This window comes from Diplotaxodon limnothrissa, linkage group LG20 (assembly GCF_057381915.1).
Source record: "Diplotaxodon limnothrissa isolate DT_005_m linkage group LG20, D_limnothrissa_male_GT1.1, whole genome shotgun sequence".
Classification (NCBI taxonomy): domain Eukaryota; kingdom Metazoa; phylum Chordata; class Actinopteri; order Cichliformes; family Cichlidae; genus Diplotaxodon; species Diplotaxodon limnothrissa.
This window is the reverse complement of record NC_140615.1, coordinates 6,055,558-6,177,453: the sequence shown is the minus strand read 5'-3', so window position 1 is coordinate 6,177,453 and position 121,896 is coordinate 6,055,558. Positions and strand designations below refer to the sequence as shown.

The window sequence follows — 121,896 nt, the reverse complement described above, 5'->3', positions numbered from 1 at the left end:
AGCTAGTAGCTTCCACAAACATCAAGAATGTACAAACAATGGTCATTGTGGCAAGGCTTTGAAGATCCTCGGCTGAATGAACATTAAAAGCCACGAGGCAGACATGCTCGGCGTCGAAACATTACAGTTATTTTAAGTTATACAAGTTAACAAACTGTACTTAAACACATTTAATACTGAGCAGTTCACTAGAAAATAAAAGCATGTCCGGTGTTATCCGCTTAGCTATTCCAGTCGTGTCAATTAACAAGATTTATTTTATTTTATTTTTTAAACACTGACAGGATAAAAACGTGTTTACAAAGTTTTTTTTGTTCTCAAATCCACTGAACCAAACAGACTCTCTGTGCTAAATATCAAAATGTATTTTTTTTGCAAATATCCCACTGATAATAGTGCAATAGATACAGTACAGTCAGAAACATACTCCCGAGGATTTAGAAACGCACCGCTTTGCGTTACCTTTCTGAAAGTCGGCTGAAGCAAAAGGAAGCGGAAAGGTTTTTAAATTCTCAGAGTATCGCACGCACTCCTCGTGTTTGGCGCCATGTCTTTAGTTACAGGTAGTTAAAAATTAGAGTTTGTGACTTTAGTGTGAGCAAAGAGCCACTGATGGTTGATGACGTTACAGAGCGACTCGTGGTTCTCCCACCTTTAATGGTGTGTTTGAAGAGCCGGTTGTCGACTCGGTAAGCAATAAATTACAACTACAGCCTGTTTCCTTCCTAACTCTCAATTTCATCTTACAACTTAAAAAATAAAGAAATAAAAAAGTCAAACAATTGGCACACTTAATTCATGTTTCCTATTTCCCAACTATCTGTACAATTAAAAAAAAATTTTTTTTACATGTCACGTCTGGGGTGAACGTGCACACTTGTGTTTCATGATTGATGTGATTACGTCTGGTAGTGTTTTTAACTCTTCCCTCTCTCTTTTACAGCCTGCGGGTCGAAAACTAAGCGTCAGAAAGAACAAGCGGGGCCTCATTTATAAACCGATCCATGGATTTCACAAAGAAATAAAAGAAAAAGAGAAATGTGTCGATTTTCATTTACATATGCCGTGAGCCTGCTAACCCATGTAGTCAAAGATGAATGATTAATGACGGGCCTGCTGAGAGTGTTACTACACACATCAATCAGCTGATCGTACTAGTATTCATGCAAGCCACACGGAAAATTCCAGAGATCTCAAGTCATACTTGTTTTTGAAAACATTCTGGGTTAATCTGATGAAGGAGAGCAGAGGTGGGTTAGATATCACTGTGGCTTACTTCTTTTAGCTGATGACATTTCCGTGTGGAGTATTAAGGGGCGAATTTAAAAATCCGCACCTCCAAATCTGGCGTGGTTGTCTGGCAGAAAAGGATGGGGTGCCAACTCTGGGATGGAAATGAGTTGATGTGTCTAGTGGAAGAGTTTCCAAAGGAAGGGAAGAAGGTAGCGGGAGATTAACACACGGGCTGGCGTGGTCTACACTGAATCTATGTTCCCAACTTCATGCACAGTTTTGGGTCATGAATGAGCCCACAGATACAAGCGGCTAAAACGAGCTTCCTGAGAAAGACGAGCAGAGTAACAGATAGTCTGAGGAGCTCAATCGCCCGGGAGGAATTCACAGTAACCCTGCTATCACCTCCATCTAAAACTAGCTAGCTGAGGTGGTCCAGAGCACTTGGTTTCCTATAGGTGAGATGTTACGGGCATGTCCAGCTAGAAGAGATAACATCATCTCCGCTGGCTCGGCAAAGCCTCAGTGTCCCTGTAGGAGAGTTGGAGGCAGCTGCTATGGGGGAGGGAGGTTTGAGCATCTAAGCACAGAGTGCCTTCCCTTTGAGCTGGACGTGGATAAGTGGCAGAATGGATGGATGTTTACCAAATTACACGGAAACTCCACTAATGGGAATGTTTACGTCTCCGCAGAACTACAAAATAATATATGTCTTTTTTTGTCCTATTGATGGGGTTCAACGCATTTTACTTTATTTCCAGAATGCAGGGTCGAGTTAACATCTGTATCTGTAGGGGAGAGCATTTTGCATTTTTCATGTTTATAAATGAGGCCCCTGGTGGAAAGCAAACAAAAGCCTTTATAACACAACAGCTAAACCAAAAACAACTTCAGCCCAGCGGGGTAAGCAGAAATAATCAAAATCTCTCCTCTAACACTCATCAATCATCGCTCTCGCTGCTTGACCAAAACTATAATTCTCTTTGCTTCGGTCAGCCCGCTGGTCAATTCTACCAGCAACAGCAGATACAACATGTAACACTGCTAAAAAAAAGAAGAAGTCCCAATACAAACAGAACGATACACATCCAAACCCTCCTAAAAAAACAAAAAACCCAATGATAATCATCCACACGATCTGAGTGTTTTCACTGACTGCCTTGGTGCCAAAGCTTCAGCCCGCAGTGACCCACACTTGAGTGCATCTCAGGTAATGGTGCGCCGACTTGTACGAGGAGGAGTCGAGGGGTGGAAAAGGCCGGGTGGAGGGTGAGGCAGCCCCCGCCCCGTCTCTTCCCATCCTCTTCTGTCCCTCTCAGGCATCCTCCCTTCACCTCCTCTCCTGAGCTCAGCAGGGGTCGTGTTTGTGGAGATTAAAGGTGGTGTGGATCACGTGCAGGGAGGGATTGGGGGTGAGGTGGGTGGGACGAGGGGCGCGGGAGCCAGGGTCACTGTCGTCGATCCTCCGTCTCTGACCGTGAGAACGCCATCACCACATCCTCTGCACCTGAGAATCAACGTGAGACACAAATACAGACTTTTAATGTGACATGCTTTTTATCTAACACCAGCATCGATCGATAAAGTACGATAGAAAGGATAAAAAAGAAATAAAAAAACACTACTTGGGCTACTTGTGCGCTTACATTTGACTTATGCCGTGTCTCTACTGTTGCACTGTAACACTGCTGCTGCTGGGCCCTTGTGGCAATAGATACACACTTTGAATGAAGTAGTATGTCATCAGTGACAACAGCACATTGGAAAAGGATGGAAAATGCCCTTCATTTTGTTCGCACTAATAAATGCTGCCGCCTGCACAAGCTGCAAGCATCGATAAAAAGCTATTTAGAGTTTCTTTTTCAGACTGTCAGAAATATCATAATCGTAAATTTCCTTTATTCCGGGACATCGTTTTGAGGCTATATTTCCCACCTCTAGTAGCCACCCGGACAGGACATGATGGAAAACCAAAAAAGGTAAGGATTTTATTATCAACTGGGAAGGAAACTTTACTTCCAGCTTCAGAAGATAAGCTGTTAAAAGAAACTATTTACTTTTCTGACTAACAGGAAACGTGTTGTTGCCTTTTCTTAGAGTCGGTCTAAATATTGGACTAGGCACAGAAGCAGTAAGTGCAAACACAACCATACAGAAATACTAAGGAACTTTTGCGCCAGTCATGAAAGATTTGAGAAGAGGCCTCGGGCAGAGACTTATGAAAGTTACCTGATGCATTTACAACAAAGTCAAGTCTGCGAAACATTTGTTGGGCTGCATGCACAAAAAACAAGGCCGCTCTCTGCCGTGAGGGATCAAATTGCATTCTTCTAGCTACATGCATCTATCCCGGTTAGGGCTGCCACAAACGATTATTTTGATAGTCGACTAGTCACCGATTATTTTTGCGATTAGTCGACTAATCAGATCATCATCCATTGGAGGTACAGCGTACAGCTTATTGCACCAGCAGCATCTGGTCTTATATAACTATCATTAGCTTACAGCTTGAAGTGTTTGTGCTAACTAAAAATAAAGACAAGATGGTAGTTTATTAATTTTTAATGAAATTTGCAGATTGTTTCGGTGAAGTTTAATAAACTCCTTGCTTTCTAAAATATAACAGGACACCGGAGTATATTCTCCAGCTTCTGATAATCAGCTGTCTGCTTGACAGTTTTAGCTGTGTAAAAACTATAACTTTAATCTCAGCCAAACCGATTTACTCAGGAACAAATAAAATACTAAAGAAAGCCAAACAACATTTTTAAGTTATCTAAGTGACTTATATATATGTTTAACCTGACTAGCGAAAGACGGCGGTGGGTTTGAAAACGATTTGCCGGGAGTCCGGTGTTCTCACGGCTCTAGTTAGCCTTGCCCCCGCCTAGCTAACGAGCTAGTGGGTAACAGACGTCTCCGAAAACGTCGGAGCGCTTTTGAAAATACGTGGTGTCTTGATAAACTGAGCAGATATTTGAGGTTTACACAGCTACATTCTCGCCTGAAAATATGTTAAAGGTTTATTTTGTGACCCAGAAAGAATAATAAGAGTAAAGTTAAAACTAACTAGCTGCCGCCATTGTTGACAGCTGCGCTATGAATTCTGGGACACAGCTTCTTCTTCTTCGGGGTTTAATGGCAGCTGGCATCCTTGTACATGCAGTGCTGCCATCTTCTGTTTCAGTCCGTTATTACACTCTTAAATCCTACTACTCATTCCTGCGTCCTTTGTGATCTTACAAAGCTTCAAACGATGCGTCGACTATTAAATTAGTCGTCGACGATTTTAATAGTCGACATAATCGTGACTAGTCGACTAATCGTGGCAGCCCTAATCCCGGTCAGTCTTCCACATGTTTTGTGCTATCGGAAAACCCAAAACACGTTTGAGTTCAAAGTGTGAAGCCAGACAAGTTTTCCACAGGTCCTAGGATCCCGTCGGTATCCTGTAAATCCTGTCAGCTGTGACTATAAAGCCGAAGGGGAATACCCTGCTGTGAAAATCCTTTTGGTGCATGCAGGTAATTTCGTGTATCGCCATATATGTATCACCTACTGTGGGAACCCACCCTCCTCAATCTGAAATCACAGCACTCTGACTGGAGATACTGCAACACCCTGAGTGGCTCACTGACCTCCTACATCCTGCTCTGCAATGATAACACTTAAATCTGAGGCTTCAGCACCAGTCAGTGTCCTCTGCTGTAGTACAAGTGTGTCTGCCAGTAAACTGTGTGAGAATCCAGCAGATTTCCAATTCGTGGAAAAAACTATCAGTGTTTACCATTTCCTTTATTCTTTCTGTGCTCGTTTCATTTTGCCACCTTAATGAGGACCAACCGATAATTACAGCCTCATTTGTGTTGAGTCAACTAATGAATCCTGCCAGCTACACAAAAAGGACTTTCTCAGCTGGCTTCTGCTTAACAAGAAATCATTCATTAGTCTGCTGCCAACTGTGATTTGTCAAGTGATTTGGACACACACCCACCGAGTGTGTTTTTTTACTCTCATAAGTGGATATACATTTTCCACTTCTGTTCACATAACATTAAATAAAATATACAAAGGTAATTCAGTGCCTCATATATTCAGCTGTTCTCTCATATTAAGCACTCCGGCATTCAGAGTTTAAACAAAGAAGAAAATATCTAGTTGTCAAAAAGGAAGTACTCTCCCTCTTTTAATTTTAAGGTTTTACATACAGGACAACACAACTTCTTCACATCATTGCTTCAGTTCATTGATGTGTGTTTGCATTCATTCATGCACAGCTCTCTTAAGGTCCCCCCCACAGCATTTCAATCAGGCTGAGGTCAGGACTTTGACTGCAAGATGTTAATTCTTTTCTTTTTCAGTTATTCTTACAGATGTTTTGCTTTGCTCGATTCATTGTCCTGCTGCATGAGGCAGTGTGGGCTTCAGCTGTCAGACAGCCTCACATTTGACTCTAAATACTTATACAGGCTGCAAAACAAGCGCAAATCATCATCCCCACCACTGCGGTGACAGTTGGTTTGACTTGTTTGTGCTGAAATGATGCGGGCAAATGGTTTTCTGCAAATGTGTTACTGTGTGTTATAACCAAACGTCTCCACTTTGGTCTTGCAACTCTGAAGGTTATTGTTCTCAATGTGCAACTTTGCAAACCCAAGAGAAGCGGTTTTCTCCTGACAAAGCTTCCAGACAAGCTATATTTACATTTAACATGCTAACTCAGGCCTGCAGAAGCTGAGATGAAACTTTATTTATTTTGTTGTTTTGTTTTTCTGACCTTGGGGTGAATTTGCTGGGATGCACACTGGCAATGATTGTTTGGCAATGGCCTCCTAACCCTCCCCAGATTGTTGGACCAGCAACTATTGCTTCTCTAAGATCACGACAGATGGCTTTCCTCCTTGGCATCATGCTAACACACACCTGAATGCTGCAGAAACAGCAAACTTCCAAACCCTCTGCTACTTCTCGAGGTGCAGATACCTGTTTATTCTTATTAGATTTTGTGTTTTTTAAGACGCTGTCTTTTCTTTGTCACATGACTATCAAGTACTTTTGCACCACTGCATAACTGTTGCTGGATAGGATGTCAATGGGCATTTCCTCCACCAGCTCTTCAAGTCAGAGTGATGCCGGAGAGGCTGATTTGCACCCATGTGATAATACAGTGGCTTAGCTAAATCACAACGAGTGACTGGGGGTCATGTGTCCTCCCTTATGCAAGCTCTAAGCAGGCAGCACCCTCATCTAAGCTAAATAGAGTATTTCAAGTCTACTGTTGCGTGTTACATGTGAAAAAGCCTAGCGGAAGATAATGTCCCAACCTGATTCATTTGAGAATGACGTGGGAGACCCCATTAATGTCTCCCAAAACCTTAAATTAAAAAAACTACCTCAACGATGAGAGGAGAAAAACGATAGCAAGGTGCAATAGTCTACATCCACAGTACGCATGAGCATGTGATGACATAAAAACCATCTAATAAGCAACATCTAAGAAATCTCATTAACACCGAGTTCCACACCTTTTCAAATGGTTAAGAAGAATCTCTATCAGCACCTCGTGTGTGCCTGCTATAAAAAGCCTTTCTTCTCTTCAGCCCTGAAGTGCGTGTTAGATTTAATTATTATGGATAGAGCTGGGCGATAGAACGATAACGATATGTATCGCGATATAACTTTTACTCGATAGAGAAATTAAGCTATCGCGATAGACCTCGCCGCTCTTGTCCTCTCAAAAAAAAATTTAAAAAAAAAAAAAAAAAGGTCAGCCAATCCAAATTCAGTAGCGCAGAGCCGAACCAATCACAGCCGCAGCGTCATGTCGCGTGACTTGTTACGTACAGCACAAGTGCCAAGCCGCACGTGTGTTTGTTTGGGAAGCAGCCAGCGCATAATGGAGGAAATGAGTGTGCCGACTAGAAAAATCAACCGAGCGTGACCGAAGAGAAAACAGATGATGGTTCCAATGCCGGAGAGATTGTCGAACGGAAGAGCCATAGAAGTTCCGTAGTGTGAAGGTATTTCGGCTATTTCAAGTCTGACAAAAAACAGAGTAGCGTGCACTGTAAATGTGCCGAAAGCAAGTCTGGAAATACAATGAACTGGTGCATGCGTCACACTGTGCGCCACGTTATTGTTTCGGTGAAATGAATTTCTACAATACTGTTACTGTTAATTCTACTCTCTGCAGTGTTTAAATGCTTACATATACACACAGTTACTGTCCCTCCACACATACGACTCGGTTCTGCTTCTATGCCCCAGCTTTGTTTACTTTTTCCCACCGAGGCTTCTAGACTTCTGATTGGCCAACATTTCTGCACGGCTAGGAATCTAGCGCCACCTGCTGCTTTGGCATGTTCATAGCAGCGTTTTCCTTCATTTCTGCCTTTATGTGTGGACGGGATTATTTTTTAAAACGAAAACGGAAAATCTCCGTTTTCAAAAATACCCGTGTACGTGTGGACGTAGCCTCAGTCTCTGACTGGAAGCGCTAATTCGTCATTCGGCTTTTGTCAGACTAAAGTAACTGTTAAAACTGTTTGAAAAGCTCAGCTATACAACAAGGAGAGATTGAGAATTTCCTTTTAGTTCTCAGTTTATTTGATATTGACAAAAGTTAGTCAGTTTTGTCTGTTCTTCTGTAAAACAAACTAAGATTTATTTTTAGAATTAATATTTTGTTTCTAAGTGGAATTGACAATTTAGTCTGTTTCGTTTGTTCTATTTTGAAACTTAAACGCTTTAGCGGCTGCCTTTTGTGTAGTTTGCAATATTTGCCTTTATTTATCTGAAAAAGTCTCATGTTCCTTAAGTACATCTACCCTGTTGAACTTATTATGGGAAATAAATAGTTAAAAACAAGCTGCTGATTATTTCACATTTTACTTGTGAGCAACGGCACATTTAAATCTTACAAATATAGTTATTTGGCTTATATCATGATAGATATCGTTATCGCCTGAAATGAAAAAAACATATCGTGATATGAAAAAATCTCATATCGCCCAGCTCTAATTATGGAGATATGAAAGTAGGCCAGGGACTGTGAGCCTTCACATGTATTTGGCACAAAGGGCGGACCCTCCTCATCAGACGGCACAGACCCTCCAAAAAAGCAGAATTTTGTTTTTAATTTGCTATCGCTCTGGGAAAATAATTTGCATCTTTCTATAGCGCATTCAGGTCATCCTGGAGCTTGATGAGATCAAGATTTTTTTGAGGGGGGCGGAGGGTTAATGTGATCTTTCAAGCTCCCCCTCCCATGGGAGCTCCCTGGCTTACCCAAAAGAGACTACCGTACAAGAAAGAAAAAAAACAGTATCAGAAACATGGTGCTTGACTTCAGCTCATAACACAAACCTCATCTGCTCTGAGACACCACGTGGGGATAAATGGTGCTTGAAAAAGAGACAATTATGTAATACCACACAATAGGAGAGTCGACCTGAATTACACCTCTGCTGAATAGCACGGATCATGTTTTGGTGCAGCAGCGTGTAATAACAGCCATTCATCAGAATAAACGCCTGCCTGAATTATTTTGTGTGATGGGAGTTCGTTATTGTGTAGCGGGCGGTTCACGCTCTGAGCAACTTGGGCAGAATAAAGCAGCCGATAGTTTCTCCAAATACTTCCACAGATGGATGGAAGGGCTTTATCTGAGCACTTTGCCCTGCCACACACACACACACACACACACACACGCACACACTCTCGCCAACAAAATGGAAACGTCAGGTCCCTCAACACTGTTGCCTAGCGACAGATAAAAATCACGACTGCATCACTCCCGTTGCGGCCTATGAGCAAAAAGCTTTCGGTCTGTTTCGTTGCAGCTCTGCGTCCAGCCCCCTTTCTCCTTCCTGCTCCCCCACCCACCTCACACTGGCTCCTTCCTCGCCACACGAGAGCGGCACAACACCGGATGGTGGATTATATGAATACAGTGACAGTAAATGTGCTCAGCCCACCAAAAGAAAAAAAATAAGAACATTAATGCGTTCACATGAACATATTCATAAGCAAGCAGCCTTTCTTCGCTTCTCTGAGACTACAAATCAAAATGTGGTTGCCTGGGATTAACTGCAAAACACACAGGCCTGCAGAAAAACCTCAGAGGACAAGAAAACTGTGAATTAACCCAAAAAGAAGTTTGTTTGATGTCAAAGGCGCCAAGCTGCACTCCCGAGGGTGTCTCCAGCCTCTACATGATGACTCTAGTGTAGCAGCGAGGAAGCACCAGCAACACTTCAGGTCACAATCTGTGCAGGGTCAGGCCAGGGGATAAAGGCGTGGGACACCCATCATCCCCCCAAACTCAACAACAGCAGGGGCGAGTTAAGAAGCGTGACACACAGCGGGGAAGTGTGTGTGGTCCAGCTCAAAATATTTACCAAACACAGTGGGTCTGTCGGCTCAGAGCCCTGCACTTCTTCCTGCTTAGTAATTATTACAACAACATAATTTTAAACGGTCTTTTTAAACAAGATAATAAAGCTCAAAAACTTTGTGGTTTAAAAATAAAAAAAGACTATTTTAATGCTATCCTTTATAAACAAGGCTGTACAGATAGATTTGATCTGTTTGTAACAACATTTGTTTTTAGAGAAAAGAACTAAAAATCAGTTTTGGTTAAGGAGATCATAAAGCAGTTCTTTCAGACATACTCTAACACACCTTCTGGCAGATTTGGAATAGAGATATAAGGAGAAACTGAGGCAGACGTGGTACTTAATAAATCTGAGTGCTGGGCAGCAGACTCATGCTGCAGTGAGGAATCGGATAAAGCCAGGATCAATACGGCTATGGCCAAGCCAAGAAGCCAAACAAAGCGGGGGGAGGGGGTTTGCTCAGTGCTCTGACCTGGTCTGAATATATTGATCAAACATGGCTGCGGTGAATGAATGGATGAGACAGACAGAAAGAGACCCGAACATCACAGCCAGGCTGTGCAATTAGCACCCCAGCCTGGCCCTTTCATGACACCTGCTCCACTCCTACCAGTGTAGCACGTCACAACACCACCGAGGCCCAGAAGGGAAGGTCAGCTTTCCTGGGACATCTGAGGTTGCCATGGCAACCCCACTCCTCCTCCACCTCTATTGTTGAGGCCATGCAGCATCCTTCTGGGAGGAATAAACTTCCCTCGTCAAATCAGAAAGGATAACAAGCCCTGAGACTGCTGCCCTTATGAGCGTTTTGACAAACCGTATTGTTTAAAGTGACATGACGCCAATTACAGAAAGCTGTGGATAAAAGAGCTAAAGAGGAGGAATAAAAAGCCCTATTACAAAGACAACCACTGTATTACTGCGCGTCAACTAGTGTGTCAACGAGGTCTCTGCATCATAACGTGTTAATTCGCTTTAAATAGACACAGTTATTGTTCAGTATTAGTCAAAAAGTGGCAATTAACACTCAAAGGGAGTGCCAAAAAACACAATTTCAGGATTTCTCACTTCAATGCCAAACATGGTAACAGCATTTAAGCACAGCTTATTATCCTTCTATGCAGATTAAAAAAAACAACTTCATTAAGGCATTACAGTAAAAAGCTGTGTGGAAAAAACCCCCGTCTCAGCTACGGAGCCTTCGGCAGAGAATTCCTCTTTGGCCTGATTAAAATCGCAAAACAAAATTCTGTATTTGCATGTATGGTAATCAGCCAATTAAAACTATCTGAAATGCAAATCCAGTGACCCCTACTCTTACAAGAAATATGAGTGGCAGAAAGCTGATTTTCTATTGTTTTTTGTTTGGTTGTTTTTTTTCCCCCACAAGGAAGAACCAGTAAAAAAAAATCTGGCAGTTGAGCAGAGTCTGAGAAAATGAGTCTCATGTGAGCTACATTCCCACTCAGTCCACTCGACATGATGAAGACTGAACACTTCTCTGCTGCACATCATTTTTGCACCAGAACGTGCTAAGCAGACAGCAACCCTGATGGATCAGTCACATCAGTAGAGCTACACCTTAGGAGATGTCTTGCAGACAACCTAACCTTGATTTCGAATAACATCAGAGGACATTCACTACTCCACTGTGCACGCAGCGCCCTCTAAGCACCCCACCACCTGATCAATGACGCCATGTGTGACACTATCGCTCCATGCTGACACCCCTTGAGGGTGCTGGTATCAGAGCATCCTGCGTCAGCATGGTCAAACTACGCTGCGTTTCACATAACCACAAACCAGTATTGATGACCGTGTCACCCGTTCGCGACGCTGAGAACATGGGCAGACCAATTTTTCCCCAGACAGAAAAACTCAATAAGGAGATTGAAAAAAAAAAATGAGGCCTATAATTCAACATGATCATGATGCTGGTATTAATAAAACGTTATCAATATCAACCCCTTAAGTACTACGAAGCGAATAATAATTAAAGCTGTAGCTTCAGCATCTGCTGCAGAGATTAACCAGAAGTTTATGGAGATGCAACTGCCAGCTTGACCCACCCTCACTTATGGCAACATTTTAGTAACAGTGTTGACATCCTTGCCAATCTCATTTAGCAACCAAAGAAAACCCCAAACAACTGAAGATAACTCGCTGGTACAGACAGTTCTGCTGGTTCATCCGGTGGGATGGTACAGGTCTCCTGTCATTATAATGAAGTGTGAGCAGTGCAAACTAGATAGAGTACAGCATGAGTCAAACCTCTCGGTACAGGTGTTCAGAATTTGTCTAGCAGCAGAAATACACATTCAAATACATTCTAGTGCAAACGCCCTTTCCTCAAAGTGTATGAATAAAATTAGCATAATTACCTATGTTTATCAGCTTGCTGTGTGACTCACTACCAGGCAACAAATATACTTCCTTTCATCTTTTTTTACTCCCCAATTACCAAGTGTAAATGAGATCAAATACTGGACTTTCTCTTCACACCAACTGAAAAGATCCCATGTGTGCTGATCCCTACAAACCGCTGTCCTTCAGCACAGCGCTCAATATTTAAAACAGATTAACTCTCAGCAATCTGCACGATGCTTAATCACAATACCTCAGACATAGTGCAGACCACAAATTATCCACTGGCACACCGAGGAAGTGGCATGCTGCCAAATGACACTAAATGTGTCCGTTTCTGTGATGTATAATGCAGACTTGGAGCGCCAGATTCCTCCATAATTGATGAGACTCTTCCTAGCTTTATTGACAAAGCAAAGACTTTGCATGGAGTGAGAGGCGGCGAGCACAGCAGCATAAACTGACAGCTAGACTGCAGTTAAAAAAAGAAAAATGTACATCATAAATTAATGACTTCAAACCAGTACTGATCTCCCATTCGGGTGCTGTAGTTTGAAATATATGACACGATCATACGTCCTGTCTGCTGCAGTTCTTTATATTCTGCTGCCTGATGAAGGAACGCAGTCTAATAATGAAATACACATCATCAGTGATGCAATGACCCATATTAAAAATTCAATGTCGCGTCCCACACTGCACAGTGAGGGCGCGATTAACAAAATGTCAATGTACTTCGGCGGCACGGCGCGGCACAGCACGTCGTACCTTTTACCCGCACCTTACTCAACACCTTATATAATCACAGCCTAATCCCTTCGACGCAGAAAATGTGATGTTTCTAAATTCAAACATGATTGTTTCCCCACAGAGCAAGGACGCAGACAAGGACACCTAACACTTCCCTCTGGGTGAAGCATCAAAGCCAATTTTCCAAGCTGGAAGCTCCCCTGGGGAACCCAATATCATAAGGGGCAAAGCAAGACCGGAGCCCCAGCAGGTTCACCACAGGAGGACAGCGGGACTCCGAGCTCGCAGATGTGTTTTTGGACTGAGCTAAAGTCTACTCACAAATAAATAAATAAAATAACAATGCTGCTGCTTTTTTAGGTAACTGCAGTGCCTTTTCACATATAACATTTTGTTAAATATAGCGCCCTCAGGTGGATTAAGCTCAGGAGCACCACAGACAGGTTTAGAAAGCTCAACAGCATCCTCTGCTGTCTTGACAAGGCATGACCAGCATTTGTAAGGTTACATCTGTAATGAAGAGTGATTTACAGAGCAAACATCAAAATATTATCCATTAAGTAAAGCAGAGGAGAAACTAGTGATGTGCTTGAGCTGAGGATGAGTCAGTTGTTTCCAGCCAGTCATGCTGTTTGTGGCGTGAGTAATCTCGCAGCGCTGGTGGGCTGCTGAGTCGGCCTCCTGTGCACAGTCAGCGAACCAGTTCGGCCTGCTGGGGTGCAGACTGTAAAGGATGATGTGTGTTGAGGGATTTTCCCCTTGTTTTTGGTCGGGCATTTTTTCCTCTAAGGGTGGTGTCTGTGGGCTAATGTTTTATAAATGTTTAGCAATAGCACGCTGCCATAAACACCTTTGATTTGTACATATTTACAAAAAACTATGAAAATTAGAACTATACTGATATGCAAAATAGGAGTACAACAGGGTTTTTGAGCCTTTGGGGGTTGAATATGAGGCCTCATCTCATCTCTATGAATTTCGCTGCCATTTGATAAACAAAGATAGTTAAAAATTTGTCTTTTTACAATAACAGTGATTTTCTTTTCACCCTGGATAAAACTTACTGGGGCGTGCCAAAACCATCTTTCTGCAGTCCTATGAAAAACTAAGCACACCACATGGTTCAGTAGCTTGTAGAACCACCTTTAGCATCATTAACTTAAGTCATTATTTTCTGTATGACTTCAACAGTCTCTCACATCATTGTGGAGGGATTTTGGCCCACTCTTCTTTACACAGTTCCTTCAGTTCATTGAAGTTTGCCAGAGATCATTCATGTACAGCTCTCCTAAGGCCCTGGCACTACTTTTCAATGTGGGTGAAGTCTGGACTTTGTCTGGGTCATTGCAACACATTGTCCCGTTGAATGACCCGGTGGGGGCCAAGCTTCAGCTGTCAGGGATATGGCCTCGCATTTGACTCTAGAGTACCAACATCTGCACTTTGGTCTCATCTGTCCAAAGGACATTGTTCCTGAAGTCCTGTGGTTTCTTCAGATGCAGTGTTGCAAGCCTACACCATGCTGCCCAGCTCTTTTTAGAGAGAAGAGGCCTTCTGCTGGCAACCCTTCTAGCCATAATTGTTTAGTGTTATTCTAATTGTATTGCCATGAACATCAACATTTAGCATGCTAACCGAGACCTGCGGAGTCTGATGTGTAGCTCTTGGATATTTTGCAATTTCTCTCTGTATTGAACAGTCTGACCTTGGGGTGAATTTAGTGAGACATTCTTCCAGGGAAGAGTGTGGCAGTGTGTTAAACACCTAATGCTCCAGACCTAAATTAATGCCAACTGACAAACAGATCTGATTTTATAATCAATTAATAAAGTGCTTTTGTTTATCAGCACCTAGTGGCTACTTGCCCTGTTAATTTCTATGGAAGCAGTAAGGGCGTAGTTCATTTTTCACAGAACAGCATGAAGTGCTGAGAAAACTTTTTCACATGAATGTATTTTGCAACTACATGAACAAATATTTCCTAATAAAAAAATGCTTCAGCTAAAATGACTGCACCGTTAAACTGTGTGTGTGTGTGTGTGTCACAGCCTTACCCTGGTCTATGTTGTGCTGCGGTAGCTGGCTCATCTGACTGTGGACCACACCTGCGTAATTTCGGAGAAAAGCCTCTTCACTCGGCGTAAGCTGAAGAGGAGTGAACAAAGTCACTTTAAAAATCACAAAAAAGTAAAAACAAATTGAAATACTGACCTCAAAGACTAAGTCAAATACTTCTGTTCAACATGCTGATTAATGAAACATAGCAATTCTCCCAGAAACAGCCATGAGGCAATTTAGATCCAAAATATTTTGATTTTTAACATTAATTATTTCAAAGAAATTGATCTGTTTTTCTTCTCTCTGCTCCTTTAGCACACATTGCTTGAACAAACAAAATGTGTGCCAAATAAACTGAGGACTATCTTCTGTTGTTGTTTCACTCTAACAACAACATTATTAGGTGATGACCTGTGCAAACTGCATAGATCAGTTGAAGGTTTGGCTAGGGAATGGATTTCAGGTTATTATAATGTGTGTCTTTGCCAACTAAAGCAATAACCACAGTGTGCATGAGTTGTGCGTGCCTAAATCTGAAACTTCAAATGGCAAAGTTTTGCGGTAATCAATGTGTCTCCTTACATTTGATCCCATTTTCTTGAGCATGAGCAGGACCCGCACTTTCTGTTGGATGTACATGTCTTCAGGAGACTTTCCCGGGGCCTCCTCGCGGTTCATCCCCCCTGCTCCTGTGGCTCTGGACACACAAACACATCAGCATTACACAAGATCTGTGAAAATCAGTTACACAAACACAGTATTGATATGAGACAACTGGGTTGTTTCAGTGACACAGTGTGACAAGAGCCAAGCTCAAAGAGTGATTAGGCAATAAAGATTAGACCATTTCAACGAGTATCTTCAGCAGTTGTGTTATTCTGCATATTCAACCTGACCAAACTAAAGACACAAATTGACTGATCTACTGGAATTTCCCCACTTGATCCTCTCTCTTGAGTTTACAGAAAATGGTCAGTGAAAGAGAAAATATCCAGTTAGTGGCAGTTCTCTGGGCCTTTTTGATATCAGGGTTTTGAGGAGAATGGCCAGACTGCTTCAAACTAACAGGAAGACAACAGTAACTCAAACAACCACTTTTCAAAAGCTAAGGTCAAGGTATGTCAAAGGGCATCTTTGTTAGTGTAACACCTCCAATCTTGAAGCAGGTGAGAATAAACAGCAGCAGAAGACCACACCCCGTGTCACTCTTGTGAGCTAAAACAAGAAACTGAAGCTTCATTTCACCAAAATTGGACAACAGAAGGTTGGAAAAATGCTGCTTGATCTGATGAACCTCAATTTCTGCTGCAACATCTGGAAGGTAGAGTCATAAACTGTCACAAACAACACAAAAGCATGGATCCATCCTGCTTTCTAGGCGGGTGGTGCTGTAATGGTGCGGAGAATATTTTTGTGCCACACCTTGGCCTTCATTGTACTTATTGCATTGGTCGGTCTGGTTGGGTACGATTTATGTAAATTTCATCAGCATTGTCCATCAGGATCTTTCTACTGAGCATTTAGATTAAAATTTAGATAAAAAAATGTACCAAATATATATCCACAACAGGCCGCAGATTTTAAAGTATAACAGGAATGACTACTGGGCAAACATATGTTCAGATGTCCGTGTCGAAACAGAATATAATCAAGGCTCTTAGGCTCAACAGCCTACCTGAGTTTTGTTCATGACAATGTCCAACTCTTAATGACCACAGTTCACAAAGCTTAAATAATTTCAAACTGGTTTCTTGAACGTGACAGTGAGTTCACTGTACTCAAATGGCCTCCACAGTCACCGTCACTGTGTCATCATATCAACATGAACCAAAAATCTTTGAGGAAACTTTCCAGCACCTTGTTTGCTTTGCCACAAAAAAATAAGGCAGTTCTGATATATAGATATATCGGACAGCCACACCCACAGTCTTCCAGTACTTCCAGACTACTTCATATAGTTAAAGTGCAGGTTTGGCTCTTTGCAGCATCATTAATATTGCATGGCAGTTTTTACACAGAGCTCGCCCCTGCCTGTTTCCATCTCTTATTCTCCATCTAACTAATGACCTATTTTCACTGTCAGTCTGCAGAGATGCGAAAAACAGGCAAAGGGGGGAAAAAAAACCGGGAGCAAAAAGAAGGTGATAAAAGGAGCTGCCAAATCCAATGTGTGTGACAGGAAAAGGTTCTGCTGTGATATGACACACACACACACACGCCAAGGTCGGCTGCTGTCACATTAGATCTCTTTTATGCCGCACCAACCAGACAAGCATACAGCACGTCTTCATATCAACCCTGAATTTAACCGCAAAGGGTAAACACACAAGAGAAACAATTCACACAAAAGAGCAAAATAAATCATTAAAAAGGATAAATTATGTAAGGAAAAAAAGATTTAATAGAGAGAAAATATCAGCATGCATGGCAGGATTTGTTCTTCTGAGAATATTTCATAAGAGCCACAGTGACTATGATAGCACTTGCAATTTATTTTGGCCTCTTATCTATACAAAGGACCACTAATGCATGTTGACAGGCTGTTTGATGTAGGGTTATATTTAATTGAGGAGCTGGCTTGCTGTTCCCCCTTTCCAGAGCCCTGGGGAAAGAGGATGAATGGGGTACCGTAGGCCACTGGCTAGCGTTTGCCACTGTGAGCATGTGGATTCATCCAGATCAGAGCAGCTGGAGACCATGCTTCTGGCACTTTGTAATTATAGCAATCTTTGGTGACTGTTTACTGCAAGTAGCTAGTACTTGACGTCTCCTTGTCAGCTAAAGGAAGTAGCAGGACGCTGAACGAGGAGCAGATAAATACATTAGTTATTCCCTTCAACCTGAGCATCAGCTGTAGCTTAATTGGAGAGCTGCTCCAGAAGACTCAAAGCAAGAAAGACATGAAAAGACTGAGACGAGCTTGCCAGCATCAGTTCGGTTGCTCAGTAAACCTTCAGGGGATTGGCGGTGATCTTGTGTGAATTTATTTGGATGGGGGTAGTGATGGAGGGAGGATGTTGGTAGAGGGTGCCGGGGAGGTGTCAGTGTCTTTAGATCAGCAGCAGCGACACGTTTGATCACTTCTCCGAGCACCTAACCTCAGACAAACACAAGAGCTAAGACTCCCGGAAAGAGACCTACCAGCACGTAGACGAGCAGCATGAAGAATGAATGAAACTCAGGAGCTCCGATCTGCCTGCACACTGGGAATATGACAGTCATTGAATATGACTAGACAAAGAGTAGAGGATGAGGAGAGCGTCTGAAGTGAAACATTAGACTAATTGCCAAAAAGTGTTGTCTTGAGATCTATGAAGGCTGAAATGATGATGGAACAAAGACCCATCAGTTGTCTGTCATATTTTGAGATGTGACAATGTAACCATTTTCCCCCTCCTGCTGCTGGACCGACATATTCAAAATTCACCATCTGTATAAATAGGCCTACTGCTTTCATGACTGAGGCATTTCAGATCCTCTGATGTTTCCTTTTGAAGTTTAAAAACTGTCCATATTTAGCACCATGTCTACCCGGCCTCACTACTGTTTAGAGAGTTACAATTTGTATTTTTATCAGCCTGAAATGATTTTATTTTATCTCACATTCACAGCAATATCTGCTGTAAGAAGAACAAACATGCCGCATAGTCCCATAAGGACAATTTCGACAGAAATGAGAAACAATGTGGAAAATGTAAATCAGGACGATCAGAGATATTTTTTACATTATCATAATGTGTTTGAGAGTCACTTAAAAAAGAATCTTCTGTGGATTTCATCCTTGCTTCTCCTGGCTGGTAGAGAGCAGAAGGATTAATTCACAGATGACTATTTTGGGCAGCAGAGCAGCTACAGAGATAAAATAAAATAATTACAGCTCTGGTACAAACTGAACCGGATTACAAAATGTACAACGCTGTAATTAACGCTGTGAAGATGCTTATAGATCGAGTAGTTTCACACATGCAATCCTACTAAACAAACTGATTTTCCAGCCACGTTGATAATTACCCAACAATAATTCACATGTACTCTGTAGATGCTCTCAGTGAAGGCTAAACTAAGCTTAAATAACAAGTGACAGTGGGAGAGCAGAAAACAGAATATGTAGTTCTATATGTATATTGTCTAATTTTAAATTGATAAACACTAAGATATCAATGCCAAATTAATGTTTTTTCCCTTTTAATTTTACTGTGTACAATGTATTTTATTTTATTTACATGTTCAAAATAAAACAGACAACCAACCAAACAACCCACCAGCGTAGGGTAAAGTCCAGTTTGAGATGATTTTCAAACCATATAACAATGTGTGTCCAAACAATCATGTTTATTTCATGCAGGGTTTACTTTTACATATCTGACAAATAAAAAAGCCACATCAAACTTCAGTCAGTGACTTCATGCACAGTGCAAAACTTACATTATTGCTAAGTGAGATGTGACCACCTTATGCCTCTAACAGCATCAATCTTTGAAAGGTCCTTCGCATGAAGGTCATTAGGTGTTTCCTAGAGTGCCTGCTGCAGCTTTTCTGTGGATTTAGTCTGTCTTGCCTCTTTATGTTATCTCAGAATGACTCCTTGATGCTGGGGGCTCCATGGGGGCCATGCCATCTGTTGTCGGCTCTTCTCGTTGCCAAATCTTCACGAATCTGACTACATGCTCAGGATTGCTATCACACTGCACAAATTAATTTGGGGGTCAATAAAACCCATCAATCGTGATAGATAAAAACCTGCAGGTTGTTCTACTCTGGTTTTTCAGAACATGCACAGAAAACCACTAACAATATCATCCAGGAGGCATCTGGATCAGACTTATGAACAGTAGAACTGCATTTGCCACTAATTCTGATCAATTCTTTGCCAAAAAACCCCAGACCCAAACCTTCAAGAATCTATATTCTTCAGCGCTGCCTGTTGTAGTGCTCTTAGCTCTTCTTCTACCATAAATTTACAACCAAATATTTTAAACTTCTGACTCATCTGTCCAGAGTGTCTATCATTATTTTTTCCACATCCTGGTTTTTCTCGCATAGGCTTTGTTTCCAAGTTTCAGCAACGCCTCTTTGACCAGATTTTTCTATACTGTAAATACGTGCACCGGAGTCCAACCATCGCTAGCTGCTAGCTCACCTAAATCTTCTTATTTCGAAAGAAAGTCAACTGCTGTGATCTCAACATTAATTTTGTGATTCATGAGTAGACAACACATCTGGTGTCTACCACTAGATAACATGCCTTCAAAAGTTGATACTTTTAATCAGCACAATAAGGCATAAGATTTAAAACAGAAAACTTCATAATGATTGTATATGTATGTAAAAGATTCAGACATTAAAGATGCAATATAGGAGTAAAACTGTCTCCTGCTCTGCTGAAATGCTCCGAATATAAACATGGTTAGGCATAGTGATATTTGCTGCCTACTAGGATCATGCTAGCAATATTCTGGTGTGCTCTGCTGTGTAACGTCTCAAATCCTTTCAAGGACCACAATAAGGATCCTGTCAGACTCCTTTGTATGTTCCCGAGGTTAGGTTCTAGAGGTGGGCTGGCTCAAAGCTAATCCCTCGAGGGATACTCAGCCAGCCCCAGACACATACGGCTAATATTCCAGACATAATCAAAGGGTTTCTTTTGTGCTGATCTAGCTATAATCTCCCCCCTCTCTGCCTGTGTTGTGCTTTTGTCAGTGTTGTCTTGTTGGGCTGAGCTGAGACATCAGGCTCTCTGAGCCCCTCTAGGCAGTGGAGCTAAACTAAATCATCACTGAAACTAAACTAAAGAGTCTAAAAATGAGAATGCCTGGAATTTTATCGTGTTTTTGTCTCTATTTTATGGATTTTTAAGAGTTGTTTTGTCCATGACTGACCTATAAATGGACTAAAATTTCCAGTTGTACTGAGTGTGTATCCTTACAGTGCTCATTTTAACAATTTCAGTTCAACCCTCTATAATTTATGACTTTTAAACCTTCAAATAACAAGGGCAGTTATGCAGCATGGCGTGGGCATACACAACAGTTAGTCGCAGTCCAAGTTCTTTGATGTCTTTGATTAATGTGGCATTGCATCTGAAATCCCAAGCTATGTGCCATTGTTCAGCCTATCCTGTGAATTACTATTAGCATACATTTCTACGGATGCACTACTTAGTACATTCACATTACTACTTGAGAACTGGCTGGAGATATGTTACCATGGTAACCCAACCTCGTTTAAGATTAACCAAGTAAAGATTAGGAAAATTTTTAAAAGTATATTATGCCTAGCAAAGTGAAACCATATATTTAAACACTTCAAAGGAAGAGCTACTGACTTAGATCTCAGTTGCCTTAATCTCTGTCTAGCAATTTCTTTCATGTACTACTGCATTGCATTGTGGGATATTTATGCTGGTGTAATGATTGGCATACATCTGGCCCATTTATATGATGTACCTAAATGGTCATTAACAGTTAAAGTGCATTGTCCCTTTTCAATAAAATAAACAGATTTAATGGGTACTCCCCATTTACAGGTATCAGGGTGTAACATAAATGAGGTTTAGCTTAAACTGAAGATCGGCCTATACATGAACAAAAGTACTGAGATGCCCTGCCCTGATTGCATGTGGTAAGAGACTAAGTATCTCTGACTTCTGCAGTAAGTCATACTAGGGCTGTGCCACAACATACCATCCATGACAGTACAGGCAGAAAACTGACAAAACAGTGTCATGTTACATCAATCGATAATATATTAAACATGTAAAGTGTTTATGTTATCTAGTGCACGCAACAATCAGACAAGGCCAGATCCTGTTTTTGACAGCAGGAGCTGCACGCCAGCCTCCGATGACTATTTAGTACCCACAAAACTATTCGCGCTAAACGTGGAAACAACAAATTTGTTTCACCACTCACAGCAAAAGAAAAACACAGTCGTGTAAAACCAGGCTACGAAGGTGTGTGAAGAGATGCTAGCAGCTGCTGATGTGCAACCCAAAAGTAAACAAATGACTGAACCGAGCATCGCCGGAATGCCGGCTAAGTGCACTCCATACAACAGGAAGAGCAAACATTGGAGGGAAATTACTGATGGGGTTGCATTGTGGAAAAGGAGGGCTTTAAGCAGCTGGTCAAACAGAGAAAAATATCAGGTAGGAAATATTTTTAATTTCAGCTTTAATATGTGACTATATTGTCCTTGCTGCCCTACTGGTGCACCATAATGCTACTGCTGGCACATTGTTTCAGCAGATTCGCACTTTGAATTACGTAGTCTGTCTCATTTCAAAAGAACGATTTTGTTTGCACTAATAAATGTTGTTGCCTGCAAGCTGTAAACATCAATAAAACTGTCCTCAGAAATATCATTATTGCAAATTTCCTTGAAAAATTATGATATAACTGTTGGGCTTTATCGCCCACCTCTGAGCTCATATTTGGTTGGATTAGTAAAAGGTCTCTATGAATACTTTTTCAGATTAAAATTTAAATCAAGTTATGATAAACGTGCAGGAAAATAAATCTCACGTTAAACTGTGTAGTTCAACGTGTTATGAAATATGTACTCAAATCATGCATTCCTTCAGTATTTTACACATTTTAAGCTTTTTATCTACCTCGCATCAACATTCAGCTCAGGATCACCAATTAACCTAATAGACATGTCTTTGGACTGTGGGAGGAAAACCTAACAGGCACAGAGTGAACATGCAAACTTGATTCGAGAACCAGAAACCTTCTTGCAGTGAGGCTGCAGTGCACCACTAACATTATATATACACTTTTTAAAAACATGGAGGCAATTATTGTTTCCACTAGTGTCTGCACGTAAAACAACCAGAATGACAGATCACATTGTACTGCTTTTTTCATCAGTGCGTTTTCTCCTGTTATCAGGGTGAAACATGGGACACGCGTGTCATGCTTGCCAAGATGGAAATAACAAGCAAAGGCCTTACTTTAAAATGACTACTGTCACCAATGTTTGCTAAAAGTGCACAGTTAAAGATTGCTCCCACTCCAGCAAATGGGATTATGCTTGATTCAAATGTCATTGCAGTGCCACATCTCTTAAAAGCCACTACACATTCAGTAATGCCACTTTAAAAATAGAGACAGGCCTATTGCTCGCATGCTGAATATTTTGTGTTGAATTGTGATTATGTGTGTGTTGGTACCCATTAGTGTCTCTGAGAAACATAAACTTCTCAAGACCATTTCAGGACTCTGGCCTGGCCTAACAGTGCAATGAGGGTCTGCTGCCAGGGATTACAGGATGCAATGTGATAGGTCTTCACATTTGCTGAGGGTCAAGCAGGGCGGAGGCTGCCACTGTTACTGGCTCTGCAATCAGCTGCTCACATGATGCATGACATCTGATTTACAAATCAAATTCCTCTGGCCAGCAGAACTCAACTGCATAGGGCTCTTGATAGGTCAACAGCTTAAACTGGGGGAGGAAAAGCCGAGACTGTAAAATAACTTGAATGGAGTCACGGGCTGCTGCAACATCCCGAGCAAATGTGTGAGAAACCTAAGTAAGCTTGGTGTGGCTGCCAGCTGAGCTGCCAACAACCTGGCCTGGTTCTGCACAGCAGCTGTGCTGCTGCAGGTACACACATTTACGAACACATGCTCTTTTCTACCAATGGGTCATTGCGTGTATTAAAACTAGCCGACTGGAATTAGGGCGGCACAATGTTGCCATTCAACACTGTAGTTTGGCAAATTTAGCCCAATCTTATCAGTTTTGTGAATTCTATACTAACACAACGGGGATGCAGCATGCACTGAGATGATTAAATATTAAATATCAACATAGTGTAATTTTCATTTTGTGGTTTATTGAGAGTTTTCGGGCCTTGTTAAGTGAAAATTTTAAATTGTCATAGCCAAACATCCCACATAAGGAAGTCTACTTGACACCCAGAGAATTGAATCCCTATTGAACGGGCAGATCGAGGTCCCGACACAACAAGCCGAAAGGCTCCGACTTGAACTTTGTGTCTGTCTGCATGCTGTCACCTCTTCATATGTACAATGTTCCCAACAATGGTGACAGTAAATGGGGGACAATGGCCGTGAACTAGTTTGTGGGAACATGATTGATAAGTAGGTCATGTCTTGTTGTCACCATGTGAGGCATGAACTCAACCCTGCCCAAGTGTTCAAGCTTTAGCAGGGCTTCTCCATGTATTCAACTATTCTTCAGCTAATTCTTTACGTCCATCCCGACTTCACTTTTTCCCCTCCTAGATGGTTCAGAATTTAATTGCAAATTTACATCTGTAATGTCACGGCTTTCCTTTGAATTTTTTAAAAAAAAAAGTTTTTTGCAGAAACATTTTACATTAAAATTCACACGACTTGATTCTGCGGTTTTGTCTTCTTACGTCTAATTCGATAAAGCCACTTTTCCCACAGACTGTACCATATTACAAAATAAATAATTTTATTTATTTTTTTACGATCACAGAACTTGTCAAGCTTGTCAAGTTGAAACGGAAGCTGCTGCCTTAAGATGGCCCCTCGAGGGCACTGGCTGCAAGATTTTCAAAAGAACCAACGTTAAAGGCAGGGCACTAAATTCTGATTTATGAGATCTATGTGCTTGGAACAATAGAACAGACAGACATGAGCATCTCTCTTAACTTCCATAAAACAGTGTTTTTAAGTCCAATTCTTTAAAAAAAAAATCTAATCTGGTGTTCACTGGGAATGAGATTGGGCGTGTAAGCCACGAGTAGACGCAAGCAGTTCTAGTGTTGCGGTGTCAATCCACAAAAGTCTACTACGTGGCCTGGTTAATGCTGACAGGATGACAAGTGCTGTGCCAAACACAGAGCAAGCAGTCATGAGATAAAACAGCATTGCCTCCCAAACTCTGCTGGCAGGCAGCTGATGAGGTCCCCTCGGGGCTCGAGGAGGCTGAAGAGCAGCGAGCACGAGGAGGCCAGTGGTCCTAATCTCTCTGAGAAATCCAGACAGCTAGGAGAATGTGCAAACTAAGGCAGGCTTTACATTACTGCGGTCCGTGACTGGTATTCGTCAGGAGATTTCAAGTGTGCTTGCCAATGTGGCAGAGCCCCAACACCCACACTCATCAATGCCCTGCTCCCAATAGGGTGCCAGCTTTGCCACTCTAGGAATTGTCAGCTTTCTGACATGTAGGAGGAGGAGGTGGTGGTGGTGTAAGCAGACATGGGTAACTGACGGTGTGGCACAATGCATCCATGGGTGAGACCATCCAAAAATAGAAAAGCAGGCTTGTGGGTTATGTGAAAAGCAAACTTGAACACAAGAAAGTGGCCAAAAACGCTTTGGTGGAGCTTCATGTTTAAATTTTAAACTCCAAGCCCAAGCATTGCCTTTGGGTGGGTGTTTGGGGACTGGGACAAATGTACTGTGCACCGCATGGAATTTCCAGCAGGAAACAGAAGGAGCCGTTATCTGAGACACGTTATGAACAATATTGTGAACATCGTGAGCGTGAGTGCAAGTGATTCAAACAGCTACGATATCGCAGGGTCATTTACAAGTCTTCTTAAATCTTCCCCAAATGTGTATAAAGCAACAGAAATGCCCGGAAACCCAGAGTGAAATAAAAACAGCTGTTTCTCTAAGAGGTGGGCACGCACGACCGTGGACTGGTTCCGTTGTCATGCTGCGGGACGCAGACTGTTCAAACTGTAGCAGCGCTCTCGCTAGCAAGCGGCGAGCCTCAGTCCGTTTTCGATGCGGGTCTTAAGCTATATCCTTCACGGGAAGGAAAAATGTACGGACCACACTCGTTTCTTTAACTTCCGAGTGGCTTTTGTTTTAACGTAAACACCCGCTTCATTTAGTCTCCACCAAAAGGGAAAACAACAACCAGGCGCTACACACTGGCAAAGCGGGCGATGCTAACCAAGCTAGCTCGCTAGCATGCCCCAGACAAAAGCCTGAATGAAGTTCCTATGGGTGCAAACACCATCCAGGTATCGCTGCTCCGCCAGAGGTGCAAACGCTGGGATTCGAGCACACGCATCGTTCCTAAACCCCCTGACAACGTTTCCCTCGTAAGAAAACTGGAGATTTGTGCTTACCCCTCCTGGTCCAGGTTTACTTTCTTCTGTGCTCTGTTTGAATGGTGTGTTGTTGTAGGAGGGCGTCCTGTTCCGGGGTCACATCCCTCCAGTCGGCAGAGCTACGGCGAACTGACTCAACGCAGCGACTCTCCTGCTGGCTCCCCGGTACCCCTGCCGGCCACCAGGGGCGCCACCGGCTCAGCCATCATTGCACACTCATCAGTGGAGTCTGAGCCGTGAAACGTGGTCTGGGTCCGACAGCCGGGTCACCAAAGGGTAAATTCGGATCTCTGTATGGCTGGTCTTTTTAAAGAAATAAATAAGGTGATGCCGGAATTAATACAAAGTAGTGAGAATGTACAGAAGGTATTTCTAGCTCTTCATAAGTTAAAGGAATCATAAATAGTAAAATAATATATTCGTTTAGGTCTATAAACTCAAGTTAAATTACATTCATGTGAGTTTGTGAGCATAAAATTATTTATTTATTGATTATTTCTTTTTAAAATTAGTTTGTTTAATTTTATTTATTTATTTATTTTTATTTTGGAGGTTAACTGTGGTGTAGACTCTTTATGCCTTTTTTTTTTCAATACTACACTAACAAAACAACAGGACAAATTAGGACAAGACAGACAAACTGTGCATTTAAATACAAATAACATACATTCAAATAAAAAAAACAACAACACAGGTTAATGTTGAAGGTGTATTTGATGTGCAGTGCGTAAAAGCTGAACACAGGCATTACTTTTGTTAGTTTTTGGCTCAAGAGAGAGAAGAAAAAATAAATTAAACGTAGTTAATAACAATAATTATAACCATTATAAAATAAAATAATAATACTAATAGCCATCATTATCATCATCATCCTATTTCCTATTTCCATTGTCATCGTCATCTTCTTTTTTGTTAGTATTATCATTCAACATATTATCATCATACATATGGCTATTAAAGTATAAATGAGTCTCTAACTACAAGTTAGAACCTTATAGCTTCATATAGCTATACTTATATCTACACAAGTATAGCTTTTATAGATTGTGATTATAATTAGTTAAAAAGTTAAAAAGAAAAATAATACTAATAAAAATAAAAGTAAAAAAAGGAGTCACTTGGGTCAAACAGGTAGGGATTATGTTGTAATATGTTTTTAAATGAGCCTCACCATCGCACATCTCTGAGCCACTTCCGTGTGTAATAGTTTTTCAATAAGATACCTCAGGCTGTTCATCACCTGTTTTGTGTCTGGATTGTTCATTACATGCAAAGGTTTTCGGCCATATATGCCCTATAAGCAAAACTGAATGTGACACTCCTGATTTAAGAGAAAGCTCACAAAATTCTTTTGCAAAGAACCACTCAGTTAGTTTTGCAGCACTTTTAATTAATGTCCAATGAAAAATATAATTTTCAAATTTTTTTGTTGAAAAAAAAAAACAAAAAAACAACCAACAATTCAGATTCTTACTTTTCAAAAAGACATTCCTGCAAGAAACTTATTAGCCAATTGAATAGAAAAGTTGATACTGCTTTACCACTCTCAAATATTTCGATGAAATATGATCAAGTAAGAGAGAAAAACACAAAAAAGCAGTCATGGTTTTACATAGCTTCCACAACATACTCATACTTAATACAGATAATCAGGCCAGACTGCAATATCTGTGACCAACATCTATACCAAAACAATAAACAGATGTGGACACATTTGTTGGACTTTATCACATCTGCAAAAACCACTGTACATTATCACAAATCACTTTATTGCCACTTCCTCAAATATGGAAGCTAAACTGCGAATGTTTCTAATAAACAAGGGGGCTACTGTGTATAAGGAGGTACTGAAACTAGTAATTTATTTTTGTAGTGGTGTTGCACACCAGACTGATATGACCTAAAGAATAGTTGGAGATAAGCAAGTCCCTCAGACTTGAAATGCTGATGAATATTTAGGGAGAAATGGAACATGGGGGTGACTTTGGTTGATTTGGCCTTTTTCCAATCAATCTGCCTATTTGAAGTTGCAAAAACGAGCGTAACATTCAGTTAACAAATGGCTTGGATTCTAGAAAGTTCTCCCTTTACACTCTGTTTACTGACATCATGTTTACCTCCTCATAACATCTGAAGCACAAGTAAAAACAGGATGCAGAGAAAAGTCTATACTGCATCTCATAATTTTTAGCTGCACGCATGTTAATCAGGGCAGAGCCCGAAACTGATTCAGCAATATACTTTACAATTTGCAAAATAAAAAAAACACACACACAGCAAAGAGTAGCCCATTAATTTGTTTTTCCTGACTTAAACATGCAGTGCTTAGTGGAGCCCACATTGAAGGACACTGGCGAGCTGTATTTTAGGTCTGTTCCACAGTGAATCGCTCAGTAGTTTAAGGTACCTTAAATCCTCATGCTGTGTAATCTACACCTACACTTGCTCTAACTGTACAGAGACTTGTACAAAAAGTAGAGACCTTTTAAACCGTTTTGCAAAAATAAAAGAGGCTATAAATAGCACATTATTTTCTTTCATTCAAGTGGACCCTGCACGACTTACGGAATGACATACAGCATGTAAAGTAATGCGAATGCACCACAAAATGAAATGACACAGCATACGAGCTCACTTTAAATAAACGCCATATTTTACAGCATCAGATATGTCAAAGTGTGGTTGTGCTTGACACTGCAAGCATGAAATCGCCCTCATGGCACCTTGTACACCCATTAAAAAAATGCAATGGAGATCACAGTTTAAGTGCATATTTAAATATTAGAGAACACACACAGACACACACACACACACACACACTCACAGATGCGTACTGCTCTTTCTAAGATCATAGACCTAGTCCAGGTTTACACTTTCAAAGAAGGCATGACATCAATACTGCATTTTGAGAAAAACATCCACAAGTCTATGGCTTACATGAGTCTACGGATTGTCTTATTCTGGGACCTGCTGAAGCTTTTTTTTTCTGTTCTTTTCACCAAACATATATGAGATCTTTGCCTTGCGCATAAAAAAAATCGTATATTTCTCCAGAAAAAGGGAATAGAAAAATAAAATAGAATTGTAACTTCAAAATCTAAAATAAAACTGATTACACTTTCATGGTGTCTTTTAAATATGACGCTGGAGTCAGCAGACAGTCTGCTTAGCTTAGCATAGTTAAAGCAAAACAGCTAGTCTTTCTAAAGGAAACAGTCACTTTTAAAGATCACCAATTAACATGGACTGTGCGCAGTGCTGCAGTGGTGAGCACTGTCACCTCAAAGAAATAAGGCTGGTCTGCAGTGGGGGCTGTGGTGGAGTTGGCATGGTCTCCTGTGCGTATCCCTGTGAGGTTTTTCCTCCCGCGGTCCAAAGATATGCTTGTTTGATTAACCAATCATCCAAAATGGTCCATAGATGTCCATGGATGCGAGGAGGGACATTACCCCGCCCCTTTCTCAATACCACATAATATAAGCTCCACCTTCCCTAGTACCCTAAAATGGATAGGATAAACCTAGTATACTTAAATCTCACTTAAGCTAAAAGGCAAGTAAGTGTATTTCTTAAAATAAGAGTAGTATCAGGGTACCTTTAGCTATAGGTACACACAGCCTGGTACACAGGCATGTTTTCAAAATAAAAGTCCTACATTTTCTTAGACTATACTATAAAATGCTTCATGTGTATTGGCACATATTCTTCTTCAAGGCAACATTAGACAACAATGTTAGAACGACAAAAAGCATCACCTCTTTTTGAAATATTCTTTGCGACCTAACAAGTACATCAGCACTCATTAAGTAGTTACCACAGTTAAATAAAAATACAATAATGATAATATATATATTTTTTAAAAAGACACGTTTTGCAAAGATACAGTTGAAATGAGAGGAAATAACCTCATAACAGCTATCGTGGGTTGTAAACCGTACGAAAGTCTTGAGGTGAAACTGCTGTTCCCTGCCGAACAGAGCCTCAAGTCATCATAAAGTTAGTTTGCAGCTTGCTCCCTGTTGAGTAATGCAGTCGATGAGATGAACTTTCTGTTTCGGTGATTCATGACACTTTGCATGAGCAGGTGGTTTTCAAGTAGCAATTTCAGCAAATCAAAAACAGGTTTATTCTCTGGGTTGAAATGCTCCTCGTGGCAAAGACATTCCACTGATATATGGGAGGAGGATGAGTGCGATGGATTTTCTTCACTGTGAAAATACTTGTGTGTGTGGAAGTGATGCTCCAGGATTATCTCATTATCTTTGGATGCCTCTGCTTAGTTGTTATTTACCACATACAGGCCACTGAGATGTAAACGTTTGCTAAAGAGCTTTTCAGAGTCTTTGAATTCCTTCTGTCAAGTAAAATATTAGACTGTGTTTATGTGTATAAGTTAAAAATCCATGTATTTGGCTGGGCCTCATGTTTCATTGGTTCAGTGTTCTTCATGGTCTATTATCTTTGGCCAGTGAGTGCATCATCCAGTTGACCTTGGTCTTCCAGCTTTCCCGCAAGGCTTCGTTGAACTTTACTTTGAAGTTCTTCAGCGCCTCGTCCTCTGTTTTGCCCAGCGCTAAAGAGTCCTTTTAAAAACAAGAGACCACTAATTATTAACATTGTTGTCATTCTCCTCATAATCATTAACTGCTACATCATAACTGTGGCATACCTTTAGATACTGTATGTCTTTGAAGGACGTGAGTTCAGGTAGCCCCGCTGCCTTCATCATGGCGAAGAGGTTGACAAACAGCGTCCCGTTCCGACACAGGATCTTATAGGCCCGCTCACAGTACTCCCTGAACCTGATGCAAAAGATGCAAAAACAAACACGTTTCATAAGTTAGCAGAACCCCAGAACAATCCATCCATCCTTTACTGCTTATTCAATTCAGGGTCACAAGGTGCCTGGTTCCTATGCCAGGGTACACGGTCTATTACAGGGCCAAGACAGACAACACAGACTCCACACAGAAAGGCTCCAACTGACAGGTGGATTTAAACCCAACTCCTTCTTGCTGTAAGAGGACAGCGCTTGCCACTGCACCACTGTGCCAAAGTCTATAACTATAACTACGTACGTGTGTTAGAGTTACATGTTTTTATTGTACCTCTCAAATTTCTCACTGTTGTTTGTTCGTCCTTGCTGGATCACGTGGACAAAGTCATACGTCAGGATAAAAGGCACGCGCTCCCTGTTGATCCCGAGTTTCCGCTTGAAGTTGCCCAGGAAGTGCCCAAAATCAATGTGGAACAGCTAAAAAGCAAAGTCTCACTTTAGTCACTACGTCTGAGTCTCCCAAACACTGACTGACCTAAACAATTTGACTCCAGCATGTTTCACCAAAAAATTATTAGAATATTACAAAGCACATTTTTTTTACCAACTCCAACCAAAAACATTACACATCAATCAACAACATAATTTTGCTGAGATTCAAACGTGCAGTAAATCTTACCTGTCCAGTTTCCCTGATCATGATGTTGTCATTGTGACGATCTCCGATGCCCAAGACGTAAGTAGCTACACAGTAGCCAGCGCAGGACAGTGTGAACTCCTCTATCGCTTGATCAAGTTTGTCCCTGGTGACATAAAAGGTCACAGAAACGAGGAAGCAGAACGTGAGCGAGTTGTGTTCTTACAGTGCTTTCACACTTCTCTTATATTTCCTATATCAGCCTGCATTACACAAACGCAGCCATGAAGCAGAGTGTCATCGGTGACAGAGCATATGAAATGTTCAAAGAGGAGTTCCTGTGGCTGATTAACGCCTGATCGTCACATCCTTTCGCAGCCTAGACGTGCGGAGGGTTCATTGTGTTTTTTATACTAATTTTCTCACGCTGCAGTGTCCGGGCTAATTATCTTTGTATTCTGTGGGGCCATCAGCCTGGACACACCAACGTGAAGTACAGAGGCTTATTCATTACTTCTTCAAGGAGCTTTTAGAATAGACAAGACCTTCAGACTGTCTGGCATCAAATAAAAATCTACTCTCATTTAATGCTGCTAAAGATGCTGCTCTACTTTGTGCTGCTCTATCCGGTTTTAAAATGCTACAAGGAAAAAAACACTTTTAAGAAAACAATTTAAGTAAAAAAAAGAAAAAGAAACTACAAGATGAAGCAGTACTGTTTACTGCTCACAAGAAGTGAAATATTTATATCAAACTATGCAAGTTTTCCTGAATGGGACTGGGAATAGGATGAAGGCTTGTGTGCCTTAAACACCCTTTTTTTCATATTCTTAAATCTTATTTTCTGTCCTTCCCCTCCCCCTTCTTTTCCACATGAACAAAAATGGATAATTGATCGCAAACATATTATTGTTTTACTTAAAAAATATCAATACCCATCTGTGGCTCAATATACGCGGCTGCTTTGTGCTAAAATCAAGAGGAGTCGATGAAATGATGAGATGCCGCTTTGGAAAATTCACATGATGTTATCGCGAATTTCAAATTGAAAAACTTCTTTCTTGACACTTGACAAGTCAGCGCTGTCCTAGGAGGACTTGGGGAAGTCCCCACAACAACCTGAGGGAGGTTTATGGGGGGAAAAGGGTGCATATGCGGATTAGCTCACCCCACTCCTGCTCTGTGTCTTCTGTGTGGTTTTATGTCATGCTTGGCTGTGTGTATAATGCACCTAATTTGCTTTGCTTTTTGAGGTTAAATAGGGTCATCACCTCTACAGAGTGTCTACACCAAATAAGATGACAATCGGAGAGCTTCTGAGAGTTGCCATTGTGCCAGAGTTCATCGTACTCACTCGGGATTCTTCGATTTGAGCCAGTTAAGCAAGGCGTCCTTGTTGAAGGCAGCGGTAGCGGCGCTGTTGCTGCTGTTACGCTGGATGTTGGCAATTGTGTCAGAGTTCTTCACAACCTCGATGAGCCCCATTTTGTTCCCGGTCGACAGGCAGCCGTACGGGATCATCCTGTGTTTGCCAAGTCGAAAAATGAACAGCGTTAAGGCTGGTGGACAAGATTTCCCCGTGCACAAGAGGCAATTAGTGTAAGAACCAGCTCCTACCTGAGATCCAGACCTTCTTTCTTCCACAGATTCTCCATGAGCTGGATCATCTGCAGGGTCAGCATGTCTTGTCGAAGGTCTAAAGGTGACAAGGAGAAATTGATATATCTAATCCTAACTTTTCTCTCGCATGACTCGTTCCAAACCCACAGTTTTTATCTTCCCAGCAGATTTGAATGTGCAAACCAGCCCTTAAACTAAAACAGGCACCTTGAGAAAGGCATGTTCGACCTTCTTGTCTCTTACCATCTCCATTTTTGAAGATAATGCCCACCATGTCTCCTTCAACTGCGGGATTCTTGAACATCAGCCAGAGTGGCTTCATCTTGGAGTCCATAAATCTGCATCTATCAGTACTGTAACAGCAAAAATGCTCATGTTCATTTTCATCCTTGTACATATATTTTTGCTCAGTAACTGATATCCCTTGTGAGCTGTTGTATAAAAATGATTTTTTTTTGTCCATGACGACACTGACAATGCGCTCATATGTTTGTAGGAGGGAGAAATGAGAGTAAGTTGCTGTGATCCTGAATCAACTGAAGAGTTAATTTCTCCGTGTACCACTTAAATGTATTTTTTTTTATTCAGTAAAGCCAGAAAAGGAGCCAAAGTGGCCTTTGCAAAATCCAATAAGGAGGACAATAATGCATAAAACAATTATGCTCTCTTGTGTGCGTTTGCATTTGTGTGTTTTTCTGGGCCACTAACCAGATCTCAGAGAGGATGATGCTCGGGTTGAGTGGTGACAGAAGGTCTGACAGGGCCTCCAGGTAGGACTCTTGTCTGATACACTGCTTCAGGTCCTCTGCCGTCACCTTCTGGGAGCCCAACTTGACAAAGTCACTCAGAGCCTTCATTTTGCCCAGAGCCTCATTCTGAGTGTGTGAGAGTTAACACAGAGACTGAGAATCAGTTGAAAACACACAAGATCAAAGCGAAGGTGAGTAAGAATCAGGAGGTGATTACCTGTTTGGTTAAGAGCTTGATGTGATGGATATTTCCCCTGCAGTAGGCCTCGAGAATCAGGCCAAAGCGCAAACCCACAGATGCCACATGAGTCTCTGACCTACAATAGACACAAATCTCCAGTCAAACAAAAAGCTGACTCGATCTTGTTTTTCTTTCTGCTCCCTTTTTTCTAACTAGCTTGTATTTTTTAAAGCTAGCCCCTTCTCACTCACCTGAGATGCCAAAACAGAAAATGTCCGATCCTCCTGTTGGACAGTGCCCGTTCTAACAAGAAAGTGGTAAGGTCACAGTCCAGGTAGGACTCGTACTTCAGGACCTGGACCAGCTGGATCAGATAATGAAGCAGCTCATCATCACTGTGTGCAGAGAAATGTGGCTTATGCGGTTAACAGTCACAACACAGCATGCCTGGCACTGTAAGCTTCTGAAACAGATGTGTGTGTACCTGAGCTTTCTGAGGCATCTGATAGTGAAAGAACGAACCGCTGGGTCGGGAAAACTGTAGTCTAAGAGCTCCAAGGCGTGGATGGCAGGGAGGTCTGGCCAGTTCCTCAGTAAATTCACCATCTGAGGAGAATCCAAGAATTATTTTCTAACATGATGAGAAAAATCAAGGAGATTTTGACAATTTGAAGATTAAAGCAGGCTGCTGATGTTAATTCACAACTCGATATTTCTTTCTGCGGCAGTGACATTACTATAATTTTGCATGATTCACTGTTAAAACATTCCTTAGTTTTGAAGCTCCAAAAACCTGTAAAGTCACACATTTTCTTGCTCTTGTTACAACAAAGGTTTACTGCAAGACCTCTGTGGTTGGTAAATATTACCAACATAATATTATAAATAAATATTATATTACATAGATCAGAGCTCATGGTTGCCTGTTTTCTATAGATAGAACTTTATTTTGAAAATGTAAAAGAATGAAGTACAGCTGGCATTCATGGACGTTTGCTAAAACAAAATAAAACACCCAATATAAACTATTAGTTGTCTGTATATAAGAAACTAAGAATACATACTGATATGGATATGTGTAACTGTAAAGAATTATAGACCCTTCACTCACACACACAGATACACACTTATCTACACTACATAGTATTCATCCCAGTTTTAATAATCCTATATAGACTATCATTTCAGATGAAAAATTTGACTTCTTTGAGCTTTTTTCTGATTCGTTCACTCCTTGTTTGAAATTTTGGCCACTTTAACCCTTAAAGCTAAGCTAATCATCTGAAACAAAAGGTTTTACATCTCCAGATCGACTTACAGACATCAGTGAAAAATACAAAGAATAAATAACGCTTTACTCGTACCTGAACTACATCCTCACGCTTATTCCACTTGGTGATGAGGAGGAGCTTGGACAGACTTTCAGGATAATGATCGCGGACTTCGGTGCGGAGCTTCCACAGGAGCTCTTTCTCGTCCTCGAAAAACTCGGTGTAGTTTTTGTTGTCCATGAATTCTTTGAGCTTAAAGTACTACAGAGAGCACATGATCCACACACAAAGTTATTAAATTTTCTGCTTTAAAAACAAAACAAAAATTCTAACTATGTAAAATTTGTCACATGTGAGTCCTACCTCGTCTTTAGTGGCTAAACTTAGATCACCATTCCTCTCCATGTCACATATCTGAAAACACGTGAGGATTATTGCTTGGACTGACTGTCATCAAACAAAGATCCAAATATGTGCTTCAGCCTCAATAAACATGACACAATAATTCTGTGTAAAAATCATAAAATGACTTATTCAAATAATTCATCATTAAGGAAAATGTTTTTTGGTATAAACTGAATGTATACAAATCCTATAAATTTCATTTAACTATATTCCATTAAATTTAATAAAATTTTACACTGTACTTCACGTTAGTTCACCTTTTTTTTTTTAATTGTAACTTTTTTTGTGTAGTCTTTTGGGAGATAGTACCTTTTCAAGTGGAGGGTAGTAGAGGGGGTGTGGCCGGATGTTGGGAAAATGAATGAGAAGTTCAGCGGCGCTGTCCACATTAGGGTTCTTCTCAACAGTTCCCATCGGGTTCAGCAGGTCACTTTTCTCATCTGTGATAAAAATATCATATATGAAATGATGAAATGTTCCATTTGGTGGAATCTTCTTCTCAGTTTTTAGTCTTTCGTCTAAGAAAACCACTCCCCCGCCTGGCAAACAGGTACTTCAGCATCTGCAAACAGGCTATCTTATTGCATCATAAAACACAAAATGTGTCACTATGTGTGATTTGGGCGGCAAGACGTGTCACTCTGGGCATTTCAGAAGCTCTCTGCGTGCTTCAAAGTGTTGTGGAGGAGGTGTTTTTTAAATTTTTTGAAGAGGATGAAAATGTAAGAAGAGGCAAGGCTGAAAAGTACCAGGAACACACGGCCATGTGGATAAGTGGAACTCCCCAGTCTTCAGCTGGTCCTTGTAGTCAAACACCATGGTGTTCACCCAGGCTATTGGACAATCCTGAAAAGACAAAGAGAGAAACTTTATTGTTTCACTTCACACACCATCTTCAAGCTTGAGGATCTTGGAAATGGTTTAAAACTGAGTCAGAGAATGTAAAAGATGTACAGAGGAAAACGAACCTGCATAGCTTGCAGCCTGAGCTGAATTATGTTTCCTCAGTTGTAATAAAATCATGTGCAATACTTGGGCAATACAAATCTTTTATATTTCAAGCTCTTTCCTCTCTGAAGATAAAAACGTTTGACTGAGAAATCTTTTTTTTTTTTTTGCATCATAAAAAATTAAAATCAAGATTCTCTAAAGGCAAAGCTTTTTTATTCTTTAATCTAAAATGCTTTGAATAATTAACCATCTCCTGCCCAACATGTGCTTTATTTTAAAGGTTCACTTGAATTCAAAACTTTAATATTCTAATTGCAATAAACACTCTGAACCTTGATTGCGGTATATTTAATTTAATTCACCGTTAGACTTAGAACCGCCTCCAAAAACATGACAATAAAACGTTAGGAGAATGATTCGTTTGTATTTCTAACTTCTAAAGTTCTCTATAAAAAGAATTTGGGTTCCAAGAAATCAGTAGAAAAATGACTTCCATTATTTCAGTGTGTTAAAAACAACAAAAACACAGTTAACACATTCAAGTTAAAAAAAAAAAGAAGAAAAAAAGGCAGTGCACATAAACAAGAGCGGCTAAAATAGCTCAACTTCCGCCAGCCTTTCTGCCGTCTGGCTGCAGGACTTCTCTTCCAGGCAAACAAAGAGAGAAGTGGCTCAGAAAGCAGAAGTGGTCTTAATGGCTATAAAACACACCTGGGCTACATGTTTTGGAGGTCTGCACAAACTCGAGCGCACAGCTGCTGCGTCGCTTCAAAACAGAAGATACTGCGACTACAGTAAAAGGGGAATTTGTTGTTCTTGTTCACTGTACCTTTCATTGTATACAGGGGAGGTTTGTGGGGGCTCTTTCAAATGTGGTATTTGAGTGTACTGCCACCACTGTAGCAGCTGTGCACCGTCCTGAACAGGACATATTTTATATTCATTTATATGACATAAAAGGAGCTGCTGCAAGAAGCTGCTGAAGCCAATCAGCATCCAACTGAATCCAACTTGCTTATAGTTAAAGTAACATATTAAATTTTGCATGTATTAATAAAATGAGAGGTCATTTGTTTGCTAGTAACATGCCGAGTGGAGCTTTTTTAACAAACATTTGTCATTTCGACCATAAACAGAAATGTGTATGGCATTGGTGTCAATTAATTAATTTTATCAAAAGTATGTTTTTTCCCCTCAGGTTAAAAGTTTAAAAATCTCTCTATGCTGGAAACTTCTTGTTATATAGAAAAGAAAAGCATAAATTCTCTTAAATTACTAATAATTAGTAGCTGCTCATGAATTTCTGTCAGTTGAATGACTGATTCAGCAGTTAATGTAATAAATGTTTTAAAGATAATTGGTGCATTAATGTCAGATCAGGTGTTATTGTCATTAGTATCTACATTTTGTGCTTTTTTAAACTATATTTTTGGGCCTTCCTTGTGTCAGGACACAGGGGAAGACACACTGTAATTGGATTCTGGGCGGATCTGAACTTTTTGCATTAGCCAAACAAAATACAGGTGTCCTGCTGAACCCAGTCAGCTAAACCAGCGTTCAGTTACTGACTGGATTTTGGCAAACAAATTACTCTTTCTTGGAGTGTTTGCCTCGCAGACCTTCAGGTGTCCTGATCAGCCTTAATTTTTCAGTTTAACAATTACACTGAAGTGTCGCCCTGGTATCACATACTTCTTAGTCAATACTAATTATTTTCAATGATGGAGCTGTAGCTAAACAATTATGTGCTTATCTTATTGTTAAACCACTAGTTTAAACCACAAATTATTATGATTTTTTTTGTTTAGAAATAAAACTTCATCATAAGCGGTAAAGCTTTGTGCAAACGATTACAATGCTTTTTATATTATCACCATTATTACTATGTGCTCCACTCTTCAAAATGTAATTTCACATCATTTTTGCATGCTTTGCCAGCCATGTATAAATGTATGCAAAGCTATATATAAAAGCTGTCTGTCATGCTTATTGTTGTAGGCGCACGTGTGCCTTTGTGTGCAGTGAGGTTTCTTTGTTTCATATATATACACACACACATACATATATATATATATATATATATATATATATATATATATATATATATATATATATATATATATATATATATATATATATATATCCTGTGTTGTGTTTGTTTGCCTAAAACATCAGTGAGAAGTAGGTCTTTAATCCTCAGTTTGATATATATCTTTTATAAAAATGTAGCCGTTTGCGTGGCCCATTAGTGCACTCCTTCACTCATTCAATTTTTGTCGTAATGCGATATACTAGCAAAGAGTCAATCAAAGAGAGAGTTTGTCTTCTGCTGCAGCCCTTACAGCAGAATAAACCTTTGAAAATGCAGCTGAACAATTGTTAAAACAGCTAGAAGAGTTGCAGGTGTAAATCCAACTACATGGATTTAATGTGTGCACTTTTCTTGTGCCTTTCTCTTTGTTGGCTTTTCTGAATTCATGCTTGTTAATCAAAAAAATGTTGCAAAGCCCTGCTGTAGATAAAATTGCTTTGTAATGTCTTAATCCCCCTCCCCCTCTAAGCTGTCAGCGAGCATGTAAATTTAGAAGGTTCAGTGTATATATATGTGTGTGTGTGTGTGTGTGTGTGAGAGAGAGAGAGAGATGAGGGCTGTGAAGATGAATTTAGAATTCCTTGAAAATGTTAGCCAATTCCTTCCTTCCTTGGACCGATGTGCAGATAAAAGGGCTGAAGCGGATGAAGTGTTAACCGCAGCCTTGCCACTAAGCACACTTGCACAACCCGACGCAGCAGAAACAACAGACCCACACAGAAGCTACACGCACTACACACAAGAGAGGAAACAGATCTGTTTGTGCTTGCGAACAAATTCACACCACCAGCCCAAAACACTGGCCTACTCAATCGAACGAGTAGTACGCTGAGACCCCAAAAGCACCACGAGTTACTGACACACTCACCGCTTTCTTGTTCTTCTTTTTGGTGCCGCGGGGCTTCTTGGTCTTTTCAATGACGCCGTAGAGCGCGAAACACAGGCGGCTCATGCGGGGCAGGTCGGCCACGTTTATGTCAAACTCCAGCTTCTGATTCCACAGCGGCTCGGAGCTCACTGTCACCTCCGAGCTCGTCACCACCTTACAGAGCAGCTCGCTGCCATGGAACAGACCAGCCTGCACTACAAGCTGCAGGGGAACCACAGATACACAGTAGTGATTAGATGGAGGCAAGACATGTGGTTTGGAAGCCGAAGACTTTAGCACTTTAGTGTGAAGGTGATTGTTTGTGGAAGATTTACAGACTTCACGAGATGATTCAGAGTTTCCTGTGTAATTCGAGCTATGAGTCAAAGAGTTTACACATTCGTAAGCGCAAACAGGTCTCCGTGCGGAGTCAGACACAAATGAAAAAACAACCGCCAGAGACGTAATTTAATACTGCACGACCATTAAGCTCCTGCCTTTCGCCAAATCAAGATAGTCCGAATTAACATTTACAAAATATATGAGCTGATTTCCCCCCTTCCCTCCAGGGGTTGTGTTTTCAAACCTCTGCTTGACATCCACAGACATGACTGATAATTATGCAGCAGGAAAAATTAGTCATGAGTCATGATGCTCTAAGGCAGCAGCACCCAGGAGTGCACTTGCACTTAATAACCCATCCAAACAGTAATGTAGTTAGTTATGAAACAGAATTACAAAGACAGACACACATTAACAGAATTCCCACTCTTTCTTTCACTCTTTCTTCTGACACGGAAGGGTGAGCATGGAGTATCAGCGGATGTTTCCACATCCTTTGGCTGTTCTCGTACGCTCACTGACAGTTGTCAAATTTTGAGATAGGTCAGGAGCCCGTCTGCAATAGTAACATGCAACGCCTTCAAAAAAAGAAGTGCATTTGAAAGCGAAAGAGGGAGAGCATGTAGTCTGTCTTTTTTCTTAGAATCTAGGCCTCAGAATGAGACGTAAAAACCAGATAGACACTCCCCACTTCCTGTTTTGAAGTTTTAACCAACCGCCTTGATGAATTATGGGAAATGTGTGGTCTGTACCATGTGACCCCCCTTGTCATTTACATGTCAGCCCCGCTGTTCCTACAACTGAAATTGAGATATTGGTAAACAAGTGAATGCCACATTTCATTGAGCAGCAAAGTGAGAGAAAACCCACGCAAAACCACACCGACCTTCATTCCCTCGTCTGCGTTGACTCGTTTGCCTTGCACCAGGTGAATGTGGAAAGGCTCATTGATGGACCACAGAGAGGAGGTGTTTTGCTGTAGGAAGAAGTCAGAGGAAAAAAGGGAATTTAATTTCTCACTGCCTTGCATTCACACGGTTGCTCCAATTTCCTGTTTGGCCACAACTCAAAAAAACGAAAAGAGGGTAGACGCAAAGTAACATCTACTTTCAAAAGAAAGTTGGGGGGGGGGGACTTTCTAACTGAAGACAACTGCCAAAAGATTTTTAGCTGCTTATCTGACGAGCTTCAGATAAAAGTTTCAAAACATTATAAAACGATATTTTTTATTATGCTAAAGCAGTTCCAACGTATGCTGCATGCGCAACTACAGCAAATGAAAGACAAGCCGTCAGATGTAAATTATCTACACCGAGCTGCGTGGCTTATTTCAAGTGTGCCAAAGTCCGCAGGCTAGTCGAGTAACAACTGCAAGAAAAGAGAAAAGGGGGAAAAAAAGAGCATGTGCTCCTCTTTTAATGAACGACAGCTACCGCCTGACCTCTTACCTTCTTCAGTGGCAGAGGAGGAGGTCTGGATAAGGAGCGACTCTTGTACACCTGGTTGCACATTCTGCCCTGCTCCTCCTGACATTTGGTGACGGTGGAGTAGTGCACCATGGTGAGGTGGGGGTTCTGGCCATTTCTCAAGCACGAGAAGATGTACTGAGGAGAGAGACAACAGAAGATTTACTGGCACAGCCATCAGTCAGTTCACCCACAGATATTTCCCAGTGTTCTGATAGCGCTGGTTAGCTCCTGAAGGCTGTTCATTTGCTGTAGGTTAATGCAGCTCAAATCTCATTATGTGTGGATGGATGCAGTTCCTTTCTGCAGGGCTGCTATACAGATATGAGTCACCCCTGCAGGTAGTTGGAGTTTCAAAATCAACAGTGGAGTCTCCGGCCACCAAAATCTTGACTTAGCCTACTCCTAACCGACAGTCATTTCAGTTATTATGGACCCACCTGCACAGGCTGAACGCAGACAAACGACACTAAACAGAAACTCGCACACATTCACAGAGAAAACAACAGCTTGTCTAGAATATAGAGAATGCAATTCACAGTTTCAACAAAGATCAGCAGAGAAAGTCCAACTTTTCACAGTTCGTTTTTCAGTTTGTGAATAAATAGATAAACCTTCATCTTAAAGGCGCTGTGGGTTAATATGTCAAAGAGCATGTGTATTTTTTTTTAAAGACGGATGCTGATATGAAATCAATTAGGTAGAATAGTTCATACTGAGTCTAGCACATGCCCACAGGAACGAGGAGGATAAAGGCCCCCTAGGTGCCTTCTGAAACACTTCTTTGTGGCAAAACAGAAAGAAAAATGACATCTGTGCTGATTATTTGTTAGCACATTTTTATGTCTCTCTGCAACTCGTCTAGAAGCGAAATACAAAAGCTATCATGGCAGAAAATGAGCCTGAAAGAAAATTGGACTCTTGGGAATTATCATCCAACAAAAACACAAACCCAAAATAAAATTTGACAAACCTACACAGGATTTGCCTCAAAGCCACAATACGAACATCTAAAATTTCTAGTCCAGAATTTGGTTAAAAAACAAAAATGGGACTGAGTCATTAAACCAACAAAACCAACTGTGAAAAAAGAGAAATAATTAAAGTGATAAAGTTAAAAAAAAATTCTATGCTGCATTTTCACACAATTTTCTGCTCCAAGAGTTTATTTTATTCGATTAACTCACTTTGAACTGACACAGTGGGTGTTTCCCATAGATGAAATCCCACCTCCCGTTGACCTGTAAGGTGTAGTCTTCAGGTTCCTGTCGCATTAAGCGGAAAACGGTAGCCTTCTTCTTCAGAGCGCTCTTCATCAGAACCAAGGGGAGGTCATGAGGGTCCTGCTGTAGCATGAAGCTTTCCTGTAAGAGCAACAGACAACATCATTCAAATAAAGAGTACGGCTTTACAGAAAATCTTAAAATTGCTGCTTGTTCCTGAGTGTTGTTTTGAAGGTAGTGTTTATGGTGTGGGAGGGGGCTTTCCAAAGGTGATCACATTTACTTAAAATCACCTCCACAATGTGTCTGCACAAGGTGGAACCACAGTTTTTCCAATCAAAGCTACTTTGCTTTTTGCGGGTTCCCTGCTGCCCCATCATACCAGAACATTAAATTTGATTAGTTTGAACAAACTGGACTGTATGACTCATGACAACTTAAAAAAACAACAACTGATGAACTCACGTCAGAAGCCTCAAACTTGACATTAATGAAGATCTTCTTGATGTTTTTTGTCTTGAGGCTCTGCGGCAGGGAGCAGCATGGCTCCAGTTCACATGGGAAGCTGTACTCCATCCACTTCTGCCAGGGCAGACTCTGTCGATCTTGAGCCTTTTCTTCGCAAAACGCCCTCATCTTGGTCCGAAACTCATTTACCTCGTCATTCTTCTGAGCTTCAAACTCATGCAGACCTGGAAAGTTGGTTAAAAAGTAAAAGGAGAACTTAGCTTATCATTTAATTAACTGAAACACGAAAAACGTTCAGATGAATAAAGAAAACATAGAAAAGAAATTATGCCATCAGAATAGCAAATTTTCCCTGACTAAATCTATAAGAAACATAGGCTAAAATGTAACAATGCTATTAGCCACGTTTAGCTTTAAGTCTGTATATTTGAAAACTTTATCCCTGAATTTTTCAAAAGTTAATTACACGTAAAATATGAGTGGAATCATATTATAACTATCTAAAGAATAATTATCATTCCACTCATAATATATTCAGAATACATGAGAATATGGGGGGGTTGCTAAACAAATAAATTAGCTTTAGCTAGTTAGCCTAGCCGAGCCCTACTTTTTCAGGTTAGCTACATTAGCTTATAGTATCTTTGGTTAATTCACAGAATCATTATTTTTAATTACTGTGAACCTACTGTAAAAACCAGAAATTCCTACAGCAGTGAAAAAACAAGAAAGCTTCTGTCATTTAATGATTACTTTTGTGTAATATGAACGGCAATGGCTGTAAAACCTATATCTCAAATTTAAACCTTCACATTTTTCAAAGCTGTGAAGCGGGCCAGATTGAAATCTCTGCTGGTCAGATTTTGGCCCCTAGGCTTTATATTTGACATTATTGGCTTATAGCTAGCCAGCAACCTGCTTTACTTGTAAAAAAAAAAAAAGACGATTAGCATCGTGGATATACTGTAACTCAGAAAGAAAATGCTTTTTTGTTAATAGTTCCTTCTTTTGAGCAAAGTGTTATTCTGCTAACTTTATAGTCTCCGAAAAATAAGAATACTTTTGTTCCAATTAGCATTTTAACTCTGCCAAACCAAGGCTTCAAAACTACAACCACAGCAACTTTTCATCAGTTCTCATGCTGTAAGTGTGCTGTGGCACTTGTTGCAGGGGTCTGGATCAACAACTGAGCAAAAGAAGACATTTTTGTGGCACTAAGAACATAGCAGAGCCACAGTAATGGTGACAAGTGGATGAGATCAAAGCTGCTGTGCAAACATTAAGACGTTATCAGGATGAGTGTTGCAAGTCAGAAACTCTCATTTCATTTCTCTTTTTTAAATGCATGCAGTCACTTGTTCTGTCTGACTCTGAGAAATCTAGTAGACTGGGCAGCAATTCAGGGGACTCGAGCCAGACTGGAATATCTCTATAGCTTAATGACAAGAACTCTTCTCTGTAATCATGACTGATTTAATCTCATAGAACAGTACCACAAACCCTTAAAAGCAAACAACAAAAAACAAACAAAAAAACCCTCTATAGACACTGCAGAGGCCCACCTTTGCCAATTAACAGGCTGATTTGGGCGTTGGTGAGTTTCTCCACCCGGTCGCCCTCCCTCGCCACCAGCCTCAGAACACACATGAAGGGCCGCACATCACTTATGCGCCTCGATTCTTCCTCCAGCTCTTCCCTTTCCGCCGTCTCGTTGATGCAGGTGAAGACGTATCCATCAGGATCGCCGAGTCCACAGAACAGGGCCTCACTTCTCGCATTTTTCCAAACCATCTGAAATAAGAGACAAGAGGGATAAATGAACACAAGAGCCCCAGTTTTGATGAGCTGCCATGCCCAGTTTTCATGAGAAAAAAAAAACAAGACTGTCCAGTTACTGTTTTCAAAATTAAAACAAAAGCAAATGATCCTCTGATTAATCTAATGAGCTGAAATAAAGCAAGAAAATCATTGTTTCTAAAGCTTTCCTAAAATTCCTAGTGAATTAGCAATGACTGGAGGGCCATTTCATCTATTGTTTAATTTATTTGTTTTATTTATTTTTATTTTATTTTTATCAGCGAGGTGTTATTACGAAATTGTGTTCTATTGTATTTTTATCTGTATTTACTGTACAGCACTTTGGTCAGCCTTGGTTGTTTTTAAATGTGCTCTATAAATAAACTTGACTTGACTTGACTTGACTATTAATCATCCTAACAGCATCCATGAGTATCATTACCTAACGCAGCTAAATCAAACAGCCCGTAGTGGCAGAAGTGTTGGCCCGTTCAGCAGCACGTTCACATTTTAACAGCAGATCTGCTTCGGCAGGGTGCTGGCTGTGTTTCCCAGGGAGGAAAGCTGCAAGCTCCCTCTCTGTCGGAAGCATCAGAACCGGGGAGCATTGTCTGAGCGGGGGCTGCGTTTTAATTAGTTTAATGTCTGAAGAAAACATTAAGTCAACCAATTTGTTTAAAAGCGTATTATTGTGACTGACAACAAGATTTTGCAGTCTGAGCGTCTGAGCTGTTATGCTGCAGTCAATCAATTACAGTCTCCTGGAAATACAGTGCTCTCTATTAATAGACGCAACGTGTGATTACATTACACATCCACATATCAGTGAGGAGTTGAGGTTTCAGAGACCCTTTTAAAAGCAGATGCCGATGCATGTGAGCGTTGGGTTGGGGTGGGAGGGACACTGTACCTTTTTGATGCTTTTGATGGTGTCGTTTCGAGACACGGGGAATTTGAGGAAGATCCCAGTAGGCAGCAGGAAGTCCATGTTGATCGCCTGGTCCCCCTCCTTCTCCCACTCCTCCTGCATCCCATACTTCCCTGGGGGCATGGTGACGGCCTCTCATTTACTGCCAGCTCCTCTGCTGCTCACCAGAACACGAGCCGGCTGTCCACACACAGAGCAAGCACAGCCGGGGTTAATATGTCCACTATTAACAAGTGTCCCTGCATGAGCTGTCTGCTGTTTGTTCCCAAAACACTGGATAATGCATCTTTAAGAGGTTGTAGTTGAAAAAGGAAGAGGACGTGCAGGTTGTAAATAACGTGAATGAATGGTAGCTTATTGAAGGGCCTGGCCTGCACCTGATCCCCTTCCTCCTGATGGTGATATAAGAGCACACAGATATTTAAAAAAAAAAAAAAAAGAAGATTAAGACGACCTGAGTGCTTCTATCACGTTTACTACGTGCAGTTCTGCCTTTAATGGTCAAAAGGAAATATTCAAGGGTCAAATCAGGTGAAACGGCGCTTAAAGAAACTTCAGCTTTCTGGTACATCTGCTGAATAAAATGCAAATCAGAAAAATGGAAATGTGCTTCTGCTTCCCGCAAATGTAACGAAGTGTGTGTGCAACGAGAACAAGTAGGGTTTGCAACGTAAAGTAATTCTACACTATTGATTTTCTTTGGTAAGAGGAAACTTGCGCTGTGTGCGCTGCATGTGAATAACAGATGTAGGCTGACTTGTGCCCACAGCCTAAACAATGATAAATAAATAAATGTTAAGCTTTTAAAATGAAGCTCACAGGACCGGATGGATGTCAGATACGCTGTGATATATCTGTATATTTTGAAATGAAAGGCTAGAATGGAAATAAAAAGATACGGCGCATCCAATCCAACACGCAAACGTGACGCTGCGCCGTTGTCAGTAAAACTTGTGTCATGGCGAAAGCCTTGCCAACCTGTTAGCGCACACACTTGCCTGTCAGCTCTACAACCCGGTCATCTCTTCATGGCTTTCCCCCCTTTTCCCCCCGTCTTCTTCTTTTTGTTGTTTTTTATCGCAGTGAAGATGGAAGACGGAACATCACGGAGACGTGGGTCGCTCAGATCCGGCGGCTGCAGGATCTATCCGTAAGGAGGAGATGAGCAGGGTGAGGTGCTGTAAATCCGAGCGCTCGTACGGCTCCTGTGAAGCAGTGGAGTGCCTCCCTGCCTCGGTGCTGTGCGCTGTCAATCAGTGGGGCGCTGATGTTGCGCTGACCCTGACGGATGAGCGGCTGCGCGCTGCCTCACCAGCTCTCTCGCTCTCTCTCTCTCTCTCTCTGCGCGCGGGCCAAGGGACCGTCCGCCAAAAGTTTGCGCGAAGTGAAAGTACACCGCTCTCTCCACCTCCCGCCCTCCTCCTGTCTTAGGTGATGTATGTAGGAGACTTTAAAAAAATATTTCAAGCTAAAGAATGAAACAATTAACTAAAACCAATTTATAAGAATTTAAGTAGAAGCCGAATTAGTCGCAAGCAGGTATGAGGGCATGTTTGGTGTCTGAAAAGTGAGTCACTTTCTGGAACTTTCACGCTATTAACGCTGATTTAATTTCCGTATACAGGCAGCAGGGGAGCACCTGCGTGAGTAAAAGCCTGTGATGAAAGAGATGTTTAATAATTCTGTCGATGTTAAATAAGAGGAGGACTCAGTGCGTCACCGAGTCGATGGGAAACTATTATTTCTTTCATTTTGGAGAATATATATATATATATATGTGTGTGTGTGTGTGTGTGTGTGTGTGTGTTACAACGCGTTGTCACACGTGACTACAAAGGCAACGTGGGATTTGGACGGTAGCGGTAGTGGTGGAAATCTTTCAAAGTAGCAATACCACAATGTGGATACACAAAATGATCCCCCCCTCCTGAGGGGAAATATTTGAAAATCTTGTGAGGGATGCAACATTTGGCTTGTTTCATTCATGAATGAGTGACATGAACGAGACATATTTTTGAGTAATAGGGACATAGTTTGTAAGCTGATGCTTTAATTTCAATGATGGTATAGAAGTTAAAGAGCAGTCCAATGCAACCTTTTTGGCTTTAAGGAGAAAAAAACAGTCTCACTTATTCTATAGGCAAACTAATTAACCAGTTATTCATGTAATAAATCTTTAGATTAATGAATGAAATCATCATTTTGCCTCTTGATTTGGCAACATCATCAAATTAGGAAAGTTTTGCCAACCTTTCAGTGAGGGTAATAAAACATAAGTAATTTATTAAATGAACAAAGATAAATTTAAGTAGGTTATTTCCTCTTTTGATTTCCTTCCACTTTTGCGAGTTTCACGAGCCAAAATAGATCAGACGAGGCTTTTAGTTTTTGGAATTCACACAGAGTTTAATTCAGTACATTCCCAGTTATTTATGTCTGAATTTATAGCTGCAAATAAATGTAAAGAAGCAGATATTTTGTGGGGGAGGAAAGACAGTAGATTCCAGCTGGCAGCCAGTCAAACATCTTAAATAACAAAATTAATCGTGTTTCTTCAGACAATTTTTTTCTTCTTCTTGAAATGTTGCCGTCTTCTGTCAAAGTGAAAATCTTGCTGGGAAGCCTGCCTTCCTGTTTTCTTATATCTGTTTAAGACTATTTGTACTTAAGCTTTACCACAATCAGTGAACAAAGACACCGCGCTCATCATGGAAGTGGCTCCCGAACCACGGCGGTTGTACTACCATAGAAAGGGGAAATGCAGGGGCCAACAACAACAGCAGCGTGACTTTACAACTGTTCACTAACTAACATTAGCAAACAGACAAAACAGGTTTTTCTTTTCTCTGAATTCTGTGCCAGACTTTTTCTTAGCAAGTCACATAACATGCAAATAAATAGATGATCTCAGTTGTGTTTGTTCAGTTTGGTTTGCAGGTGTTGATATTTCTGAGTTGTGGTCTGGTGCTGCTAGATACGTTAGCTTCCTGTTTAATGAGAGGCTACTGTCTTGAGCACTCAAGAGCTACAAGATTCTGATCAGTATTTAGAGAACACACACAAATATGTGTTTGTGAGTTCACCTCAGACCAGCTGGTAACCCCCCCCCAAAAAACAACAAAAAAAAACAGGAAGTGATTGTGCAGAAGAGAAACTGTTTGGCCAGATCGGCAGACTGAAAGCATGAATGCTTCCCACCCTTTGCCCCGAACGGAACTATTTTTCAACTACGAGCCAGAAAAACCCCTCGACAGTAAACAAGCTGCAGAGCTGAATCTCGTAAATGCGCTATTCATCTCGAATCTGATGGCAACTCAAGATTAAACTCAAATTAAGAAAACATTAGAGTTACAGTTTCGATAAAACTGAAAGCATAGCCGTTAATCAGGCAGTCCAACACATGGCACAATAAAAAAATTAAAAAAAAAACACCAACAAAGTTTAGACAGGAAACTTTTACAGTCATCATATAAACACATGTAGTTTGATCACGTGATGTTCAGACGTGTGTGCCTTGTTTACCGTCTTTAAGCTTACCCACAGTTCTGTGGTGCATCAGGAAAAGGGTCTTGACTTCCTTTCTGTGCGTTCTTAAGAGCTCGTGCTTCTTTTTTTATTCATATGCTTTTTCTCTTATTGTCCCTCGACTTTCTTTCTTAATGGGTTGTGTAATATACGACAGAGCAAAGTGGCTTGTCAGTACTATCAGGTCCCCATTTCTGTGGTTCAGAGAAAGCCGCTGTTTAACATCGGTTTGGCTCATTTATGCGACAGAAATCCCCACCAGTTTCACATTCAGGTAGAAAATGAAAGTTTTCTTCTTTTTTTTTCAATCCACTAGAGAAGTCTATCACCTAGATGTGATTAAAATGTAATAAAATGTGCTGAAAAGGAGTCGTGTTTTCCAGCTGGCATAATTTAGCACATTTGGTTTTGAGTTCACCCACGTTAAAGCACGTTGTTCGCCGTCTAGTCACGATACTCAGAGCTTCTTTGCATCACTTTGACTCATAAGATTCCCCAAATGGTTTTACAGTTTGCAGCCAAAACTCTGCTGCTGCCCTTAAAGATCATCTCACGTGAGGTCAGACACAGATGAAAAGAGATTTAAATGCTACCTGTGAGTTTCGTGACTTCTCCAGACACCCAATGTAGTTTTTGTGGAACTAAAATTGAGTAAGAGATGAGAAGAGATTTGAAGATGAGCCCAGTTTGGTTGCAATAGTTGAGTAAAACATTTTAAAAAGAAGCGGAAAGAAGAGGAAACCTTACATTAAGGGTGTTGTATTTTGTATATACATTTTAATTCAATTGATTTATTTAAAGGGAACAGTGCATATTAATGAACAACATGTCACTTTTCACCTGCCAGGTCAGAGCAAAAAAAAAAAAAAAAAAATAGGAAAGTTAACACAACATCAGACAGTGTACAGCAGTATGGTTCAGACAGCAATATGTAAAATTACAACATGAAAATTCACAGTACAAGAAGAAAACACATAACAACAAATAAATATAAAAACATACAGCATCAAAGATGACACATAAAATTAATGGTAACAGATCTGATTCCTCTTTAGCCAATTCACTTGTTACAGCAGCACAAGAAGAAAAGGTCAATTAGAGATATATTAAAAAATAGAAGTAGAAAAAAAGACAGAAAAAAAGCCAAAATACTATATTATGTGCACATGGTTACTATAGCTAGTACATTTTTTTTATTACAGCTGGAATTTTATTCCAAATATTATAATAATAAACATTATTTGGGGGTAGGGGATAGAATCAGAATCAGAATCAGAATACTTTATTGATCCCTGGGGGAAATTATTAGTTGAGATAGTTGAGAGATACTGATTAGTAAATAACTGGACATGAATACATGTACAAACAAAGGCAGCATAGCTCATGATAGCACTTTTTTTAGTTATCTAGAATAAAACAGGATCCAAATTGGATTGAATTAAATAAAGGTAAGCACAATAGCATCAGGAAACTCATCTTCTTGTTCTTTGGATGCAAACATATCTATTCGGTTTAGTTTAATTTAGTATTTTTCACTTGGTTAGCCCCACCTGCAGTTTCAAGGGGGCTTTTGATGCATGTATTTCACACCCTTTGCCGTGAAATTCATGCGGTGTGTCTGAATGATCTGAAAAAGAGGAAGCGTGCTGTGAAAGGATTGGACCTAAGATTAATCTTTGAGGGAGTGCACAGGGGATTCCAGCAAAGAGGATGAGAAACTGCTCTTGCTGACTGAAAATGTTCTGTCAGGCACTGTAGGGTAGACCCGCAGACCCCTACAGTCCAGTGCTTTGCAATTAATATAAGTCCAGAGAAGTGCTGTGTCACAGGAGAAAAACAGCAGCATTAGTAACTAAAATTAGATTTTAGTAATTTATAGAAGTTTCATTTCCTAAATCTACAAAATGTCTCAATATAATTGCAGTGACTCAAAGAAATGCATTTATTTCTAAAAGTGTCTGATCTAATGCAACCAGTCAGATTCTACCACACTGCTCTAGATGGAAAAGCTAAACATCTTAGCTCCAAGTGGAAGAACTGGCAATGACACTGTTGTACAGACATTTGAGTCGTCTGTTTCCCAGATTATTAATCTTACTAACCGCAGGGATCACCCGATTCTTCATCTCAGCTGGTGAAAATATTTCACTCTTCCAAAAATATTCAAAAACTGCAAATGTAATGCGATTCTCATCACCTCCACCTTACTTAAACTGCAGTGCTGCTTCTCATTTTAAGCATCATATCTGCAGAACATCAGCACATAATTAGTGATGAAGTCAGCATAACAAACTTCCAGTGTTTCACAGTTTAAATATGTTGACTTGCTTCTGCATGTAGCTTTTGATTGGATTTAAAATGATGAAGTCAGCTCAATGAAAAACTATATTACTTTCATTCATGTTTTGCATGGGATTAAGAAAGCATAACTTACAAATGATGAATTGAAATAACAAAATGTTGTGGGTAGTTTTGTGTTTGTTTAAAAAAAAAGTGAACATAGACAGTGGTGCAGGGAGGTTAAACTCCTTTCATATCACGGGTCATATATGACCCACTTTGAGATATGTTATTTAGAAAATGAAGTGCTATTACAACACAAAGATTTTAAGTAGTAAATGTTTAAAATTACAGAAATCTATAACTTATTTATTTTGGTGTACTATAACTGGTCACTGGCGTCCAGATTGGAGTCTGGTCCCTGCTTAAGAGGTTTCATGTCGATTGCTTTCCTCTCACTCGTTCAGTAAGTAGAGTGAAAATGTACTTGTGAGTGATGCCAACTTCAATGCGAAATGGTTGAAGTTAATCAAAAAATATTGAATTTCTAAAATTCAAAAGGGAGAAAATATCACTTAAAAGATTTGAAACAAGTTTGCACAATTTAATTTGTTTGATTAATTCAGCATTCAGGTTTGTAGAGTCATGGTTGTTACAGAGGGTGCAATGAGCAATCTCGAACACGTTTGCCGTTTACATTTGCTGTATTTCACCATTTATTCTAAACAATGACTCAGTGTTAAGCTTAGGCTCCCTTCCTTAAGATGATAATGCGATTTATGAAGATTAAAGGTGAGATGATGTGCAGAGAGGAAAAAACAAAATAACTTATCTGACGTTAACGCAGAATGGGTCGTCCATTCTCTGGAAAAAGGAAGAACCAAAAATAACATCAAAACTTAACTTGCAATGAAAGTGGAGAAAACAAAAGTGGAGGAGTACAGCTCAGGGCTTAAAGGGAAGGAAATAAAGAATTACACAGATGATGAATAATGAGATATGAAGATGGCTATTTATGAACTTTGGACAAGAAAACAACACATTAAGATCAGAGCGCAAACATAATTCATGTTGTTATTATGTGCAAGTTATTTTAGAAAGAGTCATAAAGTTACCCATGATAGGTCAGAAAGATATAATGGCATGATTTATGGTATTATTTGGTCATAAATAATTATTTTTTATACCTAAAGCCTTTTTAGAACTAATAAAAAGAAAATGTTCTGATGAAAAGAAGTATATAGTGGCTCTATAATGTAAGGGTACACACACATTTACCTTAAAAACAAAAGATCCCAACCCATCATGGTTATAGTGGAGTGAATTTGTGGCTATAAAATCGAAGTTTCCCTCCTACAAGACTCTTTCCTTCACCCTTGACCGCTGCCTGCAGTCCACTTACAGTTAATCTCTCATCAGCTGTGTAAATTCAGCTTTTCATTGCCATAGCAACCCTTAAAGATAATCATATGTTTTAACACTTCAGTGCAAGCTTCAGTTTGCTGAGGCAGGCCAGAGATCAGAATATTTAAAGACTCAGACAATGCCTAACGGTGCCAGAAGGGGGCGAGCTTAAGGTAGGCTAAGGCACAACATTTGGAAGCACACTGAACACAAGTTTCAATCACTTTCATGGCCCCATGTGTATAAAATGGAGCAGCTAGGTATGCAGAATATTTTCTCAAACTGTGGAGAGGTTTGGAGATGCCCCTTCCTGTTCCAACATGACCGCCATCACTGCACAAAGCAAGGTCTATAAAGACACAGATGAGCAAGTCTGGCTTGACTGGCCTGACCCCAACCCGACACAACACCTTTGAGTTGAATTGACGTGAAGGCAGCGAGCCGGGTTTTCTCATCCAACGTCAAAAATCCCTATAACACACTCCTGAACTTTATGGAAAGCTTTTCCTATGGATTGAGAATGGCACTTCACTCAAGTTCATATGTGTGTGTGTGAAGGCAGATGAGCTAATATCTTTTGGCAATATTTTGTAACATCTGTTTTGATAGAGCAGGTGTAATTACACAGAGGTAATTAGGGAAAGAATTTTATTTATTTAAAAAAAAAAAAGAAAAAAAAAAGCACAGGTCCACATGAAACCACTGTTGTTCCACAATTACAGATCAAACGTGTTGCTTAGTACAAGGGAATAACAACTAGACAACCTCTGATTTTAAAAACTGATGACGTAGGCTGCGAAACAAAACAGTTAAGTTCAAATACATGTTCAAACAAACTGACTTTCAAGTGAATAAAAATAATGATAGCTTGTCCATTCCAGAGAAAATTAACTGGGATTTAAGAAAGCATCAAGATTTTAGCACATTTCATACTTTTTCAATGACTGAGTCAATTTAGAGTCAGGAAAAAAAAAAAAAAAAAAAAAAAAAGTCAAGCACAAATATCTGCATACAACACTGAATGATTAAAATGAACACTACAAATCATTAGAAAGCCGTCCATTGATAGTTTTCTACAACTATTGCCAGACAAATGTAATAATTTATAACTTTGGTTCAAAGTAACTTTGCATAAACCAATAAGTAAACTTAATATTGCAACAAAGTCAAATTACTCACTTAATAATTCAATAATCACCTGAACAGAACAAAATCTTTCCAAATTTCATACGACTTTTGTTTTGCATCACATGCAAAAGAAACACAAACCTATTTAATTGCAGCTTGCGAGTCTAAAAATGCACAAGTTTTCTGAGAATCGGTTGATTAACATGCACACAAATAACAATCAAACATCCGTGCTCTCAATTTCAAACAATTTTTAAATCACGTAAAGTAGAACACGTCCGCCAATTCAGAAAAACAAGTGCAAAAATATTTCCAATCTGTAATAACGTACATGCTTGACTATGAGTAATAACAAAAGTAACGTATAAATTAGTTCACAGCTGAGTTGGCAGGAAAACTTCCTTCTCTGCGGCTTGCTTGTGCAGACAGAGAGACAGCAAACATAATTTCTTCCATATACTGGAAATGTTTTATTTTTATTTTTAAACCACACTTGACCTTAGGCGCTGTCACACTTACAAACTTGCTTATGAACAGCTTTACAGTAAGAAAGAACCGAAACTGAATCGCTTTGGTGAGAACCCTTTTTGTAGTGAACTGCTGAGAAATGTTTATGAGATGGAAATGTTAGGAATTATTTTGACCCTAAATAGGCCAACAATAACGGAGCACCACTTTTTACTTTCCTCAGCTGACATGTAATGGCACCAGTACAAATACCAATAAAACAAAACCTAAACCACAAGAAAACATGTCGCTTAACATTTACCAGTTTCTGGCTGCTGTAGAGATCCAGCGATGTTCAGTTGAGGGAGGTAATGCACTCGGTCAGTGTAAGTAGGTAAGACGCGACTTTGTGCCCAAGCAGTGTCGACTGAACAGTACATGTTTATTGCACAATTCACAGCGCAGGTTTTAAAAAGCCATCAGTGCAATTTCATCTTTTTTTTGTTTTTTGCCCCTTCTTATCATTTGCACCTGTCTTTGTGTAAGAGGAGCAGTGATCAAAAGGCAAAAACAAAACCCATTTCACGTTTGAGCACTAATGACTCACAAATATAAGATCTGATTTTACTGCACAGTTCTTCTGACATCTGCAATTTGCATCGGCAAACAGTAGGTAAAGCACCAGAGAGGTGATATTTTCTTGCACTGCTGTATGTCCTCTCGTTGCGCAGGAACAACAGGTTAGTCAAGGGGCCAGAGGCACACTTGCTCTGTACGGGGCAGCAGCAGCAGCTCTGTCGACACTCATCTCCAGTTGTTGTACATGTAGAGGCAGCCGAAGAACAGGTTGGCAGTCAGGCTTGCAAACAGAAGCCCCGGCCATATGAGACGCTTCGCAAAATCTGGAGAGAAAAGGCAAACGTGAGCCATGAGCCCTATCATCAAACCACCTCATCTGGTTTTACATTTTGTGTCTGCGTCACAAAATACTTTTCCCCCTCCTTTAAATCAGAACAAATAGAGAAGAAGTTACAGAAACTACAATCAAGTTCATTGAATTGATTTTAATGAAGCAAAGACCCACAGGTAGCTGTGTGGTAGCAGTGTTCTTAATATTCTGTCCCTCATACATGGGATGCTGCATTAGTTCCCGTCACTTAAACTGAAATTGCTTTAAGAGGAAATCTGTTTGCAGTCACTGTAGAGATCTACAGAGATCAAAAGCAGCTTCAAATGATACACACAGACATTCTCATGTATCAGCCCAAGCAGACTGAAATCTTTTAAAACCCAGTTAGCCAACAGGCATGATACAAATATTAAATTTTCTGACATAGATACATCCATCTCCCTGCAGGGTTGAAGTCAAACTGCTTACCTTTTGGAGAACGCCTGCCCTCTGGACACTGAGTTGTAGTACCGACCAGGCAAGCAGAAGAACCTGAGGAGCTGCTTCGCTTCTCTTCCTCTTCAATCACACTATCGTCTCTTAACAAGGAGCTCAAATCTGCAAGGCCAATCAGGTAAAATCATTAAACCACAAACCAAACCATCTAAACATGTTCACAAGTCGATTTGTTTCATTGTGTGGTGGATTTGCCCCCCCCCCAAAAAAGTTTATATTGCCACCTGGTGGTAGTTTCAGGAATAACAGACAAACAAAATAAGAAATATTGCCAGAAGTCTTCCTATAACAGTCAGCCTTATGTATACTTGCCATTTTGACTTTGAAAGGGTGACACATCGGGTGAAAAGCAGCCGCTGTAAACCGAAGGGGTCGGCTCAGACAGGAGATGTGATGGAGACGCAGGTGGGAACATGAGCGTGGGTTCTGGCTCTGCTGAGAAAAGCCGGAGTCTCTGGCCACCAATGTTGAGACGAGCAGGGCTGATGAGGGGACGCCGTTGTCTGGCAGAACCTGAACTGGATGTAACAGAACCAGCTACCGAAGGAGCTGGGGAGGGACCCGGGGATGATGGGCGGCTCCCAGACTTGAGCGAAAAGTAGTCTGTGCCAAAAAAGAGAGCGGTGAAAAATGTTTTCACTAAGCAACGTCTTAGTGAAAAAAGCACCGAGCTGTTGCTTACAATGAAAAACTGAACAGAGGTCACAGAATCGCCAGGACTTTCAATACCTGAAGATTGTGAATCTTTGTACTGTGAGGCTGGTCTGCTTCCACTAAACAGGTAACCAGAATCTGAAAATTAAAAAATAAATAAATGAATAAAACTTTTCACCACAAACTGATGTTTTCACTTAAACCTGCATCAGTATTTCTCATAAACCTAAAACTACACAACTTCATGCTGAGACTCAGGTTTTAGTTTATCACATTCAAAGAAAAATTGATAGTCTTCACACTAAAAATCCACAATATTAGTAAATAATTAGTGACAAATCTGTCAGATTAAGCAGCTGCAAATGGGCCGCCTACTGTAGGACCACGACTGCTCCTAAAACATACGCTTTACACTGCAAACACACATTTTTTAATGTTTGCATTTTAAATAAAATTGAGAAATTTAAGCACAGATGTGCCAGAGATTTCTGAAAAATCCTGTCTCCATTGCATAGTGTCTAAAAAAATAATGTATATTTATGCAAACACTTCAGCATAAATGACCTCTTAGTAAGAAATGCAAATACTGTAGATACGTTTGTGTAAACAGAGGCAATATTTCAGCTGATATTCCATAAAAACTGAGCTACGTAATTAGAAACCTCATGAGCATGCGAAGTGCTACAGTGTAACTGACTGTAAAAACAAACAATTCCAAATACTAAACCCAACCTACACCTGAAGCTACTTGATTAATTTGCACAGATGTGTCGGTTCCCTTTGCTGAAATGTTATTTTATGAGCCGTTAGACCACAGATAAACGCCAACAAGCCATTAGAAGGATTACACAGAAATATCTGTCAGCACGAGCACAAACTGAAAGGGAAAACATCCCGCGCTACCTGTCCTGGTGAGGGAGGGCATGGTGCCGAGGCACAGGGCTCTGTTGAGACGCCCGGGCAGAGAGGAGGGGGAAGCCTTCCGCTCGTGACGACCGTGGTGGCGGTTGATGAGCTGGGAGAGGTTAGGGGGCGGAGTGGGGATGAAAGTGTCCGCCACATCGGTGGAGCTCAAAGGAGGGACTGTGGAGCTGCCTGCAAGGTATCTGCAACACAAGAGCAACGGAATGGTCTACTACCTGAAATTAAAGTTGTAACACAGCAGCAAAAACATACAAATACTTACATACAGAAAGTCTAACATAATACTTCTGAGGAGAGGAAATTGGGTACTGATAGAGCAAATAGTGTAAACACAATTAAGAATTTTACCTGCTTACCACAATTAAACATATGCTGATTTAAAGACCAAGTGCGAGAAGAAAACTGGGGACACACTTAGAAATGAGCTCTGACAACCCCTTAATGTCAGCACTAATGGAGGCAGGCTACGACAAGGCTGTCGCTGAAACGCTGCAGCAGCTGTGTGACAGCACGCAGCAGCTGACGGGGAGAGACGAGAGAAACGCTTCACACACTCATGGGTCCACACAGAGCAGCGACATAAAGCTTCTTTGTATAATCAGGTCACTTCTGATTATTTCCACTGCCTCCAAAGTTGAGTAATAAAGTTTTACAGACTGGAAAGAGACATGCAGAAGGAGACAGGATGCTGGTGGAAAAACAAGCAGAAGACAATTCCTTTTATCAGTCGTTTATTATATTCCATGTACAGCAAGCATTACCACAAAGCCTCCGAAATGGAGCACATCATTAAAAGCAAGATACCCAAATGAACCATTTAAGCACCCAAAACGCAAAGTGTTTCATCGAGCATGTTGCAGGAAACCTTTGAGCAGGGATGGAGCTCCTTTCTGAGGCTGTTACAGGATATATAAACACATCGTCGGTGATCAAACTGTGATAAACTGTAAAAAAGTATCAAGATTTCGCATAACAACGGGTCCTTTTTTAAAAAAGTACCAAGTGTTTCTCCAACAGACGCTACTAAAATATTTAGATAAACATACTTGGGATAAATAGTAACAGTAGTATAATAATGAAGTACAATAATTTGTCACATATAGTAGCTTAATTCTACAGTTAACACTTTGAACATAGTGCTTCTAGAGCTAGACACTTGACACAAAGAGGTCTACAGTCATACAGCTCATCAGGTAGAAACAGGAGTTCTCTAAAAAAAATAACACGCAGAAATAGAAACACTCAAACCAGACATTATGCAAATATCATTTAAAAAACATGCAAACCAAACGGTAAAAATACTTTCTTTCTTACCCTTAGTACACACAATGGTCCAAATACAGGGTGTAGCAAGACGAATCATTCAGTTTCAAAAGGATTTATTTATTTATCGTTTTAAATATTGGACATAAAAGCTTGTGGTAAATTTTAAACTACATGGCTGAATATAAAATTTTTTACATACAATGTTGTCCTTAATTTGGCCCCCCTCTGGACGCATGGCACATGTCCAAACGATAGTCAAACTCCCATATTTGTATGAGCATGTCTGGGGCCACTGCAGCTGCTGGTGCTACCAGCGACCGCATTAAAACCGACAAGCCCCGTCTTTTTAACGGTATGCGTTTCGGCCGCAGGATTAAAGCGCTTTGAATTCGTGATGGTTCTTTTTGATACACCCTGTACGTCACACAACTAACCAATACAGCTTGTTTTGTTCTGTGATGAACGTTACTTTTGAGTTTAAGATGCAGTTTGTCACATGCGGCAGTTCAAAAAACAAAACAAAAAAAGCCTTCAAGTCGTTAGCAATTAACGTCACAGTATAAACAGCCAGTATGACTTTTTTTTTCTTCTTTTTAAAAACTGCGGCACTATACAGCATTGCATTGTGCTTTTTTGATGTATATCAGGTGTGAAAAGTCACACAAGTTCATAACTTGATCAATCATCTACCATCTTAGACTCAAAGCATGTGAAGTCTACTACACCACAGGCGCTGGTTTGACAACATAAATCTCTCAACAGAACAGCGCAACACAGTTTAAACCCACAGTTACAACACTACAAAACTGATGAGCAATCACAATCTAAGCACCTTGTCTCCCATTATTTTGTAACACCTTCTCACATCAGAGTAAAATAAATACCCCCTACATCCAACACAAGTAAAACATAACTATGAAACTCAAACAAGTTAGATGAAATGTTAGCACGTGCACTTAAAACGGTCATTAGTGTTTATCACATATCAACTTGTTAAAATACTGGCAAAGGTAGCATTAGTTATAATGGAAGCTAATACGGTTGTGAGTGATGTAAGGTCGTCATTTTAGCTGTAAATCGCCTCATTTAGAGCTTGTGCAGGACAATTTAAGATTGATCCTGAGAAAAGACTCCAAGATGTTGCTGAGTGGAGCACCGATTAAAAATGAAAGAGGGGTGGGGCACCAGGAACTGATGCTTACACAAGATACCTCAAATGCTGAAACAAGCCAAGTACCTGTCAGATAGTCACCTACAGGCTATTTTGAACTTGAGTTTTGAGCCCACAGCTAAAAGCATCAAAATATGACACAAAGAAGTACACATAAATACTCTCCAAAACCTTTGAACACTTTGCATATGCAGCTCTTTATCATGCTGCACCATCAGAGAGGCCTCTGATGGGCTCTGATCATTCCTCAATGTCACAATGAGCCCAAACATACAGCCGGATACACACACACACACAAACCTGTTCAACGGTCTGGGTATTTCAGAAACTGCTAATATACTGGGATATTCCAATATAACCATTACAGAGAATGGTGTGAAAAAGAGAAAATGCCCAGTGAGTGCCAGGTCTCTGGGTGAAAAAGCTTTGTTGAACCCAAGAAATCAGAGATCAATGACCATAATTCTTCAAGCTGATAGGAAGGGAGCAGCGACCAAAACAACAATTTGTTAAAACCAAGGTATGTAGAAGAGCATCTCTAAATGCAAAACCCACTGAACCTTGAAGCAGATGGGCTACAGCATCTCTGATCTCCAACAGCTAAGAACCGTAAACTGAGGCTACGATTCGCATGGGCTCACTTTTTTGGTACCTACTTGACCAGTATTCCAAGCGACCAGGGTTCTGAGGCGATCTGAAAATGTGATTTCAACAGACTGCATACCACTGATCAGCTAGTCAGTGGTGTCACATGATGAGTCAGGAGAGAATCTCCTTCACGGAATTGAAAACCACCATTTTTGTAACCTGGAAACAAGGGAAACGACAGAGAAACAACACCACGGTCCCAGAGCCTGACAAAAATCCACAGGCCGAGCAGCAGGTATCACATCGCCTCGACGTCCACCTTTGTTATGTCGCAAATAAATGATGTCAATGGATGTTCCACCGCGTTGCTATAACGACCTCAACCATATTAGCTGGTACTCTTTAGTAATGAAGAACGAGTCGTGCCAAGTCGAGTAGGAAGTAATGGAAAAAGGCCTAATACTAAATGTATTCATGATCTGCATGTTTGATTTGGCCAAGATTTTATGCTGGATGTCAATCCCTTTATGACCAGTGTCGCCATCTTAACAGACCACGTCAAAAAGTTCAAATAATCTCAAACTTGTTTCTTGAACATGACGGCGAGTTCACTGCACTCAAATGACTTCCATAGTCACCAGAGCTCAATCCAATAGAGTACCTTTGGGATGAGGTGAAACGGGAGATTGTGTGAGGTTATCATATCAATATGGACCAAAATCTCTGAGGAAAGTTTCCAGCACCTCTTAAATCTGTTTTGAAGAATTAACATGGATCTGAAGGCAAAAGGGGGTCCAACTGGTACTAGCAATCAGTAAGTAACGAAGCGACCAGTAAGAGTATCTAAAACTCAAGACAACGCAAGGAGCCCTGCTGATGAATGAATAACCACCGGAGAGAACCGATTTTAATACTGGACTCAGTGTTAAGTGAGACAAGTAACAAAGGCAATCTACAGAAGAACTGATAAGTTCTCAAAGAAGCTTTAAGAAACAAACAACCGATCTGCCAAGTACACTGAGAAACTTCATGCTACTGTCTCAAGGTGAACTAATGCCACTGCAAGGCCAAATATTGGCCAATTCTGCATGATACAGTTCAAAGAAAATGTGTATTTGCAAAAATTGCTTAAAGTCAAGATCATGCAACTTTAGACGAATACTGAATGTTCTAAAAGTAAATCAAAAGGGTACAAGGTCACAACAATAATGGAGACAGGAGAAAAACTGCAGAATTTGGGAATAACAAACGGGGGCAGCTAAATACTTGAACCATTGTAAAATAAATAAATAAATGAATAAATAAACTACAACAGTAAATGTCGATTAAAATTCGCAGATGTTGCAGGCATGCAAATTTTCTGTCAGCTAACATCACTACACATCATGCTCCACGTCACCTCCTGGTGCTGCCAAAGACATGAGGTAAAAACACCAGAACAGGCTGCATTAGAAAATATCCAACGCCAATAAAAATTGTAGGTGATGTGAAGCGATAGAGAAAGAGTGTGATTACGCAAATACCACATCTTATGTGTGGTATAAAGTGTTTACACAAATTAGTATTTCATGCAGTGAGTTGTAGTTAGAAGCCCCACAGCTTTAACAGTGTTAAACGAGTACATTCAAAACAATCTAGTAAAGTGTAAAGCAGTTAATAGTAGCTAAAACCAAAAATGTTAATAACCCAATATACTGGTTGCAAAAATGAGCTTATTTAAACATCATTTTTTTCACATATATGGTGCAGTAATAATGATGCTAAATACATAATCAGTCATTTGAATAGAGAACACCAATAGGTTGAAATGTCAGAAGGTCCTGTAAAGTTTACTTGTTAACCTTCTTAGGACTTTATAACTGATAATAATTAGAGTAAGCTTATAAATAATACCTTTATGATATTATGATTACTGAAATGTTTCCTCATTGCTTCTCTCAGTGAATAGATAAAAAACAATGACAATAACAATTATTCAAAGCAGAAGGACAAAGCACTACCATGAGGTAACAATATTATCTGATGCAAAATTGTTTTAACTGCCAAAAATTGATGCATCAAGCACCTGCTCAGCACGTGGCTGTGTGGCTGAAGGTGGGATTTGGTAAGGAGAAGGGACTAGCTTCAGGTCGTGTGCCATATCTGGAGATTATCATTCACATGTCAGAACATCACAGTCATTCTCACACAGAGCTGGAAGATTGAAGGTTTAAAAACAGACAGTGACAGAAATGAAAAGAAATGACAACATTAAAAATACACCAATAACACTTGTTAGATTGATGCTTTTTGATCCGATGCTTATGAATGCGAAGCATTCATGGAAAGACGGCATGTTTTTGTATAATCCACGGTTTCAAATACAATGTGAACATTACTGCTCAGGTTCTGACCTTCGGTATCTGGCTCTCCGTGCGCCCAGCGGTTTACGAGTTGCCACGGCAGCAGCAAAGCTGACGAGGCAACAGAGGGAGACGCCAACAAGCTTCGTTGTGTACATCCAGCTCAAGGCATCAGTCATGTAGCTCTCGGCCATGTAGAGGCACAGGATGAAGAACCACAGGACAGAGGCTACAGCATCAATTCTCCTCAACCTGAAATGCAGCAAGATTAGTTTTTTTGTTTTAATTAAACTGGGAACTATGAACAGTCCATCCAAAGGCAAATAAAATGGTGGCTGCTTACCTTGCAGGTCCAGCTAAGAAGATACCAGTGAGACAAGTTAACAGGCCAACAGAGACTACAGCCAGCTGGTTGTCCTTCCCATGCTGCCACGCAAGCTCGGCATTTTCTATGGCCTTGTCTGGGATCAGCTCCAGGAGACTCTGCCACACAGGCGACACTCTGCTGCTGTTATCAGTGTGGGTAGACTCATTGTGGACTTGAGGCTTTGGAGGAACAACCCCACCACTTAATGTCTGCGAGCCATCAGGTGACGAAGGCTGGTCTGGCAATTCACAGAAAATTGTGGCAGCAAGGAAAGCACATATTAGGAAGGCAAGGGCCCGCAAGAGTACGACTCCAATGGGAGAGGACAGGCACTGGGCACTCTGCAGGAGGACAAAAACAAACCAAACAAAGAAAACAAAAAAAAAAAAAACAGGCTCTTATTGTGACATTTTCACAGCATACTGAAATTAATAGAATACAATGTCAACATAGTGTTAATAAAGTCTACAACAGGGGTCTGAATGCCAATTAAACGAACTGAAAGCACTGTTAGTTATAGTTCAGTGCTTTACCAAGAAACGGGTAACAGGACTGCACCACATTAATGAATCACTAGTGTGAATAAGAAAGTCAAAGTTTAATGCACTCCATTAAAGCCACAGCAGTGGTTAAATATCGTTCACTCGTATCCTCACACAACCTGAAATTAGACATGACGCCTAACGTCACAGATCACACTGGAGCAGAAGTGGTAACAATTGATTAATCACTTTAAACGCTGAAAAGCAGGACTTGACTGTGTCAAAGCGCTAATCCTTATCAGCAGACCCATGAAAACAAGAAACCTGTTGATCGCTTCACTGTTTGAACACTTGCCTATTTTGTTTGAGTAGGTCAAAGAGGATCCGAATGCACACTAAATAGCTACTGATAAGGCATTATGTCATTAGGTGTAACAACAAAGAGCAAAAGGATGAAAGTTTCCCTCTTACATTTCAAGATGAACAAATTATGTTAAACATGAAAAAGCAACAAGATGGTATCACAGAAAAAAAGTTAAAATTAAGGCAGTTTCCTGCTCGTCTCAGCTAAAATAATCATGTTATTTAGTATCTGGCTAAAGGTCAAACACCCTGCATGCTACAGCATTTGGTCATTTAGTGTCTTTTATGTGTGATTTTTTTTTATTAAATAATTCACAATATTGCCTGATTGGGTGAGATTGGGTTGCACTGACCTTTACAAAGCCCATGTCTGACTCCCGGGTGCGCCGCAGCTGATTATTAAGAAGCACCGTACGAAGCTGGCGGTTCTGATATTTAATGTAGTACTCCACTGCTGTCTGACATGGCCTGCATAACTTATAAGTCTGCTCCAGGTGATGCTTGTAGGCTTCAATTTCCTCATCGTAGTTCTCCTACGGGAGAAAGAAACGGCATTTGGTGTTATTCTTCAGAACAGCATGTTGGGCAATACTATGATGTGACAGAAACAAAGTGCATACATCATCCCTCGGGATATATGAGGCCAACTGTTTGATCTTTGCAGACTGGTTGTTATTACACTTCCGGCAAAGCAGCATCTGACAGTTGACCCACTGCAGAGTCTTAGGTGTCTCCGATGAAGGAAGGCTTCCAGATATGCCATGATTTAGATGCTCCATGTACTGAGCAGGAATGGGCTTGTTGTAGTCCCCATTCTGAAAACACAGACAGTTTTAAAAAAATGTATATGCGTTAGAGAAAAAGAATTACCACACTTAAGAAACAAGTTACATAGTGTATAACACTTACCTCCTGGAAGCCATTGTACTGGTCACAATTGGGGCAATCCCAGCAGTTCCTGTTCCCATAGGGCACAACTGTGTTCTGATTACAGAACCAGCAGTTAACACTTGCATGGGTGGGCTTCTTTCTGTAAGCAACAAGGTAAATCCAGCGTGTTATTCAGTGGCAACCGCTGCTGTTCAGTTATGCAAAAATACTTAACCTAGCCTGAGACATCTGAATATGCCCATTGTATTGATGTCACGTGACATAAATACTAACTGTAAACATCAAACGGGGTTAGCTAAAGTTGGACTCACAAAACTGCAAAGCATCAAGTTAGTTAGCGGCACAGCTGCTCTTAAAGTGAGCGCCCGGGCTAGCGTAAATACACAGATCTCTCCAGAGGAGCAATAGGAGCAGGACAGGAAGCACTATTTCTTTAATGTCACAATTAAAAAAATCAACTGGTGTGTTTCTTTTATTCCACACACATTAACTTGTGCTAGCGTGAATGTAGCGTTAGCTACAAACACACCGCCGCGGTGCCAGAAGTCGGAGAAGTTACCTGGTGGCAATTTTATATATGAGCGCTCCGCCGGCGACAAACGCCGTAGCTCCGACTCCGCTGTACATTAATTCGGGGTATTCCAGCAGAAGCTTGCTAAGCGTCTCCATCTTTTTTCGCAAAAACATTAAACGTAGTGTTTTAAGATTGCAAAACACGGCGCGAGCGCGCACGCGGCAAACGATTCCTTTTGTTCACGCCCCTGTAACGGAAACGGAAAGTACGTCAATACCTGGACGCATTCCAATAGGGTTCATTAAATCCTTGCTGTCCACTCTAACGCTTACGATGCTGCTTTTCATTTGCGCCCAATAACACATTTTGGTGGCGGTGTTTATTAAAGTAAAACAAATTAAAAATGAAAGAAACTAAGCATGTTTTTCCTCGACGGTAAGTAAATAGCTGTGCAGAGGATACATGCTATGATCTTGTTGGAATGCGGGACAGGGTATTAACCCAGATTAAAAAGCGTGTTCGGGACATAAAACTTTATTAACTGTTATTGTTATTGGCTTCCGAACTTTTCTTAGAAATATCAGGTTTTCCTATATTTCCTCAGTATCAAAGTACTTCCGCTTGAAAAAGTTTCCATCACTTTACACAAGTAAAAACCTTCAATACTTAGAAACAGTTTAAACAAAGCATACAGGTCTGTGAAATATTACAGCTAATATCCATTTTAAAACCTGCATTTTCAGGTAGCCTCGCTTAAAATGTATCAAGTCTTCTACAATAATCATCATCATCATCATTAATAAATGAATAATAATGATAACAAATTGGAGAGGGTGAAGTTTCTGATGCAAAAATAACTTTATTTGAACAAACGTGATGTATTTTACATCAAACAAACATTCACAATCGAATGAGAAAACGGGTCAGTGCTTGAATGTCATTCATCTTTTATAGCAGCTCACACATTTGGATAAATCCGGAGAAAACAAATAAATAACGTTACAGCAAACGTACAGGCCTATTCAAAATTATATACCAATATAAAAAAACAGAGAAAAAGAACAAAAGTTTGCTTATTTGTAAGCCTATAACCCGCAGTAAAAAAAAAATTACAAAATAAAAATGCAAACCTCAGACCCTTAGATCAGCTGTCTTCCTGCCGTTCACACTTGATGGGGGCAAGTTTGAAATAAAATGACATGGTATATGGTAGACCTGCCGTCTGTAATTCTTACAAAAACCCAAACTTTATAAAAACTGTACAAAATCTATACAAACAAAATCATCAACAGCATTATTTATAACAGACATATGAAACTGCCAAACTAAACCAAGTACCTGACAAACCAGTGACAGCCGAACTGAAATGGTGAGAGGCGAACTCAGATGTGAACTTGCCATCAAAGCACAAAATAACTCAAAAGTCCTACTGGTCCATTAAATAAGCCAGGGCTGGGTCCGCTGGCCTGCCGTAGGAGGTGAACTGCTGGCAGCTGCAAGCCACGGAAACGGTGCCTCCATCCGGGCTCATCGGTTGGGTCACCCCGCCGTAAGGATACCCGTTGTGGGGGACCAGCACGGGCGGGTGGCGGCGGTAAGCGCCGTAGTGAGGATGGTGAAAGTGGGGAGGAGGGGTGCAGTAGGAGGTCATGGAGGTGCCCGGGGACACGCTGCGGCTGTGTCCCGTGCTGACCGTAGCTGACGCATATCCCGTCGGTGGGGTCGAGCCGGGCTGGCACATGCTCCAGGAGCTGCTCACGTAAGGCTGCAGGTAGAGCGACTCAGAGTACTCCACGGGATTCCCGCCCAGGTAAGGCACACTCGGGGGTCTGTAGGGTCTCCGCACCCTCCTCCGCCGTCGGTAGTTTCCCTTCTCAAACATGTCCTGAAATGCGGGGTCCAGCATCCAGTAGTTGCCCTTTCTGTCCCCTCCGCTGTCCCTGGGCACCTTGACGAAGCACTCGTTGAGAGACAAATTGTGTCTTATGCTGTTTTGCCAACCTTTCTTGTTCCTCTCGTAGTAGGGGAACTTGGACACTATATACTGATAGATCCCGCTCAGAGTCTGTCTCTTGTTCTCGCTGTCCTTGATGGCCATGGCGATGAGAGCCACGTATGAATACGGCGGCTTCTCCAGCTGTCCGGTCTCCTGCGCACCTTTAGGCTCACAAGGGGGCGAGTTTGAGCCGATGTCCAGAATCTGCGCACCTTGGGGGGACTTCTCTGCATCCATGACTCAGGTAAGCTATCGGTTTGTTTGTGGGTCCGGCTGCGACTGCTATCTGCCCGGTAAGCAAGGCAGCTCTATGATTGTGTCTGCAGGTGCAAACGGACACATACACACACTCCTCCCACAGGTACCGCGCAGCTGTTGTTGCCAGCTTTGATCTCACCGGGTTTCTCACACTGTTTATGCAATTGTGTGTGAAACCGTGGAGGCTGTTTAGGTTGAAGCAGGGGTCAAGAGGCTGTGTTTTAACTTCAGTCAAAAATATTCCCCCTTTTGAAGCAGGGCGATCAAAGACTTATTTAGGTGTACTGAGTTTACGTGAGTGACAAGTAATGTTCTAACACACAGCAATCCTAAAATCTTATCTACATTTGATCTCCACGACCTTAGGAAAGGCAACAGGTGGGAAAACATATGTAATATTAAACTGTAGATTTGATCTTCCCTAAACTAACAACTCAAGAAAGCTGTTTATATATGACATTTTGCTAAAAGCAATGCTCTTCACATAGTTTTACTATTTTATTTGAACTTGTCGAAGACGTTAAAGCATGCTGCACAATAATGACAAAATGTACTATTAAAATAAGTCTTAACAGCAGCACAAACGTGCACACATTTGCATTGATCTGTGATCTGTTACAGTCAGCTGCCTTTTTACAGTTTTACACATTGTTTCAGCTCTGAGACACGTGGTGGTTGGGGCTTTCCAGCTCCTAATGTTGCTACAAGCACAGAGGTACTAGCAGCACAGGTATCAGAGCTCAGCATACCACCCACATACAGTGAGGCATGAACAGCAGGCCTGTCTGTCCGCTGAGGACAGTAGATAATGATCACCTACTCTCACCAGACAGTCTGTCTCCCCTGAACTGATAGGGAAACACTGATCTCAATAGGAGAGCAACCAGTGGAAAGAAAACTAGTATGTGTTTGCAGAGGATTTGAGGGTATTTCAGTTGGCTTCTGTTGTTACTGTAAATCTATTAATATTTAATGAATGGTGCTTTCACCATTATATTTGTTTAATAAAGTTAAGTACACTCATATAATATTTTGATTATTTATACTGTCTAAAATGTGCTTTTAACTCTCATAGTGCATATAAACACAACACATCTGAAGTTTTCTATTAAAAGTTATGAAAATATGTATTACACTGAGCAAGTCTGCAGGTCAGGGCACCATATACTGTAAACGACATTTTGCACCAGATAGTTTGCATGTATGTGATCGAATATGAGTGCAATCGATTGTTTTCTGTGCAATGGTCCACACTTATTTTTTAATAGTTTACTTGGAAAATGTTAAAAAGGTGCAGTGATTTATTTAATCATGTGAAAACATACATGGAAATACAGTTTCAAAGGGGGAAAAACAGAGTTTGTATATATTTCTAAAAAGCATTCAACAAAGTCTGAACTCTCTTAGGAAAGATTTCTTGTAATTTCTTGATGTACTCTAAATAAGTAGTTCTCCAGGTTTCTTAAGGGATATTTCATTAGTTCTCTTCTTTGTTCTGTTCTCTGTTGGGATGATTCCACATTGCTTTAATAATTTTGAGGTTTGATAGACTTCTGTTGTGTTTTTGAACCAGGTTTGCTTTAACTGCAGTGGCAATGACTTTGGGGTAATTTCGGGGCTGAAATATGAGGTCGATATCGATCAGAGGCTTTTGAGATAGTACTGCATGGTGCATCAAAATCTGACTTTTCTTCATTTATATTTTCATCAGTTTTGACACGACTCCAAAACCACTGACAGAGCCTCCACCCTGTTTTAAAGACGCCTTTAGACACTTGCTGTTGTGTTTCTCTCCTGACCTCCTCAGTACACGTTGATGATAATTTGAGCCAGAAGTTTTAAATTTAGATTAATCACAAGACATGTTGCTACTGATTTTTAGTCCAGTTCTTGTGTAATTTGGCATACCAAAGCCTTTTGCCTTCTTGACAGCCACCCTTCCACTGAGACTATTTCTGATGAGTTTTTAGTGAACAGTAGAGGGATTAAATGAAGGGTCAGATGTAGGTCATGTATCAGGTCTTTGCTAGACCTATTTTTAGCTGTTAAGGACATGACTTTCAGATACTGTTAATCTGCTGTAGATAGTTTTTTTAGGCCTGCCACTGGAAAACTATTGCTTAAAGAATGACAACAGTCTGGATCCCCAGAAGCAAAATAGTAAAACTACTACCATTGATAATAATAATAATAATAATAATAATAATAATAATAATAATAATAATAATATGTGTGAGTTCTTGAGTAATGATCATGTGTTTTGTGTGGTCATAATGAATTTGAGGTTTAACCACTGATTCTAACTTGCCAGCCAAACACATGAACTTCTTGCAATTCAGGAAAAATGAGCTTAGAATATTCTACACCGTTATCAGTTTTTCTCAGTTTTTCTCACACCTGGAAGTAATGTTTTTCAGATGCATTCTCAGTGTTGGAAATACTCCTTGTAGTTTAGGCAAGGTAGCTGCATGGATATATTGCGGAGGAGATAACAGGCATGACTCACAAGCAGTGAATAAACCAGAATGTTAGCTGCTCGCTACTCAGTTTGACCGTAGCTTTAATCTGACATCATACAGACTTTCATTATTGCATATGCGGTCTTCAGAAATGTGTAGAAAAATTCAAAATTCAGGGCTCTGTGAAAGTAGCTTAATCATATATTTTTTGACAAAATTAAAGAAATCCCCTCAAGGCAATTTTGAGGTGTCGACAGAATGGAGTAATGGAAAACTAATAATTATTGTGCCCTGGGCAGAGATGTAAAAACGTCAAAGGGAAATTAGATTGCCTACTGTGCATTTTCTCAGAGAAAAAGATAGATTTACTTCCTGATGTTACATGAGTGAAGACAGGCGCCAGGCTAAACACAATCTGTGTACCTGAAACTATCTGAGATTAAAGAAGAATGCAACAAAACTGCCAAAAACAAAGATCATGAACACTACTCTCAGTTCTGACCCAGAACAATAACAGAGGCAAAAATGGTTTAAGGCTGCACCAGAGAACTGCAACCATGTTTGCAAGTGTTAAACAGCCTTCAGATTTAAAGTAATATGCTGAAGTTGACTTTAAAATGAGATTGTTGCAGTCTGTTCCAACCATACTTCTTCATTTAAAGTGTTGGTGTTTCACAATAGATTATGATTCCTGTGCAGAGTACTTTCACTTTTTCACAATTCAGCTCTCTTGAAGATACAAATAGATATTAAGAGTTTATTGGGGTATTAGATAACGTCTTCCTGTAAGCCAATTCAGCAACTTTTACTATGATGACTTTCTAATAAACAATAAATACATGCATCAGTCAACAAAGTAGTAACAGCTATAAAAAAAATTTAAATAAATAATACCATCATTAATGTACCATTCACGTATGGGTGCAGAAGCATTACTTTAGGATGGAAAGCAACTAAGCAGATTTAATGAAGTCCAAAAGAAATTTTTTTATTATTATGTTTTCCTACGGTCTATTTCATTCTCATGAGCCTGATATTTCATCTAACCCACGACAGAGTTTCTTTAAATATGTGAGAAATTAAATCGAGGATGAACTGGTTTGAATTCGGTGGTAATAGATGAAGGTTACTGTGACCACCATGAAACACATTTCCATGCTACGTGCAGCAGTTAGCACTGTTGCCCAAACGCAAGAAGGTCCTGAGTTCAAATCTACTAACAGTCTGGGGTTTTTCTGTGTGGAATTTCCATGTTCTCTCCAGGAATTTGTTTCCACAGTTAGCGTGAGTTAAATTCTAAATTGACTCCAGATATGAACGTGTGCAATGGTGGCACTTAGTACTCTTGCCCTGTGGGATTGGTTCAAGCTACGCGCTGCTAGTTATGTCAAAGTTCCACACAAATGTCTAATAGGATAAAGTGACCAGTATATCCCAAAGGCAAATTTAATTGTGACATAATGATTTGAGGAACAGAAGGACAGACTGATCATATTTCTAATTTCGTTGGATGTATGGCCCTTCCCAAAGCCTCAGTGTCACTTCTGTCTAAAATTTGCCTAAAAGCAGAGTCCATGCCAACAAACCAACTAATTTAAATCAACTCTACCAATTATTCCAAGAAGAATAGTCAAATATCAAGCGAGTGTTATACAAGAAGCTTGTTGATGGGTGCCAAATGTGTCAGAGTCCATGTGTAACTTACTAAGGAACATTTAACCCAGTATTAGTATACTTTTCATCCTGTGTGGATTAGAGAAAATCCAAAATAAATTCAAAACCTTTTCACCCAGTTGTTGTTTTCTAAAGTCACTAAAGTTGTATTATGTACAGTCTTTCCACTCTCATAAAAGAAGAGTTCAATTAAGTTATTAAAACCTACAAATCACTATAAAATTCATGCCCATGATGACTGTCTGAAAACTTCTGACCACGACTGTATATGAGTCCAGACCAATATGGATGTAAACTGTAATTTGATTGATTAGTCTGTAAGCTCACTGAGAGGAGTTAAAGTTTTGTAATATAAATAAGATGCATATTTTAATAATCTAAGAAAAGCTAGTCTTTCTCATTTGTGCTTGAAATTTCTTTCCTGGAGATCAGCAATGCAACAATAAAGAAAAGTCAAAGTCAAAGCAGTAAAGTGGTCGGAGCACTTTTACATCGAAGCATTGCTCAGTAGAATGCTTCTGCCACACCGGTTTTTGGCAAGCTACTGTACCAGTTGCCAGGACAGGTACTTGAAAGAAAAACAGAGACTTTTCACCTTGCTACAATCAGGAACTCCCCTGCAGTCATACCATGAATACCTTTTATGCATAGACAGTGGCTACAGAACTGTACTAGTCCAGAAAACCAAACTCTCGTAACAGATCAGGTGGCTCAACACCTTTCCTCCTGTTCTTCCTGCATGCTGACATGGGTATAAAGATTGATTGACACATGGTACAATGCTGTATCTGCTAAGAGGCTAAAAAAGGTCTGAACCTGCTCAGGTTTGTGAAACACGATACTCAGACGTTTATAAGTGAGATGAGTGATGTTCAGTTACCCACGTTTTCCCACCACTACACTTCTCATGCTGCCATCACTATTCATTCATTTTTACATACTTTAACCATCAATGCACAATAATGAATTTGCTTTGGGCTATGCACTGTCTAGATAACCCTGCACACCAGACCGCTTTTTCACACCTGATGTTTTTGGTTTGCAATAGTAGGAAAAACACAGATGTTACTCGCATTAACGATCGCTCTGGGTGTCTGCTGACAGAGTGACAGTGAGCCAGGTGAAGACCATGCCCCGAAACGAATTAATTAGTTAGTTTTCATTACAAAAATGAGAATAGCTTTAGTTTCCATTAATAACTGACTTGTGAGTAATTCATAACCATAACACAGCACAAGGGGCTGACCACTAAACTGTGTGGAGAAAATAATGAGTGTTACGCATGTCTATATTTGAGTACAGTGGGAAGAGCAGTTTGGAAGTGACTTGTCATTGGGGCACCTGCAAAGGTGCATCAGTGATGAAAGGAAATAACTGCATGTGTTGAGGCTTCTGTCTGAACACAAGCACATATGGTAAACCGCAGCCTGCTCCTTTAGTAGTCATTTCAGGCACCACTCCCAGACCTTCCTAATCCGCGGATTACAAGATGCCTGACTTTGCTCTGGTAGTGACAGACCAGACAATGTTGGCTCTCAAACAAACCAAAAAGTCAACATTTTTTCAAAACTAATCAGATTCAACAGTGCTAAATCAAATGCTAAATCACAAATGTAATACCACGTGAAACACTGATAATCCTCTGTGTTTACAGAATGGCTGTATGTGTCACATGACAGGTGATAATTACCATCATGTCTTTTGCTTGTCTGCTATTGCTTTTTGGCTACATTCTCACACTAGGAGTGGCGTGCTCTCAGACGGGTTACACCACTTCCCCGTTCAGTTCACGCTACCACTGACCTGTACCACCTCCCAGAGTACATTGCTCTGTGGGGTTCTACATGACTGCCCGACAGCCAGCCCTGTGCCAGTCTGGTCCTGCAGCCCACATCTCCAGCAAACCACTCCCAACTCGAACCAACACTACTGAGGTATAAGTGAATGCCAGTGTTCTTGGTTGTTAAACATATACATATATTTAAATCCATGATTTACTCTGGCAGGTAATCTGGCAAATTTCTTTCACATTTTCTTTGTCGTTTGTATCCCTTGGCTTCAGGTCTACAGCTAAATTAACCTTCTCCAAAAGTTGATTCTGTTCATCTGGACGTAGCGTTTTGTGGGAGAAACGTTTCGTCACTCATCCAAGTGACTTCTTCAGTCTTAGCTGACTGCAGGTTTCTGACCTCCCAGCCCATTGTTCCCTCAGTGGGCTGGTTTCAGTCATTATGCAAATGTACTGTTTATAAGATTCGGGGAAACCTGCAGTCAGATGAGACTGAAGAAGTCACTTGGATGAGTGACGAAACGTTTCTCCCACAAAAAGCTACGTCCAGATGAACAGAACTTTTGGAGATTTACTTTCCTGGATGATTGAGAATGCATCAAGACTAACCTTGTTGAACCCTCATGTCAGATATTACAATAAGAACTCTGCCAAGACAAAGTCAACATGAATACCTCAATGACAGATTGAAAGTGGAAACTCCTTTGTCACTGGGATGAGGCTAAAAGCCTCAGTGTAGCATTAAATAGTCTTACAGTCGCATAGTTAGTGTTCAGCTTGCACAATCAGGGATGGAATCAGTCATCTACAGGAACTTGTTAGTATCGGACCTAAAAAGTACTGGACTAAATCAAACTGACAACTGTCCTGTTTGACTTGTTTTCTTTCTTGTTTTCTAGATTAGCCTGCTGCCACATGTGCGCTCTTGGTTTGAAGCTGTTTTTGCTACACTACACTCACCTTTTCTTCCCTTTTTCCCCCCCTTTCCACAGAAGAGCTACGACTACATAAGACCACAAAATAAAAGCAAAGATCATGACATCTCAATGATAAATGATTTCTGCCTGACTCAGTGCCCTTCCTCATCGGCATGAGATGAGTGATTCAAGTTAGATCTCACTTATGTGATAAGGACACTGCCAAATTCTAGTCATGGTTGAATGATCACTAAGCATGTTCCCACATGAGAATGCGTTGTCATTTTTCCTTGTGCTTTAGTCCTCTTAGCGCTCTTGTGCATTACCTTAGTTGTCCTTTTTTGCAATTAAAATGTGTTCTCTTCTTCTTCTTCTTCTTTTTTGCTCAATTTCACTGCAAAAATCATTTAAGTATATGAAGAAAAATGAAAATGCTCTGAAATGTTAGTTATAAACATGCAATATGCTACCGTAAGTCTCCCAAGATGCAAACATCCATGAAAAAAAAGCAGCATATGTATACACAGTCAACAATAACAAAAACATTTAGATCTCTACCTGCTGTATTAGATCAACTTAAGATAGTACATTCCTAAACAATTAACACACATTCTTAAAGACAGGATTGCAGCACGTACAGGAAATGTAATACAAATGACCATTTCACCTTTTTTTAAACATACATTTTAAACACATGAAAAAGAAAGAAGAGTAATTCTCCATATGTCTCAGTTCGGTTGGATGTGCACATGATCCACGTTTTCTGCTTTAAAAACCTTTAAAAACCTGGTCCTGGCACACACCAACAGGCATTCGTTATCCTTTTTTTACTCTCCTTCGCCATCGTGTGGACAGATTACTGTGAGCAAGCTGAGGCAGATTGTTTTTTTCCAATTTTGGGTTATTTTGCTTTTTGTCTTTTGCTTTGATTGCTTGTACAGTATAAAATAGAAATAAAAACAAGGGAGTAAACTATTATTGAAGTGTCAGGCAAGACTTAACTCTTGAAGGATGCATTTATGTGGCATACCATGTAACCAGTTGACTACCAAACAGCTGACTTCTCATTTGTCTGTAAAATTGCAGAATGGAAATGTAAGGACTAAACACAGCTTAAACCAGCATTTAATTTGGGTGAACTAAAGAGGAAACGGCATGATCAAAGTAATATGTAGAACTACTTACCCCAGAACCTACCTCAGAATCTAGAAGCCATCAGTGACGCAATATTTAAACCACAATTATCCCTTACAAATGAATATCTTATGTAGTTTTTTTTCTTTCTGAAAACAATCTTTTAATTTATTTTAAAAACGTTTAGTATTAGCTATTGAATTTAAAATAAGAAAAGAAAGGAAAAGGTGGACCTTTGTTCCAGTTTGGCCTTATAGGCTGAACTGGTTCCAGTTAAAGGTAAAGTAACTAAAACACACTCTCTTTTATACATATTGGCAGTGAATACAGATGTGTAGGTCTTCTCAAGACACAGTGCTTGTTATAACAAAGACCAGACTGCACGCCAGCCTGTCCTCAACCCTCATCCAGGACAGTGTCAAATGGAAAGTGAGATTGACACCTCTGTTTCAAGTGAGCTGGATCTTTGATCTTTTTAAGGTCTTTTTTTTTGAAGCACTAAACCAAATCAGGAATCGACTCTTTAATGGTACTCTCTGTTTATAGAAAATAAGCACACCTTGTAGTGTAAATGCCTCAACTTATAGTATCTAGATCAAACTCTTGGTGTGTGCAGAAACCCAGTCAACCACAAAAATGTTCATGGACTGGCTGAATTTTGGACCAGAGATATTGCTAACCCTATAACCCTGTCACGGTTATCACATGAGCTGATTGCTTCTAAAGTTCACACTTGTAGCTTGGAGTTAAAATACAAATATAGTACCTGTATGGATCAATACATTGCACACATGACACCAAAACAGATGTGGACTCTAAAATCCCTTGTCTTAGACATAACCATTACAGCTGCTTTCACTGATGAGTGCAGCTTTTTCACTGGACGGCTGAAAGGGAGAAGACAAATATGCATGCAGAATTATACCAAATTACAGTAGAGGTGGCACAAACGTGCTTGCCCTAACATAAATGAGTAGGAAAAATTTCTATCATCATCACCCAAAATTCACCATACTCGGTGTTTTGGGTCACTTTACAGAAGAGTAATAACCACGATCTAATAAACAATAAAGTTTACACAAAAAAAGTTATTTCCATCTTTAAAAAGCGTTTACCGATCCACAGGATGAAAATAATAAAATTAGAACCCCAATTCCAAGAAAGTTGGGACTGTAGAAAAGTAAATTGTCTTAAAAAGAGATAACTGGGGGGAAAATGTGCAAATATTTAGGCTAACTGGCAACAGGTCAGTAACATGACTGGATAAAGGACTTCTGAGCTTCCCAGAAGTAAATATGGGCAGAGCTTCATCATTCTGCAAAAAGCCGTCTCCACAAATTATGAAACTATTTCAGAATAATGTTCAAATAATGTAAAATTATTAAGATCTGTCTCTGTCTGCTGTGCATAGTGTCATCAAAAGAAATTCATCAAAAGAGATTCAGAAAATCTGGAGACATTTCTGCGCAAAGGGTCACGTCCGAAAATCAATATTTTATGCCTGTGATCTTCAGGCCCTCAGGCAACTCTGCATTATAAATGGTCATGATTCTGTCCTAGAGATCACTATACAGGCCCAGGAAGACTTCCAGAAATAGTTCTGTGAACACGGTTCACTGTGACATCCGCAGCTTCTGGGCCAAAGCTCATTTAAAATAGATTCAGGCAAAGTGAAAAACTGTTCTGTGTTCAAACCAATTGAAACTTGGAAATCTTAAAGCGGGGAGGAACATCCAGATGTGTCATTTAGACAGTGTCGTGCTTATTTCAGCACGCTAATGTTAAAACACATACTCCTTCATGAAAGAGTCTGGGTAATGAACTGACCTGCTTGCACTCATGAAAATCAAATTAAAAATCATGAAACAAAACATGCAACAAAGAAAACCCAGGACTTATGAACAGCTAGGATTTTGTATCAGACAAAACTGGGACAACATTCCTCTCCCAGACGTCCAGCAGCTGGTCTCCTCAGTTCCTGGATGTTTATGGGCTGCTGTTAGAAGAGAGGATGTTACACAGTGGTAAACATGGCACTGCCCCATCAATCATCTAAAAATGTTACATTATCTCATTTTAAATACTTAATAAGCTTTTAATGTTCTTTCTGAAGAAAATATGGGTTTATAAGATATGCAAATAATTGCATTTAGTTTCTTTTTTACATTTTTGCTAGAGTCCCAGCATTTTTTGAGTTATGGTTGTAAATAACCAAATAAATAAGTTGCAAACCAAAAAAAAAGGAAAACCTAAGAATAAAAAAGGTAAGCGTGCAATTTATTCAGAAGATTGCAGATGTATACGTGTATATCAGTCACAAAAAAAGCCTGTAATGTAGATACTGATACATGACATCAAAAAAATATACGCCTCCACGGTTCTTCTAAGTTCTGACAGCAGGGGGCAGCAGAGTGACGCGTTCAAGCCTGCAACGTGAAATTGGGTGACACCTCCCGGTACTTAAGGATAATGAATGTGCGGATACCTTTACACTGTGAAGTGATTTATACATATTAAACTGAGCCAAGAATCACTAATGCTATATAATATCTTAAGCTTATCTACACAGCCTCTTAAAATAAAATGAGATAATATTATGTTAAATAGCAGACTAACATAAACAGAGAAATAATGCTGGAATATATCTTCACAGGCTTCAAACAAGTGACTGCGGCATAAGCTGATGCATTTTCAGGTTTATGAAAATACTAACTTCAGTCATCAAAAATAAAGATGTAGACAGGATGGAGCTTTATGCATGGATTGCCTGTAGGTGTAACCCGTCAGAAAGTTCATTAAAACAAAATGTCAAAGTCTGATTGCTTGAAATTTGTTTAGCTTAGTTTGCAGTCAGTTTAAATGCTCTTTGACACGGTGAGAAGTTTGGTAAGCAGCATCGAGCGTTTGGACCTGTTGACCTCTCAGTTTCTTCATTCCATCACGTCCCGTTCCAAATAACTTTGAAGGCAAAGACAAAAAGAGGAAAATGTATCCCTGGGGTTTTTGGAATTCATGTGTGGAACCACAAAAACAACACTTCATCAGGGGCACCATTCAGACTGGTGATCAGCAATATATGGGGAAATTCAAATGAGAACCATTGTGTGGAGGGAAAGCCAAAGAGATTTGTCTCGTCCCTGGCCCCCTACTCCTTTTCTTTCTTTTATTTTTTTTAACCATCTTCTCACGACTGACTTTGATGTAGATGTAGACAAGATGCCTGAGAAACAAAGCAGCTCAATTCCACTTCGAGAATCGGTCAGATGAGTGGGTGGGAAGGCGAAGCAAACAGAAGAACGCAGTTTCATATGAGACACACAAGAAAATTACATTTCAGCCAGTGTATCAATCTGCTGAGGAACGGGAGGGAGGAGACACGGAGCAGGGCAAAGTGAGCTGGGTGTGAGAAAAGGAGCTCCAGTTGATCTCTCTTTAGAAACCCCCCCAACTCTCCTGCTGGGTAGTGCTCAGCTCTTGTCCTCATGGTACAATGCTGGTGGAACGGCAGCCCCCCCCCCGACCACCACACACAACCTCACAACACCCCCAACAGCCCTCCATGTGCTGGAGCTACGCTGACAGCCTGGACCCCAGACCCTAGCATATGGAGGCCAGACCAAGCGTCCTGCTCTCCAATGCGCTCCACAGCTGGGTCTCTGCTGGAGTGGGCAGCAGTCTAGTGCGACTACACGCTCTATAGTGAAGTTTAACCTGAAGAGTTAAACTTTTGGATGAACACAGACAAGTTGCTCATAAGGTCAGTTCATCCAGATTATTCCAAAACAAAAACAAACCATCAAAAAAGAAAGCTTTTTGTTTTATTTACTTCTAACGATATCAGGCCATACTTTTACTTTCTGTTAGATTTCTGTCACATCTCCAATACAGAAGGTCTTTCTTAGAGCTCTTACTTTAGGATAAAGCACAGAAGGGAGACCACAGGGTGTATTTATAATAATAACGACTGCACTGTTGTATTCACGTGTATGTAAAAAAATCTGAAAGTAAGTAGGATAAATTCATTACCTGTTTGATTTACAACTTTTCTTCTATTCTATGACATATTAAATGTGGAAATGTCCATCAGGGAAGAGTTATTTAATATAACACCAACATCATTTGGACCCAAAGAGCTACAAGCAGTGGTCAAGAAGCTCTAAATGTTTCTAGAGACACCAATTTGTGTGCTATCGAGGGCAACGTTTGAAATCAGAACTTCATCCATTCATTTTCTTTGGCTCGTCCAGTTCGGGGCTGCATGGAGCTGGAGTTCATCCCAGCTGTCACAGAGTGAGAGGCAGGATACACCCAGCAGAGAAAAAGCCAGGCAACCCCTCACATTCATACCTATGGCAGATTTAGCATTGCCAATTAGTCTAACATATCTTTTGATTGTGGTTGGGCAGCCGGAGTACCCAGAGTGGACGGGGTAGGGGGCCAGCTGGTAGACTCAAACCCAGGACTATTCACCACACCATCGTGCTGTCCTTTTTAAAAGCCTTTTGGGGCAATTCTTTGTAAGCAAAATTAAAGACAAAACTATTTCATCCAAAAAGAGCTGGTATGTGGTATGCGTATTGGATGGCGGTGCAGTCTATTCTAGATCTTTCCCCCATAAAGACGACATTTGAAGACCTCCCCTGTACTCTTAAGGACAAGTTTTGACAGTATGTAGCAATAAATACTTGGTTTGATGACCATTAGAATAGTTTCTGGATTCTTCCAAGAGTAAAGCACACTCAGTCATTTTGTTCTATAAGCAGGCCTGAGATATCACAGAAATTGCTCAGTCCAGAAAAGGATTTCAAGGGTTGCTCCTGGTCGGCTTTCAAGCAGTAAAGAGCTGGAGAAGCATGGATGCCTTGCTTGCCTTTGGCTGAAGCTACTCAACAGGCCTTCATGTTGAATGCTTAACCTGTAAAATATTTAGAAAATTAAAAGTGCGTGCAAGAGGTCAGATATGAACAAATATTATCAGGTCATAATCGCCTGAAGTGTCCTAGTCACTACCCCCCACAACCAACCCAAAAACCTGAGCAACAGTAACATCCTCATTTACACTTTCACACATTTACAAATCATCTAAGCCCCATGAATCAAACTATGAACAAAGTACCCTTGTCAGTGAGAGTCGCTGGCCTGTCCTCAACCCCTCAATTCTGACACAAACTAATGTTGACTCATGGCAGAATATGTGGTCATTCTGATGCTAATGGCAGCTTTAACCACCTACTTAACCACATAGCTCTCACTCTCTATACAGCTCCACTCAACTTGATCCCTGTGTGTGTGTGTGTGTGTGTGTGTGTGTGTGTGTGTGTGTGTGTGTGTGTGTGTGTGTGTGTGTGTGTGTGTGTGTGAGAGAGAGAGAGAGACAGAGAGAGACAGAGAGTGTGTGTATGCAGGAGAATCTAACTTTTGCTGAGTTGCATTGCAGTAAGTTGGTGTCTCATACAATGATGACTGATTAAGGTCAGCTAAAGACACCTTATTTGATATTTTGCACCTTTGAGTTTTGCGTTTCCCGCACACTTGTTTGTGGGTATCTTTGAGATAAGAAATGCTGAGAGTTGTTAGCCGTCTGGCTGGCTTTCACTGTCAGGCTTGTGTTAGTGGAGACAGGGGTCACCAGTTAGCACCGTGACCCTTTAATACTGGAGGGGTGCTTGCTTCTTGGCCTGGCATGCCACAACACAGTGCTGCAGTGAGAACAGGTGGTGATTAAAACTGCTGTAATCCCCTCCATGAATATCTCATGGGCAAGGCTATGGAAGAAAGAAAGCAAAAGTGAGAGATGGGGAAAGAAAGACAAAAGGAAAGAGACAGATGTGGTAAAGGGGACAGGGAGAAAGAGTTAAAGGTGGGGAGGGTTTGATGCTTGGACCGTGGGGCTCTTCAGCACAGTCTGCGGGCCGTGCTTCAGAGCGGATGTGTTAACAGTTTCAGGCTCAATGGAGGGAGAAATCCCCACAAAGGGAGGTGTACAAATATTGTGGGAAATCCGTCCGCTCTTTAATATTTCATGAAGGCCCACAATCTATTCATGGGACTCCATTCCTTTGGAGGGGCCCACATTCAGGCTCACTCCGCAGTCTCAATGGGCAGCCCTTAATTGAGTGCCCGCTCATTCTTCGTCTCCCTGGCAGATTGTTCCCCATGAAAGCCCCTGCCTCTTCATCCTCCTCTTCTTCTCCCTAAGAGTGGTCAAAGAAAAGGGGGCATGCCTTGCTGGTGGTGTATATTGGAGGGTGAAATAAGTAAAGCGGGGTGAGTGTGGATCAAATATGATAATAGGGCAAGTGGGGATGGTAGTGCACAGGGAGGTGGGGGCAGGGGGCTAATCCTCATGGTGGGTGACAGAGGGGAGGGGGTTGCATTCCCCTAGGTGGCAGGAGAGTGTATCGTGGTCGCCTGTCTGTGTGTGTGTGTCCATAGCATAGTTTTCTAATGTCCAGTGTAGTCAAATTGGGCATTAAATGGTCTTTAACCTGCCAGCTCCCCATTGCAGAGTCAGCGTGATGTCCGATTGTGCTTGTGAGAACAGAGGAGGTAATAGTCCCGTGAATTCAGAACAAGCAAATTGTCCCTGCGTGTTGCTTTCTGCACGCCTCCCACTGAGGCAACTCCCAGACAAAAATTTCCAGTAGTGAGGCCGTTTTAGAAGCAGAGAATCTCCTGTTGTGTTTTGCACGTAAGAAAGGCCATCTGCAGACAGGGTGTCGACCTGATTCTTTCGACATTGTCTGGAGTTCATGTGTGAAACCAGCTATTCCCATGCTCCCAGTGGGCAAGTGCATGTTAATCTTTGTATCTTTGTCTTGAATAATATAATAATTGTATAATAAAATAATATAATAAGTATGGAAACCAAAGAGTAAAAGTAGACTGTGGAGACATAGGACAAATTATAAAATTTTTCTTTCTGATAATGAGCAAAAATCCATTAAATTTGTGGACAACACCAATTCCAAAAATGTTGGGACACTGTTTAAAGTGTAAATAAAAACACAATGCAGTGATTTGCAACTCTCATAAACACGTATCTTATTCACAACAGAACATAGAAAACAGGCATAGAAAACTTCATGAAAAATATTAGCTGATTTTGAATTTCATGTCAGTAACATAGCACAAAAAAAATGTTGGACCTGGAGGAGCAGTTTGCAAATTAGGTAAACTGGAAACAGGTCAGTAGGATGATCAGCTATTAGTCAATTCAAGTCAGTCAAGTGGCTTTATTGTCATTCCAACCATGTGCAGTGTTACAGTACACAGTAAAGCGAGACAACGTTCCTCCAAGGCCATGGTGCAACATATAACAGACAATCAACACAAGATTATGTAAGTGCAAGTGTGCAAAAATTGCATAAATTGCAAAAAAAACAAAGACAGTGCAAAACCAGACAGTGCAGACACAAGAGTGCAACAATGACAGTGGGTTGTGCAAAAACATTGAGCATTGTGCAAAAAGTAACTCGATGTATGAAGGTGTGTGGGTGTGTGCGTGTATGAAATTGTGCAGATAAGTGTTTGAGGTAGTGACTTGTACAAAGGTATGTGTGTGTATGTCAGTCCAGTCACTGGGTGTTCAGGAAGAAGGTTTTGCAGTCTGGCAGTGAGGGCCAGAATGTTCTGGTAGCTCTCGCCAGAAGGCAGCAGGGTGAAGAGTGTGTGTGAGGGGTGCGTGGGGTCCTTCACAATGCTGGTGGCTTTACAGATGCAGCTGGTGCAATAGGTGTCTGTGATGGAGGGAAGAGATGCTCCAATGATCTTCTCAGCTGTTCTCACTATCCATTGTAGGGTATTGTGATCCAATACGGTGTAGTTACCATACCAGACAGTGATGCAGCTGCTCAGGATGCTTTCAATAGTCCCTCTGTAGAAGGTAGCGAGAATGGGTGTTGGGAGATGGGCTTTTCTCAGCTTCCGCAGGAAGTAGAGACGCTGTTGGCAATTCTTAGTTATGGAGCTGGTGTTAAGGGATCAGGAGAGGTTCTCCACCAGGTGAATACCAAGGAATTTGGGGCTCTTGACGACCCCTACAGAGGATCCATCGATGTTAAGTGATCTCTCCTTAAAAGAGCATCTTAGAGAAAGTTTTTCAGTAGTGAAGATGGGATTATTTCAGAGCAGTGTTTCTCAACATTAAAATTGGAAAGACTTTGAATATCTTATCAGTACATAACAGGAAGCACAGCATTTAAAACAGGCATGATTTTGTCATGTAAATCAGTGCATTGGGTCAGGAACACTTCCAAAAATAATCCTGTGAACGGTATATCTGATATCACTATGTCGGTGTTGTTCCTGCAGTGTCATGTTGGTCAGGGATCATCATTGCAACTGACTTTTCGCAGTGTTGTGATGTCATAGCTTTGCAACGTGGGGAAAAGAGTTCATACAAAACTCTCTTCTGGATCAACTGGTGATACTTCTTTGTCAATTTATGCAATATAAAAAAGAAATAGATATATTATAAAGTTTGGCTCACTGTCAAATTACATGCACAACACCAACACAGTGATATCAGGCTGTACGTCTTCTCTCGGTCAAGGCTCATTTAAAATAGACTGAGGAAAAGTGGAAAACGGTTCTGTGTTCAGACCAACTGAAATTTAAAATTCATATTTGGACGCGTGCATGGCTCCTCCTCTAAACTAAAGCGGAGAGGGTGCATCTGGCTTGTTAGCATCACTCAGTCCTAAAGTCTGCATCTCTAATGGTATGGGGGACTATGGATTAGTCCCTGTGGAAATGGCAGCTTGCACATTTAGAAGGATACCAATCAATGCTGACAGGTGTATACAGGTTTTAAAGCAACATATGCTCCCATCCAGATGATGCATTTTGCAGGGAAGGCCTTGCATATTTCAACAAGACAATGCTAAACTGCAACCAGCATCTATTACAACAGCATGACTTTGTCACAGAAGCGTCCCAGTGCCTGCAGTCCAGACTTTTCACTAACCAAAAGAATTTGGCACATCATGAAATGTAAAATGCAACAAAGAAACCCAGCAGTGTTTAGCAGCTACAATCCAATATCAGAAAAGAATGGGACAACTTTCCTCCAGCAGCTGGTCTCCTCAGTTCCCAGATGTTTTGCAGACCGTTGTTAAAAGAAGTGAGGATGCCACACCGTGTTAAACATGGCCATGTCCCAATTTTTTTAAGACTTGTTGCTGTCATCAAATTCAAAATTAGCTTATGAATCCATTTTTTTTAAAAATATGATTAAAAGCAACTTCTACATATGACCAAAACTTTTTCACTGCACTTTATGTGACTTTATGTTTAAGAGGGCTTAATTGTTAATTGATTAATTTTCCGCTTAAAGATCAGTTGAAAGGGTGATTCATTTTTTGTCCTTTTCCTCTGAACAACAGTTTAACATCTTGTGAAATCCTGGAAGAAGCTTTCCAGAGAAAACTGGAGTACCCCTTTCAGTGCACTGAGTCCTTGAGAATTCAGTGTTGGCAAATGCACTGACCCCAAGCAGAGAAGCTTTCAGCATTTAACGTCATTCAGTTTGACATCTCATCATTCCATCTTGGCACTACCTTCAGTAGCGATAACAATGAAAGCAAGTTCACCCAAAAGTTTTCCACCAGTCACTGCCAGAACACTTGACTTATTGTTTTTGAAACTTAAGTTTCAGATGTGAGGGGTCAAAAAGGCAAACAAGAAGATAAAAAGGAAATTTAGGTGGAAGCGAGTGAGACTGCTGGTACAACATGCTGCTGATGTCGTTCAGACTATGCAGATGAAGACTTTGCAGATGAATGTTAAGACTCTGTAATAAAAGTACACCTCATGCCTGCGCTGAGCACTTCATCCGGCCTAAGTCTGCCTCAGTGAAGTGGCTCAAGGTGGACAGCCCAGCTGGTAGTATGACCTGGGGGCCTCGGCCATAGTCAGTGCTCCTGTGGGCTTCCAGCTGCAGCTCGGACTCCTGATCCCTGATTATAGGTCATCCCACTCCTTCTAAGGGCCTGTAAGACCCTGGGAGCCAGGCTCACTCCCAGTAACTCCCCTTCACTGCTCCGATGTGTGTCCAACAAGCTTATGCTGGCTCATGAGGGATGGAGAGGACCTGCAGTGCGGAGACTCAGAGGGGGGAAAATCCTCTACATTCACGACACAAACCCACAGGCACACACACAGAAAACACAAGCGAGGAATTACACACACAAACACTGGATGCATAATTTATCCTAGCAGTACCACGCCTGGTATCCAGCCGAAGCACCCCCCTGCGAGTGTGGCAAAGCCATGCTAAATGGATTCTGCAGAGGAAGGGATTTAAAGCTTTCATAGTTCTCAGTGTGTTCCAGGTGGCCGCATCTCAGGCCTTTGATGGATTGTTCTCAGGTTCATTCTCTATCCTCTAGAGATTTTGCAAAATCAGACGTAAACTACCCAGCACTGCCAGGGCATCCGGGCATTTGTATGACCACAGATTCAATTCTGCTTTCTAATGAATGTCCTGTATTTAATTGAATCAATAAAGGGTTCAGTCACAGAGCTCAAATATTGCTTTTCATTCTCTATCAGCGCATACGTCACTGTACTTAATCTGTATTTATCTAAAGAATAGCAAAATTTGTTCAAAGTAGCTGATCTTTCTGTCACTCTCACAAAACGTACTGTTTTCAGGTTTAAGGAAGTATAAAAAAGAAATTACAGAAAGGTGCTTGAATACATTTTATGACTGTACCGTGCTTGTTAACCTAACAAATGTAAATGAAAAAACTCACAGACTTAATCCACGGCGGCCCACAGGTTCTCAAACACTCTAATCCAGTCATCTCCGGATATGGGGCGCTCTCACCGTGCTGCTCCACTGGGCCTTTGTATCAGCAGGTATTAACACCACAAGTGCCGCCCGAGACTGAGATGGGCACATGATTAGGAGAACTATTGACTGGGTTGACTGAGTGCTCGACGAAGGGGAGGGGTGGGATGGCTTTTTCATTAATGTGCCCCCTTTTTCTATTTTCCGCGGTTAAATCTCAGCATATATTATGCTCTGTTACTTATCAGCCGAATATCCTCATTCTTGGCATTCCTCGCTTAAAATTTCCTCTTGAATATTTTTACTCATGTTGTCTGTGAAAGAGTTGCAAGAGCCTTTCCATGAATTGCTCCACAGTGCGGCCAAGTGTTGCCACAAAGTACTGGACTATAAATTAATTCTGCTAAGTGGCAGCGCACATCACCCCTCACCACCCTGATTATTTATGCTTTTACCATCGGTCAGGGTGTCACTTAGATAAACACAGTGGAGGTTCATCTCATCTGGTCCACAAAACACCAGAGTGTGCCTCTGCCAATGGCTCGGCTGAACTTTGACCCCGATGGGTCGCGAAGAGCATTTGTCCCTCGGTAATTGGACAGAAGGGCCCTTTCGCTCTTCATTTAACCTTTGGGGTCCGAATCTTTCTTCCTCATCTACCATAAAGTCCCTGGTCCTGACCCAGTGTTTTCAGGCCTATCTTTCCACCCCCATCATGGGTCTTTCAAAGCTGGAGAAAAGCTGGAGTGTGCTTGCCCTGTCAGACACAATGGTGGAGTTAGTGACCCCTGACCCCGCAGACTGAAGCCTTTCTTCCTGGATCAGGCACTGCCTTTCGCTACGGTAGGTTATTGCTCCACAGCCTGGCAACAGAAAGAGGGTAAACACTTGTTAAGATTCTTCTTCTCCAGGCTTGCCCCCAACTTCTTTTCTCTTGTGGTCGTTCTGCTTATATTTTTCTCCTTTGGAGGGGGTTTTGTGGGTCTGTTTAAGGGTGGACAGGAGTTAAGGCAGGCTCCTTGTTTGAATTTCAGGCAGCAGCTTCATAATCTATCATTCTGACAGCTCTTTGTCACCAATCCAAAGGAGGCAGGAGTCACAGTTGCTTTGGGCATGAAGGAAAATACACTAGCTAAAGTAATGTAAATGGTTTAGACATGCATCTGCTTTTGTTTAGAAGCAATTGGATTTTTCCTTGAAAAAAACACTTCTTTTTTTTTTTGTTTGGACAAAAGCTTTGGTGCGAGTGGTCCTTTTATAAACTGTCCAACTGTGACACTGATGCAAATAAATGTGTTACAAACACGTGTGAAGGAGTACCCTGAAAAAACTAAGAAATCAGAGATGATGTCCAAGGGTTTTGCAATTAGGAACTTTGTTATCCACACTCTGATGCCTTTCATCTGCAGCGCCTTAGAAAACTTTATTACACGTGTTTTGTCACTGTGTAGGCGACGTTCTTTTTTTAATAAGCCGAGCTTGTTGTTGCCATGGGATTCATTCGTGTTTGGTGTTTGCGCTGTGATTTTTCTGGCTCTAAATCCAATACAATCGGACTAGAAGTACTTCCTTTCCTTAATCTCTCGAGTGCTGCCCTGAATCCTTGTGTATCACTACTATGTTACCGGGGAAACCCTGCTGCCCTCCCCAGCGCTGCACTGGTCACTGCAGAGAGACGGTGGACCTTATGTGTCCAGATGCTGAGCATGCGGCCATGGCAGGAGGAGCATCCTGTGAGGCACCCACAGACATATGGGTTGAAAAGGAGGACTCCTCTGGAGCGGCTGGCCTTCTCCTCGGGGACAGAAGCCCATTGTCCCAGCCCTGCCCTCCATGCCACTTAATGGTGCAGAACAGCATTGTACAGTATTGTAAATTGCTTTTTGCTCCTTTTTGCCCTGTCGGGTCCTCAATAGCCGGGCCCTCTCCCTCTCTCCCTCTCACTCCCTCTCACTCAGTGGGTGTTTTAGAGCCCTCTTCTTTCATCCCTTTCTTCAGTCCCCTCCTCCTTTTTGCTACTTTTGCTGGGTTTCTCAGTGTTCTCTTGAGTGATGGCCTAATTGTCAAGGAACAATTAAGCCATCTGATTTCTCCCCCTCTCCTCTGGTCATGTCTGCTTTGTTTCAGAACGGGGCTGCCTGAGTACAGGAAAGGGCTCGAGGTCACTTCAATATCTGTCTGGGCTTTTAATGTATCACCGTGTGCTCATAAATATCTTAAAACTCTCTGGGTAGAGGTTCATCCAAATGTCGAGTTTTTTTTCCTTAACATTAATTTGCTTACAAATCTGTTAATGGCTAATACTTATATGCATTCTGCCCCAATAGAATACTTGATATGTATGCAAAATGAAAAGTTTATTGGCTCCTGTCTAACAATCAAACAGCTATAAAAGCCTCCCCCACCCACCCACCCACCCACCGACCCTTTAGGGCTAATAAATATGTTTCTCCCTGCAAAGAAGGGAAGAAATATGTTCCCTTTTAATAGACAGGTAAAGCAAGCAGCTGCGAGACAGCTTTGCTTGTCTGCACACTTTCACCCCTGCCATTCCTATTGTTAATGTAATGTCACATCTGTGACCCTGTCTGCTCCCTTCTCCCATTTTTCCTTTCATCCTCTTCTCTGCTCATGCTTTCCGCTCAATTTCATACTGTCTGGGTTCCTCCCAGCGCGTGGAGGCAAGGCCCTGCGCAGCGGTGTTGCAAAGATGACCCTCCTCCGCAGGCATCCACCCTTACAGCATCGCTTTAATGTCACCTACTGCTGCTCCGATCACTTACTTTCAAAAAGCCTTTTGTAAACTTTATGTTTGTGGTGCATGTCTGCATGCTATAAGATATTTCTGAAGAATATCAACATGCTCAGTTAAGATACATATTTCCACGGCAGTCATGGAATTATTAAAATGCTGGAATTGTCTCTTGGTTTTTTAATGAAAAGACAATTTTCATTACATACTTTTAACGAATTAAACCTTGATTTGATATATTTCAGTTGCCTTCTACTCAAAGTTATTGCTTCATCTTTGAGTGTGAAGATATTTTTAAGTGTATATGCAGATTTGTGATTTCCTCATTTGCATGATGCAGTTTTGCAAAAAAAAGATGACATTTTAATCACTCACTTTCTTCAACTGTCAGCAACTACCATTTTCCAGATTTCCACATTATTGATTAATGATGCCTCACTTTCACTTAAAAGCATATATCTGACTCAGATGTCCCTTTTAATGAAATGGCACAAGGGTAATGCGCACAGAAAGCATTGAAGTAACTGCAGCAGTCTTGAAACAGTGCCTGTGATTACTTAGATCCAAATTTTATTGTTGCATCGCTGGCTTCTGTGCATAATATGTTCAATACAGCACATAGGCTTGCAGAAAGAACCACAAACCAAACCATAAAACCTCTGGTGCTCAGTAGATGAGAACACTCTGTTTTTCCCCCTTTTTTAAAAAAAATTCTCAGTCTATGTAAGATTCACATTCAAACTAGTGGTTAATGATCTGCCTGTGAGGGCTCACCGTGTGACAGCAGTGCAGGGCACTGAGGTGCTAATGAGAGAAGAGGACGGCCAGGCCTGCCCTCCCACGCATACAGCCCTTTGTCTCTGCCTCTACCCCCCATCATTAGCTTAATGTGGCCCTCTCCCTCAGCTAAAAAGACCACTGCCAGTTTGGCAATGGGTTCACAGATGCAAATCCCAGCCCAGTGCTAATGGAGGTAAATGAAAATTAATTGATTCTCTTTCAAAGGTCTTTTCAGATGCCTGTTCTCGCTCCGTGTTTTCTTAATATGCAGACCTCACCTCCTCAACAATCCTCGCTCGCCCACATCGACAGTTCAAACATATTGCAATTTACTTCTCATTGCTATGCAGAGGAGAGCACAAAAAGAGTAAAGGGAGGGTTACACCATCCTGACACCTGGGTATGTAAGAGATGACTATCTTTACTCTCTGACCCAGACCATAGCCTGGGGTGGGGCCTGCTTGTTAAACAAATGAAAGGCAACCATTACATATCACTCATAGATCCTGGGACTGTATCTCAAACTTAAGTTTTTCTTTTAGCTGCCAGCGTAGATGTTATTAGTAGCTTTTGCACAACCAACGCCTAACAGTGTCAGAGCTGTTCAATCACAGATGTTCCTTTACTGCTTTCAGACGTGCTTTTGCACACGCACATTGTCAAGTTGATCATCCAGGCATCTGTATTTGATGAAGCCAGAGCTTGGCTCCAGTGTTACAAGAGAATGTGCAATATGTGTCTATTTACCCGCCATGCTTTTGACGTGTGCTATTTTCACTAACTTTGATCATTCATATAAATATGGAACATTATAACAATGTGAAAATGTTACACAATTCTTAGTCAAGTTCAGCAGATCTTTAGCCCGGAGCTGGTTGTAATTCCACTTTATAAACACCTTTTATCATCTACAGTGGGGCAAAAAAGTATTTAGTCAGCCACCAATTGTGCAAGTTCCCCCACTTAAAATGATGACAGAGGTCAGTAATTTGCACCAGAGGTACACTTCAACTGTGAGAGACAGAATGTGAAAATAAAATCCATGAATCCACATGGTAGGATTTGTAAAGAATTTATTGGTAAATCAGGGTGGAAAATAAGTATTTGGTCACCTCAAACAAGGAAAATCTCTGGCTCTCACAGACCTGTAACGTCTTCTGTAAGAAGCTTTTCTGTCCCCCACTCGTTACCTGTATGAATGGCACCTGTTTGAACTCATCATCTGTATAAAAGACACCTGTCCACAGCCTCAAACAGTCAGACTCCAAACTCCACCATGGCCAAGACCAAAGAGCTTTGGAAGGACACCAGGAAAAGTATTGTAGACCTGCACCAGACTGGGAAGAGTGAATCTACAATAGGCAAGCAGCTTGGTGTGAAAAAATCAACTGTGGGAGCAATCATCAGAAAATGGAAGACATACAAGACCACTGATAATCTCCCACGATCTGGGGCTCCACGCAAGATCTCATCCCGTGGGGTCAAAATGATCATGAGAACGGTGAGCAAAGATCCCAGAACCACACGGGGGGACCTGGTGAATGACCTGCAGAGAGCTGGGACCAAAGTAACAAAGGTCACCATCAGTAACACACTACAACGGCAGGGAATCAAATCCCGCAGTGCCAGACGTGTTCCGCTGCTGAAGCCAGTGCATGTCCAGGCCCGTCTGAAGTTTGCCAGAGAGCACATGGATGATACAGCAGAGGATTGGGAGAATGTCATGTGGTCAGATGAAACCAAAGTAGAACTTTTTGGTATAAACTCAACTCGTCGTGTTTGGAGGAAGAAGAATACTGAGTTGCATCCCAAGAGCACCATACCTACTGTGAAGCATGGGGGTGGAAACATCATGCTATGGGGCTGTTTTTCTGCCAAGGGGACAGGACGACTGATCCGTGTTAAGGACAGAATGAATGGGGCCATGTATCGTGAGATTTTGAGCCAAAACCTCCTTCCATCAGTGAGAACTTTGAAGATGAAACGAGGCTGGGTCTTCCAACATGACAATGATCCAAAACACACCGCCCGGGCAACAAAGGAGTGGCTCCGTAAGAAGTATTTGAAAGTCCTGGAGTGGCCTAGCCAGTCTCCAGACCTCAACCCCATAGAAAATCTGTGGCGGGAGTTGAAAGTCCGTGTTGCTCAGCGACAGCCCCAAAACATCACTGCTCTCGAGAAGATCTGCATGGAGGAATGGGCCAAAATACCAGCTACTGTGTGTGCAAACCTGGTAAAGACCTATAGTAAACGTTTGACCTCTGTTATTGCCAACAAAGGTTATGTTACAAAGTATTGAGTTGTATTTTTGTTATTGACCAAATACTTATTTTCCACCCTGATTTACGAATAAATTCTTTACAAATCCTACCATGTGGATTCATGGATTTTTTTCCCCACATTCTGTCTCTCACAGTTGAAGTGTACCTCTGGTGCAAATTACTGACCTCTGTCATCATTTTAGGTGGGGGAACTTGCACAATTGGTGGCTGACTAAATACTTTTTTGCCCCACTGTAAGTTATATATAGTTACTGGGGCCAAGACACTATGAGACATTCTCAGTCACATGTGAAGTTTAGGTTACTCGTGTTACACCTATAAAAAAAAAAAAAAGAGTGATTCTGCGGTGATTGATTTACAAAAAATAAAATAAAATAAAAAATAACCACGGAGATCTAATTTTGACCCACATTTTGTTTTTATTAAATACACATGTTCCATATGAGCTGCTCATCAGTGACTCTCGTGGTCCTTGGATGTGGTCCTGGAGGTTTTCATCTTTTTCTTTTTTGGATTATAAAATAATATATTTGAGTCTTGGCTTATGTTTGGTGTTCTTTGTCATAGTGAGGTTTAATTCTTGTATTTGGTGAACTTTGGATCCCTTTATTATTCTATAGAATATGAGATTTAGTTTGACATTATCATTATTAAGAAGAGTTTTGCTTTTACCTTATGGTTATCAGTTTGGGTTCTAGTCTTGTGGTAGTTTTGTTCCTTCAGTGTTTCCTTGTCTGTCTGATTCCTCCCTTCGTGTTACTGGTCCTCCTGTGTTTCCTACTCCCTTGTTAAGGGTTAATAATCAAGCCTGTGACAAATGACCACAACAAATTTCCCACGTGTGGGACTAATAAAGGTTATCTTATCTTATCTTATTATGCAGCTATCGGCTACAGTCACTGCAGGATTTGGTAGACCACCTTTTTTTCTTTAAATTTATCAAACAATTCATGTTAATAGTGAGGATCAGTAGGGGATTACTAGGGATTGTCAGTATTGACGCTTACATGTCACCTGACCATGGCTAACTGTCTTGGTGTGTTTCACCTCATTTTTGACAGGTGACTCCCTGCTGCCACTACCTTTGATTGAACGAGTGTAGAACAAGTCTAATGACAATTCAGTCTCACAGAAAGTCAGCAGCAGCAGGATCTGCACCAGAAACCACTGCAAACGAATCAACAGACAAGTCTGTGGTAAATGTTTTGTGAAACCCAAAATATCCAGAGTGTGACTGCTGATGGACCTGTAGAGATCAAAAGGTCCCTCACTGATGTATTTGTTTGAAGTGGACATGATCCAGTAGGTTATCAGCAGGGATGAGTTGCATATCCACAGCTTTACAGCCTGGAAAAAAAGTAAAAATAAATAAATAATGAATAACTATCATTTCTGCACATTTATTTCACATCTGCAAGTGTGCAATGTGAAATCAATTTTTTTCAAGGCTAGGAAGATGATTTCTTTAAAAAAAGAAAGAAAAGAAGAAACGGACTCAGTTTTACACGTGACAGATTTAAACATTGTTACTTGATTTTCTCAGTTCGCTACATTCATTCCCAAAGATTAGTGGGCTGTACTTACAGCATTTTAACTAAAAAGTCGGTGACAATCAAATTTACAAAACCTATTTGGCTAACAAAATAAACAGTTTTCTTTGATTAAAAAAAAGTGTTTCTTGTGCACTGGACTGAATTACGAAGCCAATGAAACACAAAAGGGAAAAATAAAATTTGCTGACACACACTGTTCCCTACAGTCACATCCTGCTGTGTGGATTTCCCCAAAACATGTACCGATCACAATTATGGACTATCTAGTTTTATATGTAGCTTTTCCTTTGTGCAGCCCGTTCAGCTTCATATTGCTGTTCAGCAGCAACATGAAGACTCGTTGATAGCAAAAGTGTCCAGTAGGAGTCACGGTGAAGATGGGTTTCAGATTATTATGAAACCTCTATACAGCTCGAGCGCAGCTACTTCTGCTGCTGATGAACTACATGTGGTTCAATACATTTGGCTCGGGGTGTTTCCTAGCTTCTCAGAATAACTTTGCGTATTATATGTGTCTCTCCCAGAAGCTTTAAACTGGGTTCAGACCACCAGGGACATGCTTACCTGAACACCGTGGAAAGGACACAAGGCAAAACAGGTGAGTGAGTGCCACACCATGATTCCTCTTGGAATAAAATCAGCACTCTTATTCACAATAATCGCAAAAACACATTTACCCACACCTTTCTCCCCAAACACATAGTAATCCATTACATTTCTTGCTAGTGCTGCCTTTTTATCTTGCAGCATCTGTCTACTGTACACTGAAGAGCTGTTCAACCTTCTTGAAGACAAACTGATTTAAAAGCTCAATAAATACATGCAATAAATATCAATAAAAATCAATAATTATTAAAGAGTTCTCATGTGTAGCTTTATGCTTTGTAATATGCAGAGTGCTGATTAAAGTCCCCCCAAAATTGTTATTGCTATTAATATTATTTATTACTTATCTCCTCATTAGGTCTCGTGCCTCATTCTGGATTTAACTCCTGTCTCTTGTGATACTCTTTGCATTTCCGTCATGGCACTTTTTTGTGAACTTTTATTTTTGTAGGGTTATTTTTTGTTTTTCCTTGCATTTACATATGTGGGTCCTCATTCCACCCTCATTATGACAATATTAATGACCCTCATTAGCATGAAGCAATAACTTTGATTAAACTGCAGATGAAATATTTAAAATAAAAACTTTATTCATTTAACAGAAATCATTAAGGGAAATATGCTTTATTTAAACAGCATGTTTGCCAATCAAATAATTTTTATTTGATCAGATTCCATTACATTTATTATTTTACTTATGTATCAAATTAGATGGGAATTTTACATGTAATCCAGTGACTTAAGTCAGCATTTTGGGCATAAATATTCTTTTGAGTGCACACAAAGAAGCAGGAAAAAAATATTTTCTACTAAGAAATTATTTTCCATTCTATGTTTGAGGAAGTTTAAAAGTTTGTCCTTATGTTTGCAATGTCTTAAGGTTTGAAAGCAGGCATTTAAGTAGTGGTAATCATCCCCATCAAGCCTCTCGACCCAGCTCTGATAATAAGGTATGACGGATGGAGATGCCACATGTGGAAGATAAGCAGGCCCGGGCTCCCAGGGCCTGTTTGTTTACCAATCAATCGATCAACCTTTGTTTTCCTTTTGTGAATTACCAAGCATCCTGTGCTGCCGGTTCATCTCCCCCTCTCCTGCAAGCTGAGTAGCAAAAGAAAAAAAAATTAAAAATGGAGGACTAGTGAAACATTAACCAGACAGAGGAGAAGTGACAGTGATGAAATGAGCCTGGAGGGATGATGCCGATGTTATCTGCCAATGGGACAATTGTTCCTGAGCCTGTAAACCGCTACCCAGGGTCAGCCGAGGGGTCACACTTTCAGTCGGGCTTTATCTGCTGATGAGACAGGCGCGCATTATACTGATATAGGAGACCATAACAGACAAATATATGACTTTAGAGCTGAAGAGACAAAAGTAAATGCACTGCATTGTGGGCTCTTTCTGAACAAACAGGATGCTACTTGCAGAAGAACCGATGCAAAGATTCTCAAGCGGGAGCCGAGCTGACAAGAAAGGATGTATTGTTATAACTGTGTGAAAGTCTCATCACTGTGTATCTGAATTTATGGTAAGCTGTGAAAATTGCACACATGGTGTTTACCTCGCTGAGTGAAAAAAAAAAGAAAGAAAAATCCTACCGACCTCCCAGGAAGTGCCATTCATATAAAACTGAATCACACTGAATGGTTTGGGCCAGTGACAGATAGCTTTACATCATTCCACGGCCCCTGTCGTGAGACCACGGCACCCATCAATTTAACAAGCAAAAATGTACAAAAATGCACCCCCCCACCCACCCTCCTCGGCCGAACACCACCAACACACCCATATACACAGATACCACTCCGCCCTGCTCCATAGTTCACACATACAAAATCACACAAAAACCAACACGTTTCAGAATCCCAAACCAATCAAACCCAATAAAACTAACAAAGCTGGGCAAGGGTTTTTTTTGAGTAGGGTATGAAAGAAAACGAGAGATGGCCCTACAATGAAAGCCAGTGAAAGGAGGGCCATTTGCTAAGCTATCATTCATGAGGTATGGGTCCCATGCCTGTACAAGCTTGCTCCCAGCTCTGCACACTTGTTGCCATTGTGACACGCTGGCAGAGAGAAGCCTCTGTAGTCCCGGGGATCAATTCAAACCCTGACAACACCACACTAAACCAGGGTGCCATTTGTTCAGAGGAACCCCCCGAAACCTCTCACCCCATCTGTCAGGGGGCCCTCCGAGGCATTTTGTGTCCGTGTGTATGTGTGAATGTGAGTGGGTGGGAAAGGAGGAGTGAGAGAGGAGGTTAATCAAGATTTGGATGTGGATGGGTGTGGAGGAGGAGGGCCTGCGTGGACAGAGAGTGTGTATGCAGTGTGAGAGAGTGAATGTGTGGCAGGAGAACACGGTCATTATGCTGATTTTCCTTTTTCTTTTTTGCTTTCAAGATGTTGGAAGAATACTTTCTTTTACTTTCCTTTTTCCTTCAGCCAGCCTGTCTTCTGCCACCTATGCTGCCCACTTTTATGCTACGGCAAGGGTGGTCAGAGGAACAGAAATCTGGGAATCAGGTCAATTATGGACGGTGGCTTGCTGATAAGAGTGAAAGAGCGCAAGCAAGAGAAAGAGGGAGTACCAGGGGAAAGGAGTGAGATTGCTGTTTTTTTCCCACCTTGAATACTGGTTGAACACTGCTGTGCCAGTGCCTGACCCGACCGCCTGTTTTGTCACATCTGTTGTGACGCTCCTAACTAGATCTGTTCTCACACAGACCTCCCCCTTGAGTGCCACATAAACTTTTTCTTTTTCTTTTTTTTTGAATGGCGGGAGTCCCTCCAGTAACTTCACACGCATCCGTGCACACCTGCAAATTCTCAAACTGCAGCTTTATTTCTCTATTTGTGTCCGGGCTATTGATGACGCAGAAAAGAAGCAACAAAGCAGGACAGCTATTTGTTCTTTACTTAATTAAGAAACCCAAAGAGTCCCTTTCAAACGCTTCCGTGCAGCAAGCCACCTCAAAGCACAACTCCTGTTCAGTTCACACATCCGTGGCCCTAAAAACCAACCGGGCACTGTTTCCTGCTGACCGCAGTATTCGATTGGGGTTCATGTTGGTTCTAGCTCACAAAGGGACAAGCACTGAACTCTGGCCTTGGCACTGACCCTCTCTCTTCCAGGGGTTAGGTGAGGAGACAGATGTGGGTAAACTTCCCCATGTGAACAAGAGAATAGGGGCCCTCTTTTAAAAAGACCGTTTTCTCACTCATCGGAGTAAGTAAACCTCAAAGTGGAAGGTGGGCCTAATTGGGAATGGTCTGGATATGGGGTTCAAATAGCAGTGGACAAGCTGAAGTGACAATGGTTATCAGTGGGGGATGCATGAAAAGGGCTTGGTACCTATGGTCCTAATTGGCAGTATAAACGTGCAAATGCTTTTTATTATTTCTTGCAACTAATTGCTCACATTTCCAGAAAAGGGATGAATGACGTTTGCTGCAACAACTGCAGGCATTTCAAGATAATGCATATTGTATGTGTGGATAACCTGGTCGGCTGACTCCAGATATGTTTTCATGCTTTTATGATGTGACACCAGTAGGTGGCACTCCAGGCCTGAAGGCTGTGAGGCAACATAAGCAAGGATCCCTCTGAGGTCAGACATCGAGGCTCATCATCTATCTAAGATTAAAAATAATCTGAAGAAACAATAAATGGTTTATTTATATAATGTTAGTATTTGCAACATGTTGCCTAGAGTTGCCTAAAGTTCCTTCTTTTCTGTCAGAGTGGTGCGTGTAGAGCAGGGCTGCCCAATCCCAGTCCTCGAGAGCTACTATCCTGCAGCTTTTAGATGCATCCCTACTCCAACACAGCTGAATCAAATGGTTTGATTACCTCTTCAGCATGCCATCATGTTTGGCAAAGGCCTGATAACAAGCCATTCATTTGATTCGGGTGTGTGGGAACAAGGGTGCATCTAAAAGCTGCAGGACGGTAGCTCTCGAGGACCGGGATTGGGCACCCCTGGTGTAGAGTGACCACATATCTTTCTTTATATGGGACTGGACACCATTTTTTATTCCTTGTCCCACTCTCCCACATTTTTTTTCCTGCATTTCTCACGTCTGGCTTTTACCCAGTCCATATGAAGGGAAGGCTTTGTGTTATAGTCAGATGAAGGTCAGCCTGTCTGATACTCATTGGGAGAGTCACCAAAAAGTCACGAGATTTGCAGATTTTGCTAAATGTGATGAAACTACAACAGAGAAAATGAAGTGGCTGTATAGTCAGAGAAACCGAGTTTTTGTCTTTTTTATTTTTATATTTCCTTCAGGATGGAATATGTGTTGGTTAGTGACACATTATATGTGTTTCATAATTGGATCAGAATGGTTTAAACTGTCAGATCTGGCTAAAAACAAGAAGTATGTTGATCTATGGATACATCCAGACTAAAAAAGTGAAATAAAATTCAGACATTTAGATGATCTAGATTATGTTATTTCATAGTTTGTCTAAAATAAACAGCGTCTGCCTCACACTTAGTTTGTTGAGATTTGGTTGCCCTGGTTGTATATATGATGCCATTTAATATATACAATGTATTAGGTTAGTTTTTGGTTTTTACTATGCTTTTTTTCTGTTGCATTTAACCACCGACTGAGTAGTTTGAAATTGTGATCATTCAATTTTAATCAACAAATTAAGTCAAATTAATTTTATTTGCTTTTTAAAGCATAAACAGGAGTTTTAAGTGCGCAGAAATCTCCAGCAGCCCTCTGTTTCTGCTTTCTCTAACAATTTTTAAAAAATTGTTCTCAATGACTTCCTGCTTTTGTTGTATTTAGTTTGATTTTAATTAATAGTTAGATCCTTTTAATTATTATTATTATTATATGATGTCTTTTGGGGAAATGAGAAAAGTACACAAGCACGACTATATGCAGTATATGCTAATAATACTCATAATAATCATCACAGCTTATTAAAAAAATGCTGAAACTGCTCATTCTTTGTTAACATTATTAATCCAGCCCTCACTTTAACACAATTGGCTTTCCATATTAAAATATTGCATAATTAAAACATGAAACGTTTTCATATTTCTGAACTTGGTCATTCCTTCCTAATAGTCACTTTCAGTGATGCTCAAAAGCCAACGAGCAAGTAAGACTCATATTCTCATTTTGGTTGCCCCGGTCATCAGCAGTTATTTTTTACATGCCAGGGAAATACCACGCCAGAATTTTGCTGGCTCCTGTGTAATGAGCACTGGTGAAACTAATAATTAAAGGCATCATAAGACAGGTCTGCCAGCGGAGAGTCAATGGAGAAGAAATGCAATAAGAGGCCATTTAAATCACCTCAAATGGGACAGCGTGGTTGGATTCAGGGGAGACCTTTTCTTCAGCCCTCCAGACACGGCCCAAAAATGTGAGGGGTGTGAGCCGAGAGCAGCATCTCTCTCTGAGAGTCAGTGGGAGCGCAAGAGCCCTGAGCGGCCTAAGCGTGAACCTCTCATTTTTTCCCTGGCCGAAGAGTCATAAATGTCTTGTTCCTATTGTGTGGGATTTCATCTCGGACATTGTCCCCGTGGCTCTGCCCACCAGTAGCCAATAAGTGGAACATGGTCTCCTATCGAGCAGCAGTCTAGCATTCCTGGGATTTCCAGTCGGCTGTCTGGCATAAGGTCGGAAGAGACACCACCGAGCCAACTGGAAACCTTGTTTCTGTCCATTTTTTTGGTGAGGAGTGTTTGGTTGTCTCTACGCTGGAATGCTATTGTCTTCACGTGTGTTTTAAAGTAATAAAAGCACACTTGGTTTAATGTGATGGGAACACTGAAGTGTTACAACAGAAAATGACAAAGACAAGTGTGCTAGAGTGTGTTACATATGTTCAATGGGGACTTCTCAGCCTCATTCACAGGTTCTTTTTGATTGGCTTTCAGTGTGGGGCTAGAAGTATTAAACCACTGTGCCAACATCTTTAATATTTTTTTATATGCCCCTAAACACACAAACAAACTTAAAAAAAAAAAAAAATAGCATTACACTACAATAGGTAATTTTGGCCAGCACACAGTGCAAGAATGAGCAGGAATAGTTGGCAACAATAAAATGCATGTGGGGTTCAAGGGTTGTTTGCTATTATGCATCGGGCCTTTCACAGACCAGCACTCTGTTAGGGCACAACAGACAAGAGAAAGGTGGCAGTTTTTCCATCTCAGTCTTCATTGGATATTATTTAGTATAAATAATTAAAAATGTTGTGCTCTTTTCTTAATAAATGCATGAAAGTTAAAAAAAAAAACATATTTCAGGGGTTACTTACAAATTAATTGGAACATATTAGTGATTAGTCATCATGTAAGTAAACTATATTATTAGTTTTCTAGTTATTGACATTGACTTTAGTCTTTTAGTTCAAGCGATTCAAGACAGAGGATGCTCAACCTGTAACAAGCAGACTCACTGTAACACTTCTGGAAACTTAAGTAAGCTCTTGACGAACAGCTGATGTCTATCTTCAGAAGAAACTCGTTCATGTTAAGTCTGAACTGCTAATGTGCGATCAATTAAACATCACAGAAGGTGAGGTTTGTCATCAGGGTGGATTTCGTTTTTGAGGCCGACCTTCGCAATCCAATATCTTCCGTCTCCGGGGATCCTTCCTGCCTCCACGCTGCTTCAGACGAAATTAAATGAGCACAAGGGAGAGAGGGTGCAGCAACCTGGGCAGTGTCCTTGTTGAGCATGAATTACAGTGAATGAATAAACTCCCTGGAGGGCAAGAGATGGGACTGACGCTCAGTCCCGTAACCCAGTGAAGGCATCTGCTTAATCAGCGGGCCAGTGGGAGTCCTTTTGGAAACTGGTAACTTTTACACTGGTGCCTTTTTGACGCACGCTTTTATTAAAAGTTTCCACAAAAGAAAAAACAGGCCACATAGCACTCTTTGGTACAAGAAAAAAAGGTTTGAAAAACTGTATTAAAAGTTTGTCAGGTTATAGGTTGAATCAATTTACAGTGCACTACACAAATGGGGAACAATAACTCTAACTTGTAATGTGAAACAATGTGAAACAAACACACACACACACACACACACGCACGCACACACATTTTCTCAACTACAGCTCACATTGCTTTTGCTAATCTGCGATGCAGTAGAGGCATCGATGCAGTTTGTACTAAAGACTAAAATCACTCAAGAAAATGAGTATTACGTAATCAAGAGTCACCTCCAGGCCTGAAAAATGAAGCCACAGTGGAAGTAAACAAACAAGCAAATAAACAAAAAAAACTGCAATTCCTTCACATGAAATAATTGGCAGAAAATTGTATTTTTTGATAATTGAGTGTTCATTGAAGCGTAATTTAATTTGCACATCAGTTTTAATTTGTACCATATTTGCTACATTTTTTGTGAACTATTTTTAAAAAAATATACTATACAATTTATTTATTTAATCATTCTGATTATGTAGAGGTCTCAAAAAGTCTCACAAAAACACATGTAGAAAATATAATACACAGTGTAATACACTCTGCATAGGCCTGAATCCCCTCAGTGAGATCACTGACAAGGCTGGCTACAAATACCGACTATGGAAGCCACCTACTCTACATGGACGACATCAAGCTGAATGCCAGAAGTGAACAAGACATTGATTCACTGATCTACACCGTCAGGATCTACAGCAATGCCATTGGAATGTCGTTCAGATTGAAGACGTGTAGTTGAATGGTAACAAAGAGAGAGAGAGGATTGTACTACCAGAAATCAACATTGCAGACATTGGGGACAGCTACAAGTACCTGGGAATATATGTGCCGCTGGCAGATAGAGGACATCCAGAAACCAGTGGTTGAGCAAAGCTGGACTGAAAGACAGCACAGAGGCACTGATCATGGCAGCACAGGAACAAGCTCTGAGCACACGATCCATGGAGGCCGGGATCTACCACACCAGGCAAGACCCCAGGTGTTGGCTGAGTAAAGATGCCCCTGAGACAATCCAGCACATTGCAGCAGGGTGCAAGATGCTAGCAGGCAGGGCATACATGGAACGCCATAACCAAGTGGCCGACATAGTATACAGAAACATCTGTGTCAGTTATGGCCTTGTTGATAATGACTGCGCAAAGATCCTGTTGCATTTCCAGATAAGAGAGACAAACTGGTGATGGCTAACCAAAGGACATAGTAGTGGTGGACAAGCAAAAGAAGATGGCCTAAGTGATAGCTGTAGCAATACTGAGTGATAGCAACATCAGGAAAAAGGAACACGAGAAGCTTGATATTAATTAGTCTTGCTATTTTCATGTGTACTCAAGACTTTGCTGTAGCAACCCTTTGGTTTTCCAGATCATAGAAACCACTTTACTGAGTCTTTTTCTGCTATACTATTTCCATGACAACATACTGTATTTTTACCCCAGTGTAACACATATATATATATATCAGTGACTTTTAACCTCTTACCACTGTTTAGATCCTTGCAGACATTTTTAGGACGCCCCTGAGATTGTAGTTACCGTCTCACTTGCATTTGTGCAGTCTCTGCCAACTGTCACTAAATCCTCCTCTTTGCTCGTGGATAAAGGGAAAGTTGATGAGGAACATATACTCTTACTTGTAGTCATAAAATAAAGTGTTAAAGGCAAAACAGCATGCATTGTGTGTTAGTGAACCCCAGGGCCCAGTGTTTTACCGCTCTGGATTTTAAGTCTCGTTACTGGGAGATTATTAGACTTAATCTAGTAAAGAGGAGCGTGACGTCCCGATCACCCTGAAGGCTTATGAGCGCCTTTTGAAACAGTAGGGGAATTTATCCACCCTGGCCATATGCTGCTTCTCTCAAGAGGGGGGGGAGAGGTGTGGCTAATTCTGGAGTGAAGCTATTCAAACATCACCTGAGGCAGTGAGCTGGCAGGTAGCGGTCATAGCAGTTCTATGTGTTATGAATGGGCTGTAATGGTGTTGACGAAGCATTGGATCACCCGTGGTGTGGAGTAGGGTGAGCTTTGCCTCAGGGTAAGTTGTGGCTGGATAGCAGTGGAGCAGTGAGGTGCAGAGGGCGATCATCATGGGAGTCCTTTGAACTGCAGGCTGCAGGTGGAATGCGCTCAGTCAGCAGGTCACTTTTTTTCATCCTGCTTAAGGGCTGAGCCTGGAGAGTCAAGCTAATGCTAATTGTCCTTGATGTGGTGGTCCGTGACTGAGATTTACCAGTCATCATGACCAACCCATTGTTCATGTTCATCAGAAGCGACTCAGAGTCCTCAGATTCGTCTTTGATCTGACAAACCAAAACGTCACTGTAACTGAAGACCAAAATTTCACAATCACAAAAAAAAGAGGGAAGAGGGAAGAGTGTAAAGACAGTCAGTTACAGTGTATCAAGGATAAACAATATAAAGTAGAGTTGGGGGGGGGGGGAGCCTGAGAGCCACAGCTTCCATTTACTGGCCAATCAAAACCACAATGTCCACTTTACTGTTTAGTTCAGCTCAACACTTACAGATACACTTAAAAATCTTGGTTGGCTGATGATAACAAATGTGTCAAAAATGTTCGATCATATAAATCATATTAACATGGAAAAAACAGTTTGAGAGCATCATTCACCAAACAACAAGAGTCCTCTAACAAATAACATTTGTAGTGTGACTAAAAGTCTTGAGTCACCTGTCCTTTTCTAACATTTTGCTAATAAAATGCAAAATAGGTGCAGTGATTTTTTGAAAAATGTGGAAAGATATATAGAAAGTAAAAAATGCAAAAATTGAGTTTGTAGAATTTTAAGGAGATTAAAAGTCAATATTTTGTATGACTGTCTTTATTCTTCAACACAGCCTAAACTTTCTTAGGGAGATTTCTTGTAATTTATTTAAAAAGTCTTCAGGAATAGTTCTCCAAATTTCTTGAGGGACATTCAAAGATCTTTTTTGGCTGTTGGCTGCTTTTTGTTCTGTTCTCTGTCAAGATGATAGCACACACTGCTTCAATAATGTTGAGATCTGAGCTGTGGAGCCCAATCCATGACTGACAGTGTTCCACTGTGTTTTTCTTTCTATTAACAGGTATGCTTTTACTTCATTGGCAGTGTGTTTGGGATCATTGTCATACTTTTTTTTTTTCAGGCCTGACATCTCTTATTTTTGTCCTCCACTTGTTCTGAGATAAGAGCCACTTCTCACAAAGGAACGAGTGGGGATTCAAGACTTTTGCACAGCACTGTGAAGCAAGACAAAGCATCACTAACTAAACTCATGCATGTCTGTGTGTATATGTTTTGTTTTTTATATATCGTGGATGCAGATATTTAACTGGTGTTGAATTATTTTTCTCAGCATGATAATAACCCCATATATAAATATACAGCCAGAGTCATTAAGAAATATCTTCAGCAGCACAAAGAATGAGGATCCCAACAACTGGTATTGCCCAGTTAGAGCCCCAATCTCAATATGAGAAAGTCAGTCAGCGGTCAGATAAAGAAAAAAAAGCTAGTAGGTTCATCACTTTGCACAGTCCTGCATGTTTCTAACCACCACAATCCCTTAAAATGCTGTCGTTTAGATGCTGTGCTGTCAGACAGCGACATGAATCTCTGGATGCAGTTTGTGTGACCGGAGCCGCATGACTTGGGAGGCTTGCTGTTCCTTCACTGGGATCCTTTTGTGTGCCCCCTCCCAGAGCAGGGACAGCTGATCCGCAGGGGCTCCATACCTTCGTTTTACACCAGTTAATTACACACTAGCATACCTCAGCATCACTCCCCCTAACCCCAACAGCTGTCATAACAAATACTCATCCATAGCAAACAACTTCCCCAAACAAACAGATTTGTAAATAAGAATGAAGAGGGAAGGGCAGATAAGATGGTTAGAGTTCAAAGAACACATGCACAAAGGGTATCCACTTCCATACTTGTTTTACAAACAGTTTCATAATCTACACAAGGAGTTCTTCGTTTTCTGTCTGTCTCTGTGAGAGAACTTATGAAACGGTGCTCCTCCTGGGCTGACAGAGAGCGCTGTGCCTTTTTGTCTGCTTGAACAATTAAACAGATTAAATGTGATCAGCTCAGGACTGTTGAAGCGCTGGATATATTTGATGGCTCCCTGTGCTTGTATACCACGCTGCACGTGGTCCTGTCCTTACTGAGTGCCACAGCACTGCTCACAGCCAGCAGATCAAGGCCTCGCTTCTCTGTCAGCCCCCAGCCAGCCTCCAGGTGGGCGCTGCTAATGAGCCCCAGCTCTAGCACTGGTGTGGGCCTCTTCTTCCCAGGGTTGGAGGGGGCTGTGGAGGGGAGGGGGGCAGAAAGAGTCTGCTGGCAGGGTCAGCACCAGGCAGGGGGCTGAGGATGGGACAAGGATGAGGAACACCAGAGTGAGAGCTGAAAATCACACTTTTCAGCCCTTATTAATGGTGAGTTTGTACATGAGTGTGGGAAGATCGAGTGTGAGGGCCATGCAAGGAAAAAGGTTGTGCCACAGGGTGCATTATGAAACAGAAGTGCATTTTGTGCTCTTTGATCTGTGTTTATTGTGACTGACCACACACTGTTCCACTTGTTTGCACGCCGGCTGAATGGGCCAGGCGGTAGGTTCCCTTTGCTTTACAGTATGAGATATTCCAGAGTAAACAACCCCTCCTTCATCCTCGACGAGATACAAGAGAAAGCAGTGACTAATGAGAGTGTTTGTCTGATGCTGCCAGCCTCCACTTTTGTTTCCCGGGCTTTTGATGTGATTGAAACGTGTGCTTTCAAAGACACAAATCATCTCCTCTGCAGTGTTTGGCCCAAAATAAAGCTTAAAGGGAGGGTACGTGCTGTTGGTGTCTCCACATCACAGGGAAAAAAGAAGGGCGGCGATGTTTGGGGTGTAAAGGGGACTTTGATGATGGGATGATGTTTGAGGTGACCACAAACATGGAGATGCGATAATCCCTCTGCCCCCGCTTCAGCCATTGTGAATGCTAGTCAGCGGTGCATTCAGATGACTTCAACAATGAACAGCCCACACAATAGCTCCCTGTGCCATTTCAGTCTGGAAGAATAATATCTCGTCAGATTGTCCTTAATGGTGTGCGTTCTGTGTTTAAACTCTGGCCTTGTGCAGGAATGTGCTGAGCTTATAGCCTCAACATAAAATCTGTCGTCAAAATCAACCAGCAGTGTAAATTCAGCATCTTCTGCTCTCAAACTGCTGGAAAGAGAGCGAAAGTGTAGTTTGTCACCATCTCGTGTTTTGTTCAAACAACAAAGACACCAAGACTGATGTAAGGGGAAAACTTTTGGTGCTTATGGTCGGTGGTCTGGCGCCTGAGTTGTAGATTTCACTTTGTAGCATTACATACAGTTTTAAAACGAAGAGAATGAAAACCAACTCAGCAGAAGCTCAGATATCATCTTTTATAACGGAGGCATTTTTTTTGCTTTCTTGGCGAAACCTGTATCTGCATCCATTACTCACAGTGTGGCTTAGCTAGTGACAGTTTGGTTAGAGACCCAGGAGGCGATTTGTGTTTTCGTCATGACCGCAAACCTCTTTGAAACCCTACAGCGTAACTTGTGCACAATGTGCACCTCCCCAGAAATGTAACTTGCAGTAAGCTGCAATGCCTGCTAAGGGTATATTTTATTTTAAACCGACATGAAAACAGTAATGGGAAAACATCCAAAGAGATGTTACTAACACATTTACGTGTAAATACATATCAGCCACCTAGCTTAATCGTTCTTGGCACAGAAGGAGTCTGGATGTGTGTGAAGGTTCTCAGTCATCCAGGTCATCGTAGTCAAAGGAGCTTGGAAAGAAAAGCGTCTGGACTTCTTTAAGTTACTTGAAGACGTTTCACCTCTCATCCGAGAAGCTTCTTCAGTTCTCGGGTCAAATGGTGGAGAGTCCCAGATTTAAGGAGTCTGCATGTACTTCATACTTTACTTGGTCACTAGCAACCTGTTGGCTTTAACCTCCTAAGACCCGAACTCTTTCATGGCATGCATTTTTAATTTCTCTTTGATATTTGGGCTGACTGGGACCTGATGAATGAAAAACAAACAATTACCAGTTTGTTTGTTTTTTTTACCTAATTTTTATTTCTAAGAAAAATGAGAGCCACATATGACGATAGTCGTTTAAAAATTTAAATAGAACAGTAGCAGTATAATGTCCTCGTAAGTGGATATCAGGCCCTTGTAGAGCAAAATTGAGTATTTTGGTCTAAATAACCCATCCACATAATAAATATGTGGATGCCTGGTCCTAGGAGGTTAAATATACCATCTCCCCTTTTTGACACTGCAACTTAAGCATATGTGTCCATATGAGGCATATGAGATGAGGTAAACCATGACATCTAAGTGGAAAAACTTGAGGGCAGTCTGTCAAGGGAGACACTCCATATAAAACACCTGGACCTGGATACGAATGTCGGCAGTGACATCAGCCACTTATGTAGGTTACGTCACAGGCTCTAAAAAAGATTCCCCACAGAAAATCAGGCCTTATGCTTCATAATTCCTTCAAGCTTTGCATCTCCAGATTTTTTAATAAACCTTTGGATTTTTGCAGACACTCTTTAAGGTAAGTTGTTAGTGGATTTCAGTAATCCAAGAGGATATATAAAGCATGTCTAAAATTCTCCATTTAAAAAAAAAGTCCTAAAGTAATTCGTAATGAATATGTCAGTGTCAAGCTGCCACACAGCCCCTGTCCCTCAGAGCGTGCACTCAAGAATGGGCAAAGATTATTGCTTTTTTTGAGGCGTCTCCTCCTTTATGCGTGCATAAAAAGAGTTGGTTTTACGGGGGCACCGTTTCAGCACATGTTGGAACTCCTGCGGTGCTGGTCAGTCAGAGTGGAATACCCCTGTTTCATGGGTTCACACCAACGCCATAAAGGATTCTTTGTCACCCATGAGCAGGGTCATCTCTCTTTCCCACTGCCCAATAAACGTTCGCATTCTGCACCTTTCTTATGATTTTGTTTAGCTCACGGGCCCCAAACAAAAGTGCAAAGACTCGAATTATTCACAGGGAAATGAATAAAGGATTAATTTGCATTGATTTTGATCCACCATAAAAGGAGTAATTTTTTTTTTCCAAGACGAACCAGAAAGCAAAGCATTTTCCTTATCCAACAAAGCCAAACAAAAAGATCAATAGCACTTTCTAATATGGGAAGAGAAATCTCAAAATTGGTGCTTTTGTGTTTTATTAGTTTGGGGGATTTTCCACTTGGTCTGCAGTCACAGATAGACATTGACTTTTGTGTGGAAATTACGCTCTCGGTCACAAATTAAGAAAACATCAGTCTAAATTTAAATAATTTGGCCTGGGAAGGTTAAAAAAAAGGTTCTTTATAAATCAAAAACTGACTGAAGAGTCAGTATGTTAATGCAGCAAACAAATGTTCTCTTTTCCACATTGTGTTTGTGTGTGTTCGACTCATTCAGCGGCATTCACCGTGGCCTGTGAAAAAAATCCTGTTCTCCTTGTAGCTGTGTTTGGTTTGGCTGGAATGGATTGGACACAAGCTCAATTTAAGCCTAAAGAGTGAAAAAGGCTAATTTTATGCCTGATTCATCTGTGTTTGTGTTGGTTGTTTGTGATAAAACTAGCATTTTTTTAAAATTTATTTTTAATAAAGTGCATAAAACTTCATTTTTACCTGGAGTTTTGATAACTGCATGAAGTAAAATTGCAAAAAAGTATGAAAGGAATCCAACTGAATCAAGAGCAAACCATAAAAGACAAACGCGATGGTAAAGTGTGAACTAAAACCAACGTAAAACAGTGAAAAAGTCATGTATTGCAGTATTTATCAGAAACTCTCTCTTTTTAGTCGTGTGCAAAGACATGAAGTAAGAATAATAAAGGTTAACAGGAAAATGTGCTAACTGTAGCTCTCAAACAGACACCAAGTCAACTTTTTACATTTTCTTTGCCCCCCACATTTGATCCTTTGTCTTCCACTAGCCACCCCCTGTTTCAAATCCAACAACTTGTATACAGAGGGATGAGGAGGGGGGGTGGGGTTGCCCGTCCCATGGAGCGCAGCCTTGTTCCAGAGCGCCCAGGACGACCATATCTGTCATGGCGCATTCCACTGTGGGACCGTGAGTGGAGTGCCGTGGTGTGCCGGAGCTGCAAGTGTGGAGAGCTCAAAGGCCTGCTGAAATGCTGTAATGTAATTATGTGGACAGTCTCTCAGATCCATTAGCTTGAAATGGTGCTACAGCCCCACGCCCCCTCCTCATTCAGTCAGTGGGCAACCACGTCTTTTCTAAGGGGTGGGGTGTTAGCAGGGGGGCTTCTGAAGTCATCTGAAAAGACCTCCTCTGTCCTCATTGTGCTCATTGTCTTTGTAAGCCTGTTATTAGTGAGGGGAATCAAGTTACGGCCCTCTGCTGACAACAACTTCAGAGATTTTGCACGCTCAAAAAATGATACCTTGCCCTCGTAGATGTGAAGCAATAACTTTTAGTTTAGTGATCTCTTCCGATTCTTAATGAATTATTTAGGGACTTTAACAATAATCAGCACATGACTGTGAATTCACATCAGTATTATTAGTGCATTATTTTATAATCTAAATGATCCTGAACAAAACAAACACTTTTCTTACAAAGCACAAAGGTTGGCTATGTTTTCTTCCGTAGAAACAGTGAACCGGGCATCGTAATTTAATCTCTTGCTAAAATCCACTGAGTACAACTGTCACGTCTGGAGCTATGTAAACAATCAGATCGTATTTATATCACTTAAAAACCATTTAACAAGTTAGCTGTGAAACTGCTGCTCAAGTACGAGCGTCAGGATAAAAGTGGAGATTGCATTAGCTTTGTAGTTTACAAAACATCCCTCGAACATTTATTCGGGAATCAAATTAAAGGTTCCAGCGATTTCCAAAATTTGATTTGGCGCTTTGTGTTTACCTAATCTCTGGCATTCACACAGACACCGGTGGAAATGTCCAAATGCGTCACTGCACAACTTTAAAGGCCTTTCCCATGTATTCCAGCCTAGTGACCCATTCTAAATAACCTATATCATTGGGGAACTGCTGTTTATAAAAGAGTCCATTGGGCCCTCCGCTGAAAGGTTTTTTTTTGGGGTGGAAGCCTGGATGAAAAGTGCAAAGAGGAGGATAAAGAAAAAGTATAGGAGATGTCAGGACGCCTTTGGAAGGAAAACAAACTGCGGAGACCAATGTGAGTTGACTTAATCTGATTAGACTAACCTCATCAACAGCCCACTTAAAAGGGAGAAGAAAGCCTTGAATTGGGGCGAGAGGCAAGAGAAAAGGGTCTCTCTCTCTCTGTTCAGAAAGCCACAGAGGCTCAGTGAATACACCACATTGTACTGGACATGCTGGTCTGCAGATGGCAAAATGACAACAAGCCGCTTGAAAAGTGAGGCAAATATAATTGATCTCGGGGCTTTTTTTCTCCTTTCTGCAGGTATGAAAACAGCTAAGGGAGTAATGAGATTAAGGAAGAATAAAATGAAAATACCACTTTTCCCTCACATTTGTGGTGCAAACATGCAGCCTTGAAGCCTTTGACTAAATGCACCCATGCCTGAAATGCCATGAGAAATATTTCCAGATTCATATTAATTTATTCAAATACTGACTTCTTATAAGGCACCCTGCGGTCGTGGTTATACATCAAACACAGAATAGCTGAAGAGGGAAATAGCTGATTTAATACCAGCACAATTAGTTGGTGTTAAAGAAAAACATCTGGCCGCTCCCAGACTGGACAAATCCCCAGCAACAATACGCATGAAATATCTCAACTTGGCAAATCCCTAAACATTGCTTGGCAGTATCTGAGAGGACACAGGTCCATATTTTTGCACACCTTCCTTCTTTAATATTTGCTTTAATCACATTCCATAATAAACTATCCACCCAGTGTTTTCAGTACTCTGTAAATCCGCCTCCCCGAAGCGAGAGGTGAATGCAGCAGCTGCAGGTGTCCTTTCAGTTGCAAGCTTAGATCTGCTTTGGTCGGGATTCTGGCTTCACTTGTTTCAGAAACCTCACACCACTAACTAGCACCGCTGAAGTCCTGCTGTCATCTCAGATTTGGAAACCTTCAGAAGAGTTTGTCCTCACTTTTATCAGTCAGTGCTGGAAGAAGTATTCAGGTTAATATCGCACTAAATAAATAAAATGCTGCATTTTGAGTTTTAGTTCTGCTTTATGACTGAAGTGAAAGACTAAGTGTTATCATGCTGAATGACCCATATGAGTATTAAACTGTTATCATGAACTGAAGGCAATGAGACATTATTTAATTTGGTATACCTGTGCTTTTTTTCTTCCTTAAGAACGTCTTCTTGACAGCCACAGTTTCAGGTCTTTGCTGGACTTGCACCCTCTTTCTCAGGACATGAGTTTTGTTGTTACTGTTAATCTGCTGCAGACAGGTTTTCATGTCTGCCACTTCTTCTTTTAACCCTCCACTTGTTATCTCCTTAATGTCTTTTAAGAACATGCTGCACACGAAGGTCTTTGGCTCAAAGCGCTTTGGTAATCACCTTCTTGGTGCAAAAAATATTATTTTATGCCTGTCAAACTGTTTTATCTTTAGCATTTTTACATAGATACCTAAAGATAGAATTCAAAGTTTGCTCTTTGCTAAGTTATCTGTAATGTGCAGACACAAAACTGTTTCATCTCTTGAGTTAGGTGACTTTTAATGTTTGAATAATTCATAGGTCAGTGTTAAGAGGCTTAACAAACAAAGAAGATTCCTCGGAAAATGGTCAGGTGCAAAGACTCGACAGAAAATGAGTGGAAAAAGCAGCCAGCATCCAAAGAAACTTTAGAGGACCTTCAAAAAGCCTGGAGAACTGTTGCTCAAGACCACTTTAAAAATTACACAAAATATAAAGAAATGGAGGGTGGCTTGAACATTTTGCTCATTACTTTCTGTTCACAATTTGTGAATATACTAATTAGAATATTTATACTCTTAATCTTTAACAGTTAGCTACATTAAAGAAGACTACAGCAGAAAGTATACTTCCCTCTTAGCTTTAGAGATCTATAAAGTCCCTCAAATGTGCTCTTGTGGACAAACTCAAATGGCAAAGATTTCTAACCATCTATGATGACTGCCATGATTTCTGTGATATAGTCAGTTCCCTCTAAACTGCGCGCGTGCGCAATTGCGCACTGCTGGCACGGTCTCTGCGCACAGAAAATCTGCGTTGGTCACAAAAAAAAAATCTAACCTGAATTGAAATTAAAATTAAAACTTTAACAATTCTGTTTTGCAGTGTTAGTCAGTGAGTGACTGGCTGTATGGGATTAGAACGATGCCGCCTTATCCCATAGTCCAGCCAATAACGCGATTCACATTCGTATATATGAAGCTAATCCACGTCGTTGACAGGCTATGACAGCGTCCTTGTGACACCGGTGTTTTAGCTAGCAAAGCCTGATGTGGAGTGAAGCCACGTTAATGACAACGCATACAACCATTGGAGATGTGAGCAGGACAGACGGAACAATTGACGGGAAACTGTGGACTTTATACCAATTTTTAAATTGTGTTGATGGGCCACGTAAAACCGGAGTTATGATAAAAAAAAAATATCTGCAATGTTTGGTTCCCTTCCTGAATACTATCGTTGTTTATATTTACTGCGGGAAGAAACGGTAAAAACGGCTTTTTATAAGGAAAACCTTGAAAGCGCTCTCTGCCTGTGAGCAAAAACAAAACCAAACCCCTCCCCCTACCCTTTCCTATTGGTGGAAAAATGTACCATGTCGACCAATCAAAAAATGATATTGCAACATGGCATTTAGTTGTTTAGGAAGGGGGAAGTTTGACGGCGGTGTTTTGAGATGTGAGAGATTGTCGACGTTTAGCGCAAATCTTGTGTAGTTAGTGTGTAGTGTAGTCAAAAGTTTTGTTGTGTGTGTCAGAACAATGAGGCGACTGCTGAATGTTACAGGTGTTACAGCAGTGATACATCTCCTGTTGTCAGGCCTGCAGGTATCAGGCTGTTGTTCTCCTTTATCTCATAGTGGACAGAAATTATTTTTTGGAGTGGCACAAATAATTTGTGTGGCATCAAATTTGATGCAGAACAGCTGATTGTTCTGTAAATAGTTTGAAATGTTTATTTAATAAAAACGGCTTGGCTGCATTTTTAGGTAAACAGCTGCAAAAAACTTTGTTGTTTGCATAACTCAGTTACTTTTTTGAAGAAGTAACTATATAATTAATTGCCCAACATTGGTCATTATTTACTGTATTTTGCAGACAGAGAGTTACAGGACTCTCTCCCAGACCACAGACTCATAATACAAGTCAGAGCTTTATAAAAAAAAAGAGAGAGAGAGAAGAAAAGAAAGAAAGTTGTGTTTTCAATATTGGAGTTCAAGTTATTTTTTACTTCCAATAGTGTTAACATACTACACAGGTCATGAACAAGATTTTTTTTTAAATTTTCATTGTAGGTGGGCTAAAGCAGTTAATTAAAAGTAGTCTAACATAAATGTAATTGCTGTAATTTGATTATTTTAATAAACCATGTAACTTGGATGGATTCAATGCTGGCGTGACCACAGTGCACATGTCTGCTGTTGCTCACAGTGGCCCAAGGGACCGCTCAGGGAGTTTGTGTATTCGCTCAGACACGTGAAAAATTAGAGGGAACATTGGTCATAAACCAAAGTAATGATTCCACATGTTTAGTTGTTGCTTTTCTGCTCCAAATCGGTCACTGCATCTGAAACAAAACACAGCCACCCAAAAAGCCATTGTAGCTGCTCAGTGTTGGGGAGTCACTGCGGTAAACACATCTACCAGCACTTGATTGGGAAGTGTGTATAAAGGGATTGCCAGGCCGACAGCAGCTAATACAGATATAATTGACTCTCCTTCTGCATTCTGCACATGGATTTGGAGAAGTGCACAGACCTATTGTACAACAACAAATTAAGCAGGCAGTGGTCAAAAGGAGCTGCTGAGCATTCAGCAAGACTGGACAACAGACTACTGAACTCTGCTAAATCTGCAAACACAGCTTCTCCCTCCTTCTGGGCCCTTTCATCTCCCCCGACATCTCCTCTTGCAGACCGCCGCCTCATAAAGCTAAGTCAAAAAGCAAGTACTCTCTCGTCTGGCGAATGTTGATCATTTACTAAAGGCTGCCGTTTCTCTTCTCTGCATTCCTCAGGCCGGCGATGTCGGCATGAGCTTTTAACGATGCTCTTGTGATGAAGTCACTCGAAAAGTTTCTTTGAGTTGAAGGGGAATTTTTGTTCTCTTTGTTGTCTGGGTCCAGATCTTTGAAATGCAGGAATGAAGAGAGAGAATTATTGATGGATCAAAATTATGAGGCCTTTTCTGACTCCAGATCAGGTTCAACAGGTGCTATTTCACCTGTACAGAATTATTACAGCAAAATCCCATTAACTCCTCTGCTGCAGGGAGTAGTCAAAGTAATCCCTGTGGAGCTGAGCAGAATTAGATCTGCTTCATTTGGGCCGATCCGAAAGCAAATAAAGCCAACGTGAACCCAAGCACACACAGCTGGCCCTTGAGACTCAGTATCCTGGGCAAACAAATGTCCAGCATGCCTCAGCACAGCTCACCCATGGGTGAGGGGGCCATGAAACCCTGAACAATGGCTGATACACTGAACTGATGCGCGGCTTAGCACAGTTTTATTACATTTGGCCTGTTTCAATACGATGCCGGCCAAAAGAGGACCCCAGACTTTGTCGTCAGTTTTAAGATTACTATGACATCTTCGCCTCCTTAGAGCTGGTAATGCTCCTTTTGTTGCAGTGCGCCCACTGGCTTAACATGGAAATCTGGTGGTTTGAGTTTTAATTTGTGTCCCGGCTGCAGATCCATGTGGGGTAACCAAAAACTGTTGCTTTGTCTGTGTGGGGTTTGGATTTGATCAGTTTCAAATCTTACTTGTTATTATGTAAAAAGAAAAAAATTAAATGCTTTTAGCATATATAAAGTTAACATATTCATTTATCGAAGGATGACTTGCACATGCTCTGTGTAAGTCTCAAATATTTACTGATAACTTATGTTGATTTTATTTCCTGAGATTTAAACACTTATCTTACTTATATATTTTTTTAATCATATGAAGGTCCAAGGCTGTAAAAACCTTTGTTTTACACTATGTGGATGTCTGCTTAGTCCATTTCAAATAAATAATGTTTGCAATGAGAGAAACACTCCAACTAAAGTTGTTTTATTTCTCCTTTACTGTGTAACACCCTATTCTCCTCTATTACTGGCAACAAGAACAAGTAGAGAAACAAACTTGAACATGAATTAAATGTAAATATTTTAGATGTCTCAATATGAATGTGTGTATATCTTATATTAATACTATAAATATATTTTCTAGGCATAAGTAATATGTTTCCTTTAATCTATTACTCTCTTTATTTATTTAAAATAAATTAAGTGACTAATAGCCTTATATTTGGTGCAAGTTTAAACAGAGCTGTGCCACCTTGTGGTCATCTCAAGACTGTGATCCTTGCCTTACTGCATAAACTTGTTCTCATACAGTTTACATTTAAAAACACACACATATCAGAAACTCTTTTTTCTGAGGACTCTTAGGAAAAGGAAATCCAATTAAAAAAGGACGTCACTGCAGAGCACGGCCACGTGGAAACTACAGTGGGTGCATTTCATGTAAGGGACGCACTAGAACTACAATCATGTAAAAACCGATGCTTACACTACACTGTAAATATAGTTAAGCCTTTATGTCTCGATTCTTTACAAAGCCTAAACTTTGGTCTACTTTATTTTATTTTTCGAAGTAAATTAACTTTTAACTTTTACAAATCAATCGCTAGATGGCGCCCTTCTCCTGCACAAAGTCCAAGCAGCTTTAAGCGAAAGGACGTCCTTGTCCATACACAAATGTACACGAAAGGTGTTCGTGTGTTTTAATGGCCTCACAAACTGAATAGATCCGCACAGATTCCCAGGTTTTCTTATTCTGTGTCGACATAAACGTCTGGCTGGAGCGACTTTATTTTATTTTAAAAGAAATTGTGACTATCTGTGATTTGTCCACTACAAGTACGTATGTACTTTAAACTGAATATATGATTATTGGTGCAATTATTAGAGGCTCCACCGAAAGATCAGAGCTGCAAGCACGAGTATTTATTATTGCAGTTTAAATATTTTCCGAAACTACTCTATTCTATTTTGTTCTATTCGTGTTAAATATAACGTTTTCATATTGCCAATCCCTTCTTGGTCTGCAAGCTCTAATCTGCGAGTTCTGGCGCGTGCTCCGTGAAGACGGGAAGACACCGTGCGCGGATGGCACGCGGACAGATGTGCCACCCCCCTCCTTCTCTTCCTCCACCACCGCCACCTCTTTGAGCTGGCTCCCGCGCCGGCATGATTGACGTGAAGCTGTTCAGACAGCCAATCAGAGAGCCCTCCGCGTTATTTGCATAAAGTGACCGCACGCCATTGGCTTGGTGCGTGCTGCTGCAAACCGCTTCGCGTGTCGTTACAGACGTCTTCTCCTCCTCGGAGGCAGAGAGGAGTTTTAAAATAAGAGTGTAAATTTGTTCTGAAGTTTAAAATGTGTGTGTCGGGGGTAGAAAAAAGTATTCTGCTCTGCATTTACTGGGGATACAGTCACCACCAAGCAGACTATATTCCTCTAAAACAGGCATGAATTAATTCACGGCATCAAAACAATGTAGCGTCAAATATTTTAATAACCCGTACTGATTGTTATCGCTGCCGGGGGAAAACACGTCAAAGGAAGGTCTGCCCAGTAAAGTTTTGTGTATAGACTCTCCATTCATATCGCTCACACAAACACACATAAGCACACACTTAGCTACACACAAGCACTACAACATTTTTTGACGGAGTAAAGTTGGAAGCAAATACCCCCACCTCCTCCCTCCCTGCCTCCCTTATCACTTCACAGGCCGGCCGGGCCGCTGCCGCTAGCCCCGCTTTGTTGTTTGTCTCTGCAGGGCTGATTGAGCAGCGCGTGACTGACGGCCCGCGGGGGTGTTGTCCAATCAGCGGTCTGCCCCGCGCCCAATGGGTGAGTCCTCTCTGCTATTGGCTGAAAGCGAGTGTGGGAAAGAATGCAGAGAGGGTTTCACACGAACTGGGAGCACGCGAGCCGGGTATAAGTAGCGCTGCGGCGTGTGTCAGCGACAGAAGTGGAAAGTGGCTTTGAGCGGCGCACCGCACGCACCGTACTCACAAGACAGTTCAGTGATAACAAGCGGCACAAGGCAGACTCGTCCGTGGGACTCGGTTGTCAGGCATATATCTTATTTTATATTCTGCAGTGGCCCCGAGTGATTTTTTTTCTCTCTCCTTTTATACTTGAGCTCGCAGTAAGGATTTACTTTTTCACGCCTTTTTGTTTTACCTGGTTTAATCAACAATGCCAGCTGACACTATGGAAAAGCAGACGGCATCCCCTATTGCCGGCGCACCTGCAAACGGATCGCACACACCGGACAAGCCAAAAAACGCCAGCGAGCACAGAAAAGTAAGTAATTTAATGTTTTAAAAGAACGGAGGGGATTCTCCTCAAGTGAGGAATATTTGTACAAGTTTGTCCTTTAGTTACGAGATGTTAGAGATATGACATCACCGTGCAGTCGTGCAAATCCGTATATGCGATTAGTAAATAAAATATTTACTTAAGAATTTCTTTTTTTTATTTGCAGTCTTCAAAGCCCATCATGGAAAAACGCAGGAGAGCCAGAATTAACGAAAGCCTGGGTCAGCTCAAGACGCTCATCCTGGACGCGCTTAAAAAAGATGTAAGTTCAAAATTATCCTAGAAACTTTTTTGTAATGAAATATTTGTATTATTCTTATTCGTAGATAATGAGTTGGTTTTAAATATTCCTATTCCTTTCCACAGAGCTCCAGACACTCCAAGCTGGAAAAAGCAGACATCCTGGAGATGACAGTGAAGCACTTGAGGAACCTGCAGCGCGTACAGATGAGCGGTAAGTTGATATAATAACAAAAGTGGGTCGTAAAGTCACGACTTTTGGAAAGAGTCTCAAAGCTGCTTATAAGTTACTAATATCGCGTCCTCCCTCTTCCGACCAGCAGCGCTCTCAGCTGACGCCACGGTCCTGAGCAAATACAGAGCCGGATTCAACGAATGCATGAACGAGGTCACCCGCTTTCTCTCCACCTCAGAGGGGGTGAATTCTGAGGTGAGGTCGAGGCTCCTCAACCATCTATCCAACTGCTTGAGCCAGATGATGTCTATGAACTACCAGCAGCAGTCCCCGTCTCAGCAGGCACACCTGGCCCAGCCCCTGCATGTGCAGCTTCCATCCACTCTGCCCATCAGCGGGGCCGCAATGGGCCCCAAGCTCAGTCCCGCTGAGGCCGTGTCCCCCAAGGTCTTTGGTGGGTTCCAGCTGGTGCCCGCAACAGATGGACAGTTTGCTTTTTTGATCCCCAACCCGGCCTTTACCTCCACCACGGCCCCTGTCATCCCCCTTTACGCAAACGCAGGAGTGCCTGTTGCGGTTAACGCCAGCCCGGTGCACGGCAGCTCAGCACCCACTGCAGCATCTCCTGTTCATGGCATGACGTCCTTCTCCGGAGGGTCCCAGGCGGTCAGCCCAGTGGGGGTCAGCACCGGCTCCGAGAGCAGCGAGCCTGTGTGGCGGCCGTGGTAGCTTAAAGGGACCAGAGACTGCACTTCAATCCAGTTCGCATTACTTTTTCAATTTAGACTTTTAAGTGACTGCACACAACGTTACGGGGGTTGAACCTGTGACTTTTCCGCTATGGGATGGTAACTCTAACCACTTAATACCCCCTCCCACTAGTTCATGTTGTTTCGTTTTATGGAACAGGTGCTGCCTCTAATGGCGCATGTTTTTATAAGTATATCTATATATATAATTTATTGTTGATTCCAACATTTGGATGTCCGTGGTAAACATGCAGATGGAAGATTTATAGGATTTTCTTTCTTTCTTTGTTTTTTTGTTATGATGAAGTACTTTTTATGAAAAGGTTTAGTTTTGTATAGAGGTGTCATTGATTGTTATACCAAAGCTGTGTTTTATATTCTTTGTTGTTTTGTGTTTGAGAAGAAGTTGGGTGTTCACCCACTGTTTTAATAAATGAGGTTTCAGAAATTATGTCTCGTCTTCAGCCTGCTTCTATCACGTCATTAATTAATTTTATGAAGTATCCGTATGCGCCTCTATTATGTCACACGCCATGCGTAAAACTTCTATTTAACGCGTAAAAGTCATATCGAGGATCAAACTGTGGTTAGAGTTAAGGATAAATCAGGGGGTAAACAATATATTTTAATATTCATGTTCACAGTGTAAACCCCTGCATCAGTTAAGCTACCACAGGTTGAAAGTGGCCACCTTGTCACCAGTTTGGCGGGAGCTCCTTACATCTGGCCCACTAAAGAATGGTCCCGGGGACAATAAGGGTGTATTTTTCTGCTGCTACAAAGGTAATTAAAAGTTTGAAAAGGGTCTCATCCTGTATGCAGCGGGAGCTTTAAAAAGTCTCAAACCCTATTCAAGAGCCTGGGAAATGCGCTCAGGGGTTAATGTCACTAACAGATTGCTTCAGTGAAAGGAGAATATGGAAGGATCCTCGCTTTCTTTTGTGGATCAATTGTTCGATTCCACTCCAAGCGGAATGGAGGGAACTTGGTTAGACTTCGCTTTCAGGGCAGGGGACCTTGGCGGAAGTCGTGGAACTGGAAGACAAATAAAACTGCAGGTTGTGGAATATTGTAACCTGATTACGATCCCCCATCCCACGCGCTGACACACAATCATTTAAACTGCCTTGTTTTTATTTCCAGTCTGCGGCCTACATCTGCTTAGGTGACTTTTCCGCACAGCGCCCTGCGAAGATTCTGCGTAACAGTGGTCTCCCTTTCCTTTTCCCACTTTCTGTTTACTCCTGGGTGAAAACATATCTTCCTCCAGTTAGTGGGGTCCGGAACTGAGGGCAGTGTTTCTGTGTCGACCGGCATGGTGCAAGCCGTGTGTCAGCCACTTGCAGTCAGCGGGCCCCTGTACTTGGGATTAGGTTACAGCCCGGTCAAAACCCCTCAACATTTAATACTCCACCGGCGCGCCTTAGCTGTGCATGACTGGCACAGGGCAAAAGTAAGACGGGTTTAAAGTGTTTTATCTGCCCTGGCCGCCAACACATGCAAAATAAACATTTGTAGTGCTTCATTCATTTAAGACGCGTGCGCAAATATAGAAAAATATCTATGTTCGTAAAGTTTTACGCGTAATGGGTTATTTAAGCTTTTAGGGCTCATACCTTCCAACCAAAAGCAGCTGTTTTAGGCTCCGAGACTAAAAACATGTGAAGAAATAGAAATAAAGTGATGTTGTTTATAGAATCTCTTCACAGTTCCGTGGCACTGCCTACGTGACCTCTAACGGGTGTTTTTCAGTGATACCTTGTAGTCACAACTCCTGGTTTTAATCTCCCCTTTACAGTTGGACTGCTTTGTCGATTCGTGTACTTGCGTTCTCACTTTCACCCCCCCCCCCCCCCCCCCCTGAAGTGGCAGTGCCCTGCAGATGACACCGGCAGTACATGGCATACTGAAACCCCACTGCCTGTGATCCTCAAGCAGCTTCTTTCTGCGAGGAGGCATACTGAAACACCAGTTGGCAGCATGTGTGGGTTCTGCGGTTGTTCCTACTGCCTTCGTGTCTGTTCATAGTTCATAGTTCAGAGATGCCTTTGTGTAGCTGAGGTCGTGAGAACCGAGCGAACTAGTCTGCCTGCGGCCGGGCACAGCGCCAGTCAGTAAATCCCCGCTGGCAGGCCGGGTCGTGCAGCCGCTCTGCGGAGGTGAGGAGGCGAACATACACACACGCGTGGCCGCCAAGAAGGGCGCCTGGTCCGGTGTAAACATGAGGGATTAAAGGGAGGGAACTCGGATCCAGCTGTTAGGCTACATACTCCCAAGAGAAGTTAACTGAGTCCGTCATATTTTCATGGCAACCTTTTTTAAACTGTTTGCAAATCAGGTTAAAGCTGCCTCTGTGGACAGGCTGGGAGTTAGGAAGGAAGATAAAGAAATCCTATATTCACTGTTTGCTTTGAATTACCCAACAGCAGCTGCTTTAAGGTAAACACAATAGGCTTATAGAGACGGTGGCAAAATGTAAATGTTTCTTAAAACAACAACAACAACAAAAATATGAACAGCTGACGCAGAGGTGTCCACAGAAAGAGGTAGCCCACCTATGGTTATTAGTCTGCATCCAGATATGAACTGCTTAAACGTGCGTACATGGTTTATTGCCTAACAAATGTACAAGTCCCATGCTGTTGAGTTTGGATCATCGTCTGTGTACAAAACGAAACAGGAGGGAATCCGTCGAGAAAAGGATTCCTACAGAGGGCTGGATGTCCCTCGGGGACCTGAGCAATCAAGTCCCTAGGGAGAAGTCACTATTGAAGAGGGGGTAGGGGGTCATCAGAG

General features: G+C 41.1%; 5 protein-coding genes across 6 annotated transcripts; 1 reads left to right on the top strand and 4 right to left on the bottom strand.

The window, feature by feature from the left end:
• Positions 1-1,066: 1,066 nt before the first annotated feature.
• Positions 1,067-25,977, bottom strand: ctnnbip1 (catenin, beta interacting protein 1). Its single transcript, XM_085344588.1, has 4 exons — positions 25,882-25,977; positions 15,384-15,498; positions 14,798-14,888; positions 1,067-2,740 (listed from the first exon to the last, which is right to left on the bottom strand). Exons 2-4 carry the CDS (start codon positions 15,477-15,479, stop codon positions 2,682-2,684), a joined length of 246 nt encoding a protein of 81 aa, XP_085200714.1. The 5' UTR covers positions 15,480-15,498; positions 25,882-25,977; the 3' UTR covers positions 1,067-2,681.
• A 4,243-nt stretch (positions 25,978-30,220) lies between these two features.
• Positions 30,221-45,761, bottom strand: pik3cd (phosphatidylinositol-4,5-bisphosphate 3-kinase, catalytic subunit delta). Its single transcript, XM_085345643.1, has 22 exons — positions 45,621-45,761; positions 44,476-44,704; positions 42,911-43,137; positions 42,410-42,586; positions 41,205-41,360; positions 40,643-40,732; positions 39,415-39,636; positions 36,253-36,349; positions 35,813-35,943; positions 35,462-35,512; positions 35,192-35,359; positions 34,312-34,433; positions 34,079-34,222; positions 33,864-33,963; positions 33,606-33,772; positions 33,141-33,250; positions 32,895-32,973; positions 32,632-32,799; positions 31,320-31,443; positions 30,972-31,117; positions 30,533-30,665; positions 30,221-30,446 (listed from the first exon to the last, which is right to left on the bottom strand). Exons 1-22 carry the CDS (start codon positions 45,759-45,761, stop codon positions 30,309-30,311), a joined length of 3,120 nt encoding a protein of 1,039 aa, XP_085201769.1. The 3' UTR covers positions 30,221-30,308.
• A 9,384-nt stretch (positions 45,762-55,145) lies between these two features.
• tmem201 (transmembrane protein 201) lies at positions 55,146-65,611 on the bottom strand. Its single transcript, XM_085344477.1, has 11 exons — positions 65,435-65,611; positions 64,894-65,014; positions 64,605-64,799; positions 64,338-64,517; positions 63,116-63,480; positions 62,824-63,024; positions 57,385-57,587; positions 56,557-56,619; positions 56,140-56,430; positions 55,801-55,929; positions 55,146-55,324 (listed from the first exon to the last, which is right to left on the bottom strand). The coding sequence occupies exons 1-11, from the start codon at positions 65,560-65,562 to the stop codon at positions 55,227-55,229; spliced, it is 1,974 nt and encodes a 657-aa protein (XP_085200603.1). The 5' UTR covers positions 65,563-65,611; the 3' UTR covers positions 55,146-55,226.
• A 1,204-nt stretch (positions 65,612-66,815) lies between these two features.
• On the bottom strand, positions 66,816-67,622 carry foxl2l (forkhead box L2-like). Its single transcript, XM_085344657.1, has one exon. The coding sequence runs from the start codon at positions 67,620-67,622 to the stop codon at positions 66,816-66,818; it is 807 nt and encodes a 268-aa protein (XP_085200783.1).
• A 49,973-nt stretch (positions 67,623-117,595) lies between these two features.
• Positions 117,596-119,504, top strand: hes4 (hes family bHLH transcription factor 4). 2 transcript variants are annotated; one of them, XM_085344078.1, is made up of 4 exons: positions 117,596-117,921; positions 118,103-118,198; positions 118,303-118,390; positions 118,500-119,504. In XM_085344078.1, exons 1-4 carry the CDS (start codon positions 117,814-117,816, stop codon positions 119,078-119,080), a joined length of 873 nt encoding a protein of 290 aa, XP_085200204.1. In that variant the 5' UTR covers positions 117,596-117,813; the 3' UTR covers positions 119,081-119,504. The 2 variants fall into 2 exon arrangements, with proteins under 2 accessions (XP_085200204.1, XP_085200203.1); XM_085344077.1 differs by having other exon boundaries at positions 118,497-119,504.
• The last annotated feature ends 2,392 nt before the right edge of the window (positions 119,505-121,896 follow it).

Excerpts from the sequence above, each read along its gene's own strand:
- tmem201 (XM_085344477.1), bottom strand. The coding sequence starts at position 65,562 with ATGTTTTTGCGAAAAAAGATGGAGACGCTTAGCAAGCTTCTGCTGGAA. Across the intron at positions 63,025-63,115 it reads TTCTTAGCTGGACCTGCAAG|GTTGAGGAGAATTGATGCTG; the intron begins GTAAGCAGCCAC and ends GCTGCATTTCAG. Across the intron at positions 57,588-62,823 it reads CGGAGAGCCAGATACCGAAG|ATACCTTGCAGGCAGCTCCA; the intron begins GTCAGAACCTGA and ends CTTGTGTTGCAG.
- pik3cd (XM_085345643.1), bottom strand. The coding sequence starts at position 45,761 with ATGCCCCCAGGGAAGTATGGGATGCAGGAGGAGTGGGAGAAGGAGGGG. Across the intron at positions 35,513-35,812 it reads ACTACCCTCCACTTGAAAAG|ATATGTGACATGGAGAGGAA; the intron begins GTACTATCTCCC and ends ACGTGTTTTCAG. Across the intron at positions 33,773-33,863 it reads TCAAGCTCTTAACCAAACAG|AATGAGGCTCTGGGCAAAAT; the intron begins GTAATCACCTCC and ends TCACACACTCAG.
- ctnnbip1 (XM_085344588.1), bottom strand. The coding sequence starts at position 15,479 with ATGAACCGCGAGGAGGCCCCGGGAAAGTCTCCTGAAGACATGTACATC. Across the intron at positions 14,889-15,383 it reads TCAAGAAAATGGGATCAAAT|CTTACGCCGAGTGAAGAGGC; the intron begins GTAAGGAGACAC and ends ACTCCTCTTCAG. Across the intron at positions 2,741-14,797 it reads GCAGCACAACATAGACCAGG|GTGCAGAGGATGTGGTGATG; the intron begins GTAAGGCTGTGA and ends GTTGATTCTCAG.
- hes4 (XM_085344077.1), top strand. The coding sequence starts at position 117,814 with ATGCCAGCTGACACTATGGAAAAGCAGACGGCATCCCCTATTGCCGGC. Across the intron at positions 117,922-118,102 it reads ACGCCAGCGAGCACAGAAAA|TCTTCAAAGCCCATCATGGA; the intron begins GTAAGTAATTTA and ends TTTTATTTGCAG. Across the intron at positions 118,391-118,496 it reads GCAGCGCGTACAGATGAGCG|CAGCGCTCTCAGCTGACGCC; the intron begins GTAAGTTGATAT and ends TCTTCCGACCAG.
- foxl2l (XM_085344657.1), bottom strand. The coding sequence starts at position 67,622 with ATGGATGCAGAGAAGTCCCCCCAAGGTGCGCAGATTCTGGACATCGGC.